Source organism: Rhinatrema bivittatum, chromosome 12 (genome assembly GCF_901001135.1).
Source record: "Rhinatrema bivittatum chromosome 12, aRhiBiv1.1, whole genome shotgun sequence".
Taxonomy (NCBI): domain Eukaryota; kingdom Metazoa; phylum Chordata; class Amphibia; order Gymnophiona; family Rhinatrematidae; genus Rhinatrema; species Rhinatrema bivittatum.
Window position 1 is genome coordinate 65,369,289 of NC_042626.1, and position 136,358 is coordinate 65,505,646.

The 136,358-nt window shown below is 46.2% G+C and overlaps 3 protein-coding genes across 4 annotated transcripts; 1 reads left to right on the forward strand and 2 right to left on the reverse strand.

The window, feature by feature from the left end:
- Nucleotides 1-10,615: 10,615 nt before the first annotated feature.
- On the reverse strand, nucleotides 10,616-30,552 carry LOC115074404 (interferon epsilon-like). The gene is made up of 5 exons (XM_029573813.1): nucleotides 30,340-30,552; nucleotides 24,702-24,856; nucleotides 21,024-21,092; nucleotides 12,832-12,927; nucleotides 10,616-11,194 (listed from the first exon to the last, which is right to left on the reverse strand). The coding sequence occupies exons 2-5, from the start codon at nucleotides 24,834-24,836 to the stop codon at nucleotides 11,084-11,086; spliced, it is 411 nt and encodes a 136-aa protein (XP_029429673.1). The 5' UTR covers nucleotides 24,837-24,856; nucleotides 30,340-30,552; the 3' UTR covers nucleotides 10,616-11,083.
- Nucleotides 30,553-54,999: 24,447 nt separating this feature from the next.
- Nucleotides 55,000-55,776, reverse strand: SF3B5 (splicing factor 3b subunit 5). Its single transcript, XM_029572957.1, has one exon. The coding sequence runs from the start codon at nucleotides 55,590-55,592 to the stop codon at nucleotides 55,332-55,334; it is 261 nt and encodes an 86-aa protein (XP_029428817.1). The 5' UTR covers nucleotides 55,593-55,776; the 3' UTR covers nucleotides 55,000-55,331.
- A 78-nt stretch (nucleotides 55,777-55,854) lies between these two features.
- On the forward strand, nucleotides 55,855-118,837 carry PLEKHM1 (pleckstrin homology and RUN domain containing M1). Of its 2 annotated transcripts, none has more exons than XM_029572955.1 (12): nucleotides 55,855-56,004; nucleotides 81,814-81,908; nucleotides 87,601-87,848; nucleotides 89,063-89,659; nucleotides 98,112-98,535; nucleotides 99,089-99,278; nucleotides 100,167-101,018; nucleotides 104,193-104,338; nucleotides 105,852-106,045; nucleotides 106,960-107,023; nucleotides 107,390-107,547; nucleotides 115,149-118,837. In XM_029572955.1, exons 2-12 carry the CDS (start codon nucleotides 81,855-81,857, stop codon nucleotides 115,255-115,257), a joined length of 3,036 nt encoding a protein of 1,011 aa, XP_029428815.1. In that variant the 5' UTR covers nucleotides 55,855-56,004; nucleotides 81,814-81,854; the 3' UTR covers nucleotides 115,258-118,837. The 2 variants fall into 2 exon arrangements, with proteins under 2 accessions (XP_029428815.1, XP_029428816.1); XM_029572956.1 differs by lacking the exon at nucleotides 55,855-56,004 and adding an exon at nucleotides 66,286-66,318.
- Nucleotides 118,838-136,358: the final 17,521 nt, after the last annotated feature.

The following is a 136,358-nucleotide window of genomic DNA, read 5'->3' on the forward strand; positions in this document are numbered from 1 at the left end:
GAGGGGGGGGGAACGGAGTGTTTTCCTCACTCTCCCAGACACAACAGGCGTGGGAATTTTGCAAGCTCTTGCGAGTGCAGAGCAAAGACTTAGGTGGAGAGGGGACAAAAATATCGCATGTTTTAACTGTGTGAGAGAGAAGTGTGTTAATGTGCGCTGAAGGTGAGTGTGAGTGCCAGAGCGAGAGGGAGACTACGTGAGGGATTGTGTATGTGTGTAAGAGGGATTGGGCATGCGTGTGTGAGAGACAGAGGGAGAGTGTATGTGCAAGAGAGAGAGAGAGAGGAAGCCTATGTAGGGGGCTGTATGAGAGAGAGATTCTCTACCCCCCCCCCCTCAGCTCTCCACTTATAGGTTAGAGTGGAAGGGGTTGAGTGTAGAGGGGAATGGGAGAGCAAAGAAGTTGGGGCCTGTAAGGATAGAGTGAAAGGGGTCTGAGCCTGTCCCTCCGCCACCGGGGAAGGGGGGAGGGAGTTGGGATGGCAGGACCATTACGCCTCGCGAGATCCCCCCTCAGCCACCGCTGCAGCTCCTACCACCGCCGCCGCCTCTGGCTCTTCGTGGCTCGGGGTGGGGGGGGGGGAGGGGAGAGGAGCGGATCAAAGACGTAGGAGGAATGGGGACAAAAATCTCGCCCGTTTTAACAGGCTTAACGGCTTGGACTACATATTTTACGATTCCATTTCAATGTTTCCGATTGCATTGTTAAATTGAATTTTCATAGATTTTGATTTATTTTCATTTTAATTTAATTATTTCGTGTGACATTGTGTTGGAATTGAGCTGTGTCGTTTCCCATGCCGTTCATTTAGTGAGTATAGTTTATGTTTTTACTTTTCTAGAATTATGCGGTTTACATCTAGGCACGGATTGCTTCTCACATGTTCTAGAGTCGGCAAACCAGACAATCTCTATATCTGCACAGACAATGGAACAACAAAAATTATTGTATACCCACAAGCATTGTGAAATTAAACATATTAGAAACGTGCGCTTTCTCTTTTCTTTCTTTTCCATTTAACCAGACTGAGTCACAGCAACGCGTGTCTGGGTACAGCTAGTATATATACCACACTGCACACTGCAGTACACCTGAGAGAAGACTCTAAGGGGCTTGCGTAGCTGGGGGGGACTGCTACACAAGGTGTTTTGGTACAGTGTGGTCACTGTGCAGGCTGCAGGTTCTTCCTGAGGGGACGTGGCAGGGAGGACTGGTAAGTGGCGATGGGAGAACATAAGAACATGCCATACTGGGTCAGACCATCCTGTTTCCAACAGAGGCCAATCCAGGCCATAAGAACCTGGCAAGTACCCAAAAACTAAGTCTATTCCATGTTACCATTGCTAGTAATAGCAATGGCTATTTTCTAAGTCAACTTAATTAATAGCAGGTAATGGACTTCTCCTCCAAGAACTTATCCAATCCTTTTTTAAACACAGCTATACTAACTGCACTAACCACATCCTCTGGCAACAAATTCCAGAGTTTAATTGTGCGTTGAGTGAAAAAGAACTTTCTCCGATTAGTTTTAAATGTGCCCCATGTTAACTTCATGGAGTGCCCCCTAGTCTTTCTACTATCCGAAAGAGTAAATAACCGATTCACATCTACCCGTTCTAGACCTCTCATGATTTTAAACACCTCTATCATATCCCCCCTCAGCCGTCTCTTCTCCAGGCTGAAAAGTCCTAACCTCTTTAGTCTTTCCTCATAGGGGAGCTGTTCCATCCCCTTTATCATTTTGGTCGCCCTTCTCTGTACCTTCTCCATCACAATTATATCTTTTTTGAGATGCGGCGACCAGAATTGTACACAGTATTCAAGGTGGGGTCTCACCATGGAGCGATACAGAGGCATTATGACAATTACCGTTTTATTCACCATTCCCTTTCTAATAATTCCCAACATTCTGTTTGCTTTTTTGACTGCCGCAGCACACTGAACCGACAATTTCAATGTGTTATCCACTATGACGCCTAGATCTCTTTCTTGGGTTGTAGCACCTAATATGGAACCCAACATTGTGTAACTATAGCATGGGTTATTTTTCCCTATATGCATCGCCTTGCACTTATCCACATTTCGATGCCCAATTTTCCATTCTCGCAAGGTCTCCCTGCAATTTATCACAATCTGCTTGTGATTTAACTACTCTGAACAATTTTGTATCATCTGCAAATATGATTACCTCACTCATCGTATTTCTTTCCAGATCATTTATAAATATATTGAAAAGTAAGGGTCCCAATACTGTTGCGGCAATGAAGACACATCAGGCAGGATTCATGGCAAAAAGGGCAAGGGCCGAACACTCCCGTGGGTCCCCTTTTATTGTACATACATCCATAGCATACAAATGTGGCATCACATCATTGGCTCTCCTAGCCATAGCATACAGACGTGTCATTAGACCATTGGCTCAGGGGGTGCGTACAGATCATTTCATTGGCTGCTGAAGCCTATACCATATATGTGTCTGTCTTTTGCCTGCAGCTGAATACATGGCAGCTAGGTATCCTCTCCCTAGGCAGTGAGGGTTAATTTTAAGCTAGAGATTTAAGATGTGCTAGTCTTGCTGCATTCAGTGCAAAGGTCAGAGAGAAGGAAAGTTAGAGTTAACCCCTGACATGGCCTGCTGGCCATCAGGAGCAAAGCTCATAATTCCCCACAAATACAGATCCCTGAGGCACTCCACTGCCCACTCCCTTCCACTGAGAAAATTGTCCATTAATCCTACTCTCTGTTTCCTGTCTTTTAGCCAGTTTGCAATACACGAAAGGAGATCGCCTCCTATCCCATGACTTTTTACTTTTCCTAGTGTTGCGTCCGTCGGTCGCAGATGTCTGCGACCGCTCTGCCTCACCTCTTTTTTACCATTCTCCTCCTCTATGGGTAAGATGGCTGCCTCTGGTGCCGAGTGCCGAAACCTTCGGCATCTCCAACTCAGCATGGGCGTCCCCGTCCGCTATGCTCCTTCCCGTGGCCTCCGTCATGGCGGGAACCTCGGGGGCGTCCGCACCGCATGATGTCAATACCTCTGGGTATTTAAGCCTCCGCTATGCTCCTAACGAACAAGTTAGCAAGGACTTCAGTTTAGCTACTCTGACCGCTTCTAAGCTGAACGCTTAGATTCCGCGCTACCCTCCGGGGTATCTCACTCTTGAAGAAGCTCTGGGCACCCCTCCTCGGGGGCCTCTCGCTTCCAACTACTCTTTGGGGTTTCTACTACTAATTCATACAACTGCTCCTCAGGGGTCTTGCTTCTCTTTTGAGGATCATCTGCGCTCCCAGGTACTTGCTCCTCGAGGGCCTATCCAGCTCAGAGTATCCTGCACCACGGACCTCGGGTCCCACCTTCATCATCTACCAGGAGGATTCCTGCACTACTCTTCAGTGAGTACCTCTATGTTCCAGCTCTCCATTTCCACTCACCAGGTTCGGCTTATCCCACTCTGCGGAAGACTACCAACCTTGTACATCCGGGTGAGACTTCTACATCTGAGACTGTCTGAGCGTATTGGCACTTTGCTGGACTTCAGTGCCATCCCTTCCTGCACAATTACCATCTATCTACAGCAGTACAATAAAACTTTTCATCTTCAGTGTCTGCTTTCTGAGTCTAGCCTATCGCTGTGGTTCCCCACAGGGCCCCTCCCCATGGGAGGAGTCATCACCACTGTGACTAAGAATCCACACTATGCCACAGACCCAACACCTAGAAGCCTCTCATGAAGAACTTTGTCAAACGCCTTCTGAAAATCCAAGTACACTACATCTACTGGTTCACCTTTATCCACATGTTTATTAACTCCTTCAAAAAAGTGAAGCAGATTTTGTGAGGCAAGACTTGCCTTGGGTAAAGCCATGCTGACTTTGTTCCATTAAACCATGTCTTTCTATATGTTCTGTGATTTTGATGTTTAGAACACTTTCCACTATTTTTGCTGGCACTGAAGTCAGGCTAACCGGACTGTAGTTTCCCAGATCACCCCTGGAGCCCTTTTAAATATTGGGGTTACATTTGCTATCCTCCAGTCTTCAGGTACAATGGATGATTTTAATGATAGGTTACAAATTTTAATAATAGATCTGAAATGTCATTTTTGAGTTCCTTCAGTACCCTGGAGTGTATACCATCCAGTCCAGATGATTTACTACTCTTCAGTTTGTCAATCAGGCCTACCATATCTTCTAGGTTCACTGTGATTTGGTTCAGTCCATCTGAATCATTACCCATGAAAACCTCCAGAACGGGTACCTCCCCAACATCCTCTTCAGTAAACACCAAAGCAAAGAAATCATTTAATCTTTCCGCGATGACCTTATCTTCTCTAAGTGCCCCTTTAACCCCTCGATCATCTAACGGTCCAACTGACTCCCTCACAGCTTTCTGCTTCGGATATATTTTTAAAAGTTTTTACTGTGAGTTTTTACCTCTACGGTCAACTTCTTTTCAAATTCTCTCTTAGCCTTTCTTATCAATGTCTTACATTTAACTTGCCAATACTTATGCTTATGTCGCTGATTGCGTTGGCCGATGGAGGAGGGGGAGCCCTATGTCACTGGGACTTGATGGCATAAATGTTGTGAGATGGGGGAGGGGTCTCATACTGTTGTTTGTTGGCTTGGGTTAAGATTTGTGTCCTGTGTTTTTCTGGGTTAAGTAGATGCTAAATCAGGGGTCAGGAACCTTTTTGGCTGAGAGAGCCATAAACGCCACATATTTTAAAATGAAATTCCATGAAAGCCATACAATATGTTTAAAACTAAATACAAGTAAATGTGTGCATTTTATGTAAGATCACACTTTTAAAGTACAATAAGTCTCTGAAAATATTACACCAGGCCTTAAGACACCAATACATCTCCTATTAGGAAAACGGACCAAGTCAGGCTGCTATAGAGTCCTACACAGAAACTACACGCCAGCAGAAAACCTCACCTGAATCACGTGCTGTCCCTCACCTAACATAGAATAAAGAGACCAAAACGCATAACAAGAAGCATGCAGACAAAAACTGAATTGGAAACTGCAACAAGCCAGAGTCTCTGTATGCAGTGTAACAAAGGAAAAAAGAAACATCACACATCCTTATAAAACAAATCAAGAAATATAAAATCATCAGCAGTAAAACTGTACTAACAAAAAGAACATATTTCGAAACAGCTGATGAGTGGAATATCCAATAATTAAAAACTCATATAAAACATTTCCAGATACCAACAAAATATTTCAAAATAGCAGACACAAAGATCCAGTAATGAAAAATAATAAGGATACAAAAATTTTTTTGCTCTGCATACCTGGGAACGTTTTGATATCCAGGTGTCCTGAGATTGTTCTGAATTAGCAGGAGGTGGGGTGGTTTGCTTGGAACTTTCTCCTCTCTCAGTCACATACCAGCGCTCTCTCTCACACTGGCTCTCAATGACACACCTATACACACATGCTCTCAGTCACTCACATATACAAATGTTTTTTCTCTCTCACTTATATAGGCTCTTAATTACACATTTACACACATGCTGTCTATCTTTTCACGCTTACACACACACAGGCTTTCAATCACATAAATACATGCTGTCTTTTTCTCTCACACACAGACTCTCATTCACATGCTTACAAACATGTCCTCTCTTTCTCTCATTTACACACAGGCTCTCAATCACATACTCACATGCTCCCTCACCTAAATCAGCTCTCAATCACACACAGACACACATGGACTCTCTCTCTCATTTAAACACAGGCTCTCAATCACATACTCACATGCTCCCTCACCTAAATCAGCTCTCAATCACACAGACACACATGGTCTCTCTCTCTCATTTAAACACAGGCTCTCAATCACATACTCACATGCTCCATCACCTAAACCAGCTGTCAATCAGACACAGACACACATGATCTCTCTCTTACTTATACACACAGGCTCTTAATCATACATACACATGATCTCTCTCACACACAAAGGATCTCAATCATACACACATACTCTTTCACACAAACAGGTTTTCAATTACAAACTTACACATACAGGTTCCCAATGGTAAACTTACATTCATGCTCTCTCTCTCACAGGCAGGATCTCAATCACAGACATACTCTCTTTCACATATACAGGCTCTCAATCATTCACATACATGCAATCTCTCACTCACACACACAGGATCTCAAACACACATGCTTGCTCGCTCATTCACTCTCTCTCTCCCCCCCCGGGAACTCGCGGCAGCAGCAGCCACCTCCCAACGCTAACCTCCTTCATTTTCAGCCCTCGCGGAGGCGAAGGCGGAGTCCCATCGGCCGCGGTTGAAGATTTTCATTTTCCTCCGAGCCGCGCTGCAGTCTTCTTCCCGTCGGACACTAGCGTGCCTGCGCGGGTCTTCCCGCGCAGGCACCCGATGCTCTCCACTTCCTCTTCCGGGCCGCGGGAAGAAAAGAGCACGCCGGTGCTCTCTTCTTCCCGCGGCCCGGAAGAGGAAGTGGAGAGCATCGGGTGCCTGCGCGGGAAGACCCGCGCAGGCACCCGATGACTCCAGCGCTGGCACCCCGGCTGACACCCGATGACTCCCGCGCAGGCACCCGGATGACTCCAGTCGGCGTGCTCTCTTCTCCTCCCCCCCGCGGCCCGGAAGAGGAAGTGGTGAACATCGGGTGCCTGCGCGGAAGAAGAGACCACGCTAGTGTGGTCTCTTCTTCCCGCGCAGGCACCCGATGCTCTCCACTTCCTCTTCCGGGCCGCGGGGGGGGGGGGGGGGGGGGGGGGGGGAGGAGAAGAGAGCACGCCGGTGCCGCTGACTCCAGCTGTCCTGCCGCGTTCCGCCCGGGCTGACAGCATTTTAAGCCCGGGCGGCGGAGGACCGGGGAGCAGCTGGGTCAGCGGGGAACCGCGAAGTATGGCGACACTTGTCTGCGAGCCAGATGCAGCCCTCAAAAGAGCCATATCTGGCTCGCGAGCCATGGGTTCCCGACCCCTGTGCTAAATAATGCCACTGCAAGGGCCGAGCCATGGGAAAACCAGATGAGAGAATGAACCAGGAAGAAGAATCAGAACCAGCTGTCTGCTGTTGCATGAAATTAGTCAAGTAAGAATTAATTGTTAATTGTTAATTGTTCATCTGTTCAATGTAAACCGCCAACTAGGCGATAGTTATTTTCCTTGTAAACCGGAGTGAAATGTATATTATACAGGAACTGCCGGTAAAGAAAATCCATAAATAAATAAATAAATAAATAAATAAGAAGAGAACCAAGAGAGAGAACATTACCTGTGAAACCCAAGGATACCAAGCAAAAGAACCACAAGCTGAAAACCCAGAAGAGGCTTATAGCATTGGTTCAAGCAAAGGGGCAGGCCTTTCGCCAGGGCCTGCCGGCAGTGTGTCCCTTTTTGAAGAGCAAATCGGTGCGGTAGGTTGATGTCAGCTTCGAGGGGGAGGGGCTGGCAAGCCTCGGGAACATCAGCAACCTCACCAACCCCAGCGGATAAAGTTCTGAAGTGCACAGTGCTTCACAAAAACGAGCCTACACTCGCCAGTTCTTGGCTCTTACTTGGCAGCGAGTCCCTTTAGAAGATTAGATTGCTTATCAAAACTCTAGGGCGGGGAGGTGGAGCGCAGGCCGCGGTGCTAAATTTTTAAGTATCTAGCAACGCTTCCGCAGGCTGGAAGTGATAGGGCTGTAGCCTATTAAAAATAAACTGAAACCTGCTTCCTCCTGTCCACCCACTAAATCAGTGCATCACTTGGAGAATACAGACAGGCCAATGCAATATCGGTGCTCATAGAAACATAGAAACATAGAAACATAGAAATGACGGCAGAAGAAGACCAACCGGTCCATCCAGTCTGCCCAGCAAGCTTCACACATTTGTTCTCATACTTAACTGTTTCTCTTGGCTCTTAGTAACCTTATGTTCTAATTCCCTTTTCACCCCCACCATTAATGTAGAGAGCAGTGCTGGAGCTGCTTCCAAGTGAAATATTAAGTTTGATTAGTTGGGTAAGCGGCAGCATAGCTCTCTGCCATGAAGCAGAGGGCAATGCTGGAAATGTGTGAAGTATCAGTTTTTCTTTTCCCCTGTCATTGAAGCAAGGAGTCATGCCGGACATGCACCGAAAGTGAAGAATGCCTTGAAAGTCACATTAACTATCATCAAATATTGAAAAGCCTAATAATTGGTAATACCTATAAGCCCATGAACCCATCCCTGTTTTTTTTTTCTTTTTTTCTTTTCTTTTTTTAATTGGGAGATGGATGCCCTTCATCCTTCTACTCTGTGAAGGTGGACACCTACCACCGGCCACTGGCATCCCGCTCCGTTAATGCCTCTGTGGCTACTGCCGCTCCATGCAGTGTTTTACTACCTGCTCTTTATATGCGTCCTCTAGAACTGATGGATCCCATCCCTGGGTTTTTTTTATTATTTATTTAATTGGGAGATGACAGCCCTCCATCCTTCCGCTCCGTGAAGGTGGACACCTACCACTGGCCACTGGCATCCCGCTCCGTGAATGCCTCTGTGGCTACTGCCGCTCTGTGCAGTATTTTACTACCTGCTCTTTATATGGACACCTACCACTGGCCACTGGCATCCCGCTCCGTGAATGCCTCTGTGGCTACTGCCGCTCCGTGCAGTATTTTACTACCTGCTCTTTATATGTGTCCTCTAGACCTGATGGATCCCATCCCTGTTTTGTTTTTTGTTTTTGTTTTTTATTTAATTGGGAGATGACAGCCCTACATCCTTCCGCTCCATGAAGGTGGACACCTACCACTGGCCACTGGCATCCCGCTCCGTGAATGCCTCTGTGGCTACTGCCGCTCCGTGCAGTATTTTACTACCTGCTCTTTATATGCGTCCTCTGGACCTGATGGATCCACAATATTTATCCCATGCCCCTTTGAAGTGCTTCACAGTTTTGGACTTCACCACTTCCTCCGGAAGGGCATTCCAGGCATCCACCACTCTCTCCGTGAAGAAATTCTTCCTGACATTGGTTCTTAGTCTTCCTCCTTGGAGCCTCAGCTCGTGACCTCTGGTTCTGCTGATTTTTTTTCTGTTGGAAAAGGTTTGTCATTGTCTTTGGATCGTTAAAGTTTTTCAAGTATCTGAAAGTTTGAATCATATCACCCCTGCTCCTCCTTTCCTCCAGGGTGTACATATTTAGATTCTTCAATCTCTCCTCGTATGTCAACCGATGAAGACCCTCCACCTTCCTGGTCGCCCTTCTCTGTACCGCCTCCAACTTGTCCTTGTCTCTTTGTAGATACGGTCTCCAGAACTGAACACAGTACTCCAGGTGAGGCCTCACCAAGGACCTGTACAAGGGGATTATCACTTCCCTTTTCTTACTCGATATTCCTCTCTCTATGCATCCCAGCATTCTTCTGGCTTTTGCAATCGCCTTGTCGCATTGTTTCGCCGACTTCATATCATTAGACACTATCACCCCAAGGTCTCTCTCCTGCTCCGTGCACATCAGCCTTTCCCCCCCCATCGAATACAGTTCATTCGGATTTCCACTCCCCAAATGCATGACTTTGCACTTCTTGGCATTGAATTTCAGCTGCCATATCTTCGACCACTCTTCCAGCTTCCTTAAATCCCGTCTCATTCTCTCCACTCCTTCCGGCGTGTCCACTCTGTTGCAGATCTTAGTGTCGTCCGCAAAAAGACAAACCTTACCTTCTATCGAGAGAGCGCTCATGACTGAGCGCTCTCTCTCCTAACGCGCGCCAATCCACCTCTCCCGGGTGCCCGATTTAATATTTAAATGGACTGCCATGGTAAAAAGGAGGCACTAGGGGAAATTGTGCATCCCTAGCACCCCCTTGGCATCGGGTGCCCAGCAGAGGTGGCTGTTAGTGCGGATTAGGAAAACGGACGCTCGTTTATAGATTTGCTTTCAGGAGTACAGTGCTTGCGCCTTGGCGACAGTTAGCAAGGAAGCAAGGAGGTGTGCACAGCCATGGGTTAGGAACATGCATGCTCGTTAATTGAGCATCCGTTTGCCTAACCTAATTGCTGGTTTTTTGTTTTTTTTTTCTTTTAATTCATTTTTCCCCTTACTCCTTTTTTTTTTTTTTTTTTGGTTCCTCTGACTTAATATCGCCACGAAATTAAGGTGGAGGAACTACAGAAAAGCGGTATTTTCAGCTTTTCTGTAAACTTTTGCCGCTCCTCAAGAATTAACGCCTGCTCCGGGGCAGGCGTTACATTTTGAGAGTAAAAATGTGTGGGTCGGGTGCACAGTTTTTTGGGTTTTTTTGCATCCGGGGGTAATAGCAAACAGCCTCACCGACATGAATTCACACGTGATAAGCGCTATTCGCGACATGCTGGTTTGGACATGCGATTTGGTTGCATTAATCCCCTTGTTGCATAAGGGGTTTTGGACACGTGTAAAGCCTTGCGCTCGGCTGCGTGCACTATACTGCATCAGCCTGTGAGTGTCTGAGGAAACAAACAGAAGGGAAGGATGAGAGCATGTTAACATAGCTGGGGATGGCAAGTCTTTTATTTTGTACCAACTCAGTCACAATAAGTTAAATCTATAAATATACTGCAAAATAAACAGGACAATATGAGTAATAAATACATGATCATATGTTGGTCAAGCCCATCTAAGGGGCTATTTTTTCAGAAAGGTACTCAGTTTATTAAAACTCAGTGCACATTAAATATATAATTAATGCATCTAAAAATAACTGTTCGGATAGCTTCACAAGTTTTATGTATAAAAAAAATAGTTCTTTGTAGCTAAAAGTGCGATTTGTGCATGCAGGAGTTGCTGTAGGCTGACGCCACCAGTCCTGCTGGGCCGTCTTGCTTTCGTACCACTCTCGCCACCCTGCGATCCGAGCACCTTTAGATGTTCGCAGGCACAAGGGGTGCAACGCCCCCAGGCTGCGGGAGACCCTGGGGAAAAAATACGGGAAGCAGGGACTGCAAATGCCAGAGACTTGAAAAGGGGCTATGGCCCACTCGCTGCCGGATGCTGTGTGCAGGTGGAATGAATACCGGGCTGGAGGACTGTACGTCCTTGCATTGGCGGAGAGCACAGGGCCAAACATGGTTATCGTTCGGCAATCCGGAAGCCCTTGAGATGCTTGGAGAGCTGGTCCACAAGGCGTAGACACCTCCTTGCTTCATTGCTAACTGTCGCCCAGGCACAAGCACTGTACTCCTGAAAGCAGATTAGAAGAAAGGGGTGAGTCCAGGGATGAGCAAGCAGAGAGATTATTATACAGAGCGACCGCATTCATGTATACGTTCATTGGTTTAATCCGTCTGGTGCAAGTTCATTGAAAGGAGCTGGGATACGAATATTTTAAATAATTAAAAAATAATTTTGAAAAAGGTTTAATGCACAGATCTCGAGCACATTTTCAAAGCCAATTTGCATGTCTCTTCTCTTTTTTTGCAAATTAGCAAGTGAAAACCCCATGCCTAAAACAGGCATTGTGCCGGTGGCGGAGGGGACAAAATCAACCATTTACGTGCTATGTTCCTCTCCAGAAATGGCCTCTTTCTAAAGTGCCCGCACTGTGGAGCCTCTGGAGTTGGGAGCTGTGATTTGAGGGATGCAATTTTCAGTCAGGGCATTTTAGGCATTTGAAAATACCCAATTCCTTTGAAAATTGTTCTCTAAAGTTATTTACCCCAGAAAAAAACGGGAACAGTGTCACAAATCAGCTCAAGTGAGTTTAGATGGCATCAGGTCCTACGGTGAAACCAATATTGTCTGTGACATAGCGTTGTCTGCCTAGCAGCAGCTGAATGTTGTAATACATTACGGGGGCATTTTTAAAGGGATTTCCACAGGTAAGTGGGAGTTTACCCACCTCCCCACCCCCCATGCCGCCCACAGCAGGGGTACTCTTTCTCTCAGGGCTGGGGGCAAGCTCAGGGCATTTCAATTTGAAAGCCCCCATGCACTGCTTACCCTGCTTACATAGCACCTGCTCATCAAAATACCCCTGCAGCCCCAGGCACTGCAGAATTTTCAAAGGCAAACTCCACTTCACACTTTTCCAGCAAAATTCCATGCACACAGAAAGCTGGAACGTGTGCGATTTTCAAAGCAGATGTCCCTGCATGCCTTCCCTTTGAAAATTGGTGCAAAGACCATGCATAAAAAGAACCATCAAACTTTGCATAATCCTCAACATCCCTTTCCAAATATGCAGTGCGCTGCTGTCCTGATGTCACCAGCCTCTGGAGTTGGGAGGAGGAAGCGGATGCCTGCCCTGCAAGCTCCCAGTTGCGATGTCAGCCTAGCTAACTCTTGTCCCCCCCCCCCCCAGACCTTCTTCACCCTCTACCAGCCGATCCTTCTCTGACACCCTCTAACCCCCCCCCCCCCCCATCCCCAGCCAAATCTCCTCTCTTCTGGTCTCCCTGCCCCCCCCCCCCCCAGTGATCTCCAGTCCTTACCCTTCTCGCTGATGCCAACCCAGGGTAGCAGGAAGAAGAGTGCGGGACGTGTCCTCCTCCTCTGCCATCCAGAGCCTGACAAGTGCTCTGAACAGCCCCAACGCTGTACGACCACGCGTGGCACAATGCCAGTCAGGCCCTGGGTGCAGAGGTGAGGACGTGGCCTAAGGAGCCACCCCGTCTCCCTTTCCTCCTGTCAGCCAGACCAGTAGCAGGCGGGTGAACAAACAGGCACCGGGATCAGGTGTCAGCAGCAGGCTGGGCTCGTGGGGGCCACGTTGCAGAGGATTCGCCTCACACTAGAACGGTTCTGATCCGCTTTGCACACTCTGCCTGGCCCTCATCTGCACCACACATGAAGGAGTGGAAAGGGTTAAGTCGACGCACCTTTTTCTTCAGGAATCTGGCAATCCTTTTAAAGTAACGCCGCAGCCTCCGACTGTCCAGCTGTCCAGCTGTCTTCTTACCCATTCCCTCAAGCAACTGGAAAGCATAATAGAACTTCCTTAGAATTTATATATATATAAATATATATATATATATATATATATACTGTATGGATATATACACCTTCATATATATTGATAATAGAACTTCCTTAGCATTTATATATATATATATATATATATATATATATATACTGTATGGATATATACACCTTCATATATATTGATAATAGAACTTCCTTAGCATTTATATATATATATATATATATATATTTATTTATTTATTTATTTATTTATTTTTAATTTTTATATACCGGAATTCCTGTATGCAATACAAATCAATCCGGTTTACAAGTAACAAAAGGTTGCCCTGGTCTGGGAGGTTAGACCAGGGTTTTTTACATAGAACATTGAACAATAACAATTAACCAATGAACATTATTACAAGGAACAGTGAAATATCAATAATATTTAACAAATAATAAATAACCTTGTTCGTGTTTTGAATAGTATGTGTGTGTTCCCCTTTTTACAATGGACTTTAGTAGCGTATATCGACTGCAACGGTTATATAATATGTCCTCTGTTAAATGTCTGTTAAGTAGGCAATTTTAAATAGTTAAATGTTAAATAGGCATTGCGAATAAGCAAGTACGTGTAAGAAGTTAAGTGTCAAGCTATTCGTGACACCCTACAATGGTTGGATCTGAAAGACAGGAGGAGGTGCTTAGTTACACTCTGGGAATTGTATATATCCATACACTGTATGGATATATACACCTTCATATAGTCAGGGTTTGAAAAATTCACTCCAGGACTTCCCAGGTACTCCTGCTACCGACCCCTCCCCCAATAATTTGTTATTGGAAGGGCAGTGAATTTCTCCCCTGGCAAATGGACACCCCCCCTCCCCCCCATCTCACTCCCGTGCACTCATCTCTCTATTCCTTCATTGCCCCCCTCCCCCCCCCCCTCACTTTCCTATTCTCCAAGCAGCCTTCTCCTCTCCTCTCCTCTCCCCTCCCTCCTGATCAGGGCTGAAGACAAGGCTGCCTCGCCTGCTGAAGGAATCCGCTCCCTGCCAGGCCAGCAGGAAACTGGACTCTTCCAACACTTGCAGGTTCAGAGGCCCTCAGCGGGGCAGCTCACGAGTTAACTGGCAAAGTGCCGACTTTTGAAATGTTTGGACCCACATCCTGCTAAACTTTAGCTGGCATCTCATTAGCTGGCTAACACAGGAGCATTTCCGGGAGTTAGGTTAGCCAAATGACCCTACCCAGCTGCCTTTCAGATAGCCGGCTACGTCCAGTACTGTGGCTGCAGCACCGAATATCGCACCAAAGCTAGATGCTTACATTTATTTCACTAACTTTGCAATCTGGCCAGGGATGGAGTGTGGACCTCTTTATACATAATTAGATATTTGCATAGAATAGAAAAGGCTCAATGTGTATATGAACTTCATAGGGAGCTTTCTACAAGGAGTATGGAAGAGCCTGAAGTGCAAGGCCTGAGCTGGAGGGGAGCCGGAGACAGGGAGTGTCCTGCGCTAGAGAAACCTCCCTGGGGAGAGGGGTAAAACAGGGGAATGGGCCTTTTACAAAGTTGCCCTGCCGATACTATATGTACATACGTTTACCCAAATAAAGCTGAGTCATTCCAGGGCTGGGACAGGGGAGGGCTTTGCACTCACAGACAATATTTTTTGCATTTTCAAAAGTTCACAGGCACAGTTTTCTGGAAAAACTCTGCGCATGAATTAGCGGGTGTGCAGATAGTTTTGGTGGGATAATTTTCAAAGGGAATGTATGTGCACACCTTTTCTTTATTTAAACTGGTATAAGGTCTGCGGGTAACTGAATTTAGTTTTATGTGGGCTATTACAAAATTGCCCCCATAATGTCCCGAGAGGAGACGGGATCATGCAACCATCTAAATACAGCAGACTGAGGCCTTGGGTCAGTGCAGACTCACAGGGAAGAGCGTTCCCTAACACCATGGTGGGATACCATGGTGTTATCATCAACTCTCATCAACTCCCAAAGCGCAACACAATTCTCAAAATTATCTATCAACCACTCCCCTTCCGTCAGAGACCTAGGGGTGCGTCTGGACAATAAATTCAACCTTAAATCCTTCATTATCAACACAACTAAAGAATGTTATTTCAAATTGCAAGTGCTAAAAAATCTGAAACCACTCCTCCACTTCAGTGACTTCCGTCTAGTACTCCAATCTATAATTCTGTCTAAGTTAGACTATTGCAACTCTTTACTGCTAGGTCTCCCGCTCTTATCTACAAAACCCTTACAGATGGTGCAGAACGCTGCAGCAAGGCTACTCACCAACACAAACAAAAGAGCCCACATCACACCTATTCTTCACAGCCTTCACTGGCTTCCTATAAAAGCCAGAATTACCTTCAAGACACTATCAATGATTCACAAGGATATTATGGGCATCGCCCATCTAAATCTAAACACGCAACTCCGCCCTCATACATCACAAAGACCCATCAGATACAACTACAAAGGTTCTTTATATGCTCCCCCGATGAAAACTTCACTTACAAAACGAGCACTCTCCACAGCCGGACCCACCCTCTGGAACTCATTACCGCCGGATCTACGCCAAGAGACTTGCCATCTAACTTTTAAGAAAAACCTAAAAACATGGCTCTTCCGGCAAGCCTATCCAGAATCACAAGAACATTCTGACACCGGTCAAAGAACAAAATAGTCCACCTCAAGCTCCTTGACCACCCACGATCTGGACAGTCCACCTGTATTGAATACACTCTTCTGTTGATGCATTAGTTCGTCGAGCTCTTGCACTACTCATGTTTGCGCCCATCTACACATTATTCTATTAAATGTATATCCCAGGTCCCAAGATGGCGTCTTGAGGAGAGGACGCGTTGAAAGGAGCTCCTCGACTTGGATTACTTTTCTTCCTACCTTAAGAAACAGAATGCCTCACACCAAGCGAAAGGGGCGGGTGAGGCAGGAGTCCGCAGCCGCCGTTTCGCCAGACCCCCTTCAGCCGAAAATCGAGGGTTTTCTCAACGCGCCTAAAACGTCTACCCCAGAGAGGAGGTCTGCGGCGCCGGACGAGGAGCACGCCCAGGCGCCATTAGACCCATCAACATCTTTGAGTCCTGGGGCGCCCATTACTCCCCCCCCCCCCCTGGCTACGACGGGAACCTAGAGCAGGCCTGGGCTCGGCGACCGGAGGGGTTAGCAGGAGCGCAGGCGGCAACGGCTGTTTCCGGGTTAAGACCTGTCGCAGAGATGGCGTGCGTCGACGCTCGTGAGGAGCGAGGAGAACAGCAAAGACCCACCGAGCAGGGCTCGGTGGACGAAAACACGCCTCGGAGCGTTATCAAAGGGGGAGAGGAACCGGCAGATGAATTACAGAAAATCTCGGAGGTCTGCCGGGTTAAAGAGGTAAGCCCAGATCTCAGCTTTAAATTAACCAAACCTCAAGAAATAACTTTGGACGTGGTTTGGAACGCATTAGTAGCCTTGGAGAAGGCTATCTCCACTTTGACTGTGGCAGTGACTAATATTCAACAAAAAGATAAGGAATTTAAGCCTCTGATGGAAGTTCATGAAAAGAAAATTAAAGAGATTGAAATAGATGTGAGAAAAATTAAAGAAACCCAAGTGAAAATGATACAAAATGAAGGAAATATATCTAGTAAGTTGGAATCTTTGGAAAACTCTCAAAAGTATTTGAACTTGAGGATATTGAATTTTCCTTCGGTAAAATTAATATCACTACGTGACCAATTTAAGAAATATATTTTGGAAGTCTTACAAATCCCAAATGAAGCAGTACCACCTGTTTCCAAGATATATTTTGTATCAAAATTAACAAGTATTCAAGCAGAACAAAACGCCCCCCTAGAGTTAGGGGCAGATTTGACTGCTTTTTTGGAAACATCCACATCAGAACAAATAGAGTATCGGGGAACAGTACTGTGTACTTTTGTTTTTCCATCAGACCGAGACTCAGTGCTGAAATGCTTCCTACGTAATAGAGAAAAGCTTTTCTACGGGGAAAAGATAAGAATATATCCTGATCTTTCAAGAAGTACTCAACTGCGCAGAAAACAGATGTTGGAGATGTGCCAAGAAGCAAGGCAGCTGGGCGCAAAAATCACTATTAGATATCCCTGCAAATGTTTAATGTTCATAAATAATAATAAGTATATATATTATGACCCAATACATTTACGTTCCTTTTTGGATAATTATCAAGCTGAGACAGTGGCAACTTAGTAGTGTGGGCTAGTTTAAAAAATTCTCTCTCCTAAAATTTCTTGAAACATTTTTTGTAATTATATTATTGATGCTCCCATGAACATCTTGGATCTCCTTATATTCCTGAGTTATATTATACTTATAATTGTAAGAGTCCAGACTAGGATGTATTTACTTTTTTGTAATAGTTTATAGTATTGGGATAGTATTCATGTATGAAGAGAATTGGATATGTATATGTAATCTTGAAATATTGTGACTCATTGTCAATTATTTGAAAAATCATAAATAAACAATTAAAAAAAAATAAATGTATATCCCAAGTTACATTACCCCTATTTAGCTAGTACCCATATTTATCCACGTTACTTTGTCGAGTTACTGTTGCCTATGTAATATTTATTGATGTTCCTATGTTCAGAAACTCTGTTTATTGTAACGCCTTAACCGCGACAGTTTTGTTCTTTGGAAACCGACCTGATTTGATACTTGTATTAAGAAGGTCGATATATAAAAATCCTAAATAAATAAATAAATAAATAAATAAATACCATGTCTGCACTGGCTCAGAGGGAACGGATCCCCATAGCACCACGCTGGGACACTGGATCAGCACTGGCTCAGAGGGAACGGATCCCCATAGCACCACGCTGGGACTCTGGATCAGCACTGGCTCAGAGGGAAGAGATCTCCATAGCACCACGCTGGGACACTGGATCAGCACTGGCTCAGAGGGAAGAGATCCCCATAGCACCACGCTGGGACACTGGATCAGCACTGGCTCAGAGGGAACAGATCCCCATAGCACCACGCTGGGACACTGGATCAGCACTGGCTCAGAGGGAAGAGATCCCCATAGCACCACGCTGGGACACTGGATCAGCACTGGCTCAGAGGGAAGAGATCCCCATAGCACCACGCTGGGACACTGGATCAGCACTGGCTCAGAGGGAACGGATCCCCATAGCACCAAGCTGGGACTCTGGATCAGCACTGGCTCAGAGGGAAGAGATCCCCATAGCACCACACTGGGACACTGGATCAGCATTGGCCCAGAGGGAAGAGATCCCCATAGTACCACGCTGGGACACTGGACCAGCACTGGCTCAGAGGGAAGAGATCCCCATAGCACCACGCTGGGACACTGGACCAGCACTGGCTCAGAGGGAAGAGATCCCCATAGCACCACGCTGGGACACTGGACCAGCACTGGCTCAGAGGGAAGAGATCCCCATAGCACCACGCTGGGACACTGGACCAGCACTGGCTCAGAGGGAAGAGATCCCCATAGCACCACGCTGGGACACTGGACCAGCACTGGCTCAGAGGGAAGAGATCCCCATAGCACCACGCTGGGACACTGGATCAGCACTGGCTCAGAGGGAAGAGATCCCCATAGCACCACGCTGGGACACTGGACCAGCACTGGCTCAGAGGGAAGAGATCCCCATAGCACCACGCTGGGACACTGGACCAGCACTGGCTCAGAGGGAAGAGATCCCCATAGCACCACGCTGGGACACTGGACCAGCACTGGCTCAGAGGGAAGAGATCCCCATAGCACCACGCTGGGACACTGGATCAGCACTGGCTCAGAGGGAAGAGATCCCCATAGCACCACGCTGGGACACTGGATCAGCACTGGCTCAGAGGGAAGAGATCCCCATAGCACCACGCTGGGACACTGGACCAGACTGGCTCAGAGGGAAGAGATCCCCATAGCACCACGCTGGGACACTGGACCAGCACTGGCTCAGAGGGAAGAGATCCCCATAGCACCACGCTGGGACACTGGACCAGCACTGGCTCAGAGGGAAGAGATCCCCATAGCACCACGCTGGGACACTGGATCAGCACTGGCTCAGAGGGAAGAGCATTCCCTAACTCCATGCTGGGGCTTTGGTTCTGTAGTGGCTCAGGGGGCGTGGCCTACTGTTTGTCAATGCTAACTCCTGCCCTCACCTCATCACAGCTCAGCAGGATGTGCCACTGCCACTCTGCTTTTTTAGAACACTGACGTGCCTTTACACAAATGAGAACGGCAATCGCCCCTCGGAATAACGATTAAATATGGCAGCAGCTATATGATGTCCATTTGCACACAGCCCAGCGTGGCATGCTTACACAGGAATGTAGGATGCTCTCCTGATGAAACAACACATCCTGGAATGATGTTACGGTTTTGGTTTCCCAGGCCGTCTTGCCGAGGTTTTTGCTGAACAGTTGGTTGATCTGATGTAGGATGTGGTAAATGGCCTGTGCGGCTGCCCGGCTGGTGACGGGCTGCATATGGGGAAAAAAAAAGAATATTCTCAGTCATGCCCCTGTATTTCAGTTGTAAGCAGAAATGGAAGGGGCCCAGCGCACCCCCAGCTGGGAATCTGAAGTGAACCTGCTCAGAGGAGAGGAGCTGAATGCTCTAGGATTTCTAGGTAGGTCAGTGGGAGTTTTGTAACGAGAAAGGAGGCTGAAGGAGAGGAAGGCGAGAAATGCCCCCCCTTTCAGAAGGACTGGAGAAGTCAGAGAGGAGCTCGTGAGAACAGGAACTGTGGGACAGAGAAACTGCAAGCCCAAGAGAAATGAGCAGTGTAAAACGGGACCATGTGGAAGGCTGTGGAAACCTTTCACAGGGCACCAGCAGAACAGGGAAGACATGGAGGTGAAAGCAAGAAAGACACAGAAAGAGAGAGAGGTGACATAGGAGACACACACCAACAAGCACTTAAAAATAAATATCCACTTTTCTTACACAAGACAAATGTATTCCTAAGCAATAGGCTCCCAGATAAAAAAGATCTTTGCTGTCATTGAGATTGTTAGTGTAGCCAAAGGTCACTGTTCATATTTAGAAGTTTAAGCTGCCTGAATCTCAAAAGCTTTTTTGAGCTGCCCGGTTGTTTTGGTTTGAGTGCAAAGCTCTTGTCTGTGAGCTTTGAGGCAGTAGTAGGCTGTGTGGTTCAGCTATTGAGGTGCCTACACTACAAGAAGCAGAGAGAGGGCCTGCTCATATGCTAGTGCCTTTCTGAGTCAGGAAGGACAGATTCCTCCCTGGATCTCCCCTTGCTTGGTCTCTTCTGTCCCCAGCCATGTCCTCTGATACTGCTTCTTTAAAATCCTTACCGACAGAAGGTTCTAAATATACAGTCCTATCCATTTTCAGCTCTCCTTTGGCCTCCTCACCTAGAATGTCCTAGCTCTTCCACTTCTTCCCTCTGTGTGGACAAGCAATCCTCAGGGACTAGGCTTAGTTCTATGTCCCCTGAAAGTCAGGAAGAAGAACTGAGAGGAAACGAGAACTGAGCATGCTCACTTTAGCATGCTCTGGCTATTTAGCCAATGCGGTTTGGGGTTTATGTGCATGAGAATAGCGGGACCATGCTATTTCTGAGTTTTCCACTGCAAGCACAGTTAATCTTTCTGCATCGCTTATTGAGCGGCTTTCTAACAAGCCAGTTAAATGTTTTGTGAGCACACGCTAAAATTAGTTTTGCACCACTTTTATTGCACAGGCTGTTAAGTTCAGCCTGGCTCCTTTTAGGGGTCAGGTTTATTGGAGATTATTACTAAAGAGTTCATTGGTAAGAGAAGAACAGTTGGTGAAGGAATTTCTGCTAACAGAGAGAGAGCCCCAGGAGGTCTCACAACACATCTCCACATTTTCTGACAACATGAAGAGGGAGGCTCGCTGGATCTCTGGAGAGGCAGTGGAGAACTGACCCAGTCAGGAAAAAAACAATTTAAATAGCATAGAATCAGGGCTAATAGTCTGGAAGAGGAAGAGAACACCTGTCCCTGTCCCATACTCATTGACATTACCACTGCAGATACTCCCAAGGGAACGCAGCCAATGTTTGGGGAAGCTTTTTACCTTCAGAACCTTTCTCGGGAGCTTGAGGTTCCTCATCTCGCTCAAACACTGCTGAGGGGAAGGTGAAGCCTGGCAGGAGAGAAGGAGGAACCGGTGTAAATAAGGACCAAAAGATGAAAGAGAATGCAGTCCTGTGGTACTGAGCAAGACAAGCCAATTCATTTGAATTTTGGTGCATTTCAGTCACACAATCCAAGACTATTACAGCCACTGGAAATCCATGTCCTAGATTTGCCACTATGTCATCATATGACAGGATTAAATGTCATCTCTAGTGCCTTAGAAAAGTATTGTTTCCTAACCAACTACTTTGTCAGGTTTTTTTTAACTAAGTTTGTCTGTGTCTGCCTAGCTAGCTGCCTATAGACCCTCTTTACAAAATGGGAGAACCCCTGCAGAAAACAGGGCCCTGTATCATCTGTCTGTCTGTCTATCCTGCTGCTTGTGGTATCTTTCGGCCTGCCCCGTCTTATAATTTGCATCTCTCCCTTGTATTTTTGTCTGTTTTTGCAGTCTCTGCTTGCCCATCTCTGGCTCTGCCCCACGCTATCAGATTGGAAATTTGATAAAGGAATTTAAACAGAAACTGGTCCAATGTGTGAAAAGCAGAATCGCCAAGGAGTGTGGAGAATACCTGGAAGAAGGCTGGGTCGTGAATAAGAAACCTGCAGGCATGAGGTCAGTTTTCAGAGCGGAGGAGATAGCTAGCTCAACGTAGCCAATTATCTGTCGGGGAGTTTCCAGCCAAGCCTAGGGCTGCTGTTTGTGTGACTAGGGTTGCCCGCCTAAACTTAGCCGTTAGCACTGAAGATCGTTACTAACCAGCTAAGTCATAAGTCCCGTCCAGGGAGCTCCCCTGACGCGGCTCCCTTTTTTTTGTCCTGCCAAATTTGGCCACCTTGTGAATGTATCCAGTCAGTGAGGGAACATTTTTAAAAGCAGAGATTGAACTGGTTAATTCCCATAAGTTAGCTGGTTAAACGGATTGAGGACAATATTCAAATACTAACATAAACGCAGCTTCAAAAGAGAGCTGGATAAGTTCCTGAAGGAAACGTCCATAAACAGTTATTAGCCAGGCAGACTTGGGAAAGCCAGCGCTTATCTCAGGGAGTGAGATGCAAGAAATGGATGAACCATTGGGGATCTGACAGGTACTTGTGACCTGGACCGACCACCGTCGGAAAAAGGATGCTGGTCTTGATCAATCTTGGTCTGACCCAGCATGGCCTTACATATATTTTTAATTGGAAAATGGATAACCACTCTGGCTAAAGTTAACTAGATAATTTATCTTCGATATTCAATGGGATAAATGTCCCACTGAATATCTCCAGTTAAGGTTATCTGGCTAACCTTAGCAAGATAACTTTACATCTAACTGGCTATATTCGATAAATGTCTGGTTCCCCAGCTATATTCAAAAGACTATTGCTGGATAAGTGGAGCTGTGGGATTTAAACAAAAAAAAAAAGTTTTCAGGCCTGCGGGCCCTAGCACAGAGCCCTCCCCCATCCTACCTGAGCTCCAAATGCTCAGCCCTGTTAGGCTGAGCCTGCAGCTTCCCCCCTCCAAGCCCCCTTCATCTCAGCAAAATAAAAATAAAAGAGCTAGTATCAGTCTTCCCCCAACTCCCTAGCCCGCTCCCAGGTTCTCTCAAATTTGTAACAAATATTAGCCCCCCCCCCCCCGGCCCCCTCTCCAGCCCAACCCTCTCACCATTCCGGTACCTTCAGTCGGTATTTTCTACAGCCCTGACTGCAGCAGCGGCCTATTAGGGATGTGCATTCGTTTCAAACAAATTCCAAAAATACAATGAATAAAGCCAATGTGTTCAATTTGGGGGCCCCCTAAATGAAGCAAACCTTATTCCTTGTATTCATTTGAAAGGAATGCGTTGGGCCTAGGCCTAGGCCCGAAGCAGGGGCATCTGTCCCCAACCATGTCCTCTGATACTGCTTCTTTAAAATTCTTACCGACACAAGGACATAGGCCAAGGCCCACAGCTGGCGCCATGGCCTAGGCTCGAGTGTGACACCAGAGTCTTGGCTGAGACCCGAGCCCCCTTCCTCTGGGAACAATCATTTACCTGATCCATCAGGTATCCAATGGCCAGGCCGGGTTCCAACTTTAGGGCCTTATCCTAGAGTCAGGTCCAGGCTCGGGGCCCAAGCCTCACAACACCTCGGGCGACATCCTCTTTCTATTCTTTCTTCTTTCTTCTGATGCCATGTGCTGGGGAACTCACCCCACCAGATGGCACCATTTTGATGTATGGTAATGCCATTCATCAAACTGGTGACATCCACTGGGATGAATGCACTAGAGTTAACTCTGGCACAACCTCAGCAGATGACATCAGTTGAAGAAGAAAGAAGAGGACGACGGAAGTGCTTCGAGGGCTGGGCTCCGGGTTGGGCCTAAGCTGAGACCGAGGTCCAGGCATCAGGACCCAGCCTCCAGGCCAGGTCCAGTCATCGGGACCCAGTCTCTGAGCCGGGTTGCGACATCGGGCCTGAGTCCAGGCCTGAAGCCTAGGTTTCGGGCCTGGGTTCGGGCAGTGGCTGTGGCTTCCAGGCTGAGCCGCAAAGTTGGGGCTGGGTCTGGGCTCTGGCCTAGGCCGAGGCATCAGCTTTGAGTAGGCCAAGGCTGAAGTCTTGGCGACTTACCATGGCCTTGGCCTACACAAGGCTGAGACTTTGGCCTAGATCTAAGCCTCACCGACAGATCTGTTTTACTGTGAATAACTGTTGTTATATTAAAAACATAAGAACATAAGAAATTGCCATGCTGGGTCAGACCAAGGGTCCATCAAGCCCAGCATCCTGTTTCCAACAGAGGCCAAACCAGGCCACAAGAACCTGGCAATTACCCAAACACTAAGAAGATCCCATGCTACTGATGCAATTAATAGCAGTGGCTATTCCCTAAGTAAAATTGATTAATAGCCGTTAATGGACTTCTCCAAGAACTTATCCAAACCTTTTTTGAACCCAGCTACACTAACTGCACTAACCACATCCTCTGTTTTATTTGGTTGTTTTGTTTCATTACTGTTGTTTTTGTATTTGATTTTATGTTTTGTTATACATATTTTAGGTTTTTTACAGACTTTTTGTACATCGCCTAGTATATAGGTGATTTATAAATTCTAAATAAAGATCCCCACCAGACCAGGTAAGTGAGGGCTGGGGGATTCCTGGCCCCAGCATTTTTCCGGATGTGAGAGAGGTGAATGGGAGGCCCCGTTTTCAATTTTTGGGCCTTTTTTTTTTTTTTAATATTTGATTCAATTTTTTCATACAAATGAAACAAATCATTCCACAAACCAAAATTAATGGGGAAAAAACTCCTGAAAACAAATTGTTTTTTCCCTTCCACATCCCTACAGTCTACTGCGATGCGGGTCTGGCGTTTCCACTGTCGCTAGGGATCTACACAGGAAGGTAAATGACTCTGAATGTGACCTCTCTGAAAATTCACCCTGCGTCGCTCTGTGTACTTGTGAACCCAACCCCTGCTGTCTTCCATCATGAATCGTTTCTGAAATTTGCACCCACAGAGCCTTCCTGGCCGTGCAGGCCTGGATTTTTAAAGGAGGTTTGCTGGGTTGAGAACATAAAAACGTAAGTATTGTGATGCTATGTTAAAAAAAAAAAAAAAAGAGCAAAAATGTACCATTTTCTCTAAAAGTTCCAGTCCCTTCTGGATCGTCTTTTGTTGCTGCAGATACAGAAAGTTGCAATCCAGCGAGAAGACCTGGAAACAGGACAGGTACGCAAGGAACAAAAACAGGCAGGACTTGAAAGTCATTGTGATCCCAATCAGAGGAGCTGTAGATTAAAAAAAAATAGATTTATATATATATAAAATGTTATCTTCATTACACATTTTAACATCTCAGTGAAGTAAAGGGATTTTGTTCATTTCTGTAGTTCATTCCCCTGCTCTGGTAAGGCCGTCCCGCTTTCCATGGGCCAGGAAGGGCTGAACGTAGGCTGCATGCACATTTTAAACTCAACTTTTGTGCACAGACTTTGTTTTGTACGCATAAAGCATATGTTTGTGCAGAAAATGTGCTCTGTGTGCACAAAGCATGATTTCTGTGAATAAATCACGATTACCGGCCCCAGTGTTGGAATTTCACCTTTGTCTCTAGAGTGACACGAGCACTGGAAAACTTACCCCACCTCTGACCAGGAGTAAAATGTCCAGGTTTATGAAAACCTCTCAGCATTGGGGGTAGTGTTTAATGCCCTCATTTGCATGGGATTTCCATGCGAGGGTGCTAAGCAGGACGCACGCAAAACTTCTTGCTGCATCGGGAATAAGATTTATGCACGAAAAAATGTGCGCACAACTGAGGGTAACACCGTGCGCTGGGCTGAGCGCATTGAGTTTCATCGGCCCCTCTGTGTTGGCTGCCTTTATGGGGGCAATTTTCAAAACTACCCGCCTTAGTACAAGTTCCAGGGCGGCTTCACAGCAATATTCAAAGGAAAATATATGCTTTTTTCTCCCTTTGAAAATTACCTCGGGCGCTAAAGGTTCCTATAGAGGTCTGCAGCTGCTTTCTCCAAGGACAATAATGCAATGAATAGATTTTGAAAACTGCCCGGCTCAACAGGCAATATCTTCAAAGACCAGGTGTGCTGTAACTCATCTATTATGGAGGAGAGCAGCTGATTCATTGTATGCAATAAGTACCAGTACATATGTGTGTGTGTGTGAGACTCCAGTGCAGTCCTGGAGGGTCTGCAAACACTGCTCGGTTCTGCTAGACATTGTAACTGTCTGCCCAGGTGTTTTGTCAATTTTGGGGGAAGATGAACATAGAAAGTTCTACATGCAACCTAACACCAGCTCCCCCTCCCCCTTTTCCTACCACAGCTCTCCATATCTGACCCAGTCCCGCCCAGAATCTGCTACAGGGATGGCCTGCACCATTTCAGGCCTTACCATCATCCAACGACTTTGAACAGTTTTGCATCCAATCTTATACTGCCAAACATGCAATCGCACCTCGAGCTTTCTTTTATCACTTCTTATTCTCTGCTCCCTCAGGATCGTCCATGCTGTGGCAAATCTTAGCATCTTTTGCAAAAAAAAAAAAAAGGCAAACTTTTCTTTCTACCCCCTTGTAATATCGCTCACAAAGATATTGAACAGAATTGGCTGCAGAATTGATCCCTGCCACACTTCACTAATTACCTTTCTTTCTGCAGAGTGGATTCCATTTACCACTGCTCTCTGCTGTCTGCCGTCAATCAGATTCTCATCCAGGCTAGCACCTTGCATCCCACCCAAGGCTGCTCACTTTATTAATGAGCCTCCTGGACGGAAAGGTATCAAAAGCTTTGCACATATCCAAGAAAACCACATCCAGCCTGCCCCTTTGATTTAAGTCTCCCGTCATCCAACTGAAAAATATCGGTCAGATTTGTTTGACTCAATCTGCTTCTGGCAAAGCCGTGCTGCCTCAATTCCTGCAACCCACCGGATTCTAGAAAGTTGTCTGTCCCTACCTTCCGTAGAGCTTCCATCGATTCTCCTACCACCAAGGTAAGGCTAACCAGCCTGTAGTTCCCAGCCTCCTCTCTGTTACCAGTTTTATGCAGGGACCACGCCCGCTCTTCTCCAGTCCTTCGGAGCTACGTCCGACTCCAAAGATCTATTGAACAGGTCCTTCAGCAGAGCCGCCAAAACCGCTCTCAGCTCCCTTAGCTTTAGGAGCATCCCCTTGGATCCCGTGGCCTTTGTCACCTTTTAGTGTTGCTAGTTCCCCACGAACTGTCTTCTGTGAATGGTGTTGTGTCTACCCCACTCCATTTGTCAAGCATCAGCAGCCCTTCTCTAAACTCTACCTCGGTGAATACCAAGCAGAAATATTTGTTTAGCATTTCTGCTTCCTTCTCTCTCTTCACACAATGCTCCTTGTCTCCTTTCAGTCTTACAATTGCACCGCTGGCCTTCCTCCTTTCTCTGACAAAAGTCTCCTTCACCTCGCTTTACCTCTTCAGCCGTCGTTCTGTATCAGACACACATTTGCCATCCTATTTCCTTCCTTCTCTTTTTCAGCTTTATGTCTTCTTTTTGGATCCTTTTGTGCTTTTTGAATGCTGTTTCCTTTTCCCCTTCCTTGTATTTCTTTGCTTTCCTGACATAAAGATTTGCTGCCATTCCTGTAACTCATTTAAGTCCAGCCTGCTCTTCTTCCACTTCATCTAGGTCCTTCCACCTGCGCTGGGCGCTCGATGCAATAGGCAAATGAGCTGCCGCACTAAAAGGGATGAGCAGTGGATAATTTGTGCATCCCCTGCGCTCTGCATCGGGCGCCCAGGAGGACGTGGCTGTGCGTCTAGAACAGCCTGGCCAGAGCTCCCTTCCCACCACCGGCAGGGCTGCTCCTGATTGGTCCTTTTCACTGCCCCTTTCAGTGTGTTATACATGAGCTTGGTTGTGGGCCCTTGGATCGTGGGGAGAGCTGACTCCACCCACAGGGAGGAGCCCTGTGGGGACTCACCACGACAGGTGGGGTCTCAGCAGTGATGGACACAAGAGACAAGAGGTTTTATTATACAGCAGAAAGTAACCCGAGGAGCGGGTTTGTAAACACAGTCCAGAGTAGAAAGACCTCAAGATGGATTCTGTGGTGGTGGTCCTTAGAGCGGGGTAACCCGGGGAATACGTCCGCCTGGTAGTTCTTGTGTGAGGTATCTCCGGTAGTGGCCCGCAGCCTGGGGTAGGCCGGAGGCTGGTATTGGAAGCAGGCACAAGGCGGCGTGGATCCGGGAGTGGTCCGCAGAGCGGGATAACCCGAGAATCCACATAGCGTGAAGAGAGGAGGAGAGTAGAGCAGATCTTGTACTCACTCCGAAGTAACTACAGACGTAGTCACAGTGGGAACCCGAGGCACAGGAACACTGGAGGGTTCGTCCGTAGTAGCAGTGAGAGGTGCTCACTTAGACTGGAGAATGTGAGATTCGCAGAGAAGGCCCTCCGAGGAGCGGATAGCCCCGAGTGCAGCAAGGCCCCTGAGGAGCGGGTACCTGAATCACTCAGTCTGGAACGCAGGAACAGGGAAGCGAAGCGTCTCTGAGTAGCGGAATTAAGCAAGACGGAATCCTTGCTAACTCGTAGGTAGGAAGGTCCGGTAGGTTTAAATACACATAGGCAGATGATGTCATGCGGAGGGGATGCTCCTGAGGTTCCCGCCATGACATGAATAAGAGGGCAGGCGTGCGCGCGCACTAAGTCATACCAGATTCAAGATGGCGACCGGGATCGCCCACGCTGTCTCGGTATCGCCAGGGAGGTCAGCGTGCAGAGGCAGGGGTGGCCATCTTTCCCAGAGTCGGGGTTGCAGGGCAAAAAGAGGTGAGCAGCAAAGGTCGCAGCCGTCTGCGACCGACGGGCGCAACACAGTGAAAGGACCAATCCCCTTTCAGGACAGCCTTCTGACCAATTGGCAGGAAGTGAAGGAGTGAATAAATTAATATTAAATGCCCGACAATATGAATGTATTCACACCTACACTCACTGCCAGTTGGGTCAGACCTTGGGGATACTGCTTTTTGGGGTTTCCCCCTACGAAGAACCATAGAAAGCAGAATGCATTTTTTGTTAAGCCTGTGAGCAGGACATAATTCTGCTTTCTGTGATTCCTCCTATTTAGTATTGTTAGAATACTAATAGGAGGAATCATAGAAAGCTGGGGGGGGGGGGTTTTCCCCTCAGCCCTTGAGCACCGCACGCTGTAACGCTTGCTCCCGGGCAGGCATTAAATTTGCAGCGTTAAAATGGGCGCCCTGGCCACGCAGCATTTTTTTTGCATCGGGGAATAATAGCTAATAGCCTCATCAACACGAATTTACATGTGATCAGCACTATCAGCCTCGCGCTGGTTTGGATGCGCAAATCCCCTTATTGCATGAGGACACCTGCTTGGATGCGTCCAAGCATGCGTACAGCCGTGCACTCGGCCGAGCGCACAATACTGCATCGTCCTGTTTAAGAACCAGCAGTGAAGAATGCTCCAAGGGAGATGCCCAGCGACCCTGTCGAGCGGCAGAGTTAATCGGATAACTTTACCTGGATCCTGAACGGCACTTAGCCAGGTATACGTACCGTGGAAAATGACCCAGATTAAAGTTATCCGGATATCTTTAGGACTGCCCTTGGCCCCAACCAGACTTGTCTGGTTATTTTTATCCAGGCAGCCGTGAATAGCCGCACCCTCCACCTAAGGTTTTGCCATTTTTCCCAGAATGCCTCCAACCCCCGCCTCGTCTTACGCAGGTACATTTTTAAAAACAAAGATTTACCTGTGGAACTCTCGAAGTTACCTGGGCAAATTGTTTGAATATTGAGCCCCTATGTACCCATATTTACTGCACCAAAGACTCTGATAAAAATGTTGTTGCATACATATCTAGGGATAGGAACACAAATATCATCGTACAAAAGCTGCCACCCCTAGGAAAATACACTCTGTCATTGACAGCTCTGAGCCCGGCTTTCAAAGGATGCTCAGAGTCTAACCTGAGGTGCCTAGGATCGGTGCCTTGTTTAGGTGTTTATATTCAGCCTGGTACAGGCACCTTAATTTCGGGCTGTTACATAAATAAATAGACTTTTGAATAGCGGCTCCTATAAGATTAAGGATGCAAAAGTGTCCTATCATTTGGGACATGATAAACTCGCGCAAACAGCTTTAGCCCAAAACTACTCAGGAATAAAAACTAGAGATGTGAATCGGAACTGAAATCGGATCCGATTCTGGTTCCGATTCACATCTCTAATAAAAACCAACCTTGCATTCTCCTGTAGTGCACATAAAAAAATCAAAAACACCTACAGAAAACTAACTTCGTTTTCAGTTTTTATTTTATTTTTCCTGGCATTTCAATGTTAAAAAAAAAAAATCAGAGGAAAAATTACCTTTCCGCTGTTATAAGAAAATGATTTTCCACTGATTTATTTTGTTTATAATATTGAAATTCCCAGGAAAAATAAAATAAAACCTGAAAAGGAAGGTCCCTACTGATATAAATACAGCAAAGAAAACCTTTTCTAAAAAAAAAAATAAAAAAAAAAAATTGAACAATTTTTAATGCATCAGTCCCATCATCTCTTGCACCTCGCTGGAATCTGCTGCACGTGCCAGCCAGGCTGCAACATTTTGCAAGAGTCTCCCCCAGCCCTTAATGCCAGGGTCTCCCGTTCAATTCTTTAAATTCTCCTGCAGAAAGGCAAACTTTTTCACCTAGTATCAACGCTCGAGCGTTTCCTGCAGTCTTCCAGCCTTTGCTCTTACCTTCTGCTGGGGCGAGGGTGCTGGCAGTTCCTGCCCTCTCCTGCCATGTTGCCGGGTTTATATTCTCCGGTTAGATTACATCATGAAAGCCAGATTTTGGCATCCCTTCTCCGCTGGACTTTCCTATTCGGTTTCACTTTCCTTTTGCAATCGGATTGTTCCCTCCAAGTTCTTCTGCTGGTTTCCTTCTTTTGCCCTGTCCTTATTTTCCATGTTAGCCAAACTACAAACGGCCAAACAAGAAATAAGCAGTTATTTTGTTAGCTGATTAGTTTATTTATCTTGCTTAATCGCCCTTTTTAAATAAAAAAATGAAGCCGATTCTCACAGCAGAGACAAATCAGAGTGTGGGCTACCTGACCTGTGTTCTGCGATTGCTTTGCGCTGCCTGCTGCTTCTGCACCTTCAGCAGCCTCTCCTGGTTTCCCCCGTCTCATGATTTTCGGTTTCCAATCCATGGATGGGAACGCTTTTCTGCATCTTTTACAGATCTGAAATACCCAAGTTTGTGCAAACTGTACGGAGCAAAAAAACCCTTCATGGCACGTTTGATATTTTTATTATCCTATAATGGAACTTGCTCGAACAGCAAAGCCTGTTGTAGTAAAAGTCACTACGGGCAGAACTGGGAAACGTCACTTGTAATTATTCACCCCCCTCCCTCCTTCACAAATACAGACTGCACAGTGTACGTAATTGTAACAGGGTAATACAGTAGCAATGCATCTATTTCCACCTGATCAGGTAGTTGGGCAACCAAATAGTGCTGCAGGCTATCCATCCCAGAGGTGGCTGCATGCAAGTTTTTCCAGTATTACAAAGCACTCTAGGGCTGATATTTGTATTTTAGATTTAATCGCTCGCCTTTCCAGTTCCAAGCCACAGTCTGAGCTACAATCTGGTAATGTTGGTAGGTAGGCTCCTGTCCCAAAGGGCTTACAGTCAAAGGGCCTGATTTACTAATGAGAAAGCCAAAATAACAACCCCTCAGGTCAACTAGGCCCTTATCATAGGTCAGGTAGATGCGTTATTAAGTCAAATACATGTACGGGACAAAGAAAAAAGTAAAGGCATACAGATAAAACAGGAGTTCCAAAAACACGCTAAAATGGAAACCTGAGATAAAAAGGAGTATATGTGAACATGCGCACTATGTCTTGAGTAATGCCAGAGGCGTACTAAGGGGGAGCGAGGGGGGCAGGCCGCCCTAGGTGGCAACAGGAGGAGGGGTGCCATTGCCGCCGACAGGAAGGCCTGCGGTGGCGCAGAACAGGGACGTGGCGGGGAAATCCTGCCAGCAAAAGCAAGGACCTGCAGCAGTGGCAGAGGCCAGCAGCACCGCTGGCATTTCCTGGAGCCGGCGGCAAAGAACAGGCCCTGCGATGCCGCCGGTGGCCAAAGAAGGGAGAGACTGGCCCTGTGAGCAGGCCCAGCGCCACCGGGTGTGCGAACCGTGCAATTGCACAGGGCGGCACACCTGGTGGGGTGGCATTAGGAGCAGGGAGAGGCTCACGAGGCCGCTGGTGGACCCCATCTCACTGGCTGCCAAAGAAAGAAAATGGAGCCCGTTCTCCTACTCCTTGGTGCTGGTGTTTGCTTTCCAAAATACGTGCAGCTAGCACATTTTCTATGCTGATCTCATGCCCTCTCTCCGCCCTCCTTACCTCTTTGGCGCCTCCCTCTTCGACCGCGGGAAGATTGGCTGCTGCGACGTCCTTCTGCCGAAGTCCTCCGGCGTCCCCGGACCGGCTAGACACTGCAACCCGCCATGTATCCTGGAGGCCTAGGGGCGCGCGCACAGCGCGGCCCCGACTGAAGTACCAGTGATGGCGCGAACGTCAGGGGTGTCCCCCTGAGATGACGTCACCCGCGATGGATATATAAGGTCTTAGAATTTGCTAACAGATTGAGTTAGCAAGGGTTGGGTTACTCTACCTAAGCTACTCTGCCTCCTCGGACTTACCAGGGGTACCCGCTCCTCGGGGGCCTTGCTCTCTCCTTTGTTTTTCAGGTGATAGTCTGGAACTGGTACTCACTCCTCGAGGGCCCTCATTCTCAGACTTGCTCCGTATTCTCTTCTGCCTGGAAGTCATCACTGCCAACTACATCAGTGAGTTACCATCGCTCTCTCAGAGCTCTCCCTGGAACCAGGTACTCGCTCCTCGAGGGCCTAACCCTTTCCAGCTCCTGGGCTTCTATGAGACATTGTGTGAGTGTTACCATCAGGTTCGGTACATGAACTCTGCATACCCTGCCTACTCACTATATTTCAGTTTCTCTACAGCTCAGTTTCCAGGGATCGCTGTTCCAGTACCTGAGGGACTACAGCCCAGCCGGGCATTCCAGCTCACTACTGCCACCTCTGGTGGTTCATTATACTGTCTAATAAAAGAACTAGTGTGTGTTTGTCTCCTAACTCTGAGCCTGACCGGTGGTCCCTCTCGGGATCTTTCCCCCAGGGGCATGGTCATCTGTCACTGGTCCAAGGATCCACCCACAACTTTCCTAAATAACAACAGATTGCTAACTCCAGCAGATTGCTAACTCCCTAGCAGACTGCTAACTCCTAACAGATTCTAACTCCCGAACATTAGCGCACGAGCCAGCACACAAGGAGGAGCAGCAGAATGGCTCCAGGTGGTATGTGTGTGTGTGAATGAATGAATGAATGAAAGTCTTATTGCGGTGTGGGGATGTGGTGTGTGAATGAGAGCCTGACCTGGGGGTGTCGTGTGGGTGAATGGGATCATATAGAAACATAGAAATGACGGCAGAAGAAGACCAAATGGCCCATCTAGTCTGCCCAGCAAGCTTCACACATATTTTCTCTCATACTTATCTGTTTCTCTTAGCTCTTGGTTCTATTTCCCTTCCATCCCCACCTTTAATGTAGAGAGCAGTGATGGAGCTGCATCCAAGTGAAATATCTAGCTTGATTAGTTTGGGGTAGTAGCCGCCGCAATAAGCAAGCTGCACCCATGCTTATTTGTTTTACCCAGACTATGTTATTAGCCCTTATTGGTTGTTTTTCTTCTCCCCTGCCGTTGAAGCAGGGAGCTATGCTGGATATGCGTGACGTATAAGTCTTCTCCCATGCCGTTGAAGCAGAGAGCCATGCTGGATGTGCATCGAAAGTGAAGTATCAGGCCCATTTGGTTGAAGTGTGGGGGTATGTGACTGGGAGCCTGACTGGAGGGTTGTGTGTGTGTGTGTGTGTGTGTGTGTGTGTGAATAGGAACCTGTCTGGGGTGTGTGTATTTCTGTGTGAATGAGAACCTGACTGGGATATGTGTATGTGTGTGGGGGGGGGGGAGTTTAGGAATCTGTCTGGTGTGTGTCTGTGTGTGTGTGTGGGTGTGTGTGTGAACCTTTCTGGGAGGTTGTGTGTGTATATGGGAATCTGTCTGGTGAGTGTGTGTGTGAAGAAAATGTGTGCTGCCTCACTAATCCATGCCTTAATCAGGATGACTGGATATAAAACGTTTTCAGGTATGGAGAGTGGGGAATTTTTCATCCTTATTAGTTTAACTTATTAGATGTCTGTGTCTGCCATTTTGAAATAATTTATTGCTGTTTGGGAAATTTTTAGAATTTTGTATAAGCTCTTAATTATTGGAGTTATTCTAATCCTTAGATTATTATAAAAAGAATATTTCCAAGTATGGTTTTACTAATATGCTTGATTTATATTCCTTGATTTTATTGTTTGATGAATGATTTATAAGGACTGGTGATGTTTCTGTTTCTCCATTGCTGCATTGCATACAGATTCTGGCTTGTTGCAGTTTGCCTTTTCTCGTTCAGTTTCTGCTTATAGTTTATAGTCTCTTTATTCTAAATTTTGTGAGAGTGAGTGTGTTCTGCATGTTTAATTGAGGTGGGGTATTCTGTGTTAAAAAGAAAAAAGGAAGGGGGAAGCACAATAATTGTTTGCACAGGGCAGCAAAAATGCTAGCACCAACCCTGCCTGTGAGAGTAAGTGCCGGTGTGTGTGTGTATGAGGTTTTGTGTGTGTGTGTATGAGGGGTGTGCGCGCGCGTGTGTGTGTGTGTGTGTATATGAGGGGTATGTGCGCATGTCTGTGTGTGTGTGTGTATGAGAAGGTGTGGGGGTGTATGAGGTGGGTGTGTGTGTGTATGGGGGTGGGGGTGTGCGTGTGTATAAGGGGTGTGTGTGTATGTCTGAGGGGTGTGTGTGTGTGTGTGTGTATGAGAGGATGCCTGTGTGTGTATGAGATGGTGGGTGTATAGAAGAGTGAGTATGTGTGTACCTATGTATATTTATGAGAGGGTGCCTGTGGGTGCAGATGCGTGAGTGGGTGCCTGTAGGCATGTATGAGAGGGTGCCTGTGTGCAGGGGTGGGGATGGAGGTGAGAGAGGAAGCATGTGTGTGTGTGTGTGTGGGTGAGACAGACACACACATACACACACTCAAATTCCCTCTGTCTCTCACCAAGCGTATATGTGTGTGAGAGATAGAGGGAGCATATTTTGTTTGTGTCTCTGTTGTGTGTGTGTGTACCCCAGTTCACGACAATCTCAGGGTGACAGGTATCCGTATTAGTTTTAATTACTGGGTGATATTTTATGTCTGCTCTTTGAAATATTTTATCAATGTTTAGGAAATTTTTTTAAATTTGTACAGGAGCTTCTAAATATTGAATATTCTACTCATCAGCTGTTTTGAAATGTATATTTTTTAGTATGGTTTTACTATTCTGATTGATTTATATTTCTTGATTGTATTGTTTTGAGGAATAGTGATTCTCTGCTTTTCCATTGTTGCACTACATACAGAATCTGGCTTGTGGTTTCCAGTTCAGTTTTTGTCTGCATGTGTGTGTGTGTGTGTGTGTGTGTGTGTGTGTGTGTGTGTGTGTGAGAGAGAGGCAGATAGAGGAAGCATATGTGTGTGAATGTTAGTATGTGAGAGAGACACATAGGAAGCTTGTGTGTGTGTGTGTGTGTGTGTGAGTGAGAGAGAGATGAAGCAGGTTTATGTGAGAGAGATATAGAATAAGAGTGTGTGTATGAGAGAGAGTTGGAGGAAGCACGTCTGTGTAAGAGATACACAGAGGAAGTGTGTGTGTGTGTGTGTGTGAGAGAGGTACAATCCTAAAACTGTTATATACTAGAGCATGCATGCACACACACACACAAAATATGCTCCCTCTCTCTCATACACACACATACGTGCTTGGTGAGAGACAGAGGGAGCATGTGTGTGTGTGAGACACATGTTGAGGTTTTGCTAGGAAGTTAGCAATCTGTTGTGGGTTAAACTGCAGAGTTAGCAATCTGTTGGAAATCTTATGCTTGATGGGAGGAGCAGTCAGATAGGAGGAGCAATCTGTAGAGAAAGTTCTGTATAGCGGGCTCCTGGAGAGGGAGGAGTCAGCAATCTTGTAGTGTCTCAGATATCGTCTTGCTAAGGAGTAGCAATCTGTAATGAATCTGATATAGTTGTGGGTGGATCTCTGGGCCGATGGCAGATGACTACGCCCTCGGGAGGATACCCCGAGAGGGACCACCGGCTAGGCTAGAGTATAGAGACAGATACACATTAGTTCTTTTATTAAACAGGTTATTAGAAACCACCAGAGGTGGCAGTAGTGAGCTGATATGCCCGGCAGGGCTGTAGTCCCTCAGGCACTGGAACAACGATCCCAGGATGGCTGAGCTGTTGAGAAACTGTAGAAAGTGAGTAGGCAGAGTTCATGAACAGAACTAGATGACAAAACTCACGTAAGGTCTCAAGTAAGCTCAGGAGCTGGAAAGGATTAGGCCCTCAAGGAGCGAGTACCTGGTTCCAGGGAAAGCTCTGAGAGAGCGATGGTAACTCACAATTGTTTGTAGCAGTGATAGCTTCCAGGCACTAGAGAATCTTCAGAGTGTCCAGGATCATGGGCCCTTGAGGAGCGAGTACCGGTTCCTATCTGTATTCTGAAAATAAAGAAAAGAGCGAGGCCCCCGAGGAGCGGGTACCTCTGGTAAGTCCAAGGAGACAGAGTAGCTTGGATAGCCGAAGCAAGTACGAATCCGTAACCATATCCGAATCCATATCCATATCCTTGCTAACTCAGTTTGTTAGCGTTTTCAAAGACCTTTAAATATTGGAAGCAGATGATGTCATATCAAGGGGACGCCCCTGAGGTTCGTGCCCTTGCTGGTACTAGAGTCGGAACGCGCGTGCGCCCTAGGCATCAGGACAAGATGGTGGAGTTGCAGCGTCGAGCTGGTCCGGGGACGCCAGAGGGAGGCGGCATGGAGACGCCGCGGCAGCCAGCCGTCCATCAGACCCGGAGGGAGTCGCCACAGAGGTAAGGAGGGCGGAGTGAGGACGTCGAGCAGCGACGGTCGCATCAATGTACATCTCCAGAATGTAACTAAGCGCCCTACTCTGATTGAACTTGGAATATTTTGTTTTACAGTTAATAATATGCAACGTATATCCTGCTAATCATCTTCATTTTAATTCAATTTATGATTAATTCAAGTTTAACCTGCAAATTGTTAATGGTTCATTGTTATTTATTGATATTTATTGTTATTGTTATTGTTTAATGTTCTCTGTAAAAAAACCTCGGTCCTAACTCCCAGACCTGGGCAATTCTGTTTGTTTCATGTAAACCGGATTGATTTGTATTGTATACAGGAATTCCGGTATATAAAAATTAAAAATAAATAAATAAATAAATCAACACACACACACACACACATATACTTTCTCTGACCCTCTCTCACACACACACTTCCTCTGTGTCTCTCACATACAGACATGCTTCTTCCATCTCTCTCTCACATATACACATGCTTCCTCTGTCTCTCTCACATGCTGACACACAAACACACGCTTCCTCTCTCTCTCTCTCACACGCATACATGCATACAGCAACTGAACTGGAAACCACAAGCCAGATTCTGTATGCAGTGCAACAGTGGAAAAGAAGAAAATCAATATTCCTCAAAACAATAGAGTGGGGGATTTTTTAAATCCTTATTAGTTTTAAGTATTGGGTGGTGTCTGATGTGTCTGCAGTTCTGAAATATTTTATCGATAATTAGGAACATTTTAAATTATACATTGGTGGGGGGGGTGCTAGGAACTTTGTATCCTGACTTTGGGTACAATCTTGACTTTGGGTACAATCTTGCATAGGAAGGCATGGAAAGTAAAATCGAAGCATAAGCTCTCCAGGGTGGGCACCTATGGCCGGTCATACTTTCCAACCAATAACGAAAATGTAGCATTTTCCAGCACCTGCTGAGGCAGAAATGTCAGCGTGATAACTCTGAAGATGGCATCTATCTGAGATAGCCGGCATGCCTAACATGATGGGTGCAACTGATTGCTCACCCCACCACCACCAACATACCACCATTACCGGAAATATGGGGTAGGCACCTAGAACTAAACAGTATGCACTTTGGCACTGGGCATCCTGATTTTGGTATATTGTTCAGTTGTAGATGCCTGCCCCAGAGAGCTTACGCTTTGTTTGATCATAGGTGACCTCCCAAGAGAGCTTGCACCCTGCTATAACTTAAATGCTTCCTGTTACGGCATGTCTGGGGTGGGGGAATGGGTGAGAGTAAGAAAGGCGAAAACAATTTCAACTATTTTGTTCTGCATACCAGCCAAATCATAAAAACCATGCTTCATCTGTGCTGCTGGGGATACTTTCATACAGTCCCTGCCCTGATTCATCATGGCCTGCAGTGATCCATTCCTTCTTCTACAGCCGTTAGTGGAAATAAAATGCAAGCCACCAAAGCCTGATATGGCAGGGACATTTGTACAGTAATTGCTTTGGCTGGTACAATGTTGGAAATTTAATTCCAGGGTCCAGGAGGTGGAGTAAACTCACATTTCTGGTGGCCAGTGTAAATGTTGTTGAATCATTACCCATGAAAACCTTCTCTGGAATGGGTACCTCCCCAACATCCTCTTCAGTAAAGAAATCATTTAATCTTTCTACGATGGCCTTATCTTCTCTAAGTGCCCCTTTAACCCCTCGATGATCTAACGGTCCAACTGACTCCCTCACAGGCTTTCTGCTTCGGATATATTTTTAAAAGTTTTTACTGTGAGTTTTTGCCTGTACGGCCAACTTCTTTTCAAATTCTCTCTTAGCCTGTCTTATCAATGTCTTACATTTAACTTGCCAACATTTATGCTTTATCCTATTTTCTTCTGTTGGATCCTTCTTCCAATTTTTGAATGAAGATCTTTTGGCTAAAATAGCTTCTTTCACCTCCCCTTTTAACCATGCCGGTAATCGTTTTGCCTTCCTTCCACCTTTCTTAATGTATGGAATACATCTGCACTGTGCTTCTAGGATGGTATTTTTTAACAATGTCCATGCCTCTTGCACACTTTTTACCTTTGAAGCTGCTCCTTTCAGTTTTTTTCTATTTTTCTCATTTTATCAAAGTTTCCCTTTTGAAAGTTTAGCACGAGAGCCGTGGATTTGCTTACTGTCCCCCTTCCCTACCAACACAGCTGCCAAACTAAATATGTTACACTGCCTTCCCATGTCTCTGTAGTATGCTCGTGCCTTTCCATGGGAGGCCAGACCAAGGGTCCATCATACAGGAGGCCACATTGTTTGGGTGAAGGAGCTAGCAGAGAAAGAAATGGTATGTGGGGTGGGATCAGGCATTGCAAGATCGTTTTCAGAGCTGTGGTGATGTGGGAGAGATGCTGGCTCATTCCAGCCTGGATGGCTTTCAAGGGGTAATGACTCCAAATGGATTTCTTTTGTGTATACCATGATGACAGGAATGAACCTCATTCAGAAGTCAGGGTATGTTGTGTCTGATCTCAGTCTCTCAAATGTACTTATAGAACTCTTCTTAAAATTTGCATTGTGCCAAAGAGAGCTTACTTCTAGAGCTCACTGTGATATGTACAGGTAACTTATCAAGATGCACTAAGAATTTCTTTTTAATCAGGCTGGTGGAGCCTACTCACTATATTTCAGTTTCTCTACAGCTCAGCCTCCAGGGATCGCTGTTCCAGTATCTGAGGGACTACAGCCCATCCGAGCATTCCAGCTCACTACTGCCACCTCTGGTGGTTCAGTAAACTGTCTAATAAAAGAACTAGTGTGTGTCTGTCTCCCAACTCTGAGCCTGACCTGTGGTCCCTCTCGGGATCTTCCCCTGGGGGCGTGATCATCTGCCACCAAGGATCCACCCACAGCTCTCCTAAATAATAACAGATCTGCATGGGAGAGTTGTTAAAAGGAAACTTTTTTGAGTCCTCACCACAAACGTCATCATCTAAAGTATGTAAAACAAAACTTCTTAAGCCTGAATCTTCTTGGAACAATTTGCTTTGGATTGATGAACTATTCAGCTACTACCACACAAATACATTTGGAGAAAAAACGGTGAAGCATTTGAAGATCAGAACACTTTGCCAACTGCTAAGCATGGCAGTGGATCTATTATGCTTTGGGAAATATTGGGGGAATTCTGCATAAAAAAACTTGAAATTCTGCATACTTTATATTGGTCAAACTAAACATGACAGTCTTTAAATTATTAATTTAAAATGTAATACAGAAAAAAGTTATTACTTAAAGATGCAGAGTTTTAAATATATTTGAGCAGAATTTCCCTAGAAGTTCACTGTAAGAGTGTCTCTTTCACCCTTTCTCCCTACTCCCCTGGCCAATCTCCTTTCACTTTGCCTTCTCAGGCCCCAACTCCTCCACCTGCCACTTTCTCTTCCCTCCTCTTCTAGGCTCAACCTCTTCCACTCTGTCTCCACTCCCAGAGTTTGATCCCTCTCTCAGTACTGCCCCTCACACAGGCTCCCTCTCTCTCTCACACACACACACAGGCTTCCTCTCTCTAGTGCACATACACATCCCCTCATACAGGCTCCCTCTCTCTCTCTATTTCTATCTCTCTCACACACCCACCCCCTCATACAGACTCTCTCTCTCTCTCTCTTACACACACACACCCACACAGGCTTCATTTCTCTCTCACGCATGCACCCTCACACAGGTTACCTATGTCTCACTCGCACACACCCCTGCACACTGGCTCCTTCTCTTGCTCACTCCCCCTACACATAGGTTTCCTCTCTCTCTCACACACTTTCCTTCACACAGGCTCTTTCTCACACATCCCTTCACACAGGCTCTCTTTCTTATACATACACACACTGTCACACAGGCTTCCTCTCTCACAAATAAGCCTCATATACACACAATCCATTTTTCACACACACCAGCTCCCAATCTCTCACACATATACACATTCCTTCATAGTATCCTCACATAGGCTCCCTCTCTCTGGCATCCACACGCATACACCCTCACAAATGCTCTCTCTCTCTCTCATCCCTCAGGCTTGCAGTCTTACACATATACACCCAGACTCACTCTCACCGGGGCCTGCTCCATCTTGCCCGCGAGCGGGACGGCCTCCGGCTTGTGGCAGGCCTGGCCCTGCTTCATCTTCAGTGCGAGTGGGTCAACTCCGCTCGTGGCACGCCTGGGCCTGCTTCATCTTCGTCACGAGCAGGTTGGCCTCTGCTTGCAGCATGCCGGGGCCTGCCAAATTCTGCGCAGAGGGGGAATTCTGCGCTCCACAGGAACACAGAATTCCCCCAGAACTAATATTGTGTGGCAGCCAGCCAGTGGCACAGGAAGATTGGATTCTACTAAATATCAACATCTCCTAGAAGCTAATATCCTGCAGTCAGTGAAGAAATGTATTTACGTATGATCAGTTGATATTCGCCTTTTACAAGCTAGTCTCAAGGTAGATAACTATAAAATGTATTGAAGCTGAAAAGAGGTTAGGTATTCCAGCATGATCACGATTCAAAATATAGCTCAAAGCAACTATGAGGTGCTTACAGGATAGAACGGTAAATGGTTTTGGAATGGCCTTCACTGTTCCCAGACTTGAATATCACTGAAAATCTGTGGGAAAATCTCAAATATGAGGTGCGTGCAAGGAGACCTAAGAATAATTACCTTATTATTCAATGTAATATACCACTTTTCATTCATCACTCAAGGCAGTGATCCCGAAGAGTGGGAAAGAATTCTGACATCACGAACAGAAAACCTTTGAGCTGAAGTTATTTCGGACTAAGGAGGTCCTACAAAATACTGACTGAAAGGGTGTTCAAACTTTTGCAGATGCCGTATTTACTGCTGGTTTTTTAAAAATTATTTTCAAACTGTTAAAAACAGAAAATAAATAGTGATTTTGTATTTAAACTTGCAGAAAGATATCAAGGCTGATAATGCTTACTGGTTAGAGCAGCAGGCTGTGACCCAGGCTTGAAATACGGCGGCTGCTGCTCCTTGTGACCTTGAGCAAGTCCCTTCATCCTTCATTGTCTCAGGTTCAAACTTAGGGGTTAATTTATTGATCTGTGGTGTTTTCCCGAGAGGATGAAAATGCTGTGGGGTTTACTCAGCTCCAGTACATGCAGATTAGAAAACCACACGGTATTTTCCCCTCTGGCAAAATACCATTGAGAAAAATGCCACAGGTTAATAGGCCCCCCTTCCCCCCACCAGTTCCCAGTCATACTATTCATGGTGGTTCCCTCATAGCTATCCAACCCCCCCCCCCCCCCCCCCCCCCCCCCCCATATGCAGTTTTGCAGACAAGTTGCTTATATGAAATTGCCTAGTAGTGGCAATTACTAGGCTTTGCATGCATTATCAAACTTGCATTATTGGGGTTAACATAACATGTGGTTTTTAAAATACCGCATGTTATCGCTACTGCAAGGCATTTGTTGCACAGTAAATGCCTAATGTAGCTAGGAAAATAACCCCCTTAGATTGTAAAACCTCCAGGGACAGGAAATTACCCGCAGTACCCTTCCTTGCTCTCTGGTACATGTTGTCCGCAGGGCACACACCTCCTCTGCTCCCCTCTAAAACCCATCCGCACTTCCCCAAGCTCAGGGTTCCTACTCCCTCTTCTGGTCCCCTCTGGGCCCTGTCCTCAGGGCACTCAATCTCTGCTCCCTGCTACACCTTCTCCCCAATCCCCCATGCATGCTAATCTCAGGGCTTCAGCCTCTCAGTCACCTCCCCCATGTGCACTGTCCTCAGAGTAACTACTCCTCTGCTCCCCCATGCACTGCTTTCAGCAGGAGCACCTCCTCTTCTGAGCCCCCTTCTTCTATTACTCCCCCATAAACTGCTACATCTTCTCTTCCATGCATGCCATCCTCTGTGCACCCTCATCCTCCTTTGCTCCCTCCTTCCTTGCTATCCTCAGGTCACCCTCTCATAAGCACCCCCATGCACACTGCCTCAAGGGCACCCCCTCCAACACCTAAGGCGCCCCTTCCTCTGTTCCCCCATGCACGCTGTCCTCAGGGCACCCCTCCTCTGCTCCCTGGCACAAGCTTCCTAGAAATGATTAAGCAGGTGCCTACGAGAAGGGCAGAGAGCTACCTGTTAGCACCTTCAGTGCCATTTGTGACCCTGATGATGGTTCTGCTGAAAGGGGAAGGTGTTATATGATGGGGTGATTTCGTGTGCCCTTGGGCCTCAGCCCGACCCCAGGTGGATCCAGGACCGAACAGAGGGTTGACGGCGTGTTCCAGCATGGCAGACGGTCTTACCCTCTGCCAAGCCTGCAAGCTCCCAAGGCCAACAACAAGATGTTGGAATGTGAATGGTCCTCCGACCATTCTGAGCCCTTTCAGACCTGCCGCTTGGAACGGCATGGAGCAGCAGGCCTGGCCTGAGGATGAGGGCAGACGGGCCTTGACATGAAGACATGACACCAAGGTTGATGCAATGGCATCACAGACCAGGGTGTTACGCTTGGGCTCCGGTCAGGAGGCGTGAACACCACCCAGCAGGGTGGCTCCAGGTGGAGAGAGACAGGAAGCTTAAAAACAGTGTCTGGTTCCAGGCTGGGTCAGGGCAAGCAGCAATAAGCAGTGTCTAGTTCAGGCTGGGTCAGGGCAGGCGGCAAGGAGCAGAGTCTAAGTTCAGGCTGGGTCAGGGCAGGCGGCAATAAGCAGTGTCTGGGTCCAGGCTGGGTCAGGGCACAGTAAGCAGGGCAAGGCAGGTCAGAAGGCCCGTAGGCCACACACACACAGAAGGCCCGTAGGCCACACACCATAAGCGGGGCAAGGCAGGTCAGAAGGCCCGTAGGCCACACACACACAGAAGGCCCGTAGGCCACACACCATAAGCGGGGCAAGGCAGGTCAGAAGGCCCGTAGGCCACACACATACAGAAGGCCCGTAGGCCACACACCATAAGCGGGGCAAGGCAGGTCGGAAGGCCCGTAGGCCACACACATACAGAAGGCCCGTAGGCCACACACCATAAGCGGGGCGAGGCAGGTCAGAAGGCCCGTAGGTCACACACACACAGACAGAAGGCCCGTAGGCCACACACCATAAGCAGAGCAGGGCAGGTCAGAAGGCCCGTAGGCCACACATACACAGAAGGCCCGTAGGCCACACACCGTAGTCAGGGCAAGCAGGTCAGAAGGCCCGTAGGCCACACACACACAGAAGGCCCGTAGGCCACACACCATAAGTAGAGCAGGCAGGTCAGAAGGCCCGTAGGCCACACATACACAGAAGGCCCGTAGGCCACACACCGTAGTCAGGGCAAGCAGGTCAGAAGGCCCATAGGCCACACATACACAGAAGGCCCGTAGGCCACACACCGTAAGCAGAGCAGGCAGGTCAGAAGGCCCGTAGGCCAGGTGAGAACAGCGAGGAAGGAGGCCCGAAGGCCGCGCAAGGCAAGGAAAGGCCCGAAGGCCGCGCAGGGCAAGGCAAGGAAAGGCCCGAAGGCCGCACAAGGCTAGAGCAGGGAGCCCAGGTGAGCTCGATGCCGAAGCACCGAGGCAACTGTCAGGCAGGGTTATAAGGGCACACCCAGAGCATAGAGTGGACATAGGAGATGGACTGAGCCTGTCAGGAGAGCCAGCACTAGAGGGACCCCTGGTGGTGAGGCGGTAGCACTGCAGCCAAAACTGTAACACAGGGTAGTTGAAGATATGACACCAGGACTATTGAAGACATGACACCAGGGTGATTCGAAGACATCACGGACCAGGGTCGATGCGACGGCATCCCAGACCAGGGTCGATGTGATGACATCAGAGACATGACGAGGAACTTGACAGTCCAGACGAGATGAGAAGCTGGGCAGGAAGACATTGGCACTGTTTCTCAGGGCACCCTACTCAGCCCACCTTCACGGGCGGACCCAATGGGCTGGTCATGGACCACCCTGTCCCACTGGCGCCCTTCACAGCCCGAGGAGGCTGGTCATGGACCACGCTGAGAACGGGACGAGTGCAGGGAAGAATCCAGTCGAGGCAGAACTTCGACGACGGAGCCATGAGTCGTCCGAGGCACCACGAAGGCTGGCAGAACATGACAGCTCAGGAGCACAGGAACGAATTCCACCTGTACCACTCCACATTCGGGAAAGACGTCATCCGAGGGAGCCGGGCCTCACAGGACCAGAAGGCTCAGGAGTGCTGAAGCAAACACCAAGAAGGGCAGGACATCAGGAGGCGAAACACCAGGACACCTGGACGAGGACCTCAGGCACAAAACATGACTTGACATGAAGAGACGAAACGAAGAGGAGCTCCATGAAGAAGACTTGACAGAGCTCTGGCAGGCAGGAGCCTCCAGAGTGAAGTAACTCCAATGCAAGGCGAGGAACACTGATGAGACCAGCCCTTTTATAGGGCTGAGCAGGAAGTCCAATCAAAGGTGGGGTCAGCAACACTTCCTGTGGCTGGCCCTTTAAATTCAGAGAAGAGACTCGGCCGTGCACCTAGAGGGAAGGAAGCAGGAACTGTGCAGGACCGCGGACAGCGGCCTGCACCGACGTTTTCAACGCAGACGCAAGGCTGGGCCTGTGGAGCAGGCCCCGATGACGGCAGCGGCTCCAGCTGCTGCAGGAGACCCCGGGGGTGGCTCCAGCCGCCAATCGAGCCCGGGGCTTGCGGCCTCTGGCTGCGAAGATGACACAGAAATCGGCGGCGGCTCCGTGCCACATGAGGAAGAAAGTCCGCAGCTCGGGCCGCAATAAAGGCAGGCAATATGGGCGGCATCCGGGCTGCTAAGGGTAACAAAGTCCGCGGCTCTGACCACGCTGGAAGCCCCGACGTCAGTGGCATCCATGCCGTGTCGGGTGAAGAGAGGTGAGCAGTGCCTGCTCGCGGGGGGACCCGCGGGCAGGGTTCCTAACAGAAGGGGATCGAAAGAGAGAACATGGAGAAGAGATAGAGAATGAAGGGGGCGCTCGTGAGCGAGAGAAAGGGAGGATGTGGAAAAGGAATAGTGGAAGAGGAGAAGATAGGAGGAACGTCACTGAAGTTTGCTGGAAGGCGAGTGATGGGCGCAAGAAAGAGAGGAGAAGAGTTGATGGAGGGGGAGGAGTCTGTCAGGGGAGAGGAGAGATGAGGGAGGGATGAAGTCAAGAGCAACAGAAGAAGGAGTTAGGAGAAGACAGACCATGAACGCAGGGAAGAGGCAGAACTGCGCGTTTGGGAGGTGAGGGGGGAGGGAGCGGAGGAAAGCGATAACAAAAGTTGTTAAACGGATTGGTTTTAGTTTAGTAGCTGGAAGATCTGGACTCTGTTAAATTCTGTATACAGGGGCTGTTTTCAGTGCTATGTGGAGCGTTGCAGTCCCGTGGACATTGCACCAGTTTGAAAACTGACTTGGGGGGGGGGAGAAGCACCCGGCTCGCCAAGGTGCGCACCTTCTTTTATTTCTGCGGAGGGCTTTCCCCTGAAAATCCCAAACCATCGGGCCGATTCTGTAAAGTGCGCTCGGCGGGGCGCACTGTTTACCACGTTTTTGACCGCGTGTTTGCGACACACGTCTATTACCCCTTATACAGTAAGGGGTTTAGCGCCTCGAAAACGCGCGGCCAAGCCCCCCTGAAAACGAATAGCGCTCATCACGTGCAAATGCACGTCAGTGAGGCAAGTAGTCAGTCGCCCGGGATTCTGGAAGTAAAATGTGCGGCCAATTCCCCCAAGGGCAGGCGCTGATTTATCAGCAGCCCGGAAACGTGTACAGAAAAGCAGGAAAAGGTAAAAAAAAAATCGAGACGGCCGGTCCCGTTAGGAGAACGGATGCTCAATTTCACCGGCGTCGGTTTTCCTAACCAATCGCTGTCAGCGGGTTCGGAAAACCGAAGCTCATAAAATTGAGCGTCGCTTTCCTGAACCCGCTGACAGAGCCACCTCTCCTGGGCCAAGGAGGCGCTAGGGGTGCGTAATCGTCTCTGGCGCCTCCTTTTGGCGCGACCCCTCATTTAAATATAGGATCGCGCACCCAGGAGAGGCGGCTGGGCACGCGTCAGGGGAGCGGGCGCTCAACAGGGAACTGAATCGGCCTGCATGGGCCCCCTTTCCTCCCTCCCAGCCCTGTTCCCGCCTGCTTTTCTCCAGGGTAAAAGTGCCTGCGTAGTTGTTGATCCTCACTTTCAGAGCGGCCGGGAACTGACCAGTGTCTCTCTTCTTGTCTGCTCATCCTCGGCACTTAGTACCTGCAGTACATATTTTTGGCAAATATTTTAGGTGTGGATTTGGTGGGGGGGGGAGAGATCCCAATCCACTTACAACATATACTCCTCGCCCCGCCTCATCATCCTGAAGACAGCATTGCCCTGCCCTGCGAGACAGAGCAATCCCAGGCTGACTGTAGAAAGTGAGCTCATGCAAAGGGAAAGTGAAAGAGAGAAGGGGAAAGCACCCGCTGCGCAGAGAAAGAAAATCCATCCGAGATGAAACGAGGCTTCATGTGGCAGGTCTGCAGGGGGCTTCTGCTATAACCCCCCTCCCCCTCCAACCCGACAGAGGTGTCGGGTAGAAAAAGACCAAAAGGATAAAACAGAGAGACCCTTAAAGAAAGAGATAGACACACAGGGGCCGATGCAATACAGTGCGCTCATGCCTATTTAACGTGCGTCCGACGCAGAGTGAATGAGTTAGCATTCATCTCATGCAAATGCATGTGAATGAGGCTATTACTCATTCATTTAAAAGTAAAAAAAAGAAAAAAAAATCTCTGCTGGCTGCTTTGAAGACTGACGCTGATATGCTCGGCCTCTGTTTTCATAACCGGCCGGCTGTACTAATGAAAATCGACGCCGATAAACTTGTCATCGGTTTTCATAACCGGCTGACTGCAGTCATGGACACCGATGCCGAGTTTTATCGGTGTCGGTGTTCATAATTGGCAGACCGCCGGTAACCGCGGGATAGCGTTAGCAAGGAGGAGCTAAGGTCGTGCTAGCAACCCTAGCGCCTCCTTGCTAGCGCGACCCCCTAATTTGCGTATTGTATGGTGCCCCCCTTGCAGGCGCCGTGTGTGCGTTAAGAAAGCGGGCGCTGAAAAGTCAGCGCCCACTTTCTGCAAATAATATTGTATCGGCCCCACAGAGCCGCAGGGCTCTGGACAATAATTTTTTTTTTTAATGAATAAAGACCAGAGTGAAGAATAATGTATTAACAAAGCTCTATGCCACAGAAGATATTCAACGTGGCCAAGGGTATGCCTGTTGTTCCACAGCCACGTTTGGCGGAGGCATTAACTCCGCAGCATTTCTAGCTCTACGGGTGCTGTTTTCCAGAGAATATGCCCACACGAAAAAGGAGGTGCAAAAGTCTGGAGCAAGGTTTCTCAACCACTGGTCTGTGAAGCAGTAGCGGTCCCTGGCAGCATTTTTGCTGGTCCACAGAGTGGTAGTCATTGCAGGAGGAGCTCCCAGCGGCTCACCCACAGCTACGAGTGGGACACTCTCTATTGCCCTACACTACACCGTCGGGGCGCAGGTGAATCCCAGCCTGCCCCTTCTCGGGCTCTGTAAATAGAGAAGCCAATAGGTCGCTAGCTGTGTTGCCATGAAGGTTGCTGCAAGCACCAGGCCCTTTAAAGGGCAGCCTGTAGCCCCAGCCACCTATCGGGCCAATACAGTAAAATCCGCAGGAGAGCGGGAGAACGCCCGCTCTCCCGGCGTGCGCACAGGCCACTCTCCTGTGCACGCGATTCAGTATTCAAATTAGGCCCAGCGGTAAAAAGAGGCGCTAGGGACACTAGCGCGTCCCTAGCGCCTCTTTTTGGACAGGAGCGGTTGCTGTCAGCGGGTTTGACAGCTGACGCTCAATTTTGCCAGCGTCAGTTCTCGAGCCCGCTGACAGATACGGGTTCGGAAACCGGACACCGGCAAAACTTAGTGTTCGGTTTTCAACCCGTGAGCCACGGGCCGACCTCAAATTTTTTTTTTTTAAACTTTTTTTAACTTTTGGGACCTCCGACTTTATATCGCCATGATATTAAGTCGGACGATGCACTTTTCTGTGCACTTTCCCGGTGCCCAGAGAAATTAACGCCTACCTTTGGGTAGGCGCTAATTTCTGAAAGTAAAATGCGCGGCTTGGCTACACATTTTACTTTCTGAATCGTGCGGGAATACCTAATAGGGCCATCAACATGCATTTGCATGTTGCGGGCACTATTAGGTTCGGGGGGGGGGGGGGGGGGGGGTTGGACGCACAATTTCGACCCCTTACTGAATAAGGGGTAAAGCTAGCCTGTCGAAAACGCGTGTCCAATCGTGGGTTAACAGTGCGCTCTGCCAGAAATATCCAATGGTACCGCTGATGCCTCAGGATTTGCTTCAGTGTATGGCTTTAGTAATTACTGGTGCTATAGTTTCAGGTAATTTTAATACCTGTGAAACATAAGATTTAAAAAGTTCCAACGGGGAAATATTTTCAATAACAGGAAAATTCATGAAGAGCAAATTGTGAGCTCTCAAACTGCTCGCAACATTTTCGAGCCTTTTGTTAATTATTTTTTTCGCCTTGTAGAATGGTAACTTGCACTTTTTCCATCTCCTTTAAATGGCTTTCCATTTCTTCTGTTTTATGGTTTTGTGCTTCGACTTCTTTGGCGTTTAAGGAAGCTTGATTTTTTTGTTTCCTGTACTACTCCAGTTAGTGCTACTATAGATTTTTCTAATGACTGTAAAGCAGTCCATATAGTTGCTAATGTTATTTCCGACGGCGTTCACATTACAATCTCTCCAGGAGGCATTTCTTTTCTCTCACCTCCTATTTCCAATGATGTGCCAGCCACCCGCTCCCAGCGTCACTCTCGGCAGATTCCTTCACCCCTCGTATTGGGCTGGGTCTCCGATTTTAGCTCTGCCATAGTCCATTCCAATGTTGATATCCTTTCCTGAACCACTTCTCCCCCTCCTCAGGAAAGCCTTGTCCATTTTTGTGTTAGCTTGAGATTAGCGATAGTTTAGTGTTGAGGGTTTGGAATATTCATCGATGTACTATTTAATATATTAATAAATGGTAGATATGTGATCTATGTGTCATTTTTAGGAATTTTGTAGGGTTGAACATGTGTAATTTGTTTATACAGGATATTTGTTTAAAAAAATATGTGTTTTAAATACTAAAAATTGTCTTCTTTTTTAATAGTATACAAGTGTTTAATGTGCTTTTTTCCTACTCCTTTTTGGAGTTTTTTTGTGTGATATATATATATATATATATATATAGTATTGTTTATTGTGCCTTTTCAATAGATCAACCAACCCCTTACAACCACCATTAGGTGTATGATATTAACATTATTAAACACAGCTTAATACAGTTTAACAACAAGATTTAGCTCTTACCCCCAGACCCATCCCCTTCCAGGATGATTACTCAGTCAACAGTTCAGACATTGCTTTCTTTGCACCAGTAATGTATGTACTTGGTTCCGGCCATACAAGTTACAGATCTTATCATAAATCATTTGTCATAGTAACTTATTTCTTATCTCTGTAGGCAGCGAGGCAAAGAAGGGGGACCATTAATGTGCATTTTTATGCACTAACCCTATCTGTAATGGAGGTTTTACTACATACCAAGGCTAAGATTAGCAAATTTACATGCAAATCCCCATGGGCCGATTCAGTAAAGTCCACGGGAGAGCGGACAAACGCCACTCGCCTGTGCGCACGATTCTGTATTTAAATTAAGTAGTGCTGTAGAAACGGGCAAAAGGAGGCACTAGGGACACTAGCATGTCCCTAGCGCCTCCTTTTTGACAGGAGCAGCGGCTGTCAGTGGGTTTGACAGCTGATGCTCAACTTTGCCGGCGTCAGTTCTCGAGCCAGCTGACAGCCACAGGCTCGGAAACCGGATGCCGGCAAAATTGAGTGTCCGGTTTTCGGCCCGACAGCCGCCGGCCCATTTAAAATTTTTTTTTCTTTTTTTTTTTTACTCTTCGGGACCTCCGACTTAATATTGCCATGATATTAAGTTGGAGTGTGCACAGAAAAGCAGTTTTTACTGCTTTTCTGTGCACTTTCCCAGTGCCGGCAGAAACTAGCGCCGACCTTTTGGGTAGGCGCTAATTTCTTAAAGTTAAATGTGTGGCTTGGCTGCACATTTTACTTTCTGTATCGTGCGGCAATACCTAATAGGGCCATCAACATGCATTTGCATGTTGAGGGCGCTATTAGGTTCGGCGGGTTGGACACGTGTTTTCCGCCCCTTACTGAATAAGGGGTAAGGGAAAACGCGCGTCCAAGGGCAGGCTAACAGTGCGCTCCGTTGGAGCACACTGTACTGTATCAGCCTGACAGTAAAGAAGCAATTAAGCATTACCCTGCAGTGCAGGAAGGCGCACTAAAGCTTACACTGCTTAGCATGCTTTTTAGTAACGAGCCACAATTAATTTCTGGGCCAGAGGTGGCATAGAACTGCCCAAGCTGTCACATTCCTGCCCCTGCCAGCACTGCCCAGAGTTACAGTCCTGCCTGCTCTAGACTGGAACCTTGCCATGGCCAGAGTTGAGCCTCAGCAGTCGTGCTTTGGGATGAAGAGAATCAGCTGGCATTCACCACCACTACACCTTCTGTGCAGAACTGCACTCCAATTGAGAGCCTTGCTGGAGTCCTCTGACAGGAGTGAACGCAGAGTTTGCACAAGAAGACAGAAACAAGGCAGGCAGAAAGTACTTGTTTTGTGGTCCAGTTTAAGGACATCTCTGCAGCCAGAAATGAGCATCACAGCTTTGGAAGGCAGCAGCAACCTATATGGACAGATTTTTCCTGTGCATAGCAGCCTGTGTACTGTACAAAGCTGTCTGGGGCCCCAGGGGCTCACTCCTGGTCTCAGGACCTGCTTGCAGCAGATCTACTATCTGTTACTCAGTGAGTCAGATCCTGCTCCCCTGCCCTCATTTCTTGCTGCTAGGCACAGGAAGGGGCACCTGATTTTTGGCCCAGACATGTTTGTGGGCCATGTTTAAGTTGGGGTCTGCTGCTATTAAAGAGGGACGGACAGCAGTCTGGAAAAGACCACTGGATTTTGCTTATTTTTTCTACCTTTATTCCATTTTTTTTTTTTAGATTTACTCTTTAATAGCTGTTAGAGCCATTTTTTTGTTACTTTTGCTGAGGATGTATATACAGGTCATATGGATTCAGAGTTTTCACCCAGACACAAACTAGTTTGAAGGCCCACAGGCCAACCTCTGAGTGAACTCCTGTTTACTGTCTTCCACTATGAAATGTTTAGGAACAGGCACTAAGTCTATGATGAGAAAACTAGCAATTAAAGCCTGAGAGAATGAAGGCTGCACAGCCATGTCCGAGATCTGATAAGAACTCAGAGGGAGGGAAAGCAGCTGTATAAGGGGAGACAGCGAGAAAGAGAGGGGAGAGAGGGCCCTGGACGTGATGGTACGGCTGATCCTTTGGAAATGTAAGCTTTTTATATCTATGCAGCAATTGTTATTATCTACCATTACCAAGTGATATGTAATTTTCTAAATGAATTTCGGTACATAAAAGTGTTAAATAAATAAATGATCTGATTTCTTCTATCCTCTTATTGCTCAAACTTACTTACTTTCTTACCTGGAACAATGATGTACCGAATCAAAGTTTGTGTGTGGCTCTTTTGTGTTGGAATAAGCTTCTGGGTTCATGCCCCCAGGTATAATCCCAGTAGTTGTGTGTTTATATGAGATTAGCGCCCCCTCAGGTCAGAGCCCCTGGGCAGGATACCAGTGTGCACGGTCTGAACCCGTAACAATAGCGCACCAATTTCTGAGAGTTAAAAGCACTTTACATTTAGTGCACTTTGTTTTAGTTGTAGACTTTTGCATGCCTTAAATCAATGGTTCTCAAATCAGTCCATGGGGCTCCCCCAGCTAGTCAGGTATTCAGGATATTTCTAATATGCATAAGAAATATTCACATATATAAGAGGTGGGGCGTGCAATTCATTAGGGATATCATGAATACTTTATGGGCCGATGCGGTCCCAAGGACTGGTTTTAATACCCCTGCATTAGATAAGTGCATCCCATGCCACCACAGGTTTCTATCACATGAGTAGGGACCTTAAATTCCTGGGAAAAAAAAAAATATCAGGGTTTATGACAAGAACAAAACACAGGAGAAAATCATTGGAAAAATGTGATATTTTTCTGGCTAGAGTTTATTACAGTGGACAGAAGCCAGGACAATAAAAGATTAAGCAGATTTTCCCACTCACACACACAGCAGCATCCCTATCTCTACATCCATTCCTTGCCTGACATATCCTTTCTTTCCCCACACACAGTAACATAGTAATGACAGCAGAAAAGGACCAAATGGGCCATCCATTCTGCCAAGCAAACTTCTTATGGTAGTAGCTGCTGTGCCATTACAGGTTACCCCATGTTTCTCTTAAGGGTAGCAACTGCCTCTGTTTAGTTATATCCAAGCCTTATGATAACCCATAAAAATTGCAGCTAGCAACATTTTTTACCGGGTGGTGAGCCTTCTTGAAAACACAGTGCTGCTTGATGTGCTTTGCTCATGGAGTTGGCCTTAGAATCAGTCCTGTGCTTTTTCTCTAATATCTGCACATCAGTACCACAGACTGAAAACATCAAGGCCTGTATTGAATCCGATTCCACCCACCCTACCACTGTCAAAGCAGAGAGTGATGTTGCAGTTGTGTCAAAAGCATCAAGACTTATTGGTCAAGAGTAGTAACCACCACCCCAGCAAGTTAGCCCCATGCATCCTTTTCTACATTTCCATCCTCTAGCCCAGGGGTCAGGAACCTATGGCTCGGGAGCCAGATATGGCTCTTTTGATGGCTGCATCTGGCTCGCAGACAAATCTTTAATAAAAAAGTAAAAATCTAACAAATCCCCCATCCTCCTGACGCCCCCCAAGACCTGCCAAAAGTCCCTGGTGGTCCAGCGGGGGTCCAGGAGCACTCCAGGAGCAATCTCCTGGACTTGGGCTGTCGGCTACCAGTAGTCAAAATGGCGCCAACGGCCCTTTGCTCTTACTATGTCACAGGGGCTAGCGCCGCCATTGGTCAACCCCAGTGACATAGTGAGGGCAAAGGTCCGTCGGTGCCATTTTGACTACTGGCAGCTGACAGCCCAAATCCAGGAGATCACTCCCGGACCCCCGCTGGACCACCAGGGACTTTTGGCAGGTCTTGGGGGGGGGGGGGTCAGGAAGGTGGGGGGGTTGTAGTAAATTAATTTTGGAGGTCTTGGGGGGGCGTCAGGAGGGTGGGGGGTTTTGTTAGATTTTTATTTTTTTATTAAAGATTTGTCTGCGAGCCCTGGACCCCCGCTGGATCACCAGGGACTTTTGGCAGGACTTGGGGGGGGGGTTAGGAGGATGGGGGGTTGTAGTAAATTAATTTGGCAGGTCTTGGGGGCATCAGGAGGGTGGGGGAGTTGTGGTTAGTATGGCTCTCACGGAATTACATTTTAAAATATGTGGCGTTCATGGCTCTCTCAGCCAAAAAGGTTCCCGACCCCTGCTCTAGCCTTTAGGGAGCCACAGTGTTTATCCTATGCCTCTTTGAACTGACTGTTTTCATCTTCACTACCTCCTCCAGAAGGTCATTCTAGGCATCCACCATGCTCTCTGTGAAGAAATATTTCCTGACCTTAGTTCTGATTCATCCCCCCTAGAGTTTCATTTCATAACCCCCAACTGAACTGATTTCTTTACAATAGAAAAGGTTGAAAATTCATGCATTAAAACCTTTCAGGTATCTGAAGGTCTGTATCATACCTGCTTAGGCTCAGTGAAGTCTCTCCCCCACCCCATTGCAACAGCATTCATCCTTATTAAGGGTGGTTCTGGTTTCTCCTTCAGCAGCAGCTTGCTGAGGCTACTGCACTCTGCAGTACTGCCCTTTTTTGTGGGGGCCACATAACCTGCCAGATGTGCTTCTGGTGGGCATTGCCCAATCCAAATGCTGCAGTAGTGGAACTTCAAACAGCACATAGGCGACACTGGAGGCTGAGTGCCCACACTGGTGGACAGTAGGACTTGAAACACTGTACTGTGTTTTGGCCCATACTGGCTTCTAACAGTTGCTGAAGGCCTTGAGACACTGTATCTGGAGTGCTGAAGCTGGACTTTAAGGAGCCTAAAATTTGGGTAAAAATCAGTTTAAACTGAAAAACGACGCTAGGCAGGAGCAAGCCAACACCTATGCTAAAACTTTGCTCCGATTTTAGAACTAGTTTTATTATATCAGCACACCTTATTACATTAGTCTATAAAAGGCAGCTACTGTTTATTCACAGAGATAAAAAACTCTCCACAATACAAAAAGGGGAGAAAATTATCAAATCAAACCACTTTATTAAAAAGCAACAGCAAACATCCTGCTGTAATTAGAAGTACGAACATAAAAGGGCAAATAAAGTCCGGCACCAACAGTAAAGGGAAAGAGTACAATCCCAGGGTGATGTAAGTGTGCGCCGGTTTTCTGTTCCTGCGGAAAACTGGAGATTCAGTCACTGCGGCAGCATAGAGCGAAGTCCTGGGGGTTGGAATCAAGGCGCTGAATTCATACGTATCAGACGGTCCCCCGCTGGTCGGGCTCCGTGGAAGAAGTGGCTTTCGGCCGACTCCACGTGCCGCAGCCTCCCCCCAGTCAAGTCTCTACGACTCCTCGGGCTTGTCGACCGGCGGCCCGCAGGGCTGTAGCATCTTCTCCATGAGGTTGAAGCGCACCCGGGCTTTGCTCTCGTTCTCCGCCACGGCGAAGTAGTTGAGCAGGTCGAAGTGGCCCATGTAAGAGCAGTACGAGTCCCGGTGCTGGTTCACCAGCCACTCCCACTTGGTGGTGTCGGCGTGGCCCGTGCCGATGTACTTGGACTGCAGGTGCTCTAGCTGGCTGTGGATGGTGTAACGGTCCGTCATGGCGGCGAAAGCTGCGTCAGCTCACAGAGGCCGAGCTCGGCTTAGGAAACGTCTCAGCGGCTGGTCGAGTCGAGTCGGTCCTACGAAGCGACGTAAAGCGGCGAAACCCCTCCGCGGTAGAAATGGCAGCAGGGCGCGGAATTGCTCTTCTCCCGTACACCTAGTCCCGCAACATGCCTATACCAGCTTCCGGTTCCGCCTCGTCTGATGACGTGAGCCGCGACGGACGCACGCCACGTCATTCTCCTGGTCACGCGCGGACTGTGATTGGCGCGCTGCTCGCCCGATGTTGTCTGGAGACCGTCGCTTTCTGGGCCTGCCGAGGAGAGGCGAGGCGTTGGCGGCAGTAGCGGCAGCGACCGCCGGAGTGAGAGAGAAGCTTCCGAGAGTACGGCTGAGCGCGGGAGCACAGGTAAAGCGGGAGGAGACTAGAGCATGAGACCAGAGCCGCTTCCTTCTTCCTGTTCCCGAGGTGTTTTCGCGGGCTTGACTTCAGGCCTAGCTCTGCGTCCTTCCAACCCCCTATCCCCGGTGCATGGTGGGACTTGGAGTCTTTGTCGTTCTGAAGTGAAACGGAAGGTGAACAAGAGCTGCTGCGGGGGTAAACCCAGCATTGGCTGAGTCTATATTTGGTGGGGAACGGTCATGACACTTCCTCGTCCACCAGACTAGCTGAGCCAGCCCTGCTTCATGGAGGTGTATGAGGTGCCTGCTTTTGTAAGAGACAGTGGAAGTATTGCTCCATGCATGTAAGGCGTTTCAGAGCCCTGCTTAGCCTCTCGTTCTGTTGTTTGGCTCTTTTGGTGGGGGAGACTCATGTATATCATTCACGTACGGATTGCTTTATTTGACCAGGAGGCTCAATGTCATGCAGTTATCATAATGCTATTTCTTCTTTAACTGGAATTTCAAGCTCCATCATACAGTGGCCCCAGGACTGACTTAGCTTTTGCTGTATGACAAAGAGGCTTTTCTGGTCAATCAAACATGACTGCAGAAAAAGACGTATAGCCCATCCAGTCTGCACATCCACCCAATTACTTTAACTTTATAATTCCCATCACATCCGTAGAGATCCCCTGTATCCCATAGTTTATTGGATTCAGATACTGTTTTGGTTTCCACCACCTCCACTGGGAGGCTGTTCCATGCATCCACCACCCTCTCTGTAAATAAATATTTCCTAAGATTACTCCTGAGCCAACTCATTATATAATCCCTTGTTCTAGAGCCTCCCTTTCTGTTGAAAAGCATGGAAAGCTTTAAGATATTTAAATGTCTCTGTCATATCTCTATTTTCCTCTAGGGTATGTATACATGTTTAGATCTTTGTCTGTCTCCATATGCTTTACAATGAAAACCATTTTCATAGCCACCCTCTGGACCAACTCCATCCTGTTTATATCCTTTTAAAAGTGCGGTCTCCAGAATTGTGCAAAATATTCCAAATGAGGTCTCTTTAGGGACCTAGATGGGCAAGATTACCTCCCTTTTTCTGCTGGCCATTTCTCTTCCTATGCAGATAAGCATCTTTCAGGCTTTTGTCATCACTTTAGCCACCTTAAGGTTATAGATACAATTGCCCCTAGATCACCTCCAATTTCAGTGATTCCAGTATTTCGCAGTCACTGGAAACATAAACTTAATAAATGCCTTCAAAAATACAGAAGACACTGACATGGATCCAGAAAACAAGAGAGCTTGCAGGAATAAAAACCAAAACTTAGACATTTTCTCTTGCAGTCAGTTGCATCTAGGTCTTTATAACTACGGAAGGTGCTACCTACCTTAAGGCTGAGACATCTATAAGAGTACATACCCCTTTAATTCTGAGACTGAAGCAGTCAAAGAAGAAGATGAGATATTATGTCATATGAGCTCCAGAAGGATGCTCACTTTGGCACAATGCAAGTATAAAAAAGAGCTCTACAGTACATTTTAAAGATTATAATTATACTGAACATACAAGCGAGGATCATTTCTGTTGTAATATTTCCATTTTGAGACATTACCTTCAGAGAACTGCATCTTCACCAGGCCAACACTTCTCTGCTTGCAACTGCACTGTTTTTACAGTGCAAAATGATCTTCTGAACCTTGAAGTTATGGATGTGTGATTTTCCTGCCTTGTTGTGACCATTTCTTGAGTGAGCCCTTTGGGAAAAGTCTTGATTGTAAGTTAAGTGGCCTTTGAGACCCAGGGCAACCACTCATCAGAAATAGTTGAGGTGTTTGCCTTGGGGAGTTTGGAGAACAGGCTGAGCATAATCTGTCCTATAGAACAGATGTACACAAGGGTTTCTCCCACATCTGGTTCTGTTTCTTTGTACCAATCAATTGTTTGTTTATATATTGCTTTCCCTAAAGAGCTCAAACCTGCTAACATTGTTATTTAGTGTCTCCTTGTACAGGTTAGTGCTGTTCCTATAGATAGATATATGGCCAGTCCCTGAGCGGTTCTGTTTAATGTATCAGACTTCTAGAAGCTCTGCAGATGATGGTCCTTCTTGCTGTAAGCACAGCTTGCAGCTGTCTCCATGCATGAATCCCTATTTCCGATGTCAGCCTATAAGGTCTCATAACCTCATATATGACTTCATCTTCTGCATGTTAAAATGTGATTTAGCTGATGAGGCTATTTTGTACTATCCTATCTCTGTTGTGGCCAGATTAAAAAGGCAGCCAAAACAATCCTGGTCATGCTGCTCATCCCTGTTATTAACTTTGCATTTCTCTATTGTGTCATCTGCCCAAACTCTTGTAATATTGTATGAAATCTTCACTGTGGTGCCATCAATGGGTTTTTTTTTTCCCAAAATTGGGAACCCTTTAAAAGCTTATCCCCTGGTGTCTGACAGTATTTCTGTTCTGGTATCAGGAAAGGCTTGAACTCTCTGATGGGCATATGAGAGGAATGGGGTTGTTGAGTTTCTGTGTCACATGCTTGCTTCTAGTATTGCATTACTACTGTGGATGCTGTGGTTAATGTTGGCACGAGGTTCCACCCAGAACTAAAGGAACCTGCTTTCTGGCGGGCACACGTTTGCCTGTATGTATTCTGTACCTATGCATGGATCCTAAATTCCACCCCCATTCCTTGTCGGTCCTCATGTCCTCCACCCTCTGACTTAGCCTGAAAATTTGTGTGGAGAGGATGCCAAATTAAAAAATTAATTAGGGGAACACACACAGATGGTGATCAGACCAAAAAAGAAAAGCAATGTCTGTTTAATAAACACAAGACTGTTTGTTTATTCAAGGCAGGCACCTGGCTCGTGATACTGTTTAACTTTATACAAATACTGTGAATAATTATAGTGCAAGTATATTGAATGCTAACCTCTAATCTACTTATACACTTGTTTTTGTTTTCCTTTTAACACTTGGAGGCCCCCTCACACCATCTGTTGATGTAATAGGCCAGAGATGAGGTATTCTAGGTCTTTGTTGTATTTGTGTGCATATTTCCTCCATCAGACTGATTTTTGTAACCGCACATCACAGTACATATATGCACTGGAGCACATCCTCTGACTAATGGCAGCGAACTGAGCCTCCTTTGGAGGGTCCCATTCCGTAGCCTTCCTGATGCACCCAGCAAATACCAGAAACCATTGCCGCTTTCCTCCCTACGCAACGTTCCCAAACCAAATAATAGAAACCCGGGTGTGGGACAGAGCGCATCCCTTCTAGCGGGAGGCAGCAAATGCTAGCATAGTTGAATTTTTGGTGTGTGTATACATAGAGCATTTGACTCAGTCTGCCTAGTCGCTCCTACCTACCCTACTTCAGTCACACGAGCTTGACTTGCCTATTCTGCCCTTGCTCTGGTCATCACTTTTCTTGCCCTTCCCAGCGCTCACTGTGCTAAGGATATCCCAGTTTGACTGCCTGTCTCATTAATTGGGCAATGGCAGAGTCTTCCTGCAGCTGCTCTTCTAAGAAATTTGCCACCTACTCCTGATCATGTCTGAAAATGTACCAAAGTGTTGGTGCATTTTTGACCTTGCTTTCTGACCTTGTTTTTGGAGTTTGCCACAACCGTATCCCTACATTGTACAAGCTGTACATGCCCTTCTACTTTTCTGGGCTTATGAGCCCATTCCTAGACCAACACCCAGACTTTCCCCATTTTGCTTACTGTCTCCCTCCTCACCCTTGCTCCCGCCACTGTTCTCTGTCTGATCCAAGCATGCTTAAGTTGTATGATGGTTTTTCTTACTGGTACCTCTGCTGTTAGGCGGTCACGGGCATTTACTACCTGTGACCGCCTAACAGCAGAGGTACCTCAGTCTCATTTTAACTTCATATAATGGAACCTTGACCTTGAATTTATTTATTTTTGGACATGTGTGTACAAAGGGTTGGCACAAGCTTTAGATAAAAGCTATAGCATCAATTGTCAATGCCACTTTCTTGTACCAAGTCATTGGACTGGGCTCACCTTGACTTGAAAAACTGTTAAACCAAAATCATCCCTATTTATAGCAGAGCAGGGAGGAATTGCAATACCAGAATAACAGAAAAGTCATCCAGTTCTGTATTTAAAGAGGTTCTTGGTGCCATTTCTGAAGTTCTGTCTTCAGAACCAGGTGTTTGGTGCCATTTTATGTTATGTAACTATGGGAGGTTAATCTAACAAAAGTTATTAACCAGTTTACTTCAGGGATTATGCCGAAACTGACATTCCTTCTATAACAGTACACAAACTCCTGCTGGGCCTTTCAGGGAACAACTCTTGAAGTTTGCATCTTACTAACAAACTCAGCAGGTGACTTAGTGGACCATCTGGGAGAGAGTGGGTTGCCTGCCATGTGCCATCTCTGAATTATACTTTAAAACAAACTCCACATTCCTTCCATACACTCTTGTGTTTGCTCATCCATGTAGCAGGCTGACTTCGAGTCAAGTGATCCTTATTGTGTCCCTAAATACGCTTCCATTTCTCAGATCGTCTTCTTTCACACTGTACTGGTTCTTCAATAGCAGAAGCTGCTATTACAGCGCATGGCAAAGTAATCCTGGGTCACATCTTCCGTACAGGCACAGAAACACTTGTCTAAATTAAATTGTACTCAGCCTTTTTTTGTGCCAGGCACTACTTAAGTAGCAAGCAGGGTCTCAGGCCACATTCATCATACAGAGTGTCTTTAAGCTCCCTTAGATTCTGCATTATTCTGTAAATGTAGCAGAGTAGAGGAAAAGAATCACATATAACTGCCATGCCACAGGGAGTGAGTACTGTATAGATCCAACTTTTTTTTCACTGTAAGGCAAAGTAGAGACACACAGTACCCTTCATTTATCTGTGGCAAGTCTTTTGTGGATTTTGAACTGAAAATGTTAATTCTGTAGCAGATCCAGGGCATGTCCAAAGAACATACTATGTCCACTAAATCATTGCAAAAAACTAGAATTCTTGCCTAAAGCTTAGTCAAATCTATTGTATCACCAAGGCAGCAATTCGTGTCATAAGGTTTTGGATTGCTATTGCCTGTAATCCCACAGAATCTCAAAACGCATAGTGGCAAGAGCAGCAGGCTGTGAACCATGGAAGCCAGGGTTCATATCCTGCTGACTGTCCTTATGTCCTTGGGCAAGTCGGGTGCAAACTTAATTAAATTAAAAAATTCTGTATTTCAGAAACACAAGCTACACCTTAGCTTCCAGTTGAATACTTTTTTATTGAAAAACAGTTTCCTAACTTGAGGTGCAGGAAGAGAGAGTGACTTGCCTGAGGTCCCACACTCAGAGAGCTGGGATTGGAACAGAGGCATAGGGAAATGAAGTGACTTGCCCAAGTCAGTCGATGGCAGAACTGGAATTAGAGCTCTTGCCTCTTGCTCCTGACTTGTAGCTCTCCGCTTTAATCACTAGAGCAGTTAAACATAAAAACATTCAAAAAGGAGCTCCAAAATTGAAAAGCATAACTCCAATTCCATCCATACTACACACCCAAAATTATAAGGCATATATTTATTTAAATTATTAAAAAATGTATAGACTGCCTATCAGCATTCTTAGGTGTTGATGTGCTGAGTTGCACAAGGAGAGGAATAGCCAGTAAGAAGAAGGAGATGATGATGCCCCTGTACGCAACACATGATTAAGCTCTGGAATTTGTTGCCAGAGGATATTATTATTATTATTATTATTTATTGTTTTTGTTATACCGAGTTTCATGATAGGCATCACATCAACCCGGTTTACAAATAACAAGGAGTGTAAAGCATAACGTAACGTAAAAAACAATATTTTCAATAAGAACCTTGAACTTTAAATACAGTGAATCAGAAAAAGGGAGAGGGAAAGTTACAAAAAACAAGGAAAATAAACTTGGGATGGAAGGGGAGAAATTGAACAGCACAATATTTACATTTCAGCCTATTGATACATTAGAATAGCAAGTGAAAAAATAAGACTATGAAACGGTACATAGGTAATCAAATGAATAAATATATATATGGATATGGTGAAAACCCGATTTGGACAAGTTTCTGAAGTTGCAGGTATCCTCCACTGCTTATTCTTGGGATAAGCAGCTTGGAATCTATCTAACCCCTTGGGATCTTGCTAGGTACTTGTGACTTGGATTGGCCACTATTGGAATCAGGATACTGGGCTTGATGGATCCTTAGTCTGACCCAGTATGGCATGTTCTTATGTACAGATCCTTGGTAAGCCCTCACCTTGAGTACTGTGTTCAGTTCTGGAACCCGTATCTCAAAAAGGATCGAGACAAGATGGAGGCGGTCCAGACAAGGGTGCCCAAAATAGTGTGGGGTCAGTAATAGAAGACTTATGAGGAGAGGCTGAAGATCTGAATATGTCCTCCCTGGCAGAGAGGAGATGCAGGCGAGATATGATACAGACCTGCAGATACCTGAAAGGATTTACTGATGCACAGGAATCAAACCTTTTTCGATACAAAGGAAACAGTAGAACAAGGGATCATAATATGAAGCTCCAAGGGGATAGGCTCGGGACCATTTTCAGAAAGTTATTTCTTCACAGAAAGGGTGGTGGAAGTGTGGAGTGCCCTCCTGGAAGAGGTAGGGAGGACAAAGACAATAATGGGATAAACTCAGAGGATCCCGGTGGCTATAGGGTGGAAAAGAAGAGCATGGGCCAACGTGCTCAGAGCTGCCTGCAGCCAAAGAATAAAATAATAATAAAAGAAGCTTGCTGGGCACAATGGATGGACCACTTTGGTCTTTTTCTGCTGATACTATGATAGCAAAAATTGGATGACAAAATATGCAAAGAAGCATATTTCCGACAGTCTCGTGTGATTAAAGCAACATTATTAGAAGCAATAATAAACTGTCCAGCTTTGAATGGCCTTCTTTCCTTTTAATAAATTCAGATAATTGATCTGGGTCATGAATACAAAGGTTTTCCCTTGTTACTTAAGAGTGCACTTAGCCAGGTATTTTAAAATAAACTGAGCATCCAAACATATAACAGTTTCCTATACAATAGAAATGCTCTGGGTAGAAAGTGTCAACTGGGAAAATACAGATTTTACAATTTATGTATTTAAAAAACTTAGATACCGCCAAACCTCCAAGCAATTCAGTATTCAGAGTGTTTTACAAAGTACATACATAAAATATATAAAACAGAAAACAGAACTAAACATACATTTCACACATTATCCTAGCCAAATGCTTCTTGAAAAGGGAGCACCTGTTCTTGCAAAAGCTCAGTCCGTTTTGTTAATCTAATTAGCCTTGATTCAATAGAATAGAGGCTTATCAGATGGAATTGATGTCTGTGTGTGATAGGGTTTCTGTCTTTGTGTGTTCTCACCCCCAGTGTAACTTTTGAATGGCTGGACTTAGCAGTTCAACCAAACTTGCTGTAGAGTAGAGCCAGGACATGGGGGGCAATAGACCATGTGAGTTTTCATATTTTGGAGGCATGGGAGAGGCACAGAGCTGGGTATTTTGCTTTAAGAAGTACATTGCCACTAAAACTGAGGCTAGATAGAATGTTGCTCCTTCTGCTTGACTTTTTTTATTATCAGTTTTATGTTTAAATATATATTATTTTTGAAAAACAGGAAACACATAGAATGCACTCATGGTGCATATTGGTTTTGATCTACACCACATGTCATAGTTAACATTTCTAATCTCAGAACTTCCCTGATCTGAAGGTAAAAAATTGTACAGTCTGGAATGGGCATACAGCCTTCTTAGAAATAAATACTTTGAACATGTATCGCTTGAATAACTCTTGGCGAGAAACCATTAGCTTTAGAAAAGTTAATGCTTCTCAAATTTGTATACTTTAAGGAATTCTCCAGATTTTCCACTCTTCAATGAATATTGAAATTGTCTTTAACTAATTGAACCAACACTGCTTTAAGAGGTTTAGAGTCTCTTTCAATAAGTTGAATCCTGTTTTCAAAGCCATAAAGTTTCACTTTTCTGCTGCAAACAAGTTTCCAGTTTCTGCTCTGAAGTTTTAATTGTATTCAGGTCAGCAGGCACCATAGCTTCCACTCTTGATAAGACATCCCACACATGCACAGTTTTATCATCGGGGTTCAGTTTCTTCATAGGTGAGTGAAATAAAAGTCCATTATCAAAAATCCCTTCTTTATTCTCGTGGGTACTTCCCTCCGGCCCATCCAACAGAGCTGGATTTTTTGGAGCCACTGACCTCCAGGCTGCTGCTGACATCAGCAACTTGCTCCTGCGTTATCCTTTCAGCGTTGACTCAGAGACAGCAAGAAACTGCAAGTAACGGGGGCGCAGGCTCAACACTGAATCAGGTGCAGACACGGAAGAAACAGAATTCTCAGCAGGATCTCCCTATGGCGCTGGAACCAACGATGGTGCGCGATCAGCGGACATCACAATTGAGGATGCCCCATCAGAAACGAGGAATCATGCTTTCTCCGTTGCTAGTGCCATTGATAGCACAAATCCTTCTGTCGGGCATCTGATATTTGGGACGATGGAGGTCATCGTAGGTCTGACTTTGCCTTTCCTTTTGCCCATGAAAAGTGCCATAAAAAGAGAAGTCAAAAGAGCCCCAAAATGTAGATGAGCATCACAGCCTAAAAGATAGAGAGATACCATCTTGGATCCCTATCTCTGCTTCCTTCCTTATTTTAGGTCTGTGATAACAAGGGTTGCCTAAAATCTGGGGACTTAGCACCTGAGAGAAGAGATGCTGGTAGGACCCTATGGCTGGAGGTGGGAGAGTGCTTGGGAGCAGGGCAAGGAGAATAAAGGAAAGTAAAAGTAGAAATAATGGAAATGAAAGATTAAAATGCATAGACAAAAAAAAATAATTAAGTGCAAGAAAAGAGAGAACAAACCTGCCTGGCACCAAAGTTCTCTAAATATTTTTCCAGCCCTTGTGCTGAGAAGCTGCTGATTCTGACGGTACACGGTGATCTGGAGCAGAAGCTTCGTCAGACCACATGTGGTAACTGGAAATATCAGATCTCACTGGGCACTTCTGGTTATGATGTTGACTTGTTTCTGCATTTTTCAGAGCTCTGTAAGGCCTTGTTGCATTTGTCAGTCTCTCCAGGCTTGGACTCCTTGTGTTCAGCCTGAAGGGCTTTGGCTGCTCTGCTGGGTGGTGTAGCAGGTTCCACGGGTGTCGCAGGAGTGCAGTCAGCGAAAGGCAGCCCAAGTATTTGTGGAATCCCTGGATGTCCACGTGCCTTCCACCTACTCAGTGTGTTTTGGAAGGTCAGCCCTTTTCTGGTTTTAATATATGTTAGTTCTTGTCGTCATGGCTGCCTTTGAGCCTTTCTTTATCGTTGTAACTGGTGGATTGCTGCAGCTCTTCAAAAGACATTTCTGTATTTAAATATAAAGGCTCCAGGATGCACATGGGGGACAGGGATACTGAACTTTTCACTTCTTGGACTGTGGGACTCGGGAGACAGGCATGGATATGGAGCCTACAGGACTGGAGGGCTCAGGGGAGGGGTGCAGGGATACAGAGCCTGTCACCTCTAGGACTGGAGGGCTCAGGGAGGGGTACAGGGATACAGAGCCTGTCACCTCTAGGACTGGAGGGCTCAGGGGAGGGGCACAGGGATACAGAGCCTGTCACCTCTAGGACTGGAGGGCTCAGGGAGGGGTACAGGGATACAGAGCCTGTCACCTCTAGGACTGGAGGGATCAGGGGATGGGTACAGGGATACAGAGCCTGTCACCTCTAGGACTGGAGGGATCAGGGGATGGGTACAGGGATACAGAGCCTGTCACCTCTAGGACTGGAGGGCTCAGGGGATGGGTACAGGGATACAGAACCTGTCACCTCTAGGACTGGAGGACTCAGGGGATGGGGGCAGGGATACAGAGCTTTTAGTGTTTTTAAGCTAGTTGGATGATGTAACTTTTCAGCCCTATGGCAATAACATGGAAGAATAAGTTGTTAAAGTTAGAATACATTTGTAAATAAAAATTTCCTTTTAAGTGTTGATGGAAATTGCTGTTCTGGGATAATAGAAGAAAGAAGAGAAGTCTGTCTCTGGCACAACTATGTTGACAGTTTAGGGAAGTAAAATCTTCTCTGTGACGTAGGAAAGGCAAATTAGCATTTACCACTGGTGCTAGTGTAATCTGGGCAGGATTTCCCTTCTGTGACAGAGACAGATGAGTACAGGAATGTGGCACATCCTGTGACTCTGCTGAGTGCGCCTTGTGTGTCCCAGCATCACCCAGTACCTTCAGCTGGAACCAACAGGCAGGTAAAGCAACTGGCATTCCCTTTCTTTCTCATTCAGATTGCTTCCTTGGGAAGGGATCAGGATTTTTTTAATGGAGTGTAAAGTAGAGCATATTTGGTCCATGGTAGCAGCAATGTTTAGGCATCTTGTGATGAGGGTGAAAGGGGGTAGACTCAGGAGTAATCTTAGGAAAGATTTCTTTACAAGAGAGGTGGTGGATGCATGGAAAAGGCCTTCCAGCACCTGAATTCAAGAAAAGCATGGGATAAACACAGGGGATCTGTGAGGGAGTGATGGGAATTATAAAGTTAATTTAGTTGGGTGGATCGGTGAACTAGATGGGTCGTACGGTCTTTTCTGCCATCACGTTTCTATGTGTCTGTCTATGCTGGCTGCCTTGGGATTAGCAAAAGTGAAGATGGGGATCTGCCAGTCTTCTGCGGTGTTTGTGAGTGAAGATGTAAAGAAAACCAGCGGTATCCTGGCAGCGTGTATGCTTTTGTACTTCAGTTTTTACGTATTGTGTAGGGTCTAGAGCTGTACAGGCAGGTGCTTTTCCAGACACAAGTGGTGGTCGCCTAGTCTCTGTGAGGGCTTTGTAAAACTCCTGCACGAGCAGGAAAACCGTCCGGTGAGAACAGGATGACAAATGTTTTGGTTTTCCATGCCGTGAAGACATTGAAGAGTTTTCTGTCTGTTTCTGGGGAAGACTCAGCTACTGACTTTTGTTCATCCCTTTCTTGACGTGATATTTCTCTTCCTAGTGTACAGATTGCCGTTGGAAGTTTGAGATCATTAAACTGTCAACATCACATGGGATGAGAGATCATGAAGGGCTATTTCTTGAAGGTTCTTTTAGAGATGTGAATCGGAACCAGAATCGGTTCGGATTTCAGTTCCGATTCACATCTCTATAGATGTGAATCTGAACCAGAATCGGTTCGGATTTCAGTTCCGATTCACATCTCTAGTTCTTGTTAACCTTGAAATGCTTTTAGCATGTGGCTGGCAGTAAATAGCTGCTTTTTTTTTTTTTCCCTCTCCTCAGATCTGCATTGGTTTTCTTGTGTGAGTACCATGCTCTTTTGACGGTTTGCTGTCAGTGAGTACAGTGGCAGGGCTTATCATAGGACTTCCTGGATGACAAACATTTTGAGCTCTTTGCAGTTAAAAGCAGTGCAACAATAGTATTTATCCTTATTGTTTACGCGCTGCCAAATTTGTTTCACCGAGCTACATTGATGGGCTTGCAAGCCCTTGCAATCTCTTGAGTAGTTGTAATGATGTAGCAGGCCTGGAGAAATCCCAGATGTGGGGGCTGCCCAGGAGCACCTGCACCCCAGAGCGAAACCAAAATCTGCAGTGGGACGAGGAGCCGGGATTGGGCAGGAGAGGGGCAGCCGTTGACAGGTAAGGACGCTAGCAGGGCAAGTGGGGTGGGGAGCAGAGAGGCTGGCCCCTGGAGGGGGGTAGGAAGGGATGGGACAAAAAGCAAAGCAGGCGTGGCAGAAATCAGCAAACAAAAGGAGAGAAACTGAGAGAGAAAATTCTCTAAAGAAATGGCTTCTGAAAACTGGGCTGGGGCCCGAGGTTTCCCCCCCTGCTATGCAGAATGCTCTGGGTGGGTGGGAAGGATGGGGGAGGTCAAGGCCTGTTCCTGTGCGCTCTTGCCAGCCCATCACAAGATCGCAGGCTGCTTGATTGCGACTTTCTGGTGGAATCATTCCCCGGACATCAGGAAGTGTGTGGTCATTGTGACTCGCTGTTTCCTCGACCGTGTCTGCCCGGGGTCTTGCTAAAAGCCATGGGGCATGGTGGATGATGACTTCTGCCCACCTTATGGTTTCTTGTGGGGTTTTTTTGGGTTTTTTTTAATTGCTCCTGAAAGAGAAGGGCCAAAAAGAACTGTGACAAGGTACTTTCAGATTAGCAAGATGTAGCTCAAGGAATTTTGCACAAAAAATCTCTGTGTATGAATCATCTAGAGACCAAAGCAAGAGGAAAAGGCCCCTCAACACAGCTCTCTCTTTGGTGGCACAGGCAGCTGACATGGCCTCCTCTTTGGGTACCGATATCTCTGCTTCCCCTGTTCACCTGCCTTGGCCACGTCAGCTTGCACAGACCTGTGGATGTCACCAGCTCCTTCTCCCATTGACGTCTTTATCTCCTCTGCCGAGAGCCCGGGCCACAGATGCTGACTTCCATGAGTTCGCCCGTGCCATAGGTACCTCCCCTGAATTTTCAGTGCCCAGACATTGAGAAGCCCCACAGTAGACCCAAGAACTAGGCAAGTTAATATTTTGATCTATATAAGATGGTCCTGTCTTGTTTTCCTGGCCACCCTTCTGCGTTCCTCTAGTTCGAAAGTAAAAAGAGGATTGCTTTGTTTTATTTTGAACCTTTTGTTAACAAACAACATGAGGGTAGTTCTCGGTACTGTATGCAAGTGAGCACATGCATGTGTAAGTCAGTGTGTCTAAAGATACAGCAGGAGCCACACAGTTTATAAAATATCTCGTACACTGCCCCAGAAGTATGCATGCAAGAAACAGCACACTTTCTGTACCCAAGTTATAAAAGTACACACACACATTTTACTTATGTAATAATTGTAATTTGTGCATGTAATAACCCAGAGATGAGGCAGGGGTCAGAAGAAATGCATGTACTCCGCTTGTGAAAATACTTGTGCGCATAATTGGCATCAATAATTCAACCCCTCCCCCATCACTTAACCTAGACCTTGCAACTTGCATGCATACTTCCATAACCCCTCACCCCACAAAATGCCCCTAAATCCTCTTTCCCTGTTAATATTTGCACACCGCATTGCAAGCATGCATGTACTCGTGAGGTTTCCAAAATAGCATATACGTGTGCACATAGATGTAGATGCCAGCTTTACACACACAACCATCCTGTAACTCTCTTTGAAAGTTACATGTTTCATACACACATAATATATAAATAAATATATATATATATATATATCAGAGGAAGAGAGAGTGAGTATTTCATATCCTCCCGAATAAAGCTGCCTGTACATCCAAAAGGAAGACTTGGGACCTTACCATGAATTTTATATATCTGCCACTCATAAAATGCATGATTATGTATTTCTGGGAGTTAGGACTGTGCTCTCTGTAAACTTTGCTCAGCAGTAGTTTGCACTGCTTGACCTGCACACCTGATTTCTTTTTTTTGTTGTTGACTGCTGAATCAGCCTGAGGTGCTGTCTGTGTGCTCTCCGAGGGCTTGTTTATCTGACCCTTGGAAGGTTCAGGCCTTGTGCTGGCCTCGTGAATTGCTTGGAACTCGGTCACTGGTCAGTCCCAGCAGGTGCTTCTTGGCCACCGAATGGCCTTCAGCCTGCTTGACAGCAGCGACCGCTAAGCTTCTTTGGTCCTGATTGTTTTCCAGTACTATCAGGCCGATGGAAAATCAGCGCACATTAAACAGGCACTCATGATTGAGCTCTCTTACCGCGTGCCGTCCCACCTCTCCCGAGTGCCCAATTTAATATTTAAATGGGCTGCCACAGTGATAAGGAGAAGCTAGGGAAAATTTTGCGTCCCAGTCGCCTCCTCGGCATCGAGCGCCCAGGAGAGGTGGTGGTCAGCTGGTCAGTTTTATGAGTGTCCGTTTTCCTAACCTGACCTCCAGTGACACTTTTTTTTTTTTTTTCCCAGTTCTCCTTTTTTCAGAGGAACTACAGAAAAGCAGTATTTTATTTATTTCAAGTTTTTTTTATATACCGGTGTTCGTTATCACATCGTATCGGATTACACGGAATGGTTTAACAAAGTGAGAGAGATACATTTATTTATTTATTTTTAACTTTTATATACTGACATTCTTGTATTAAATACAGATCATACCGGTTTACATAAAACAGAAAATGCAGGAAATATGTTTCCTTAGTCTAATACGTTGAACATTAATAACAATGAAATTGTTAACAAGGGAAAAACTAAAACTTGGAAAAAGGTTAATTAACAGAGTAAAAATAAGGGGATTTAAAATAAAGGTAGCACAAAGGGGAGTGCCCCTTTGTCGCGTGGCGCCATTTACAGGCTCGACGCTGAGCGCGATGTCGTCAGGGGGGCGGATCTCTTCATCACTGTTCTCTCAGTTTTCTTAGTTTCAGCGTGAATTTTTTCAAATTTTTTTGTTCTTTTTTCTCACAGATAGCTTTTAACATTGAGCCGGAAGGGCTAACAATAAGGGCAGGAAGAATAAGAGAGTTAACAGCTGTAAGATTTACAGTTTCACAAAGGCAGAATGGTTGTATTATTTACACTGTCACAGGGGGCAGGTTGCAAACAGGAGAGGCAGGCGAGTTTCCTGTCTTTCTATAAACTTTTGGGGCTCCTGAAGAATTAAGGCTGCTCCAGGGCAGGCGTTCATTTTTGAAAGTAAAAACGTGTGCGTCGGGTGCACTTTTTTTTTGCATTAGGGGTAATAGCAAATAGCCTCATTGAACATGAATTTACATGTGATGAGCGCGATTAGCTTTGCGCTGGTCTGGACACATGTTTTGGATGCGCTGATCCCCTTATTGCACGAGGGGTGTTGGATGCACGTCCAAGTGCCTGTAAAGCTGTGTGCTCGGCCGAGCGTGCTATATTGCATCGGTCTGTATGTAATTGTCAGCTTTCAAGAACACTTAAAGCAGGGCTTCCCAAACCTGTCCTGGGGACCCCACAGCCAGTCGGGTTTTCAGGATATCCACAATGAATATGCAGGAGGTAAGTTTGCATAAACTAAGTCTCCATGGATGCAGATGTATCCCATGCATATTCATTGTGGATATCCTGGAAACCCGACTGGCTGTGAGGTCCCCAAGACAGGTTTGGGAAGCCCTGTCTTAAAGTAACTTCCACAACACACACTCAGATAAAAAAAACAACTCTGTGCTCTTCTTTTTTTTTTTTTAAGCAAACCCTATATAACAAATGTTAATGTTAACACAGTGCAGCCTTGTTCCCCCACAGTCATTTTTACAGCCATTATTGAATTCTCCTATAACAAGCAAGCTTATACAATAGATGTTTGTTCCCAGCCTGTTAGAAAGCTGCATCCAGCAAGTGTATTTTCTTTCTTCAGATTAACTCCTGGCTTTCTTTAGCAAAGGACTGTTAATGAGGAAACAGCATCAGCGCTGTGTGGGGCTTTCATCCACAAAAATGATGGTTCGGCCCCCATTATTTTCTAAATACCCATACTTCTGGCAATTTGCTACTCATTACTGGCCTCTCATCGCCCCTCCTTCCCCTGCTTTTTATGGTTTTGTTCCTAGATTGTTTTTCTTTTGAGTGCAAAGGTAGTGCCAGAGCAAGGGGTCATGATAGGAGGTCTGTGGGGGTAGACCAAGGAGCTAAGGTATGGGAGCATTTCTTTGCAGAAGGTATGGTCAGTAGAGGTGAGAAAACCAGTCTCTCTCAGTTCAAGATGAGGGCAGATAAAGAGCAATCGATCAGTTATCTTCATCTTTGAACCTTTTACTCGACTCTCATTCCTGTTTCCATCACTGCCCTCTGAATCTCTCACAAGCAGGTTTAAATCCCAGTGCCATTCTGGCCTCCCATGCACCCATCTTTTTCTGTTTGTTGCTTACAAGTCCCAAACTTAATCTGACCTCTAGGGCCCCGACCCCCATCCCATGTTTTACCACCAAGCTTTGTAATGCAAACAGCTGCCAAGACGAGTGAGGCTGCTGAGCTATGTGCTTGCAGCCATGGCCCTGCCGTGCAGCTGCCCCCCACTCTTCTTGGAAGCCTGGGGCAGTTGTGCTGCCCCTCCCTGCCCCGTTGGCTTGTATTCTCTCCTCTTTCATGCTCTGAAGATCCCTATGACTGAGCAAACACTCAAGCCCCCCCTCTGCCCCCAGGCCTTACAGCTGTGCTCTGATTTTTGTGCCACTGCTGATGGCTTATTCCAGGCATCTACCATCCGTAGTACTTTCATTTCCTTTTCTATGAAAAATGTAGCCTTCATGTATTTCATTAAAGCCTGTGAAATGTTTGAATGTTTCTATCATAAGCCCTCCTAGCTCTTTGCTATCTACATCCTCGTGAGATCTCCCATAAAAGCACCACATGGGCTGATCCCGATATAACATGAAATACTTTGGGAAGGAGATTTTTTAAGAGCAGAGTGTGGCTGTAACAGAAGGCACATTGTTGTGTTGGGCCACTTGAATGTGTTGAAATAACTAAGGAATCAAAAAATAATATAAGATGATCCTTTTTTTTTTTTTTGGACCAACTTCATACATTTCTTAATTAGCTTATGGGAACTGACACTTCCTGTCTCCGGACTGAACAGAATCAGCAATAAATAATAATGCCAGAAAATCTAAGTGAATTGTGCTTCAACAAGCGGCCTGTCTTTCAAGCACACACTTCTCTTTGGTTTTTACCCGACTGGTGGCAGCTGAAGACTTGATGTCTGACTCTGTAATGTGAAATCCTCTTGGCTTGAGAAGAATGATCTTCTGTGTGCTCCTTCATATGAGTAGTCTGCGACTGGGCATGCCTGAAATTTCACTAAAAAACAAAGGCAGGGGAGCCCGAAACGACTTATAAGAGCGTGCTAACAGAGTTTAGTGTAACATTGCATGGATCTGCCACAAAGAAGCTAAGTTTTGCGGGTGATTTTCTCTTGTGTGTATAGAGTAGAATGGGATAGAGAGTCCTTTAGTATTTTATCACCATGTTTTGTATTTTTCTTGTTGCCGTGGATTTCTCTTTTCTGTAATAGAATCTGCCTGACCCTTGGGCCAGTGACTGGACATAACTTGGCCAAGGTTTTCCCACATGGCCATTCGGGCGCTGACCACAGGACACTGCAGTAAAGCAAATCACCAGGGTCTGGCTGAAAGCCTCTTAACCAAAGCTGCAAAAGTCATAGACTCACCCTTACAGTGGAGAATAGATAAAAATCTAAGCAAACAAACAAAAAAAACCCCAGCAAGGGAGTGGTTAACATACATTCAGGAGCAGCCCAGTGAACTGTGTTGCCCTGTATATCCACAGCAGACTTTGCTGATCTTACAGAGGGATAGAGGGGCCTTGCAGATGGCCAGGTGAGATTGTAATGTCAGGACATTGCTTGCTGACACTGCTACCGGTTGCAGAACTGCTCATTTACAGGCTAGAAATGGTCTCTCTGCTTGTGCCAACGACCCTTCCTACAACAAACCTCTGCTAACAGAAAGTAATGGTGGGTTGGGTAAGATTGCATTGGTGCACCCAGCTCGGTGAACTAGCTGTTGGGTTCTGGATTATTTTGCGAGGAGCTGAGGATAGCCGAGAGCTTTAGGAGTTATTTAATCTTGCAGATCTTTTCTGACTTGTGATTCAGACTGGGTGAGAGGGCAATGTTGCACCTCCCGTGTGACTGGGGTCAGAGAGGGCAAACCATACAGCAGAGCTTCTCATTATCTCCTTCTTCCTTTTTTCCCTGAAGAATAAATAATATTCGGGGTCAGGCTGTTTCTCCTAACCCTCGATCTTTTCACTCTCCAGAAATAAAAACATGGATTGGTAAATTTCCAGAAGTTATATAGTTTTTATCTATCTATATATAGAGAGTAGGGTGACCAACTGCCCGGTTTTTGACCAGACAGCCCGGTTTTACAGCCTGTTATACAATGTCCGATTACAAGGGTACCTGGACACTGTAAAACCCAGGCAGGCAAGGCCAGGGGCCAAACAGTGGTGGCAGCCTGACAGCGCTCCAACCACCTGCCTGTTTTCGGGGCTGGGTCAACTCTCCTCCTCCTCCTCTGCCTCTCCCACAGCGGTGCGGCACTTGTTTCTACCTCATGCTGTCCTCCTGGGAGTCGCAGAGGAAGAGGAGAGTCAAACTGAGTCCCAAAGACAGGCAGGAAGAATCTGCCTAGGAAAAAAAAATCTGTGCTCCAATTTAAAAGTGAAAAAAAGGGGGGAGTGGCTTCCCCCCCCCCCCGCTCCATGAAAAAGAGAGAAAAAGAGCGCGAGACTAATATCCAAAGCCATTTAGCTGGATAACTCACAAAAGATCTCTCTAAATGGAGAATTTGCAATATTCCCTTTGTTTATCTGGCCAACTTGTTGCCAGATATCATGATCAGGCTAAGATTTAGCCAAATAAGCAAGGGACGCGTTCTGGGCTGGGAAGGAGTTGGCTGAATAACATATCTGGCGAAGTCCAATACTTGGAGTTATTCGGCTATTTCCAGGCATGGCAGAGAGCAGGTCTAAAGTTACCCGGCCTCGTGTGGCCGCATGACTGTAGCTTAAGCAGCCGCGTTCAAAACAATCCAGCAGATTAATTAACAAAAGTGGTCTAGCAGCCTGAATCCTTCTTCCTCTACTCAGCTTGAAAAAAATTGGGCTTCTCTCCCTCCCCCTCCAGATATGAAATGTAAATTGATTGATTTGATTTAATTGTTTAAGTCTTTTTTTTTTTTTTTTTTATCTTTTGGTCATCAATGTTACAACGTTATTGTTAAATTTTGAACTTATGTACACTGTTCCAAGTTTCATAACCTTGTTCTATGTAATGCCTTTTGGCAATTTTCATGTTCTGTTTCAATGTAAACCGATGTGATCTTTATTTCATATAGGAACACCGGTATATAAAAATCTAAAAATAAATAAAATAAATAAAATAAATTTGTTACGCCTTTTGTCACTCCAGGTACTGTAAGTATTTCTTATCTTCAGCTTGCATCGCACTACGCTATTCCTGCGACCCAGGCCCAGTGTGAGGAACACGAGAAACGTTAAGCTGATAAGTTACATTTCCGGCATCCCTCACGTAGCAATGGACGGCCGGTGCCATCTTGTGCTCCTACCATGTGACAGGGGCCCACCAATGGCACCGGTTGCCCCTGTGACATAGTAAGGTCAAAGGCTATCGGCGCCATTTTGAATACCGGCAGCCGACGGCGTGAGTGCAGGAGATGGCTCCTGGGCCCCTGCTGGACCACCAGGGAGTTTTGGCAAGTCTTTGGGGGGGGGGGGGCAGGAGAGTGGGGGTTTTGTTTAAATTCGCTCCTTTAGACGGCCAAATAATTCGGTGAAGATTCGTTGTATTCGTGGGAATCGCGATACGTTTCGCTTCCCCACGAATACAACAAATATGGCCCTATACGTTGCGGATTGCCAATACGTTGCAAATGAATGCACACCCCTAGTGGCTAACAGTTATGGCTGCCAGATTTAAAATATGGATTTACGCTCATTAATTTTGCCCTGCCCTAGAATGTCCCTAAGACGCCCCAACTCCACCCTGTTTTGTTTGTTTTTGTTGTTTTTTTACATGGGTGCACACGTACTGTTGCGGTCCGCTCCGCGACCCTCGCGTCCCGGCCCTTACCTCAAAGCTCCAGCTGGGCCACTCGATGCCTGAACCAGCTCTGTGAGCGTCTCCGCGGGGGAGACATCATTTCCCTGGGCTCTTTAGGCGCGCGCGCTGTCACGGCGCTGATATAGCCCGTTTCCCGCCAGAGCGCGCTCCGCCCCCGCTCCTGACGTCAGACAACCAGTTCTACTTAACTCCCCGCGGACCCCACTACGACGCCTTGCAACCGGGTCCCTTGCGGTGCCCAGTTGCGTGACTCCCTCACACACCGTTCCTGCCTGCCTGCCTGCCTGCTTGGTCTACTACGTGACTTGCTCGCACTTCTAACCTCTTCGTTCTTGCCTTCCTTCAGCACCTGTCCAGGTTCTTGCCTGGTCCCGCTCTGCCTGCCTTCAGCTCGCTGCAGTTCCTGCCTGGTTTCATGCTGCCTGACTTCGGTCCGCCGCAGTTCCTGCCAGGCCTCCTTCATCCGCTTCAGCTCCAGCCTGCTCGAGATCCGGACCAGAGATCACCTAAGTCCCAGCGGCCGGGTTCCTTCGGGCTCCTCCCGGGGGGACACCGGCTTCCAGGGTGAACCTCCTGAGTCCCAAGCGACTGGGCTCCCAAGGGCTCCTCTCGGGGGAGTACCAGCTTCCGGGTGAAGCCTACTGTCTACATCAGCCTGGTCTGCCTACTGCCCCGAGACCGTAGTCCAACTACCCCAGGTCTCCCGCAGGCCGGCCTAAGGGTCCACTGTCTAGCTAGTCCACAACACATACGTGCATAATTTGAGGCTTTTAAAATACGCATTGCTCACGTGTGGCCCAGATACTCGCGTACGTGACCCTTTTAACCCAAGTAACTCTTTTAAAATTCGTCCTTTAGTTTCCCTTTGAAAATTGTCCACAGGTACAGAAAACCCAAGGGACTTTGCATCTGGCCTGAAAACAACACACACAGATTTGAAAATCCACTTTGTGGTCCTGTCCCAAACACGCCTCTCTTCCGTCCAGCGGAAAATACGCACTCTGCCTTCAGACGTCCTGAGAGAGAAATAATTGTATCTAGACTGGTAAATTCCCCCAAAGTTATATTTTTTTGTCAATGGTGTTTTATTTCTGGAGTGAAAGAGTCAAGGGTAATAGAGCACAGCCCGACCCCCCAGTAACATTTATTCTTCAGGGAAAAAGGAAGAAGGAGATAAATGAGAAGCCCTGCTAGGTGTGGTTTGCCCTCTCTGACCCCAGTCACACGGGATGTGCATCATTGCCCTCTCACACAGTCTGAATCACAAGTCAGAAAGGATCTGCAAAATTAAATAATGAAAAGAACTGTTTTGCTGAACTGGGGACTCCGAATTTAAAAAAATGTAGTGTGTGTATTTAAATATATATATATATTTTTTTCTTGCCAGAAATTGAGCTTACAATCTTGCTTTTGGCGAAGGTGTTTTGATTGTTGGTTGGGCTTTTCCTTTGGAGAGAGGGTGTACCCGGTCATTCTCGGGGGGGGGGGGGGGGGGGGGGGGGGGGGGGGGGAATTGATAATCTGACGAGCTGAGGAACGCCGCTGCCTTAGAGTTCAAGGTTTTGGAGCTGATTCAGCCTGCAGTTGAACTGGAACAAAATCAGATCCTCCCCTTTTTCAGGTTCCTTCTCTTATTGCATGCCTGAGGAGGTATTTGAGTTTAGGTTTTAAAAGCTCCTCCCATCCCATGTCAGTATAAGTAAAGGGAGGCTGATGGGACCCCCTGCAGGCATCCCAGGGAGGTGAGTAAACTCTTATCACTCAATTCCCTAGCAGGACTTTTAAAATCTTTCTCCCTGCCTCTCCATCTGCTCTGCCAGGAGAAGAAGGGTACAGCAGCTGCTTCACACTTGAGTAAGAAACTTTACTTTAAGATCCTCTGCGGGTCTTCCTTACATTGCTGGCTGCATGCATTTAACCTTGGGGGAACACATGATGCTTTGGGGTCAGAATAAGGGACATTTCTGCTGATTTAGCATATCATGCTGGCCTTGTGACAGCCTGTGATTTGAATCATCAAATGATGTGAAAGTGTGGAGTGTCTAAAAAAATATATATTTTACATAGTTACTAGTAAGCATTTTCAGTGGGGAGTGATACTCCTTGAAATCAGGTCTTGAAAAGCATTTCATATGTCAGTTTATGAAAAAATATTTCAAATTTTCCAAAAAGTGCTATTGATCCGCTTCTGACCTCGTATTTCTACCCAGGTTAGGGTGGAAGGATGGAGGAAGGAAAAGGGGCCTGATGCCTGCAGGATCCCATTGCTGCGCTGTGGGGGGAGACGCAGCCTCTTGAGCACACATTCACATAACAGTTCATTGTAAAATAAGAGTTCTTGGTGTGGCCACCACATGGTCTTCTCATGGGGACTGTCTTTTTTTTTTTTTTAATAGGCGTACGTCATCAGGCGTCTGAAGAAACAGTACAGTTACACTGGATTTAAATAGTACAGCGTTGGCTAGACCATAGGTTATCTGCTTTATACCGCTGTGGCTCAGGAAAGGGAAAAGTGGGGGTTTGATGTCACAGTAGAACTTTTCTACCTGCTATCATAGGTGAGAGAGGCATTTTGTTCTTAAGTCCTTTTGTGCTTGGTTGACGGTGTTTGATTACCTCAGTTTCAAATGTTTTGCACCTTGTGTAGTTCTGAAATCTCCCTTTAAGTACTCTGATTGTGTGAGGTCGTTAAGGGAGTGATCTTCCTTTGAGAAATGTTCACCTCTCTATAATGTGGCATTTTATGTCTGTTGCAAACCAACTCACACTGCTGCAAAGCAAGATTCAGAAGTAGTCATGTTAGCAAGGATGATGACATTGCTACTGCAAACAAGCAAGAGTTTTAGGATTTGATGTCAATAAAATGGTGCATTTGGTTGAGGTCTGCAATCTGGGGCTCCCTTGCTCCAGCAGCGTGATGGCCGGACCTTTGTAAGCCCAGCTTCTGACCTCTCTGCTTCTAGTCTGCTTCCGATCCCTCCGTCTCCTGCGTCAGGTGAATGAAAGCGGTCTGTGTTTGGAAATGTGCAGGCTCGCATGCAGAACCTGTCTCAGTCCATGTAGCTCTTCGGTTCATTAACCTAAAAGGGAAGGTTCACAGTCTGATGCTGTTCAACCTTTGAGCAGTGATTCTGGCTTAGAGACCGAAACTAGAGATGTGCTAGCATTTAAAAAAAAATATTGTTCTGTAAATGACATGTTTTGGGAGACTAATTTTCTTCAGGGGATGATGGTTATTAAAGTCTGATTATTCACATTTACCGCTAGTTAATATTGTGATTTGTTACCATGACTTCCCAGACAGTTTGAGGATTTTTTTTTCCCCAGAAAACTGAAGGCAGTTTGAAAGAGGGAGAGGATAACTTTCAAACAACTCTACATGTCCCTCATATACATGCATATATGGCCGTGCAGAGATCCACTATAGTGTTTTATAACCCGCACATTTCAGGAACGCTCAGATTATAAAATACGTACATGTCTGGTTAGACGGGAATCCCTGCAATGCATGAAAAGCAGGTAATTTTTCTGCCTATTTTATAAACATATGCATGTATGTTTTATGCAGAAAAAAGACATGCTTCCATAAAACCCTGATTTACAAACGGAAGTCAGTATATTTTAAAATATGTGATCAGAATTGAAATCGCCAGTTTGCTGGTGTCTCCACCGGTTCAGCCAGTCCTTGTCCAGTTCATCAGGACCCTCCTAGCTCTTCCCCTAGACCTTCCAGCCAACCAGTAGCAGACACCAGAGGAGTCTGATATCTATTATGTGTGATAATTAGCAGGTTGTTCTTAGTCCCGCTCTGGCACCCCCTTACACTGCTCCTAAATGTGACATGAAACCGAAAATATCCGCGTATTTTTGATGTTTATAAAATAGCATGTACGCAAGTACAAGCTACCTATGTGTGTATTTGCTAATTTTACTTGCGTGACTCCTTTTAACATTCGCCCCGAGTGAGAGAGCTCAGAAAAGAATGAGTTTTTCTTCCTTTTCCAATCTATACAATGCTGACTGCAAGAAAACTTTCCAGCTTTAGATAAGTAACTAAAAGGTACGGTTCTTATTTTCAGCTGGCAAAATCTCAGGCCTGTTCAGCTTGCAGATATCAGGATATCTATAGATAGATCTCTTTTTTTAATTAGACAAAGAAGGATAATCTTTTATTATAGCCATGCCTCCTCCCCTGACTCCATTCTGTGCTGCATTCCTCCTTTTCATGTTTCAGTCTGATGCTTGCATGGAGCTCTGCTGACAAACAGCCCAGCAGTTTCCCCATATTTACTTAGAGAGAGCAGTCTGCTAGGAAGAGCTTTCAAAAAAACATTTTTCTCCTTTGAAATTAAATAAAGATCAAACACAAAAGACTGATCAATGTTTGTTTTGTTTTTTTTCTGTTTCGACTTCCTTCCTGGGAGGGCGTGAAGCCCCTGCCAGCTTTTTTTTTTTACAGTATTCGCGTTCATTGGTACTTCTAGTGCTTGCTCAGAGCTGCATCGTTGGGCCTTGGAGCAAGGATTTTGAACTTGCAGTAGAACACAACCAGAAGGCAATGCAGATCAGCAAGGAGAGATGTAAGATGGGAATGGGGAAACCGAAAGACCAGTCGAGCTGTGGAATTTTGAAGGACCTGCAGGGAGCAGAAAGTGAATTCAGTCATCAAGTTGGAAGGCAAAGAGAGCTTCAGGCATTGGTTTTATGTGCATTGCAGAAATGGCAGCAAAACGAGGAGGAATGCTTGAAGAAATGAGGTAGAAAAGAAAGAGCAGAGTCAAAGATGATGCCCAGCAGTTACCTCTAATTTTTGAAAGGCTATGTGAGCAATAATTTTTCTTTTGTGTAACTTTTTATGAGTTCAGATTTCTGAGTTATGAGCCGATATATTGCAAATAATGTCGAGATTTCTCGGGCGCCCTAAATTTTGCCATGTTGTACGGGGTCCACGACCTGTGTGTGTGCACACAATTGCACAATTGAATGTAATCCACTTTGAAGCGCTGAAAAAGAGGAATAAAAATCTAAATAAATAAAATAGCTTAGAGGTAACAAGTGATGCCTGGGTTTTCCTGCAGAGTCAGAAAAGAGAAGGGGTTGTAGAAATAAATCTGAATGGTGGGAGGCATTGTGAGAATTTAGTGGTTGAAAAAAAATTCATCTTCGATTTTAGATGTGCTCAAAAGATGGTTTGAGCACATCTAGGATGCTGTGGAGGAGAGGCAGGAAGTCTTGCAAGAGGAAGGAGATAAAGAAGAAACAGAGATAGCGATCAGTGTATCTTCTGCAAAGGGGTAGTGCCAGACTTCTTGAGAGGAACAAGTCACTGAAAATTATTCCTGGGGGAATTCTGCACATTTATTTGTCAAAATAACACTATTTTCTATTTTGCAAATTATCATTCTGCATTTCAGTGCAATCCAGCATTTACATGTTTCTGACTTAGTAAGGGTCCGTAGTGCCTTAGGCAGACCAATGTTACTAGCACCCCCTCCCAGCTCGCCTTGTTGAAAGTGCCCCTCTTATAGTGGTAGATATAGAGAGTCATGTTTCCCTGGTACAGTGTACTCTCTCCCCCCTCCTCCTCCCTGGTGACAGCTCTCATACCATCTTCAGAGGTCCTCCCTGCCGTGAGCCTCAGCCCGACCCACATGCTTCCGGGGATCATGCTCTTCCTCTTCTGGCAAGGCTCGAGGAGTAAATATTTATTGCCATGATCCCAGCTGTGATAACGCTCAGAACGGTGGTGTAGCCTGGAATCTGCAAGGGGAAGGGGGAATTCTGCACAAATCCTGCTTTCCGCAATAGTGCAGAATTCCCCCAGGATTAGAAAACAGAAAAGCAGCAGACCCGAGGGACCACCAGCCATGAAGGATGGAGAAGTAGAGGAAGCATTTATTACCAAAAACATTGAAAAACTGATCAGACAAGGTGGGAGGAGGTACAGTCCAATGCCAGAAGGCAGCAGTCCACCCGTGTGCATGCATGAGTTGCGTCTATTGAGAAGACAAGAGCTCTTTTTAAGAACACCTTTAAATTTTGGACAAACCATTTGGTCCCAAGGGCGACACGTGGCTTTTACATCTTGTAACGTGCCAGCTTCTAGTGGGTGGTTCAGAACCGGTTTACATGCGCTTTTTTTTTCTGTGGTCCTTCTAGGTGTCATGTAATCGAGCAGTGAGGCAGCCATAGGAGGTGAAATGCTGTCTACCCAGACGTGTGAAAACGGGTTGGACCCCAGAGAAGTGAAGCAGGTGAGGAGGAGGAAGGATGGCTGCAGACGTCCTCTAGCGAGGCGAGAATATTGCTGCTGAAACTTGTTTAAATGTCGTCGTTTGAAGCCTAATATTTTATTGTGGCTGACTCGCAAAGTAGTAGATTGTGTCTCGTTGTTCCATGAATGATATCATTTTCTCCTTCTCCTTACTTGGTAATTAGTCATCTCTATTTTTCAATAATTCCACAGGCAGTTAAATAAAATCATTAAGATTTTTTCCTTGATTGCTGTACACCTAGCGGAGACCAAGTAAGGGAGAGAAAAAATATCAAACTCTTATTTTATCTTGGCTAAGAAAAAAAAAAGTAAAATGCTGTGTAACTTTGCCTCCCTGCTGGGAGCACGCCTCCTCTCACTAGTTCCCTCAAGTCTCTCAAGCAGCAGCAGGAGGAGAGGGGGGCAGTGTTTCCCGCCGTCCAGGACTGTTATTCCACGTGGTGAAACTACGAGTTTGGCTTGGGCAGCGAGGATGGGGCAGAGTGGTGGAAGACTTTCTGCCTGACCAGTGGGGAGGGGGGAAAGACATGAAATGCCTGGAGGGAGAGAGAAAGAGGGTGTGGTGGGAAGAGGTAGAATGGAGGTATGGAAAGAGGGAGGAGGGTGATAAAGGGACGAGTGATGGGGAAGAGAGGGACTGGAAATCGGCCAAAAAAAAAGGCAGGGTAGAGGACTGGAGGCGGGGTGGCAGGGGAGTGGTGGGTGGTGAGGGTGCATGAGAGGAAAGACAGGGAGGCCGATGAAATATAAATGCGCTAAAAAGGGGTGCTCGTATTGAGAGCCTGATCCTTAATGTGCGCCTATCCACCTATCCTGGGCACGCGATGCAATATGCTAACGAATTGCCACGTTAAAAACGACACGCCAGAGAAATTGTGCGTCCCTAGCACTTCCTTGGCATCAGGCGCCCAGGAGACGTGGCTCAATATGAGCGTCCATTTTTTCCCGTGGCACCTAATTGACCAGCACAATTTAGGTACACGGCCTGGAGTGGGTATATTGTGGGTGTACATTGTATGCCCAGAAATTTTTTTTGTTTTCAGGCAAGCCTTTCTAATTTTGTATGCTGCTGCTTTCTGCAGTTCCTCCTACTTGTCATCATGACAATGCTAAGCAGGAGGAGCCACAGAAAAGCAGTATTTTTTGCTCTTGAGCCTTTGACACACAGCAAGACTTTATGCCTGCTCCGTGTTAAAAAGTGCGCATTGGGCACACGGTGATTTTTTGCTTCGGGGGTAATAGCTAATAGCCTCATCTTCTTGGTATTTACATGTGATGAGCCCTATTAGCTAGGCGCTTCTTTGAATGCGTGTCTTGGATGTGTTAATCCCAGTACTGCATCGGGAGTTGCTCTAGCGCGTCCAAAACGCACATCCAACTGCGCCTCAAGCTGTGCGCTAGGCTGAGCACACTGTATTGCATCGGCCCCAGGGAGTGGGGCGTGGATCTGTGAGACAGAAGGCTGAGAGGCTGCAGGATACCATGCCTTGAGCACTTCTGGTGTAAGGTGTGAATAAAATATTCTGAATACAATGGAAAGCTGAAAACTGAAATGGAAAAAAGCATGAAAGGAAAGCAAATAACGAATAAAATAAAAATACCTAGGCACACCAGAAAGGTTGGAAAACGAGTTGATTTTTAGACTCTAAAATAGTTTTGAGATCAGCTGAGTCTATGGCAGGGGCAGCCAATTTCAGTCCTAGAGACCCACCAACGGACCTGGTTTTCGGGATATCCTCCATGAATATGCATGCACTGCCCCTATTGTATGCAAATCTCTCTCATGCATATTCATTGTGGGTATCCTGAAAACCAGGCTTGATGGTAGCTCTTGAGGATTGGAGATGGCCACTCTTAGTTTAAGAAAGAATGAAATCTTTAACCCCCTTAAATGAACTTATATGTGAAGTACTGCTTTGTGTACTCTCTTCTCAAAATTTATGAGAGATGGAGGGTGGTAGATTCATATATTTAGTGATCAAGGTACCAGCCTGGTTACCTGGTAGTCTATGGATTATAATCATTAACTGACCACTGACCAAATTGGTAGTGCAGTAATAATGGGAGACTTCAATTATCCCAATATTGACTGGGTAAATGTATCATCGGGACACGCTAGAGAGATAAAGTTCCTGGATGGAATAAATGATAGCTTTATGGAGCAATTGGTTCAGGAACCGACGAGAGAGGGTGCAATTTTAGATCTAATTCTCAGTGGAGCACAGGACTTGGTGAAAGAGGTAACGGTGGTGGGGCCGCTTGGCAATAGTGATCATAATATGATCAAATTTGATTTAATGACTGGAAGAGGAACAGTGTGCAAATCCACGGCTCTCGTGCTAAACTTGATAAAATGTGAAAAATTGTTAGAAAAAAACTGAAAGGAGCAAGCTACAAGAGTAAAAAATGTCCAAGAGGCGTGGTCATTGTTAAAAAATACCATTTTAGAAGCACAGTCCAGATGTATTCCATACATTAAGAAAGGTGGAAAGAAGGCAAAACGATTACCGGCATGGTTAAAAGGGGAGGTGAAAGAAGCTATTTTAGCCAAAAGATCTTCATTCAAAAATTGGAAGAAGGATCCAACAGAAGAAAATAGGATAAAGCATAAACGTTGACAAGTTAAATGTAAGACATTGATAAGACAAGCTAAAAGAGAATTTGAAAAGAAGTTGGCCGTAGAGGCAAAAACTCACAGTAAAAACTTTTTAAAATATATCCGAAGCAGAAAGCCTGTGAGGGAGTCAGTTGGACCGTTAGATCATCGAGGGGTTAAAGGGGCACTTAGAGAAGATAAGGCCATCACAGAAAGATTAGATGATTTCTTTGCTTCGGTGTTTACTGAAGAGGATGTTGGGGAGGTACCCGTACTGGAGAAGGTTTTCATGGGTAATGATTCAGATGGACTGAATCAAATCACGGTGAACCTAGAAGATGTGGTAGACCTGAATGACAAACTGAAGAGTAGTAAATCACCTGGACCAGATGGTATACACCCCAGAGTTCTGAAGGAACTAAAAAATGAAATTTCAGACCTATTAGTAAAAATTTGTAACCTATCATTAAAATCATCCATTGTACCTGAAGACTGGAGGATAGCAAATGTAACCCCAATATTTAAAAAGGGCTCCGGGGCGATCCAGGAAACTACAGACCGGTTAGCCTGACTTCAGTGCCAGGAAAAATAGTGGAAAGTGTTCTAAACATCAAAATCACAGAACATATAGAAAGACATGGTTTAATGGAACAAAGTCAGCATGGCTTTACCCAGGGCAAGTCTTGCCTCACAAATCTGCTTCACTTGTTTGAAGGAATTAATAAACATGTGGATAAAGGTGAACCGGTAGATGTAGTATACTTGGATTTTCAGAAGGCGTTTGACAAAGTTCCTCATGAGAGGCTTCTAGGAAAAGTAAAAAGTCATGGGATAGGAGGTGATGTCCTTTCGTGGATTACAAACTGGCTAAAAGACAGGAAACAGAGAGTAGGATTAAATGGACAATTTTCTCAATGGAAGGGAGTGGGCAGTGGAGTGCCTCAGGGATCTGTATTGGGACCCTTACTTTTCAATATATTTATAAATGATCTGGAAAGAAATACGACGAGTGAGATAATTAAATTTGCAGATGACACAAAATTGTTCAGAGTAGTTAAATCACAAGCAGATTGTGATAAATTGCAGGAAGACCTTGTGAGACTGGAAAATTGGGCATCCAAATGGCAGATGAAATTTAATGTGGATAAGTGCAAGGTGATGCATATAGGGACAAATAACCCATGCTATAGTTACACAATGTTGGGTTCCATATTAGGTGCTACAACCCAAGAAAGAGATCTAGGCATCATAGTGGATAACACATTGAAATCGTCTGTTCAGTGTGCTGCAGCAGTCAAAAAAGTAAACAATGCTGGGAATTATTAGAAAGGGAATGGTGAATAAAACGGAAAATATCATAATGCCTCTGTATCGCTCAATGGTGAGACCGCACCTTGAATACTGTGTACAATTCTGGTCGCCACATCTCAAAAAAGATATAATTGCGATGGAGAAGGTACAGAGAAGGGTGACCAAAATGATAAGGGGAATGGAACAGCTCCCCTATGAGGAAAGACTAAAAAGGTTAGGACTTTTCAGCTTGAAGAAGAGACGGCTGAGGGAGGATATGATAGAGGTGTTTAAAATCATGAGAGGTCTAGAACGGGTAGATGCGAATTGGTTATTTACTCTTTCGGATAATAGAAAGACTAGGGGGCACTCCATGAAGTTAGCATGTGGCACATTTAAAACTAATCTGAGAGAGTTCTTTTTTACTCAACGCACAATTAAACTCTGGAAATTGTTGCCAGAGGATGTGGTTAGTGCAGTTAGTATAGCAGTGTTTAAAAAAGGTTGGATAAGTTCTTGGAGGAGAAGTCCATTACCTGCTATTAAGTTCACTTAGAGAATAGCCACTGCCATTAGCAACGGTAACATGGAATAGACTTAGTTTTTGGGTACTTGCCAGGTTCTTATGGCCTGGATTGGCCACTGTTGGACACAGGATGCTGGGCTTGATGGACCCTTGGTCTGACCCAGTATGGCATGTTCTTAGCACTAATTGTGAATCTAAGTAGTCTATGTATTAATATGCCCCTTCCCTAAGGTATATGTGGGACGTACTAGCCAAGCGATAAAAATCCAATTGTTAGAAAATTGGTCCCGAATAAATACTGCAACAAGAACGGCTCCTATTGTGTCTCATTGCCTAAATAAACAACATACTTTTAGTCAATTACATTGGACTATTATAGAACAGATTGAGCACACTTTCTGTGGCAGCATTATCCGTCAAGATTGAATTATCAAGAGCAGTATTGGATTTATACATTACAAACTGAATCTCCTAAGGGTTTGAATGAAGAACTTGATTGGCTATCATTAGTCTGAGGACATCTTTTTTAGCATCTGATTGGTAGTTTCCAAGTCACATGGTAGCATATAAAAACTGGAGTGTTTGAAAACAGTTCTTTTACGCCATTTTTGAAGAAGGTTAACAGAGCCGCCTGATGTATGAAACAAAATTTTGTTGGATATTAGTATCTTGACTGTTCCTCTGCTGAAGGAAAATTTATGAAACTTGGCCATGTTGGGTGACAACAAGCTAAGTAATCACGGGTGAAGTAAAGACATATAAGAGCTAGTGTGAGTGAAAAAGAATATAGGTGATTTGAAGATACTGGTATGGCAATGTATTAAACAATATATTGATTTGATTTTAGGAGACACATATGGTGCACATAATATATACAAACATATTTTTTAAAAATTTAGTTTGTGAAATTGCAGCTATTAAATAAGGGTGGTCAGTTAATGATTATAATCCATAGACTACTAGGTAACCAGGCTGGTACCTTGATCACTAAATATATGAATCTACCACCCTCCATCTCTCATATATTTTGAGAAGAGAGTACACAAAGCAGAACTTCACATATAAGTTCATTTAAGGGGTTAAAGATTTCATTCTTTCTTGTTTTAAGGGTTAAACCCACGAGTGGAGATCTTTTGGTTGGTTGGTTGGTGTGTTATATTGCTGAGCTGCTCCTAGTCTACGGCTTTATACCAGGAAGCTCATTGGGCAGCCTGTCCATATCTGTTTGTTTCCATGTATAATCCTTGTCTCTGTCACTAGTGGATAAAGAGGAAGCTGGCCGGTTCCCTGAAGGCCCTCCAGATCCGGTACATTACCTCCGATGCCATCATCACCAGCGATGACGGTGATGCCAATGCCCTCTGCTGCGCCCTGGAAGCCGTATTCTTGCACGGGCTGAGGGCAAAGCATATAAAAAGCGAGGCAGGAGGACGAGGCCGGAAGATAAGCGGCCGGAGCCCCTTCCCCCAGCCAGTCTTCTGGAGCTTGCTGAAGAGCATCACTCACAGGTCAGTGCAGTTCACCTCTCGAGGCTTGTACTGAGTTTCACTCTTTCTGAGAGCAGCTCTAACGTTTTGCAGTCCTCTCCATGAATGAGGAGCCTACTCACAGCGCTAAACTTTTTAAATGAAAGTAAAGTTCTGTTGCAAGCAAACCAGCAAAGTAGCTAAAGGTGATGGCCTAGGAAAGGTAATAGATCCCATATGTTGCCTTCCTTTAAAGAAGAAAAATCTTCCATCCTCTGTATTCTGAGGGCTTCTTGCAGGAGACTTATTCTCAGCTGCCCTGGAAGAGCCTCCGTAGGAAGCTCGAGTCCTCGTCTTGCCATCCTGCTGTGACCCAGGGCACAGGCACTGAGGGCAGGGTTGTACTTCGATGTCTGCCGCAGAGGTTGGGTGGTGTCCAGTGAGGAGTAACATAAGTGCGAGCTGACCGTGCTGTAGTGGTTTCTGTGGTGCTGCAGAACCTCACTGTTCACTACCTTCACGGCGCTTCAGAAAGGATTTTACATAACCCTAGGCTTATTCACAGCCGCCAGGTTATGTTTTTTTGTTTTCTTGCTTGTTCTTTGATAGGTTTTGGCCCCCCAGTTTCCTCCTCCTCCTGTGCTTTGAGCTATCGATGAAAAGGCGTGAGCTAAATCAGAATAAAAGAGAGAAAAAAGCCAGGGATGGGATTAATAGCCTTTATTCGCAACTACCCGGATTTTTTTTCTAACCTTCTATCACCTCCCAATTTGCCCAGCCTATTACATCATGCTCCCCTGCTGGGGCCATAGACTGCCACTTCCTCTGGAGAGTGGTAATGTGGATCTCCAAATCTTGCCACTAGGATACCACTTTTGAGCCATTGCTGACACTCCCTTCCCTGGGGGCTGTGAATACCACCACAGCATCCCCAGCAAGCCCGGGGAAACACGGCCCTTGCCCCAAAATTGAACTTAGGTTTTCTGCTTGGCACTGCACAGCACTGCCTTTGAGCCACTGGTCCTCCCCCAGAACCTCCAGGTTTTATCTTCTCAACCCAGGGGTCACCGCAGCAGTTCTCTAGCTGGCATGCAAGTGGTGCCTTCTAATCTGCCCATGGGGGGTTTCTGTTGGACGATGCTGTCCTCTGGCCCTCCTAAACCCAAACCAGGTACATCTTAATGCACTTCTGATACATGTTGAACTATTTCTGTACTGCAGTGAATCCTTTAACACCCCTCTATTCTCTTTAACAGAGATGTGATTACAGAACTGGAGCGCCTAACTTTTATTCACACGGACGTAGGCCGCTGCCGTGCCTGGCTCAGGCTGGCCCTGAATGACTGCCTGATGGAGTGTTATTTCATCTCTCTGCTGCGAGAGAGGTTCTGGCTCTCAGAGTATTACCAGCCAGAGGCGCTGCTGATCGATCCGGAAGAATGCGAAGTGGTCCTGAGCTACCTGCAGGGCTTATCCTCCCTGTCCTTCGAACTCTCCTACAAATCAGCTGTGTTGAACGAGTGGACAGTCTCTCCACTTTCCCTTTCCGGCCTGTGTCCCAGCTCTGAGTTTTTGGAGCCCTGCAAGGACTCCTGGGACTCAGTTTCCCAGTCCTCTGGATCGGATGAAGTGGAGCCCCAGGCCAACATCTTACAGGACGATAGGTGCAGGAGCAAACTCAGCTGCTCCACGCTGAGCCTGGACACCAGCAGTTCATCGCAGCTCTCTTCCAGTTTGGGTTCTGATGGACCCCCTCAGGCAAACGGTGGCAGGAGCCCTGATAAATTGGGGGAACGCTTGTCCTGCAACGTGAGGACTGCGGATACTGTAGACTCTGAGAAATTCTTACAAGAGTGAGTAGTGTCCCACTGTACCGTCCCAGTCCTGAAATGCACCAGGAGGTATATATATACAACTTGACCATTAGGGATTTAGCAAATAAGGTGCTTATAGAAAAATATATAGACCCTCAAAGAGAATAATGTTAGAAAATTATGGGCCAGCTTTAAATTTCAGGAAAAAGTGCATTTAATAATAATTAAAAAAAAACAAAACACTCAAGTCAGTTTGGTGGTTCAGTTTTGAAATAACACATTTTTTGCCCAGGGATTTAATTTCCTGCAATTTATGAAGAGAAAAGATTGTGCAAGAGAAAACTTATGACAAAACCACTGTAGGATTTTTTTCTATTCCTTTTATTGTGTCCTTTTTACTTGAAATAGAAACCCGGGGCCCTATATTACCAGAAGTCAAGAATCTCCTCCCGTGCCTCATAGACATACTCCAAAGAAGTTATATTTTCCCTCTAAAATGAACCCGCCTGCCTAGATCTGCTTTCACATCCCTGCAGATTGTTGCAGAAAAGGGAAAAGCAGTCCTCAACCTTGTTTATGAATCCAGGATATCTGAGAATTTGTTCTCTAGTTCAGATTGTTGTTCCCTCTTGTCTGTTTTTTTCCTTTCTTCTGCCTTTATTTTCTCTTCTTCCCCATCTTTTCTTGACAACCTAAATCTGCATGCCCAAATTGTGCATATACTGTCATTGTTGGGTCTCCCTTTAACTGGTGAGACAGCTGGACACATTTTACATGCTTCCCCTCTCTCTGGCTTCTCACCCTTCTGTTACTCTGTCTGGGGATGCTATGGACGCTCTGCAGCTTGAGGATCACATGTATTCTTGGCTTCAGGGCCCGTGTTTTACCTTTTTAATGGAGTTAAATGATGTTAGGTTCCATATTAGGAGCTACCACCCAGGAAAAGAAATAGGCATCATAGTGGATAATACATTGAAATCGGTTCAGTGTGCTGTGGCGATCAAAAAAGCAAACAATGTTGGGAATTACTAGAAAGGGAATGGTGAATAAAATGGTGAGACTGCACCTTGAATACTGTGTACAGTTCTGGTTGCCGCATCTCAAGATATAGTTGCAATGGAGAAGGTACAGAGAAGGGCGATCAGAATGATAAAGGGGATGGAACAGCTCCCCTATGCTGAAGAGGTTAGGGCTGTTCAGCTTGGAGAAGAGATGACTGAGGAGGGACATGATAGAGGTCTTTAAAATCATGAGAGGTCTTGAACAAGTAGATGTGAATGGGTTATTTACACTTTCAGATAAAAGCAAGTTTGCTTACCGTAAACGGTGTTTTCAATAGATAGCAGGGAATTTAGCCATGCAGTGTGGGTGACGTCATCCATGATTTCACGAGGCGGAGCTTTACTCTCTCAGCTCGAAGAGCTTTGCATGTGCCTGCGCTGGCTTTCCCGCGTTCCTCGAGCCATCTCTACTCAAGTTGGTTTTGAAACTAGCCGTGAGTGTAGGTGTTGAAAGAAATGGCTGTCCAGGGAGGTGGAGGGGATTGCATGGCTAAATTCCCTGCTATCTATGGAAAACACCGTTTACAGTAAGCAAACTTGTTTTTTTCTGTTGATAAGCAGGTCATTTAGCCATGCAGCATGGGAATCCCAAGCACATAGGTTGCTTTTTGTGTAAGTTCCTGATATCTGAATAGCAACCTGTGCATTGTGGGCAGCCATTAGAAATTTTTGTAGAATTGCTGATCCCGGTGCATTGTCTGCAGATTGCTGGTCTAGGCAGTAAGGTGAAGTGACAGTGTGTATGGAAGACCCAAGTCGCTGCTTTGTAGATGTCTTGAATGGATATACCCTGGATATGCACTATGAAAGTGGCTGTGGCTCTGGCTCTTATCTGGTGGACTTTAACTGGATTTGACAGAGACATAGATTTTTGAAAGTAACTGAACTGAAATCAAGCAGTAAGCCAATTTGAAAGAGTTCTTCTAGAAACTGGTTGTCCCGGGTTATTTGGGTTAAAAGAGACAAATAATTGGGATGTATGTCTGATAGACTGAGTCCTGTTTTTGTAATAAGCCAAAGCTCTCTTACAGTCTAGTGTATGAAGAGATTTCTGACAGTTGTCAGAGTGTGGTTTCGGAAAAAAGACTGGTAAAGAGGTTGATTCATTTAAGTGAAAATACAAGACTACTTTTGGTAGGAAGGAAAGATGAGTTTGTAATAAGACCTTGTCGTGGCGGAATTGTAGATAAGGGAAGTTGATCACCAGTGCTTGGATCTCACTTACTCCCTTGCCGAGGTGACGGCTACCAAGAAGAGGACTTTCCAGGTTAGATATTTTAGCGATGAGGACGATATGGGTTCGAATGGAGCTTCCATTAAAGCTTCGAGGACCAGATTTACGTCCCAGGGAACTGGATGTTTCTGAATAGGTGGATGTATATGATTTAAACCCTTCAAGAATTTCGAGATCAGAGGATGAAAAGAGATGGATGATCTGTTTCTCATTGAGTGGTAAGCTGCTGTCACACTTAGGTGTACATGGATAGATGTAACTGCTAGACTAGAGATAAGGTATATAGATTAGGACAGTAGTGTTTGCAGAGGGCATTCAAAGGGATTTACTCTTTGTTGGTTACACCAAGCAGAAAACCTCCTCCATTTGAAAGCTTAATTTTACCTGGTAGAAGACTTTCTGGCTGTTATCAAAATATCTGTGATATTGGAAGGGAGATTTAGTTCATTTAATACCTCCCGTTCAATCTCTGTGCTGTCAAGTGAAGAGATGAGTGCATGGGGGGCGTGAAATTTCCCTCCCCCTGTGAAAGTAGAAAGGGGTCGTTTAACGTAATCGGTGGACTGATTGACAGATGAAGAAGATAAGCATACCATGGATGTCTTGGCCAAGCAGGTGCAATGAGAATCAAATCCGCTGTGTCCGCTATACATTTTTGGATCATGCGTGAGATTAATGGGATTGGTGGAAAAGCGTATAGGAGGCCATTTGTCCAAGGTATCAGGAAAGCATCCTGAGATGACCTGTATATGCGGGGGAGAATTGAGCAAAACTTCTTGACTTTCCTGTTGCTTTCCGAAGCAAAAAGTTCCATCTTTGGAGTACCCCAGCAAGCAAAGATCTTGTTCACTTCTGACTGTTTTAGTGACCATTCATGCAGGTGGAAAATTCTGCTGAGTTTGTCCGCTTTCGTGTTCGCAAGGCCTGGAAGATAGGAAGCCTGAAGGAAAACTCTGTTGTCCTCCGCCCATTCTAATATCTGAATTGCTTCCTTGCAAAGAGTCAAGGAATTTGATCCTCCTTGTTTATATAGAACGTTGCTACCTGGTGGCCCGTGAATCATCTCTGATTTGTTCCGTATCCATGACTGGAACGTAAGTACTGAGTTCTTTATTGCTCTGAGTTCCAGCAGGTTTATTTGAAGGCATTGTTCATTTGGGGACCATACTCTGTGTTTCTAAGTGGAAGAGATGGGCTCCCCATCCCTTTGTTGATGCGTCTGTAGTTATGATGAGTTGGTGAGAAGGCTGCCTTAGTGGAGAGCCTTTGGTTAACACTGAAGGTTCGAGCCACCAGAGAATGTCCCTTTTCATGGACCTGGAAATCTGAATTCTTTGGGACATTGGTTGGATCAGATGGTTCCATTGGGTCTTTAGACCCCACTGGAGACGCCTCATGTGTAATCATGTGTTCCAGAGTACATGAATGGCTGCAGCCATGTGACCTAACAGAACCATTACTTGGCGAACGGTAGCGTAACCTTGACGGTGGAGAGATAGACATAGGGATCTCAGAGTTTGAACTCTGTCTAGTGGGAGAAAAGCTCTGGAAATGGGAGTCTGAATTCTTGCTCTGATGAATTGAAGATTCTGAGAGGGATGAAGTTGCGACTTTTCGTAATTTATGATTCAACCGAGACTCTCTAGACAGAGGATCGTTTCCGCCAAATGAGACTGGAGGGCTTGAGCATTCAAGGAAACGATTAGCCAATCGTTTAGATACGGAAACATTTTTATTTCCTTTTTGCGCAAGTGTGCCACAACAACAGCAAGACATTTCATGAAGACTCGGGGCAGAGGAGAGTCCAGACGAGTTCCTTGTATTGATAGTGTTGATTCCAACTTGGAAACATAGGTAATGCCAGAATTTTTTGTGAATTGGAATGTGCGTGTATGCATCCTTCAGGTCTAGGGAACACATCCAGTCGTTGGTTTGAAGAAAGGGAAAGACCTGTCTTGAGAGAGGTCATTTTGAATGTTTCCTTTTTGAGATGTTTGAGTGCACGTAGGTCTAGGGTGGGATGAAGGCCCCCTGATTTCTTGGGAACGAGGAAGTATTGGGAATAATAACCCTTTTTCCTTTGCGAGAAAGGGACTGGTCAGATTGCTTTTTGTTGAAGAAGCAATTTCTCTTTCTGAATTAGTGAGGGGTTCTGTGTATCCAATGTTCTGGGTTGAACAGGATGTGGTAGTCTCAGAAATAATTGAACTGTAGATTGTAACCTTGTGAGATTATATCTATTACCCACTGGTCTGTGGTTATTGTGGACCATTTCAGAAGGAAAAGGGAAAGTCTGCTCCCTACATGTTGAATTGTTGTTGTGGCGAGTGGATCTAAAAAGACTGCTTGGATGGAGGCTGAGACATTTGAATTTTCTGCTGCCTCTGGGTTCTTTGTCAAGGTCTCTGCACCTGTTGCTGGGCTTGAGGTTTTGGTTGTTGGTAAGGTGTTTGTCTATAACTCTGAAGGTACGGTTGATAGTAACGGTACGGTCTTCTATAGTAATACCCTCTTTTGTATTGGCTGTAATAACACCTGGATGTTATTTGTGCTTCTAAAAGAGATGTCAACGATTGGACTGCCAAATTTTGTTCCTTTATTTGGAAAACTGTTTCCCTGAGGTTTTCTCCAAAGAGATTATCAGGTCTACATGGTAAATTGGTTAACTGGTCATGGACATCCTCTCGTATGCTGCTTGCATGTAGCCAAGCTAGTCTTCTAGCTGATATTGAAATATCCGAAGATCTGGCAGATGTAGCAAAGGCTTCATATGCTGTTCTTTAGTAGATGTCATAACACTTCCTGTAAATCTTTGAAAAGGCTGCGGAAAGGGGGCATCCCCTTGAGATGTTATGAGGAATGGCTTTAGTTGTTGGGTACAGTCATACAAGTATTGAACTATATAGAACTGGTGTTGATGAATACAGGAACCGAGCATGGAGGTCTAGTAGATTTTGCACCCAAACATCTAAAATTTTGTTATCCTTCCTGGGTGGAGTGTTGGATTATATCCTGTTTTTCTTAGCTTTTTTCATTGCTGATTCCACAACAACTGAGTTATGAGGAATTTGGACATTAGAATAGTAAGTCGTTTTCTGCATCCTGTATTTGAGATCCAGTTCTCGGAAGCTGGAGGTACGAGATGCGGGCTATCCCAGGTTTTGTCTATAAGAGATTCCAAAATCTGGTGAGAAGGAAGAGCAGTTGGTTCAGCTAGTACATCCAAAATTTGTAAGATTCACAAAACTTCAGATCTGGGGTCTGACAGCTTTCGGGTTTCTATTTTTAGGGCTGAGCCCAACTTCTCTAAAAAATTTGGAATAAGTGAGATCTTCTGGCAGTGAAGATGGTTGAGGCTGATCTTCTGGAGGATCCGATGGGATTCCAGGAGAAATGTTTGGAGATAAGGGAGGCTTCACTGGAGGAGTTTCATGAGGAGAAGCTGGATGTGAAGCCGAATCTTGTGGGGATGGCTCCTTCAATGGTAAGGAAGAAGCATGTAGTGATGAAACTTTAAATTTCCCAGAAGGGGTCGGGGAAGTGTGTGTGGAATGATGTGAAGGTAACCCATGGAAAAAATTCTTTAGAAGAGTTGTAATCTGAGACATCGTTTCTTGGGCCGATGGTCTATGAGGTAGGTCTTTACTTACATCGTACTTGCGTGGCCTTTTGCCTGGAGTACTATTGAAATCTTGATTTAAGATCTTATGTTGAGAGGCTGATCTTTTCCTGGAGTGGCTAGGTAGATCTTTCGTCAGGCACGCAATATCTGGTGATGAATCCCAGCTACCTGCTGAGTCCCCTAGGTCTATAACAGAGAAAACAGATTTGGGAGACTGACTCCTTTGTGGAGTTGTGGGATGCAGAGCATATAAATGAGATGAAGAGGTTGCTCCAGAAGGTGGCAAAAAATGTTTTGTCTTTGAAGAAGACTTGCGAGGTGTTTCGTCAGACTTCTGTTTTGGAATATGCGACGCAGCATTGAATTCGGAAGATTTCCGACTCTTGTGCGTCTAGTGTCTTTTAGTTGCGTCCACGTGCGTCAGGAGAGGAAAGTTGTGCTCCAGCGTCGGGATGGTTATGATCGATGCCGAGTCTGATTTGGATTGCATCGTAGGTGGCGGCTCAGAAGTGGCATTCGGAGCACGAAGCATCGATGCTGTCGACGCAGATGCCGTTTTTGCCGAGCGGCCATCCGTACCTGCTGAATGGGTATGTCATGGAGTCTCGGACCGGGGTTTTTTCTTATCCGGGGAAGACTGTGTCGATCGTTTATCACTAGGAGAGGGGGCATAAGATAAGTGCCTCAACCTCTCCATTATTTCGGTGCGTTGATGTCTAGCCCATGGGGACATTTTGCCACAATCCTTACATGTGGCCTGGTTATGATCGAGACCAAGCATGAATAACAATAATTATGTCCATCGGTCACCAACATTATTTTGCCGCATTGGCAATATTTAAATCCCTGGCTCTTTGGCATGATGGTAGTAGATGTGATCTTTTTGTCTTTTTTTTTTTTGTCAGGAGACAGGAGAGAGTACTCTACTCGTCTGTGAGGTATCGCGGGAAAACAAAAACTGAGGAGACAGCTCGATGAGTGTGGGAATGCTGGCGCAGGTGCACTGCAAAGCTCTTCAAGCTGAGAGAGTAAAGCTCCGCCTCATGACATCATGGATGATGTCACCTACACTGCATGGCTAAATGACCTGCTTATCGACAGAAAATAGAAAGCCTAGGGGCACTCCATGAAGTTAGCAAGTAGCACATTTAAGACTAATTGGAGAAAATTCTTTTTCACTCAGCACACAATTAAGCTTTGGAATTTGTTGCCAGAGGATGTGGTTAGTGCAGTTAGTGTAGCTGGGTTTAAAAAAAGTTTGGATAAGTTCTTAGAGGAGAAGTCCATTAACTGCTATTAATCAAGTTGACTTAGGGAATGGCCTCTGCTATTACTGGCATTAGTAGCATGGGATCTTCTTAGTGTTTGGGTACTTGCCAGGTACTTATAGCCTGGATTGGCCACTGTTGGAAACAGGATGCTGGGCTTGATGGATCCTTGGTCTGACCCAGTATGGCAACTTCTTATGTTCTTATTAATTTGATGGTCTCACAGCTTGCTGGCTAACGAGATGCATTTCCCTTAATGGCAGTCAGTATTGTCTATCATGTTGATACCCTTAACCCTTAATTCAGGTTTTTTGGGCAAGTGGTTAATTTTAGAGCAATAGAGTTGTCGTATTACATTTTAAAGCTGTCATAAAACCAGATCACTCCCAAATTAATTTCTCTGCTGCTTCTGGTTGTTTAGTCAGTAGAAACAGCGGCTTTCTGATAGGCTGGCATGATGCAGCTTCTTTCTGATAGGCTAAAGAACCTGGGAAACCATTCTTATTGGTTGCTGTTTTATTGCTGCTGAAATTAAGAGAAGATAACGGCAAAAGTCACATGTGGTCTTCATGTTGGAAAATGGATTCAAGTGAGAAGCAGTTAACTGTAGTCCTCTTAAGGCCATCTTTATCATCCACCAGCCAGTCTGGCTGGGATCTTGAACCTTTAAATTTACAAAGTAGAACTTTTATAGGCATTGCATGCTTCTGTAGATGTTCTCCATGGTTTAGTGGATATACAATAGCATTGATTACTGCTGCTCAGTGCCAGTAAAACTCTGAGGATGAGGCAAAAGCCACATAGCACTTTGCTTGTAAGTTTTACTATAGTTGCATGGTTCTTTTTGTCAAAAGGGAACTTTTCAGAAGCTGCAGGAAATGAGTCTTTGGCAAGAGATGGACTAGTTTAAAGCCATGTGAGCAGTCTGATTGGCAGGGCTGTTTTGTACTCTTTCACAATGTCAGTTTGGCCCCTCAGCTGTGACCCAGTGCCAGTCGTAGCAGGATAGCACCCCAGAGCTCCACCTCTTTCACATTTATACTAAAGCAATGAAATGCAACAGAAGAGCCCCACTCACCTGAGCCATTAATATTGGGGGTCCTAAGATCCTTTGTTTCCAAATGTTCTGTTTCCTATTATACTAAATGTGATGATTTCCCTTTAAGTAAATACATTTTCCAAACCAGAAAAATATCTTTTTTGTATGAACTGGAGGCATTTCCTGAATATTACTGTGGGGAGATGGATATTATATGTGTTTATTGAATTGATTTGCTTGTTTTGTTTGTGTACCTGACGATTTTAGGGTCCTGAATGAGTATAACAGAGCATGCCGGATCTCTGACACAGCAGAAGAATCTACAGACATAATTCGGCCTACAGAAATTCCAGGTGTGGAATCTGCACCTCTGGCCACAGATGCAAACTTCTCCTCACTGTCACAACCAGGAAATTCAGAACTGCTTTCTGTTGTGAGTGAATCTCACCCTGTAAACGCAGACAGGCCAGCTCCAAACTTAGAGAGTCTGGCTCCTGCTTCTCCTATCCTGTTGGGGACACAACCAGCAGCAGAGCCATTGACGGAACACGCTCAAGATCCCAAGCAGAGGCATGGCACCGCTAACACTGTGACTATAGAGAAGGAAAGAGAAGTAACCTGGCTGGTGAATGGAAGCGAAAAATGTCCTTTTCTGACCAAATCTTACCCTTCACAAGCTACAGCTCTTCCAGTAAGTTCAGCCTATGTTTTGGTGGGACTGTGTATGCGTGTGTGTTGCTTTTTTTTCAAGCATTACATTGTAATTCAGAGTTTTAAACGAGATTTAAAATGCTTAAGCCATAGCAGAGAAATTTTCGGAGGAATTTCTCCAGGTGAATGGGTGGTTTACCCATGGGGGGAACCCCCTTAAAATGGCCCACCCTATGCAGGGAAAAGAACGTGCACTATCCAGAGCGTGCATGCTTTTCCCCGTGGGGTTAGGGCGTGCCTGGGAATGTACGTGCAGGCATTTCATTTTGAAATCTCCAGCAGATTACGCAGGTAAAGAAGTGGCACAGCCACTGCTGGATTTTTAAAGTATGGTGAGATGTCTGGAAAACTACCCTCATAGTGATTAGCTTCTCCCTCTGGACTAAAGGAGACTATTGAGGTGAACTGATTGTTGATATAATTATAATAATAATATCTGATGAGCAAATGTGCTCAAAGCATTTTACAGCTGAATAGACAATGATATATAACTGACATTTTTTCATGCTGGCCCTCTGCTTTTATTTGGCTAGAAAAGCAGAAGTTGGATTTCGGAGGAGGATTTCCACCTTCCTGCCCCGGGACAGCAGCAAGGCAATGGCCCATCAGCTGCAGTGACTGGTTTGAACGCAGAGGGTGCTCCCTCTCCAGACACCCAGAGATCAAAGTTGCCATCCGAGCAGGAAAGTAAAAGCTTCAATGTTGTCCATCGCAGGCAGATAGGTACGCACTGGGAGCAGTGTGGGAGAACCAGAGTATGACTGCTGAGGCTAATGGTGTGACCTAATGGTTAGGAGCTCATATTCCCTCCGGTTACAGACTCTGTGCTGTAGCAAATCAGAATAGTTTCCTGTGCCATAATCTTGTCCCCTCCGAGATGTGCGTGCAGGAGACCACACTGAATCCTTTCTTCCCGTCAGGGAAGTGCGCTCCAGCCACTCCACCAGTTACATTTCACAGGGCCTGCGCTTCCTGCAGAGTCGGGGGCCCCATGTGTTTTAAATGGTGGAGGTGGCTGGAGTGCGCCTGACAGTGAGACCGGTGTCGGCGATCTCTCGCACATTGTAGAGGAATCGCTGGTCGCAGTTATCCAGGCATAACCGGATGATGATGGCATTGTCACAATTTCTTTTTGCCCTTTGGAAATTGGAATCCAGCTCCGTTTCCTAAATGTGCTGCCAAGTCCTGCACTTGACGTAATTTCGTACCTTTCTAAAGGGGCAATACTCAGCTTTGGTGCAAAGTCTGTGAGTAACTTTTACCCATGAGCTTTGCAGCAGGAGTGATTTCCCTTTGAAAACTGTCATGGGCTTTTGCACCCTGCATTTTGTGCAGGTATTTTACCAGAGAAAATAATATTCATAGAGTTATTTTCACATTGTTTCACTTGCTTGCAGTCCATCATAACGTTTGTGCTGATTCTTGTTTGGTAAGTGTTCAGCACACAGACATTTATAGCATTCTTATTTTATTGTGTGTATATTTTTTCAATCTTTAAGCTATGATATTTTTTTTTGTCTAAATTTAATTTTGCATTTCCACAGCAACTGTTGAATTTTTCTGTGGTGTGTGTATTTATTTATTTTCCTCTGTCCTCCTCTTGCCTGCCAGGGCTCACCAACCCCTTCCGGGGGCTGTTGAAGATGGGCAGTTTGGAGCGCCGTGGGGCAATGGGGATCTGGAAGGAGCTCTACTGCGAGCTCTCGCCCTTTGAGTTTCGCCTCTTCCTGAACGCCGAGGACCGAACCTGCACCGAGAACTGCTCCCTGCTCCGCTGTGAGGCGGCAGGGCCGGCGCAGGCCGATGGCCGCTTTGATCTGCTCTTCCCCGGCAAGAAGCTGTGCCTGCGGGCGCCCTCCCGGGATGAGGCAGAGGACTGGGTGGACCGGCTGGAGGAGGCGCTGCAGAGGTGTCGCCCCAAGCAGGAGGAGGCCTGGGAAATCCTGCAGCTCCCGGAAACTGCCAACGACGACGCAAAGCACGCCCTCACTTTTGCCTGGCCCTCGGCGCTTTTGGTGGAACAGGACGCGTTCAAGGAATCAATTCTGTACATGAAAGTGGATCGCACCTGGAGCCGCTTCATTTTCTCCTTGTCCTTGGAGGCCTTGAAATGCTTCACGGCGACGGACTGCAGCAAGACCCTGTGCCAGGTCTATGGGATTGATGCAATTCGAGACATCCTTCCAGACAGCAGTCTTGGGGGTCCTGCTTTCTTCAGGGTTGTGACCTCAAAGACCTCCTTGCGATTGCAGGCTGAGAGCGCCAAGGAGGCCAAGACCTGGCGGGAGCTGATTCGAGGCGCTCTGATGTCTTATTTAGAGACGGCCGAGGAGTCGCTGAACGCACAGAGGGACTGGGGCAGGAGTTTGCGGTCTGCAGTGAGAGAAGACAGCTCTCTCTTGCAATGCTTGACCTATATACCCATCGAAAAAGGGCTAGACTCTCAAAACTTCAAGTGCGCAGGTAAAGGCCTTGCTGGCTGTATTTGCGCCTTCTTGCTGATATTTCATATTGCACAATACCAAAGAAGAGTCATTCTGCACGTAGCACACACAATCCAAGGGAAACGAGCAGAACAGTTCAGAGTCCACATGTTAGTTGAATAAAGCAATTACTTATTTATTGCGGCGACTCCACAGTTTTTAATGCAACACAATTCTTACATTTCAACAAATCCCCCGACATGGTAGCCGTGTTTCGCCTTGCGGCTGCATCCGGAAATACAAAAATCTTAATTCTTTTTTTTTTTTTAAAGAATTTAAAGTTTTTATTAATAATACCAAAGAATACAGTGAACCATATACATCTGAGGTATTAAATCTTAATAATTCTAAAAAGCAAAAACAGAATAAACACGGGTGTGGAAATTCAATAAATCGAAGGGAAATAACTTCAATATACAAAATATAACATACCTGAAGGGTTACAGCACACAGCATGACTGGGAGTGCACAGTTCAAACATGACAGAGATCCCTTTAAAGTTAGAAAATGGCGCGAAAAATTCACTAACCAATCAGAAAAGAGTAGGACCTGAAGGCAGACTACCTATGCATGTTATGTGAAGAAACACCATTCAGTTTCATTGTTTAACCCGTAGGGCGAAAGACAGTTGAAAGTGTATATCCATTTTTGTTCCCTGCGGATGAGCATCTCTGAAAAATTACCCCCCTGCCGTGGAGGGGATAACACGTCAATGACGAAGAACTTTAAGTCAGAGATCTGATGGGCTTGTGCGTCCCAATGGGCAACCAGAGGGGTGTTCTCACGTTGGTTAGTTAAACAAGTATGATGTTCAATGATCCTAGTTTTTACCATTTGTGTGGTTTTTCCCACATACAACATTTGACACGGACATGTTATGAAGTAGACCTTCTATTTTTACCTCAGTCCCGATCGTCGGCAGGCATAATAAATTGTATTTTATCTTTTTCTGCACAGAGTAAGTCTCTCACATCTATTATACGTTGGTTTTGGCCTCTTCTATCTGTACATAAGATTTTTGATTGCCCTATTCGGTTCACATTTCATTGGGGTAAAAATTTGAGAGACTTGTTAGTTCACTCTGAATTACCTTCAGACACTTTACCAGCGCCAAGTTTCAATGGACATACTCCTTGTGGATCCTGTTCCATTTGTTCACTATCGTTATCCTTAACCTCATTTCAACATCCCACCCTTAACAGAACATTTCCCCTGCGCTTCAGTTCAAATTGTACCACATGTCCGTGTCAAATGTTGTATGTGGGAAAAACCACACGAATGGTAAAAACTAGGATTATTGGACATCGTTCTTGTTTAACTAACCAACGTGAGAACACCCCTCTGGTTGCCCATTGGGACGCACAAGCCCATCAGATCTCTAAGTCACAGATCTGACTTAGTTCTTCGTCATTGACGTGTTATCCCCTCCACGGCAGGGGGGTAATTTTTCAGAGATGCTCATCCGCAGGGAACAAAAATGGATATACACTTTCAACTGTCTTTCGCCCTACGGGTTAAACAATGAAACTGAATGGTGTTTCTTCACATAACATGCATAGGTAGTCTTCCTTCAGGTCCTACTCTTTTCTGATTGGTTAGTGAATTTTTTGCGCCATTTTCTAACTTTAAAGGGATCTCTGTCATGTTTGAACTGTGCACGCCCAGTCATGCTGAGTGCTGTAACCCTTCAGGTATGTTATATTTTGTATATTGAAGTTATTCCCCATCGATTTATTGAATTTCCACACCCGTGTTTATTCTGTTTTTGCTTTTTAGAATTATTAAGATTTATTGCTGTTTTTTCTGATGCAGCCGCAAGGCGAAACACGGATACCATGTCGGGGGATTTGTTGAAATTTAAGAATTGTGTTGCATTAAAAACTGTGGAGTCGCCGCAATAAATAAGTAATAGTTGAATAAAGCAAACGTGTGGACTCTGAACGGTTCTGCTCGTTTTCTTGTTGATATTTCATATTGACCAGGTTGCTCTAATCCTTGGATATATTGTGTTAGTAAATGGGGAAGGAACCGGAACATTTGTATGATGCAGTGCCATGTGAAAGGATGCCGAGGTATCAGGGACTGAGATTCTGACTTGTGCACTTACATCGGAACAGGAACATGACTCTCTTTTATTTGCAGTTTCCAGTAGTTCTTTTCTTAAAGCTTTCTTTAATGTCCATACTGATCCCTGTAGCAATTACATTTGTATGAAGGATTAGCACTTGTGGCATCTTTCCCTTGAACTAGCAGATTAGCGCATATTCATACAATACCAATTCAAGCTGATTTGCAAGCTGTTAATTTAAGACAGAAGAACAGAAGGTGTTTTTAATTTTGGTATTGGGAGGGCTGCCGCACTGGCTCAGTGGCAGTAGGTCGGCCAGGACTGAGGATGGCTGCAGAGGCAAGGGGGGGTGTCATGGTCATCATTGAAGGTAACATCTGATGGCCAGGTTTCGAGCCCATGGGCACAGGGATCTAGAAGGGGGGCTTCAGGACCACTGCCGCCATGACCAGACTAGGAGCAATGAGAGGGGTTGGGTCTATTAAAACAGGGGTGGTTGTGAATGAAGGCTAATGGTGCCAGAATCCCTGCCCTGGTTCCGATGGAGCTGGAAGAGAAAGGAGAAACACCAGGCTAATGTTTTGGTTTGACCCGCCCCCCCCCCCTCCCCCATCTGTGTTGTTAAATAACTGGGGGGGGGGGGATATGGCAAGATGGAAGGGGAAGAAGAAGAAGCCACAGAGGGGTCTGGAATTTGTACTGCTTGTCGAGTTTAATATGGGACGGGTTGTTAGAAGTTGTTGGAGGGCAATCACTGGGCATCATAGTGGTGTCTTGTATGTGGGGAAAAGCTTGAGGCACGTTAGTTTGTCAGGTTGCTTGCTCAAGCATTTACTCGCTGGTCTGGTAATAGTGCCAGACATCGTAGCAGGAAAAAGTTCAGCTTGGAAGTCTTTGGATGGGAGGGAGAGAGATGGGTATTAATGTGCGAGCTTTACCTTCCGAGGGAGAAGGGATTATTAGCCTGGGGGAGGTTGTTCACATGTTATCAGTTGTTTTAGATTATTGGGGTTATTTGCCTGTGGGGTTTGTTAGTTTGAGGGTGCACCCTTGCTAATGGCCTGGGGTTTGCCTTTCCTCTGGCAGGCTGCCCAAGGCAGATCGGCTTCTCACTCGGGAAGGCCAGGCTGTGCGCCTTCTCTGGCCTGTATTACTGCGACAGCTGCCACCAGGACGACGAGTCCATCATTCCGTCCAGAGTCATCCACAACTGGGACCTTGGCAAACGAGCGGTGAGTCCTAAGCCCTTCCCCCCCGTGGCCGCTGAGTGGAGAGCTTTCTGCACAAATCGTGATCTCGTTGGCCGTATTGTGGTATTCTGTGGGATGCTCGGGGGGGGAGTTGCAGCTGCAGATTTTTATTAACGCCCCGAGAGGGTGATTTTTCAAAGCGACTTCTACAGGTAAAAAGTGTTTTTACTTGCGTAAATCGGCTATCTCAAAATTGCCAGCCCTCCGTGTCTAAAAGTCTGCCCGTGGTGAATTGCAGACTGGAGAAGGTGTTCCTGGGAGCTGGTTTAGGTCTTTGAAAATTGCCCCCTAAATATGGTTTTATTTGGCCAGCTCCATGGCTTGTCCATTGCACTGCACTGCACTCCACAGTGCAGTGGACCAGGATTGGGCAGCTGGAGCTCGGGTGCTTCCTGGAGACAGTGCACTGGAGTCTGAGGGGGAAGGGTGGCTGCCGCTACCACAGCAACTCCTGCTGGACAAAGAGTGGTACAGCAGGGAACTTTCTCATCACCTGGGTAGATGTGGCTATTTGGGGAGGGGGAAGTTAAAGTGAGGGAAATAAAGTACGTCTTTATAGCTCTGTGAGAGAAATATATTAAAACATCAACTGAAAAGCTAAGATCATGCTGCCTTAACCTTTTGATAGCTAATAGCAGGAAGGGTAATTTTCAAGGGGACTTCTCTAGGTAAAACAGTCTGGGGAGGGGTTTGCACTTAAGGGGATACTTGTTTGCATTTTCCAAAGCTTGCATGCAAAATTCCTTGCAAATTTTCAGCGCCCAATTTAGCAAGTGTGATTGCACGCGGGTAATTTTCATAATGAAAAGCGCTTGTATACATTCCCTTGGAAAAGTGGTGTAATTTATGCACGTATTTGCTGTTAAATTACTCCTAAATTGCTAGGAGTTAATGAGCACTTGTATTCTCTGAGATTTTTGTGGATTCGTTTAAACTGCTGAGTGTGAGACATTATCTGGTCAAAGTTAGCCAGATAAGTTGTATGGGTTATTCAGCGGTGCTCTGCTGAATAAAGCTGGACGAAGTCTTTGTTACCTGGCTAACCTCTGCAGTACAAGCAGATTTTGCCAGATAAGTTATCCAGCTGGAATATCCCCAGACCCCCTCCAAGTTATCTGGATAAGTGTTTGGGTTTTTTTTTTTTTCTGGCTAACTACTTAGCCAGATAACTTGGAGGTGGTCAAAGCACAGCATTTCTAAAAGCCTCCAGTTTGTCTAGCTAAGTCGTAAACATAGCCAGACAAACCATTTGAATATTGACCCCTTATACTTCTCCAGCAAAGATAACTACAGCTTTTTTCTGTCTAATTCATGGCGGCTCCTTGGCAGCTGTCCTGCTTGCAGGAGTTGGAGTCAGGACCTGAACTCAGGTCCCATCCTATGGAAGCAGGAGCTGTCGGTGCTTTTTCTCGCCGTGTCTGATTTTGTAGCTTTTGGGGGTTGTTTTTCCCTTTCTGACCTGTACCCCCCCCCCTCTCACCTACGTCTTGCTCAGGTGTGCAGGCAGGCTCTGAAATTCCTGACTCAGATCCACTGCGAGCCGCTGATAAACATGAAGTCTGTGAACGACAGCCTCTACCAGCATGTGGAGCAACTGGAGGAGATCGGCCACTGCCGTGAGAAGCTGAAGTTTCTCGGGGATTACCTGCTAACCTGCCGCAGTGGAGCCCTCAAAGAGCTGAGCAAGCGGTGAGCTGCCAGGCCCCTTTCCTGAGCATGATGAAAAGGGGATGTCATCCAAAAAGCCCAGCTGGCTCTTGTTTTAGGCAGTAAATAGATTTCTAGGAAGACCATTGGAGAAAATCTCGGGACCACTCTCTCTGTCTTGAACTGAGATCCCAGTGACGGCACCTCTTATGAAACACTTCCTCCTGGGCATGCTTAGGGGTATTTTCCTCCCATATCCTTGTAGCTTTAATTCCGTGGAGAAGTGAACAAAATCCATGTAATTTGTTGGCCAGGAAATTCGGAGTAAGGCTAACACCTTGCTTTCAAGCGAGTCCCAGAGCCAAAGGGAGATAAAGTGACTGGTCCCAGCTTCAAACATGTATATGACCTGCTTTCCCATGTCTGTCTACACATTTTTTTAATAATTGAAATAGCTACTAATACCAGAAGCTCAAAGCATCCGGCCTCCTGGGATCCTGTGCCGTTCCATACAGTACCCTGCCCCCACTAATCTGCTGCTCCAGCCCAGTCAATATGATAAAGAGACCGACCTAGCTCTGGAGCCCCTAGGTTTCCACTTGAATTTTCAGTTATTACAGACAAACAGTTGCAGGGTTTCCTTTCTTCCACAAGGACGTCTAACATTTTATATTACTCACTTGTCATTCGTTCTGGCAGTGTCAACACTCATACAGCTGTTCTAGCAGAGCACAGAACTCGGATGCTAGGCGCTGCTCTAAGTGCCGTTTTATGTCCCATTACTGCTGTATGTACGTTCTGACTTGCTGCATAGAGTGCCCTGGAGCTGGGAATTCTGTATGGGGTGATGCTTTAAAGTTTCCTAATTGGGTTGATTGTTCCTTCAAGCCACCTAGAAGGCTCCAGCTCCGGAGACATACAAGTTTGTGATTTTGTACTGTTGTGTTTTTTTTAAGGCTGGATCAGAGGAACTATCTCCTGGAATCGCCTCACGCATACAGTGTAATGGATCTCAGACAGGTACTGGAACAAACACAGACAGCCTGGGTGCTCAGAGTTTTACGGTCACAGCCATTTGAAGTCCATTATCTTGGCGCCGTGAAAGATTACTGCCGTATGGATGGATGTGTCCATGGCACAATACTGGGGATGGGATAGGGTTGGATTTATGTAATGGCACACTAGTGCTGCAGGTTAACCCCTACACTCCGTAAATAGAAGTCTCCAGCCATACGTTTCCCCATTAAGTTCTTTATGCTTCGAGGTTTCATATTGAGACATCGTCTCTTTGTCTGTCTTACTGTTGAGTGCTTGCAGTAGAGCGGGAATAGGTAGTGTTCTTGTACATCATGTGATGGATTCTCTTGCCTGTGCTTGCCACTGCAGATCGCAGAAGGCATTTTCCAAGTGTTTCTGCAGTCTCTGATCCAGTTTGCCTCTGACCATGTCTACCACTGTGACCTGTGCAGCCAGCGAGGCTTCATCTGCCAGATCTGCCACCAGGATGACATCATTTTCCCCTTTCAGTTTGATACAACTACCAGGTGAGTACCAGGAGCAGCACCTCACAGTGTCTTGTTTGTCCCAGTGTTTGTGTCTGTTAAACGTTAGTCATATGGACCGTGGAGAAAACTGAATTCAGTGCAGACTCTTGATACCTTTTAATTGGACCAGCAGAAAAATATCCAACAGTGATGAAGTACATTAGACTCCATCTTCAGATGTCGTTTTGAAAGTCCATATACAACTCTGTTGGATAATTCAATATCTAGTATCCCAGCCCATTATAGAATTCAGCTGCATCCATTAAAAATGTAGGGTCCAATGTTTAAAGTTATCTGGGTATGTAACTTAGCCAGGAATAACGTATCTGGCTAAATTACAAGTCATATTTAGTGGCACAGCTATCCTGCTGAATATTCCCATACAAGCTGCTACTTAGCTGGTTAAGTTATATCCGGCTAAGTTAAACCTACTCTTTGACAGGTATGACTTATCCAAATAATTTAACCGGATAAGAGTGAATATCACTGCTTATCTGGTTAAGTTAACCACAGATAAGTTGTGCTGCCCTGATCTGTCCACATTCTATCAGGTTATTCGGATAGCTTATCCAGCTATCTAGCAGCCACCGAACATAACCGAATATTCATCAGCCACTAGATAGGCAGATAAGTAGGACTTATCCGGCTAGCTAGCACTAAATGTGCTTTCAGTATCGGGCCTGTAGTTTCTGTAGCTATAAATTTACTTCTGCAGGTTGCTCAGATGCTGTTGAAGTGGTTATCTCTTTTTCCCTTGCCTTTTGAAGGACAGTTTTAGTCACATTTTTAGTGATTTTTAAAATAAAGCTGGCAGTGCTGCTATGCAGACCGGCCAAGGCTAGGGATGCCACAGAGGCAGTGTTCACAGCCACTAAGATTGTGGAAGGAAAGCCCCTGCCATTGCTCAATAGAGACACCTGGTGGCCTGGCTGAGGACACTCACTGCAATGGCTGGCCTAAAGTGAAGACTAGGATAATAAATATAGAGTAAGAACACCCCAGAAAATTGCAAATAAAGGCTCCTTATATCAGATCCCAACTCTGGTTCCATTTGAGCTGGAAAGGAGGAAAAAGGGACAAAAGATGTATTTTACTTTGTAAAACTGGAGGATCCATAAGACTTGCCATGCAGGATCAGACCAAGGGTGCATCAAACCCAGTATCCTGTTTCACAAGTACCAAGGCGTAGACAGATTCCAAGCTGCTTATCCTAAGAATAAGTAGTGGATTTCTGCAACTCCACCATTAATAATGGTTACTGGATTTTTCCCCCAGGAACTTGTCCAAACCTTTTTTAAATGCAGCTAAACTAATTGCTTTCATCACATCCTCTGGCATTGAATTCCAGAGCTTAATTATGCGTTGACCTTCAGTGAACACAAGGCAATAGGACTGGGAGTATTGGTGGGTTTGCATTGCAGCCCCGTAGTTCCCTTCTTGAGACGTGTAATAGTCGATCAGTGCAGCACTAGATAAACATGTATGCTCTTTCTTTACTGAGCCCCAGATCCAGGTCACCTCAAGCCCCCTTAGTGTTTACTTCCTGTAATTCCTTGCAAGGTCTTAATGTGATACACCCATGGCTGAAGGTCAAAGTGCAGTTTTATGTGAACTATTAAAAAGCTTTCTTAGGAGCAAATTCTTACCCACTAATAAAGTTTGGTGGGGTAGCTTGAAGGTTGAGGTGCTGCTTCTTGCTCATTGATTGCTATGGGAGGTCACAGTAGAATTTTGGTCTTTGCCAAAGAGCCAGAAGTAACTTGAGGAGGTTAGAGGTGGAACTGTTATCTTACTGGCCCGACACCAAGATAGCATTCAATATAATTTTTGTTATTGAAATACCGTCAGGATATTGTCTTCAAATCGGCTGAAAAGGGCGGTGCTATCGTTTATCATGGATCGACCACAATATGAGAATGAGGTCTGGTGACAATTTAACAATAAATGGTTTTATCATCCATTAGAGGCTGATCCCACCTCATCTATACAAACCTTGATTTGCGATGCTGTAACATGGGCCTTTGAGGCCGGATTTTTAACGGAGAAAGAACAGAAATTTCCTAGCGTGTAGCAGATGGACTCAGGACCAATGGGTATAGTGCACTCCTGATAGCAGTTGGAGACGGATCAGATTTCAATCTGATATCAGCCCTACTATATATACCCCTGCAGGAAGTGCAGCTCTTCAGTATTTTCTGTCTCCATAGCAGTTAGGGACTATATGCACGCTCGCACAACGTTAGAGTAATTTTACCAAAGAAAACCAAAACAAGAAGAAATCTTACCTCTACAGATGAGCCCCCGCTCTCCTGCAGTGACACCCATTGGGTCCCTCCCCTAGTTGAGAATTCCCGAGGTGATTTCCACGATCCCTCGGAGGTAAGCCTCAGTCCGGCGGCCAACCCTCGGCGGGGACCTAGCCCCCGACATCGGGTGAGGCTGAGAGGCAGCGGGTGCAACCTAGAGCACGGCGGTGAAGGTATTTTCCCTCTCCCCCCACAGCCGGAGGCCACCGGAACGAGACCAGGAAGTGCCAAAACAAGGTAAGGTAGAAATCTATTTAAAAGTCTCCTGTCTCCGAAGCTCGAGGAGTCGCACAGGTCGCCAGTCAGGACCAGTGCCACCGGGTTGATCTGCCCTAGCAGGGCTAGACCCCAGTCAGATCCGAGGGTCCTCCCACGTGGAGACCCTCCGAGGTGGTCGCCGTCACCATTTTGATCTGTTCGCCGCCTTGTCCGCCATTCCGAGCCGTACGCACAGAGGCGAGCCGTGCGCACAAATACCTTGAGCGCACAACGTCGTGCACCCAGGTTCCGTGGGCACAAGCGACGTGCATAGCCAAGCACATACTGTGCCGGGCACATAACTTCGATCTGTGCGCACTACAGCGCGCACATCTTCCTGAGCGCGCACCAAACTTACGCGCACAGCTTCGACGCACCGGAGCGCACAACTGCATTTTACGCGCACAAGCCATGGCACCACTGGAAAAGAAACTCAAGGCTCAGGGCCTTTGCCCAGTATGCCACATTAGAGCTGCACAGCATGAGGAGGCCACGGCCTTGTGTATACAGTGCGAAGAGGCCCTAGGGCATCCAACTCATGGCCCTCCCCAGCCGGTACTGGGTTCCAGCCTCTCGAGCAGTACGCTGGACCTAGCATTGCACACGGAGCCCCCCTCAAACGGGGCTTCCCAGGGACACGGCGCCCCTTAGTCTAGACCCAGCATCTATCTCCTGGGTGGAATTCTTCAAAGGTCTGCATACCTTAGTCCACATGCAACCGGGGCCTCCTATAATACGGCCACAGGCTCCACCAGAGGACCTCAACATCCCGGGACCCTCTATGCCCAGGGAAGTGATCCCACCACCCAGAAGCCCCACCTTTGGGGACATGGATGAGGATTCAGATCCCCTGGAGGAAGGGGAACTCCCTCCAGGGACAGAGCCCCACCGAACCATGAGACGCTTCTTCACCAAGGACGAGCTTCCAGACCTGGTCACACACAGCTTAAAAGAGCTTGCTATCCCTCGGGGGAACCTAAGACGAACCCTCTACTAGAGGGACTCCGTCAGACCTCCCTCCATTTCCCACTATTACAAGCTGTCCAGCAACTAATTGACCTGGAATGGGATGCCCCGGAAACTACGTTCAAAGGGGGGCAGGCTTTGGCAGCCATGTACCCTCTGGACCCAGCCGCCAAAGATCTTCTGGCATGTACGAAAGTGGATGCCATGATCTGCGCGGTCTCGAAGCGCACTACTATCCCGGTGGAGGGAGGAGCAGCACTCAAGGATGCTCAAGACAGACGTCTGGAATCTATCCTCAAACAGTCCTTTGACGTCTCCGCTATGTCTTTACAGATCGTGGCCTGCTATGCCGTGGTGACACGCGCCTGCTTATCACAGACCAGGAACAACACTCATGGGGAGGCCCTGGAACCAGCAGTATCATTCCTCGCGGACGCCGCTTTTGATCTGGTGCGCACCGCAGCTAGAGGAGTGCTATCCGCCATGGCAGCCAGAAGACAACTCTGGCTCCGAAACTGGTCGGTCAACGCATCCTCCAAAACGAGGCTCACAAGGATGCCTTTCAAGGGAACACTCCTGTTCGGAAGTGATCTAGAGAAACTAGCCAACAAATGGGGCGAGTCCCCACTGCCGCGGCTACCGGAGGGCAGGAATAAGAGAAACCAGTGATCCTTCCCCCGAACCTCCAGGGACAGAGGATCACAGCGCTTCAACCCATATAGAAGCACATATCAAGCGGCCTGCCCCGCAGGCCGAAGCCAGTCCTTTCAGAACAAACACAACAAAAAGGGGAGCCAGCTCGGGTCCAGGCCCCAGCCGCACCCAACAATGAAGATCAGCCGACCCGTCCAAAGGAAGAAGCCATAGGGGGCAGACTTGCCCTATTCTACCAAAGATGGGCCGAAATAACTTCGGACAAGTGGGTCCTAGCCATCATTCGAGATGGATAATACCTGGATTTCCACCACCTCCCTCCGGACAAGTTTGTGGAATCCCCCTGCCACAATCCTTCCAAGAGGATGGCAGTGGAAGCTACACTGACCAGATTGCTAGCCTTAGAGGCTATAACACCGGTGCCTCCACACCAAATAAATACTGGACATTATTCCATCTATTTTATCGTCCCCAAGAAAGAAGGAACGTTCAGACCCATCCTGGACCTTAAGGCGGTCAACCGTCACCTGAAGATTCCTCGCTTCCGCATGGAGACACTACGCTCGGTAATAAGGGCAATACAACCGGGAGCGTTCCTTACATCCCTGGATCTGTCGGAAGCCTACTTACACATTCCGATCCATCAAGAGCATCAGCGTTTTCTTCGCTTCTCGATCCTGGACTGTCACTACCAGTTCCGGGCACTACCATTCGGACCCCGGACGTTCACCAAGATCATAGTGGTGGTGGCAGCAACACCCTTATCTAGACGATTGGCTGATCAGAGCGAAATCCCCAGAGGAAAGCCACCAGGCAACCAACAGAGTCAAAAATCTACTGTAGAGCCTCGGGTGGGTGGTCAACACAAACAAGAGCTGCCTGCAGCCCTCCCAATCTCTAGAATACTTGGGAGTCCGGTTCGACACCAAACAAGACAAGGTCATCCTGACACCGACAAGGAGTTCAAAACTGATGACCCAGTTACGAACCCTGTTGAGCGAACTTCGCCCCACAGCATGGGATTACCTACAAGTCCTCGGCCTCATGGCATCCACACTGGAAGTAGTGCCATGGGCACGAGCTCACATGAGACCCCTACAACGCTCACTACTATCACGATGGAATCCACTGTCCCAGAACTACACCGTACTTCAGCTCCCGGACAGAGTTCGGGCCCAACTATGATGGTGGCTTCAAGAAGGCCATCTGAGCCAGGGAACGAGACTATCGTCACCAACCTGGATCCTGCTCACCACTGATGCCAGCCTACGAGGATGGGAGCACACTGCCAGGAGCTTAACCGCCCATGGGCAATGGAACATCAATCGCCTAGAAGCCCATGCAGTCAGACTAGCCTGCCTACGGTTCCATCATAGACTCTGAGACAAAGCGGTCAGAGTAATGTCGGACAACACCACAACAGTGGCCTACATCAACCATCAGGGAGGAACCAGAAGCCAACAGGTGTCTCTGGAGATAGACCTCCTAATGTCATGGGCGGAAGCGAATCTTCAAGAGATTTCGGCTGTCCACATCGCCAGGAAAGACAACGTAGCTGCGGATTACCTCAGCAGAGAAAGTCTAGACCCAGAAGAATGGAGGCTGTCGACCACAGCATTCCAATTGATAGTAAACCGTTGGGGAACACCAACCATGGACCTCCTGGCAAATCGTTCCATCGCTCAAGTGTCCAGTTTCTTCAGCCGCAGGCGGGAACCCCAGTCACAGGGAATTGATGTCCTAACTCCTATTCCGATACCTGGAAAAGTCGGAATCCGTCCGAAAGACGGACCATCTATTCGTCCTTCACAACGAGAAGAAGCAAGGGGAAGCGGCCTCGCGAGCAACCATAGCCCGCTGGATCAAAGAAGTCATCAAGGCAGCCTACGTAGAAGCAGGCAAGCCACCGCCTTTACAAGTCAAGGCTCATTCTACTAGAGCCAAGGCAGTGTCCTGGGCGGAAACCAAGATGCTGTCACCCGCCGAGATCTGCAGGGCAGCGACATGGTCCTCTATCCACACCTTCTCCAGGTTTTACCGCCTGGATGTTCAGGCTTGGGAGGACACAACATTTTCAAGGGCAGTGGGTCACGGGCAGCCTCCCACCCGGTTCGGGAGTAGCTTTTATACATCCCATTGGTTCTGAGTCCATCTGCTACATGCTAGGAAATGGAGAAATTACTTACCTGATAATTTTGTTTCCTTAGTGTAGACAGATGGACTCAGCATCCCGCCCACAGTTGCCGTTACTCATGGAATTCTCGGGTGACATCCCCGAGAGCGAGTGATTCACGGGTAAGCCATGCTTTCCTTCAGCTACGACACCCATCATACCGGGTGTCGACGTTTCTCGGTTGAGGGCACTGGTGGTCTCCAGCTATAACCAATTCAACCGGTTCAAATTAAGTTAACCAAGTTATAAAGTTAATCAAGTTATTCAAATTATTCAGTCATACATATATCCACAATGCTTTTTGAGGAGAATACTGAAGAGCTGCACTTCCTGCAGGAGTATATGTACTAGGGCTGACATCAGATTGAAATCTGATCCGTCTCCAACTGCTATCAGAAGTACACTATACCCATTGGTCTTCGGTCCATCTGTCTACACTAAGGAAAATGAAATTATCAGGTAAGTAATTTCTCCATTCCTGATTAAGCAACATCCTCATGTTCCTGTTATCTACACACTTCCAAAGATCCACAAGAGCTTACAGGATCCTCCTAGCTGACCAACTGTTTCTGCCCGTGATTCTGTGTTGGAACCTCTTTGCCTTTTCTTGGACGTTATTTTAAAGCCGGCAATACCGATGGCTGCTACTTTTGTTGAAGATAGCATACATATACTCTGTTTCTTGGAGACTGTACATATCGAAGAGGATTTCCTTCTTGTTACATTTGATATCGAGTCATTGTATACTGTAATCCCGCAAATAGAAGCTCTATTGGAAATTAAACTGGTTTTATCCATCGGCCGACTCCTCAGTGTATTCCCACCGAGTTTGTCATGGAGTTAGCTGAAATGGTGCTCAGAAAGTTTGCAACATTTGTGTCTTCTTTTGTTGAACTTTTTATAAACTGAGATATTCAATCACATTGAGAAGTTTAACAAAAATTATATTGAATGCTATCTTGGTGACTGGACTGTTCTGTAGTTGCATTCATCTTCTGATTCTTCTTTTTGCTTTGTGATCTTACTGGCACTTATGGGAGGTCAGGGTTTGGAACTCCTCTCATTGGTCCCTGTAGCGGGTCACAGGCAGCTTGCAGTGGGTGGGGGTGGGGGGAGGATTAAGAAGATGGAGCTGGTGACTGTAGCAAGATGGGAAGGGAGACAAATCATGAGCTACCGAGCTATAATGCGTTAGATGCAAGCGCATGCTCCATGCCCTTGTTAATTCTTTTCCTTCATCCTAGATGCTCAGAATGTAAGACTGTCTTCCATCTTACCTGCAAGAATGGAGTGGCACTGTGTCCTCGCTGTACACGCTGGAAAAAGTATCGTCAGCAGAGTCTGCAAATTTAGTGCACAGCACACCACCAACAACAACCACCACCACCTAACTGAAGGCATCACATGTCCTGCCATTAAACTCCAGATGTGCCTGCACACCCATCCAGTCGCTGGTCGCAGTATCACCACAGGATCAAGAGGCCATGTGTAGTCCTGAATGCAAGCATTTCCCAGGAAACAAGAGGATATGCTACAGATGTATTAATTTTGGACAGGGCACAATAACCCACACCAGCCATAGACAAGTACCTTCATACTTCTACAGCTGGAGTTACAGTAGCATAATTCTCGCATCCTTAAGTATAAAATGGAGAAACGAAATTAATACAAATACAGCATTTGAAGTTATTACTGCAGGCTGGCTTGTACTGACATATGCCTCTTGCCTTCTGTCTGTGGGGATTTCTTCCAGCTGAAGGCATGTGCTTCCACTCTGAATGTTAGCTCAGACAGATAGGCTTCCATTCTAAGCTTGAATCTTGAAGAGAATATTTCCTTTGTAATAAAATGAGAGGTGAGGAGAGGTGGCTGGCACTGGTGACAAGGGTCAGGTGGTGAGGTGGCCTAGAATAGCAGCAAGGGCCACATAGTAAGTAAGTGCTGGCTAATACCGTGGAGTAAGGTGACTAGCACAGGCAACAAGGGCTGTGAAATGGCAAGCTTGGATTTATTAATGCATGCTACCAATATATAATAAACACATTGGTAGCATGAAGAGAGCACCAGTGATGGAGCTCCAGTTCTAGGTTGGAGCTGGGTGCAGTGCTGGTCCTCCGCTGGGAGCGCTCTCCTAATGTTTCTGGGCGTAGAAATCAGGCACCACTATTTTACTTCCAGTGGATCTGAAGTGATGACGTTGGGAAGCTGAAAGAGCTGCTGTGCTCCTCTGGATCATATTCATAAGCAGCAGCGCAGAAAACAGGGCCTGCAGGAAGCAGCGAATGCTTTGAGCCTTCCTGGTGCTTGACTGTAGGATAGAAAAGTCCAGCTCAGCCTTCCTATTTAGGATCTGAAGATTGAACGGAAGCTGTAGCATTTCCTTCAGGAGAACAATCCCGGTAAATGCTTCCCCGGCTTTGTTTATATTTTAACTTAACTGAGAAATGCCGTCTTCTCGGGCTGTAATCATGATTGCTCTGAAGGTCAACCCATACATAACTAAGCAGTTCAATGTTTTTTTTTTCCTGATTTTTATGGAGTACGTTAATATGCAGTCCATTGGCCATGGAAGGTGTTATTTTGTTTTCAGTTATGGCATTTCTCAATTCAGTGCAAATGCACCGTAACATCACTGTGCCACATAACATTTTTCAAGCAACCTAAACAGGAACAGAAAGTGGAATACTGCTACTTCACTGTGGCTTAGAGCCAAGTGTCTGCCATCAGTGACCTTGTCAAAACAAAAATAGCCCCCATCCTCTGTGCCACTTGGGCTGCATATTGAGGCTGTCTTCATGTCGACGTATTGAGCTGGCCTTCTGTCACTCTCACGGAGCCTGAGTTAGGTGCCAGTCCCTCTTTCTCCCCTGCTGTGGTGGCAATGGGACGGTGCAGTCCACTAGATGAGAGCTGCCTGCCCTCACCCTCTGCACATGTGCACTTTGCAGAACTCTTAAGAAGTGGATTGGCTGGCCTGGAGATTAGGTAAGCAACATTCAGTGCTTTTATATGGCCCACCACCTTCCCAAAACTATCATTATTTCTTTCAGAAAGTACTGACTGTCTGCCACAGTTAACGACATGCTATGCGCCTTTTATCTGTACGCCGAGAATCTCCATGGGCACAGTTCAGAATGCAGCTTTTTTGTTGCATTTAGGGCCTGTTTACTCCTATGGTGTTTGTATTCGTGTACCTGTGGTTGCTGAAGGTTTTCTCTGTGTACATAACCGACAACACACAAACCTCTGTCTGCAGAGGAGTATCTGAAGCATTTCTAGTTTCATAAGTGATGTATAAACTGAGCAAAAACTGCGCGCCGTAGAAAGCCAGAAATACCCAATGATAAATGAAGGGTACTCTTCTTAGCAGATATAAAATGAAGAACTTGTGCCTTTTAGGGTAGCACTTTGTAATTAGCCGTTGTTTTACATAGACATGTCATTTTAATGTGCTCTGTGCCAAACAGACTGTTGTGCTGTGCAGTCCTCCCCCCATTCAAAGGGCTATGTCTGTCCTGTTTAACCCTCTGCTCGGAGGGCTGCCGCACCCATCTCCATACACCTGTGCAGGCCATGTCACCCTTAAGTGTGGAGAGAAGCTGCCGAAGGATCTGAGTCTGAGGAGTGCACTTGGCCTCTGACACTTTATACCAGCCTGTTTGTGTATGTTTGCTCTCCTGTGTGTTTTCTTACTATTTAAAATAGGTAATTTGTACCTGCAAAACTTGTATTTACAGTAAATTGTAGGCTTAAGGGTGAAAAGGGAATTGGGGATTGCCCCAATTAAAAATAAATACATAAAGGTTAAAACAAGAACTCCAGCTACAGAATCAGTGGGTCCTCTTGACTCCTCTCTTAGACATAGGGACCTTCCAACACAGCCCCCTGCCAAGGGATGAAGAGTCTGCAGTCCAGCGTGGCTTCAGAGCTCATCCTGTTCTGTAGCTGAAGTTCCTGTTTTAATCAGTCTTGCTCTCGTCATTCCCTTTCCAGCCTGCAAGCCGCCTGCTGCCTTCGAGGCTCCTGGTCATGCCCTCAGGCTGCAATCCTGTTTTCCAAGAGCCCAGCCGTCCACCCTCCACCACATACCTGTGCTAAATCATACCCCAGCACATTGCCCTGAGGCTGGACATCGATGTGAGCAGCTCTTCCACTGACAGATTTTCTCTTGTATTTCAAGAGCTGGTTGGTCTGCTTGTAGATCGCCGGTGCCTCCCAGTTCAGTGCTGGTGCCACGGAAATGGCCACATCTTTCTTCCCTTCTGGTCCCAGATCAGGGGGTAAAGAGTAAACATCGTCTCACTGATACTGAAGAAGCATAGGTGATGGGTGAGCAATGATATTGCTACTCAGAGTTGGATGTAGTAATAATAAGAAACTGATAAATTTGAGTGGGAAAAATGGAAACAGGTCAGGAGCACCTGGTTAGCTTTTTTTAATTAAAAATTTTTAAAAAGTCCCACCTTTTTTTTTTTTTTGTTGTTTTTTTTTTTTATGTCAGCCTGTGATGCTGGGCTGCAGGTGATGCTCCTGTACAGAGCAGGGTCTACCTGGGATGGAGTCATGGCTAGGAGTCCGTGCCTAAGGGCTCTCCCCTTGCTCTAGGCAGAACTGTGGGTGCCCTCTGTATCAAGTTATAGTATTCAGTAACACTGAATATATTTTTAATGGGGTGTAAAAAATCATAAGAAATAAATTAGGGCAAAAACAGGAAAATCTAAGAATAAAACCCAAAGAAGCAGCAGCAGAATCAACCTGCAGCATGATAGCTCCTACTCGTGCTTTAACGAAAAACGAGGTTTTTATGCAGAACTTCAGCGTGCCCTACAAAGGTCAGTTTTTATTTTATATGTATTTGTATTTAATGCTTTTCTCTGTTTTGTTTGTGTTTTTTTTAACTGATTCTCTGGAATAATAAAGAACACAGACTTGCCTTGTGTGATGCTCTTGTGGCTGGCAGTGTTACAAATTACCTGCGTGCAGCTGCCTCCTGCTGGAGACTAGGAGTGCTGCGAATCCTGAGGGGGAGAGGGGGCAGGAAATCCTGGGTTTTGGAAAGATCAGCATGTATTTATCATGTTGGACCCACATTTCCCTGTTTGATTCTCAAGAACTCATGCCCTGGCCACAACTTTGACTACAGATCCATGTCCTTGCTGTTTATTACCATTTTCATGTAACTCTGACTTGTATTTTTATTACAACACGGAAAGTCTGCACACTGGTAATCTTGCGAATGTGTGTTGACAGAGTATTTGCTTGGTGTGTGTGTGTGGGGGGGGGGTATATTAAAAAAAAAAATAATAATTTTTTTTAACTTGCTTATATTTGTATATACATGAGAGAGATTTGCATGCATTGCTTCCATTGTATGCAAATCTATTTCATACATAGTGTGGATACCCTGAAACCCTGACTGGCTAAATATGCCCCAAAGACTGAGTTAAAAAGCACTGGTATAGAATGCTGGCAGTGCTGATGGCACATGCTAAGAGAGCATAGTTGTTTTGCTGTATTATATTGTATATTTTGTATATAATATGGGCAGAGCAGTATTGTATTACTGTAGTGCACCCTTCTATTTTTATATGGTGTTGATAGTGTATCTACTTATTTTTATATAGGCATTGCCTGGATGCATGCTGCTGAATTACAAGAGAGCTAGCAGTGTACTCACAATTGTTTTTGGTATGTTTTGCTCTGTACAAGGTAAATGGCAGAAAGAGCATACATTAAATAGGTTAGTAGAACTTGATAAATTTACTTTTTCTCCTAGGACAAGCAGGATGGTAGTCCTCACAGACGGGCGACATCAGATGGAGCCCGGCACGGAAAACATTTGTCAAAGTTTCTAGCAGCTTTGATTGGCACACTGAGAATGCCCGGCATGCCACTATCCACACGTCCATGTGCAGTCCCCCTTCAGTCTCTCTTTTTCCATGGTGCAGTTGCCTCATGGCTTTTGAAGCTCTGCTCTGTTTCATTCCTTCTGTGCCTAAAATCAAATTTTTGTTCCAGTTCCATCATTGGGTCCCCCTTTGCTGTCGGTGTATCTCCTCGGTGCAGTAGGTTGAAAGCATTTTCCTCCTTTTTCGCGGTTGATCCCTGGTACCCACTCTTCTGTTGCTGCCGGTCATCGACCACGCTTCGGTTGTTTTTTCATGGCGTCCGGTTTTTGCCGGTGCCCCCAGTGCCTGCAGACCATGTCCATCACGGATCTGCCTGAGGTTTGCATCCTCTGCCTGTGGGCCTCACACAACATCCGAGGGTGTCAACTGTGTGTCCAGATGACCCCTAAGGGGTGTCTCGCGTGCCTGAACAAAATGGAGAAACTTTTCGATTCCAAAAAATCCGTCCCATCCACACCCACGTCTGAAACCTTGACATCCGGGGGTCGAGGGGATCTGCTCGATACGCTCCCTTTCACTATTCCTCTGGTTGCATCTTCAAAGGACCAAGGGGAATGGTGATCGGTCTTCCATGATCTCACTGATTTCCAGGACATTGGGATCCTCTGCTTCCTCGGTGCTGGGAAAAAACCAGGCCGAGCACCGTGGAAGATCCCGCAAGCATAGACACTGATCAGTGCAGTACCGGCAGCTGCTATACTACCACTGAAGCGACCCCGTGGCTCGGAGGCCCCATCCCCCGAGGTATCCAGGCATTCCTCACTGATATCTATGTCTGGCACCGTGCCTCCTCAGAGAACCAAGGAAGCACCGGTGATGCCTCATCCCCCCTCCCTCAGTCCTGGCTTCACCGGACTTTCAGGAGCAGTTGGACTGCGGGTTCAGAGTGCGGTGCTCTGAGCTCTCCTGAGCGTTGAGCCAACCCCACCACCGGCCCTCATACTGGTGCCTGCGCCTTCTATCTTGGTGCCCCTGCTCGAGCGTCTGGACATCCTTCTCAGCGCCCTTCCGACACAACTGGTGCCCGAGGGGGACAGTTCCCTAGCGGTCACCAGTGCCCCCCTCGAGAGCGATTCCTATTACTGGATCCTCCGAGGAGGAAGACGTAGCCGGTGCCACGTTCCCAAGGCCTTGGTTCCCCGAGCCTTTTCCCGAGCCCTCTCGCTTCCTGCAGCCTCCGGTCCCTCTACTACTGGGGTGGACTGTCGGTGCCTTCGGAGCCCAGGGCTAGAGTTCTCCACAGGCTTCACTCACGCAAGCCCCTTGATGGCCTTAGTGAAGAAGGCGGCCCTTATGACCCGTAGGGGGATGATTCCTCGGAGTCTTCATCCGAATTCTCGGACGACCCCCCTTTCCAAATCTTCCCCAGCAGAGGAAAAAGTGTCGGTCCCCCACGGAAGACCTCTCCTTTGCAGGGTTCGTCAGGGCCATGGCCAAGGCCATTCATTTCTAGCTCCTCTCAGAGGAGGATGCGAGACATAAGATCATGAAAGTACTCCAATTTGTCGACCCTCCTAAGGAGATCGTGGCAGTTACCATCCATGACATCTTTAAGGATCTTCTCCTTCGGATGTGGGAACACCTGATCTTCATATCTCCGGTCAATAAGAAGGCAGACACCATCTATTTGGTGCAGCAGGCCTTGGGATTCGAGAGGTGTTGCTTCCCCACCAGTCTGTGTCGTGGAATCCACCCTCAAGAAGGCCAAATGCTCCCGCACCCATGCCTCTGCCTCTCTGGGAAGAGAACATAGGGAGCTAGCTGCTCTGGGTAGAAAGGTCTTTCTCCTAGGACAAGCAGGATTGTAGTCCTGTCACGGAATACTTTTGTCAAAGTTTCTAACTGGCACACTGAGCATGCCCAGCATGCCATAATCCAGGTGGCCACAGGGGTCTCCCTTCAGTCTCTTTTTCCATGGTGCAGTTTGCCTCGCGGTTTCGGAACTCTGAGATTTCTCTCACCTTTTTTCCTCATGGATAAACTTGAAGTTTACTTTGCTAAAATTCGCTAACAGGAGTCTCCTAACGCACTCCATTCCCTCCGACGCTCAGTGAAAACTTTTCCCGTGTCTCCGGTCAGTTCCTGCCGCCTTACCATTCTGTTCCCGCAGGTCACCGACCATTTCGTGCCCCTTTTTTCGGCATGGTGACTGGTTCAGGAAGTGCCTAGAGTGTCCGCGAACAATGTCCATCATGGACCCTCACACTGTGTGTGTTCTGTGCCTGGGCCCATCGCACAATGTCAACCGGTGTCCCGAGTGCACCCAAATGACTCCAAAGGACATACATGCCCGTCTTGATAAGATGGAGACTCTCTTTAAATCAAAGTTAACTCCATCAACTTCTGCCCAGTCATCACCGGCGAGTAAATGTCCTTCCATCGACAAACCTTGCCGGGAGCAATAGGGAGACGGTGACCGTCCGTCACCGACGCCATCCAGGACATCGGTAGCATCATCCTCGGTGCCGGGGAAAGACCAGACTGAGCACCAGGGGAAGCATAACCACCGGCACGACGCAATTCCATGCCCGGTGCCGGCACCAACATCAGAGCAGCATCGATGGCCATAGAGCCGCCTTCGAAGAGGGCCCGGGGAGAGGAGCCCCCATCCTCCTCTGCACCCGAGGCGTTCCCCACCTACATCGGTGCTGGTTACTGAGCCTCCACAAATTCCTGTGGAAGGGCCAGTAACGCCTAGTCTGCCTCCCCCTGTAGCTGCGCTGAGTACATCAGCTTTCAGGGAGGAACTGGACACCCTTGTCCACCAGGCAGTCCTCGATGCCTTCCGAAACCTGCAACTACCATCAATGCTGGCCCCCATACCGGCACCAACCCCGGAACCATCGATGTTCGCACCGTTGCTGGACCGACTCTATTCCCTCATCGGTGCTTGGCCGACTCAGCCCATTCCATCGGCACCAAGTCGGCCATCAAAGCCTCTGCAGCTCCCGATACCTATTCTGGACTCCTCGGAGGAAGACGACACAACTTATTTTTCCCTTTCATTGTTCCACTGTTCTCTCCCCTCCCCCCACAGTTAACAAGTTTATTGTAAAGCACTATTGCATATGTTCGTTAACAAGTTTATTGTAAATGTTTGTTTATTGTAAAGCACTGTTGCACATGTTCGCTCTATTTGGCACAGCTGCAATGTTTCTGTTAATTGTGAACCGATGTGAGGTTACTAAACAAATGTCGGTATATAGAAACTGCAAATAAATAAAAAATAAATAACTTCTAGTCCGACTCCAGCTCCAGGTCCATTGATGCCGGAACCGCTTCCAGGTCCATTGGGGCTCTCGGGCAATAAATGTGCTCCGTTCCCGTCCATGCCATCAATTCCATTGAAACCGCCATTGATGCCAGTAGATCCTCCATCGAGGCCTCTGTCGATGCCCTCGCGCAAACATGAGATGCAATCCACCTACAACGTGTTTGAAACAGCGGCCCATATAGCCATTGTGGGCATTGGCACTCGTAGAATGGCCTGGCTCTCTCCGGGCTTCCATCCTCCGTCTGGAGGTGCAGGAAAATCACCTGGACCTCCCATGCACAGGTGACAACCTTTTTGGGGACAAGGTCCGTGATGCGGTAGCTCAGTTGAAGGACCACCATGAAACCTTCCAACAGCTCTCTGCTAACACTTCAGATGTTCCTTCTTCTGCCAGGAAATTTTCCAGGCCCAGCTCCAGGAAGTCCTTTTATAGGCAGCGGAAATATTATCCCCGCCTCTTGAGCTCGCATGCCACGCAATAGCTCCAGGGGCCTCTCCCATCAACAGTGGGTATCTAGGCCCCAGCCAGCGCCTTAGCAAGCCATGGCTAGTTCTTTTGACTGACGGCGAGGGAGCACGAGTCAGCAAAGCGTACCCTGGCACTGGATCCCCCAGTGGGAGGCAGGCTGATCAGCTTCGCCCACCTCTGGTGGGCCTTCACTTCGGACTAATGGGTCTTTTCCATAGTCCGTCAGAGGAACCGGCTCAATTTCAGATGGCTCCCAGAGAACTCTCCCCCATGTCCATCGTGGGGCTAGTATGCCCAGCAGGTTGTACTTCAGACAGAACTCTCCGCCCTTCTCACAGCAGGAGCAGTAGAGTCTGTTCCTTGCCCTTAGCAGGGCCAAGGGTTCTATTCAAGGTACTTCCTCATACCAAAAAGAACTGGAGACTTACGCCCCATTCTCGATCTCAGGGCGTTGAACAGATTTCTCTTAAGAGAAAAGTTCAAGATGGTTTCTCTGGGCACCCTGATCCCCCCTCCTCAGAAGAGGAGACTGGCTCTGCTACCTCGATCTCAAGGAAGCTTACGCTCACATAGCTATCTTCTCCAGCCACAGAAAATACCTTCGCTTCATGGTGGGGAAAGCTCATTACTAGTTCAAGGTACTGCTTTTTTGGGTTGGCCTCCTCCCCTCATGTTTTTACCAAATGCTTAGCAGTGGTGGCTGCGTACCTCAGGCACCATGTGGTGCACGTCTTCCCATATCTGGACTTGCACAGAGGTGCTGGCTACTTTAGTCTGACCATGCAGACCCTGAAATCCTTGGGGTTTGTTATCAACTACCCAAAGTCTCACCTCTGCCTGTCTCCTCAACTGGACTTTATAGGAGACAGGCTGGACACATAAGAACATAAGAAATTGCTATGCTGGGTCAGACCAAGGGTCCATCAATATCAGCATCCTGTTTCCAACAGAGGCCAAACCAGGCCACAAGAACCTGGCAATTACCCAAACACCAAGAAGATCCCATGCTACTGATGCAATTAATAGCAGAGGCTATTCCCTAAGTAAACTTGCTTAATAGTAGTTAATGACTTCTCCAAGAACTTATCCAAACCTTTTTTGAATCCAGCTACACTAACCGCACTAACCTTAATTAACCGCACAGAGCTTAATTGTGCGTTGAGTGAAAAAAGAATTTTCTCCGATTAGTCTTAAATGTGCTACTTGCTAACTTCATGGAATGCCTCCTATTCCTTCTATTATCCAAAAGTGTAAATAACCGATTCACATCTACTTGTTCAAGACCTCTCATGATCTTAAAGACCTCTATCATATCCCCCCTCAGCCGTCTCTTCTCCAAGCTGAACAGCCCTAACCTCTTCAGCCTTTCCTCATAGGGGAGCTGTTCCATCCCCTTTATCATTTTGGTTGCCCTTCTCTGTACCTTCTCCATTGCAACTATATCTTTTTCAGATGCGGCGACCAGAATTGTACACAATATTCAAGGTGCGGTCTCACCATGGAGCGATACAGAGGCATTATGACATTTTCCGTTTTATTAACCATTCCCTTCCTAATAATTCCTAACATTGTTTGCTTTTTTGACTGCTGCAGCACACTGAGCTGACAATTTTAAAGTATTATCCACTGATGCCTAGATCTTTTTCCTGGGTGGTAGTTCCTAATATGGAACCTCACATCATGTAACTACAGCAAGAGTTCTTTTTCCCTATATGCAACACCTTGCACTTGTCCACATTAAATTTCATCTGCCATTTGGATGCCCAATCTTCCAGTCTTGCAAGGTTCTCCTGTAATGTATCACAATCCACTTGTGATTTAACTACTCTGAATAATTTTGTATTGTCCGCAGATTTGATAACCTCACTCGTCGTATTCCTTTCCAGATCATTTATATACATATTGAAAAGCACCAATCCAAGTACAGATCCCTGAGGCACTCCACTGTTTACCCTTTTCCACTGAGAAAATTGACCATTTAATCCTACTCTGTTTCCTGTCTTTTAACCAGTTTGTAATCCACGAAAGGACATATCCTATCCCATGACTTTTTAATTTTCTTAGAAGCCTCTCATGAGGGACTTTGTCAAACACCTTCTGAAAATCCAAATACACTACATCTACCAGTTCACCTTTATCCACATGTTTATTAACCCCTTCAAAAAAAATGAAGCAGATTTGTTAGGCAAGACTTCCCTTGGGTAAATCCATGTTGACTGTGTTCCATTAAACCATCTAAGAACATAAGAAAATGCCGTACTGGGTCAGACGGAGGGTCCATCAAGTCCAGCATCCTGTTTCCAACAGTGGCCAATCCAGGCCATAAGAAACTGGCAAGTACCCAAAAACTAAGTCTATTCCATGTTACCGTTGCTAATGGCAGTGGCTATTCTCTAAGTGAACTTAATAGCAGGTAATGGACTTCTCCTCCAAGAACTTATCCAATCCTTTTTTAAACACAGCTATACTAACTGCACTAACCACATCCTCTGGTTAGTGTTGAGTGAAGAGGAACTTTCTCCGATTAGTTTTAAATGTGCCCCATGCTAACTTCATGGAGTGCCCCCTAGTCTTTCTACTGTCTGAAAGAGTAAATAACCGATTCACGTTCTAGACCTCTCATGATTTTAAACATCTCTATCATATCCCCCCTCAGCCGTCTCTTCTCCAAGCTGAAAAGTCCTTACCTCTTTAGTCTTTCCTCATAAGGGGAATGGAACAGCTCCCCTATCATTTTGGTAGCCCTTCTCTGTACCTTCTCCATCGCAATTATATCTTTTTTGAGATGCGGCGACCAGAATTGTACACAGTATTCAAGGTGCGGTCTCACCATGGAGCGATACAGAGGCATTATGACATTTTCTGTTTTATTCACCATTCCCTTTCTAATAATTCCCAACATTCTGTTTGCTTTTTTTTGACTGCCGCAGCACATTGAACCGACGATTTCAATGTGTTATCCACTAGATCTCTTTCTTGGGTTGTAGCATCTAGTATGGAACCCAACATTGTGTAATTATCGCATGAGTTATTTTTCCCTATATGCATCACTTTGCACTTATCCACATTAAATTTCATCTGCCAATTGGATGCCCAATTTTCCAGTCTCACAAGGTCTTCCTGCAATTTATCACAATCTGCTTGTGATTTAACTACTCTGAGCAATTTTGTGTCATCTGCAAATTTGATTATCTCACTCGTCGTATTTCTTTCCAGATCATTTATAAATATATTGAAAAGTAAGGGTCCCAATACAGATCCCTGAGGCACTCCACTGTCCACTCCCTTCCACTGAGAAAATTGTCCATTTAATCCTCTCTGTTTCCTGTCTTTTATTTCTATGTATTTCTATATGCTCTATGATTTTGATCTTCAGAATAGTTTCCACTATTTTTACCGGTACTGAAGTCAGGCTCACTGGTCTATAGTTACCCGGATCGCCCCTGGAGCCCTTTTTAAATATTGGGGTTACATTGGCCACCCTCCAGTCTTCAGGTACAATGGATGATTTTAATGATAGGTTACACATTTTAACTAATAGATCAGAAATTTCATTTTTGAGTTCCTTCAGAACCCTAGGATGCATACCCATCCGGTCCAAGTGATTTGCTACTCTTTAGTTTGTCAGTCTGGCCTACTACATCTTCCCGGTTCACAGAGATTTGGTTCAGTTCGTCTGATTCATCACCCTTGAAAACCATCTCCGGAACTGGTATCTCCCCAACAGCCTCATTAGTAAACACGGAAGCAAAGAATTCATTTAGTCTTTCTGCAATGGCCTTATCTTCCCTAAGAGCCCTTTTAACCCCTCAGTCATCTAATGGTCCAACCGACTCCCTCACAGGTTTCTTGCTTCGGATATATTTTTAAAAGTTTTTATTATGAGTTTTTGCCTCTATGGCCAACTTCATTTCAAATTCTCTCTTCACCTGTCTTATCAATGTTTTACACTTAACTTGACAATGCTTATGTTTTATCCTATTTTCTTCAGATGGATCCTTTCTGCCCCACGATCGGGCACTCGCCTCATTGGCAGCCTCCGTGCCTAGCAGCTGGCATGTGACTGCCCGCCTTCTACTCCATCTGTTGGGCCACATAGTGGCTTCGGTCCATGTTGCCCCACTGGCCCGCTTTTCATGCGAATGGCACAATGGACCTTGTAGTCGCAGTGGCAACAGACTTCCCAAGACCTTGAGGCCTACTTCTCTGTCACGGAACCTCTGAGGGCATCTCTATCCTGGTGAGAAATCCCCTCCAATTTGGAGCAGGGAATTCCCTTCCAGGCTGCCCTGCCTCAAGTAGTCCTCACCACCGACACATCTCCTCAGGGCTGGGGAACCCATGCGGATAGCCTTCACATGCAGAATCTCTGGACTGCTCAAGCAGCCCTCTGTGAGATGTTTTAGAGCTTCGGGTGATCCGTTATGCCCTGTGGGTGTTCCGGGACCGGTTGTCACACAAGGAAGTCCTGATTCAGATATACCACATCGCAACCTGGTTGTCTATCAACAAACAGGAAGGCACAGATTTGTTCCTCCTCTGCCTCGAGGCAGTGCAGGTGTGTTCCTGGGCCCTGTCACAAGGAATGTTACACAACGTACCCGCCTGGGACTCTGAACGTACTGGCAGACCAGCTAAGAGGCTCCTTTCAAATGCACGAGTGGGTCCTAAATCTGGAGGTAGAGGCCAGAATTTTTCATCAGTGGGAACCCCTCTTCACCACGCCATACAACTACAAGGTGAGGAATTTCTGCTCCCTGTTGCCAGGGGTTGGACATCTGGCATTCAATGCTTTCTCCCTTCACTGGGGGAAGGGCCTTCTGTATGCGTACCCTTCTTTCGAAGACCCTACTGAAGCTTCAACAGGACAGAGGGACCATGATACTCGTGGCACCTTATTCACCCTTCCAATCCCTCATTCCTACCCCCTCCCTCGGAATACCTTGTTACCACAAAAAGCCAACTCTTATCAGTTCTTACCAGTTTTGACACGTTACTCCCCATGCTTAAGCTGTATCCAAGTTTTTCTCTCCCCCTGTTCTATGTAAGACAACTTTGTCACTGTTTTTTATGGTTGCAATGTAAACCGGAGTGATAATTAACTCTGTTATTTGAACTTCAGTATAGAAAAGTTATAAATAAATAAATAGTCCTCGATAGATCTGGTTCCCTCTCCTTCAGGATCTGTTAATCAGAACTCCCATTCAGCTGGGGATCGCACCCGATCTGATAACTCAGAACCAGGGCACCCTGTGCCATCTGAATCTCCGAGCGTTGGCCCTGATGGTGTGGATGTTGAGCATCTAGTTCTCCGGCCCCTGGCCCTCTCGGAAAGTGTCTCCAAGGTGCTGGTAGCCTCTAGAAAGCCTTCTATGAGGAAGTCTTATAGGTCAAAATGGAGGAGATTCTCCACCTGTGCGGTGTATGACTTAGATCCATTCATATGTCCCCTTCCCAAGTTTTTGGACTACTTGTGGCACCTTTCCGAGTCTGGGCATCAAACCAGCTCAGTTAGGGTTCATCTTAGGACCTTTCATGCATACCATCGCAGTGTTACAGGTCTCGGTGCAGCCTTTAGTGGGTCGCTTTATGAGGGGTCTGCTTCAACTAAAGCCCCCTCTTCAGCCTCCTGTTGCGTCCTGGGACCTCAACAATGTCCTGGCACGGCTCATATGTCCTCCCTTCCGAGCTGCTGTGCTCCTGCGACCCGAAATTCCTCACCTGGAAAAATGATATTCCTAGTGGCAATTACTTCAGCTCGTAGAATCAGCGAGCTTCAGGCTTTGGTTACGTACCTGCCATACACAAGGTTTTTTCATGACCATGTGGTCTTGCATACACACCCCAAGTTCCTACCTAAGGTCGTGACTGATTTCCACATCAATCAGTCCATTGTTTTACCCACCTTCTTTCCCAGACCTCATTCCCATCCAGGGGAACGGGATCTTCATACTTTGGACTGTAAGAGGGCCTTGGCTTTCTATTTAGAATGCACAGCCGGTCACAGGCAGTCCACTCAGCTATTTTGTATCCTTTGACACCAATAGATTGGGAGTGGTGGTGGGTAAACAGACTCTATCCAACTGGCTGGTGGATTGCATCGTCTTGCTATGTGCAAGTGGGCCTTCAGCTGGCAGGCTAAATCAAAGCTCACTCGGTGCGGGCCATGGCGACATCAGTGGCTCATCTGCGAGCAGGTCCCATCACCGACATTTGCCAGGCAGCAACGTGGAGTTCCCTACACACGTTCACAGCCCACTACTGCTTGGACAAGGATGGTTGATAAGACAGTGCCTTCGGCCAATCTGTCCTATGCAATCTCTTCCAGGTTTAAACCCCACTCTTCCTACCTAGGGTCCTTGTTGGGAACCAGGCTTTCCCCCTACTGAGCAACAGCACTGCAGTTTTGTTGTGCCTCTTGGCACCTTGTTCGGTAACTGTTGGTCTTGGTTGTTGCCGGGGTCAGCTTGGAGCTTGGTATTCACCCATCTGTGAGGACTACCATCCTGCTTGTACTAGGAGAAAGTGCAGTTGCTTACCTGTAACGGGTGTTCTCCTAGGACAGCAGGATGTTAGTGCTCAGGAATCCCTACCACCACTGCATGGAGTTGTGTTCTCATGCATTTTATTTTATCTTTTCTCTCATATTTTTGCTAGACTGAAGGGGAACCTCATGTGGACGCGCGAATAGTGACATGCTGGACATGCTCAGTGTGCCAGTCAAAGCTTCTAGAAACTTTGACAAATGTTTTCCATGCCGGGCTCTATCTGATGATGTCACCCATCTATGAGGAATAACATGTTGCTTTCCTAGGAGAACACCTGTTACAGGTAAGCAGCTTTGCTTTCTACACAAAATCAAAGCGATTGACAAAAAGAAATATACATACAATCCCCAAGAGCATCAAAGACCTATTATTGCTCAGTCTTGTGTGACTGAGCGCCATGTGTCCCTCTTAAGAAATAAATGCCTTGTGCTTTACAGGTGTTTTCTTGCCTAAGAATTTATTGGAGGGTGGATTACTGAATATTTTTCCATTTTTTTGTTCTATCTTTTGTGTTCTATTTGTTTTGTCCAATTAATTAATTGTGGTTCAGCAGAGGACGGAGGCCATGGCCTGATCACCTGTACTCTAAGGATTCATATAAAGAGTTTCCTTTCCTAGAGTTTCAACTGATTAAAAATCCGAGATGTGGTCTGATTTTTATTTTTTTTTACATATTTCAACTAATGTATTCTGAGTTTATATTTTACTACATGAAGAGGTGAGAAATCATCAGCAGAAATTTGAAAGCGGAAAGGTGGGGATAGGGATGAGTAGAAGGAGGGGAAATCAGGCTCTATCAGGAGAGAAGGAAAAGAGGAAGAGAGATGAAGAACCACCAGAAGGGATGAGGAGGGTCTAGTCCAAATGATGGGGGAGAGAAAGTGAGAGGAAACCCCACCCCCCTGACTATGAGGAGAGCTCATTAAGAGAGGAGAGATGAGGGTCCATCAGGATTAATTGGAGAGGGGAGGAGAGACTGAAGCCTAGATTGGAGGGGAGGCAAGATGGAGAAAAATTTAATACAAGGTGTTTGTGAAGTAGCATGTTTTGTGAACATTTTAATCTTTCTGTTAGAGGAACAGAAGTTGCTTTGTACCATATTTGATACACCTGTCCCTGCTGCTATAAGAAGAATTGGTTCTTACCTGCTAATTTCTGTTCCTGTAATACTACAGATCAGTCGAGACAAGTGGGTTTTGCATCCCTACCAGCGGATGGAGGCAGAGAATAAAAACTTTTCAGGCACTGCTCCATAACAGAGAGTGCCACCTGCAGTACCTCAGTATTGACCTGTACCCAAGCCAAGTAGAGTGCAAACACCAATTTACCCTAACCAGAGTGAACAGAGAACCCAGGATTGGAGTCTTACTGAACTGGAGCCCCCCTCATCAAACAAAGGAACAAAAAACCTTGTAACTCTACTGGTTCTGAATATACACACACACATTTCAGACTGACTTCATAATGGTCTTTCAGCAACAGGGGGAAAGGTCTCTGGACTGATCTGTGGTATTACAGGAATGAAAATTGGCAAGTAAGAACCAATTTTCCTTTCCTGTTCAAACCCAAGCTCCCCTACACGAGGTGGGGACCTGAAAAACCAGCTCACAACACACTCACCAAACGTCTGGCGCCCAAACGTCCAGTCAGTAATGCCAGGTAAAAGTGTAAAGGGAAGACAATGTTGCCACCCTACAGATGATCTGAGGAGATACTAACTGCCATTCTGCCCAGGACGCTGCCTACATCCTAGTAGAATGTGCTTGCAACCCCTCTGGTACCTTCTGGCCCTTACAAAGATAGACCAAGAAAATAGCCTCCTTTAACCACTGAGCAATCGTAGCTTTAGATCTTTGCTTCCTTTCTTTGCCCCACCAAATAAGACAAACAGATCATCTGAATACCAGAAGCTATTAGTGACCTTCTGAGACAACCCAAAGTTGCCACTTGAATGCAAAACAATTATAGGTCAGCCCCTTAGACAAGCCCTGCCTCAAAAAAGCCAAGATGTGTGGAATATCCACTCACAAAGGATCCAACCCTTGAACAACACACCAGGACTCCCACTCTCCACACTTGGACATAACCCATGGACATCTTCTAGTCTGACGCAAAGTGGTAATAACTGACTTGGAGTATCCCTTCAATCACAAACACTGCCTCTCAAAAGCCAAGCCATAAGACAAAAGCGATCCTCCCGATCCGAGAAGACCGATCCTTGTCACAGCAAATCTGGCTGAACCAGGTTATTGAACCACCGGTGACTTGACCACTTCAGTGCTACCAGCACTTCCCTGCCTGGATGTCTCTCTATGTGCCGCAACATGCGACCTACCAGGAGCCATGGAGGAAGGATGTATAGCAGGATCCCCATTGGCCAGGGAAGAACCAGAGCGTCTAAGCCATCTGCACCGACCTCTCTCCTGCGACTGAAAAAGAGCCACTTTGGCATTTTTTCATGTCGCCATTAGGTCCATCTGTGGGTTGCCCTTCCTGGCTCGAATGAGGTTGAAGGCCACTATGGCAACTCCCATTCCCCTGTATCCAACTGTTGCCTGCTGAAATAATCCACCTGCACATTGTCCACTCTTGCTATATGTGAGGCTGCTATCCCCTCCAGATACTGCACTGCCCAAACAGAGTTCCTGGACCTTGAGAGCCATGCCATGGCTCTTTGTCCCACCTTGACAATTGATATAGGCAACCATTGTGGTATTGTCCGCAGAATGCACTCACCACTCGCCTTCAAACCTGTGGGAGAAAACACAGCAATGCCCTGTGCACCGGTCTTGTTTCTAGGCGATTGACAGACCAGGTTCCTTCTGCTCATGACTACAGACCTTGGGCAGACCGCTCCCCAACCATTGAGGCTGTCATCCCTGGTCAACACCCAGTCTGGAATCTCCAGATTCACCCCTTTCTCCAAATTGCAGCAAGAAAGCCACCAAGACAGACTGAATCTGGAGTTCCCCTGAAGTGGTAAAGGCCACTGCAAATCCTCTGACAACATATCCCAATGGGACAGTAAAGCTATCTAGAGAGAATGCATGTGGGCAAAGGCCCATGGAACCACATCCAGAGTAGATGCCATAGAACCCAGAATTTGTAAATAATTCCAGGCTCTGGATATCGGAAGGCACAGCAAATGAAGTATCTGCACCTGCAACTTTGCCACTCTCCCGTGCTCAGAAACACCTTGCCAATCTGGGTGTCTGATAATGCTCCCACATACTTTACAAACTGGGTCAGTGCCAGTGCTGCGGCATGCTCCGCCTCCTGTGCATTCTGCACCCTTTGCATCAAGCTCCCACCAGCAGCTGCCTCTGGAGACTCAATGCTGAAACCTCAAACATCCTTTTTAACTGGATCTCCAGATTTCGGTCCTGAACATCTTTCACTGCAGCCGAACCAACTACGAGAATGGTTGTCGTCTTAGTGACCACCAATTCTACCGCATTAATCTTAAGTAGCTTCGAGCTCCAAGCTCTCCACCTTCAGCAGGCACAATTTCACCATTGCCCTGCTGACTTTCAAGCCAGCCTCCAGGGAATCCCACTCCCTGTTCACTAAGGGGTCGATTTTAAGACCCGTGCACACAGTTCCCGGCACACGCGCATGGATGCAGATTTTAACATCCATGTGCACATGTGTGGGCAGGTTGCGACTTGCAGGGAGAATTTTATAATCTACGTGCGACGATGCAATCGGGCCTTTGCCCAATTCCCTCCAGTTAAGGAGCGGACAGGGAGGGAATTTTCCTTTACCCCTATCTACCCTTTCTCCCTTTTCCCCTCTCCTTCCCGACCCCTATACTAAAACTAACTAGGGATTTTTTGTTTTGTTTTGTAACTTACTTGCTCCTTTGGAGCAGACGTTACGTACCAGCCGGCTCCCGGCACGTGCTTCCCTGAGCAGGGCCTAATGGTCACTGTCCTGGCCAGCCCCCACCCCTTCCTGCCCAGACCATGCCCTCCGGCCTGCCCCTTTTGCAGGGGCTGGAACATCTGCTCATAATGGTTATGCACATGGCCTGGCCCATTCTAAAATGCACGCAGCACATATAAGCCCGGCCACACATGAAACCCTATTAAAATTGTCCTGCATCTTCCTTATCTTTTTGGGCAACAGAAAAGCCTTCGGTGGTCCCCAAAGTCCATCCAGGAGTGGGTCCTCTCCCTTATTGTCAGGATTAAGGTCACCCAGGAGGACTCTTTAGTTCCTCCAGGACCTGAGGAATGAGGGGTTAAGAACATAAGAATATGCCATACTGGGTCAGACCAAGGGTCCATCAAGCCCAGCATCCTGTTTCCAACAGTGGCCAATCCAGGCCATAAGAACCTGGCAAGTACCCAAAAACTAAGTCTATTCCATGTTACCGTTGCTAGTAATAGCAGTGGCTAATTTCTAAGTCAATTAATAGCAGGTAATGGACTTCTCCTCCAAGAACTTATCCAATCCTTTTTTAAACACAGCTATACTAACTGCACTAACCACATCCTCTGGCAACAAATTCCAGAGTTTAATTGTGCGTTGAGTGAAAAAGAACTTTCTCCGATTAGTTTTAAATGTGCCACATGCTAACTTCATGGAGTGCCCCCTAGTCTTTCTATTATCCGAAAGAGTAAATAAACAATTCACATCTACCCGTTCTAGACCTCTCATGATTTTAAACACCTCTATCATATCCCCCCTCAGCCGTCTCTTTTCCAAGCTGAAAAGTCCTAATCTCTTTAGTCTTTCCTCATAGGGGAGCTGTTCCATTCCCTTTATCATTTTGGTCGCCCTTCTCTGTACCTTCTCCATCGCAATTATATCTTTTTTGAGATGCGGTGACCAGAATTGTACACCGTATTCAAGGTGCGGTCTCACCATGGAGCGATACAGAGGCATTATGACATTTTCTGTTTTATTCACCATTCCCTTTCTAATAATTCCTAACATTCTATTTGCTTTTTTGACTACTGTAGCACACTGAACCAACGATTTCAATGTATTATCCACTGTGATGCCTAGATTCTTAACATTGTGATGCCTAGAATCTAACATTGTGCAACTATAGCATGGGTTATTTTTCCCTGTATACATCACCTTATATTTATCCACATTAAATTTCATCTGCCATTTGGATGCCCAATTTTCCAGTCTTACAAGGTCATCCTGCAATTTATCACAAGCTGCTTGTGATTTAACTACTCTGAATAATTTTGTATCATCTGCAAATTAGCTTACCTCACTCGACATATTCCTTTCCACGTCATTTATAAATATATTGAAAAGCATGGGTTCCAGTATAGTTCCCTGAGGCACTCCATTGCCCACCCCCCTCTATTGAGAAAATTGTCCATTTAATCCTTCTGTTTCCTGTCTTTTAGCCAGTTTGTAATCCACGAAAGGACATCGCCACCTATCCCATGACTTTTTACTTTTCCTAGAAGCCTCTCATGAGGAACTTTATCAAATGCCTTCTGAAAATCCAAGTATACTACATCTAGCGGTTCACCTTTATCCACATGTTTATTAACTCCTTCAAAAAAGTGAAGCAGATTTGTGAGGCAAGTCTTGCCTTGGGTAAAGCCCTGTTGACTTTGTTCCATTAAACCATGTCTTTCTATATGGTCTGTGATTTTGATATTTAGAACACTTTCTACTATTTTCCCTGGCACTGAAGTCAGGCTAATTGATCTGTAGTTTCCCGGATCGCCCCTGGAGCCCTTTTTAAATATTGGGGTTACTTTAGCCGCCCTCCAGTCTTCAGGTACAATGGATGATTTTAATGATAGGTTACAAATTTTAACTAATAGATCTGAAATTTCATTTTTTAGTTCCTTCAGAACCATGGGGTGTATACCATCTAGTCCAGGTGATTTACTACTCTTCAGTTTGTAAATCTGGCCTACTACAGCTTCCAGGTTCACAGTGATTTGGTTCAGTCCATCTGAATCCTTACCCATGAAAACCTTCTCTGGAACAGGTATCTCCCCAACATCCTGTTTTGTAAACACCAAAGCAAAGAAATTGTTTAATCTTTCCAGGATGGCCTTATCTTCTCTAAGTGCCCCTTTAACCCCTCGATCATCTAACGTCCAACTGACTCCCTCACAGGCTTTCTGCTTCAGATATATTTTAGAAAGTTTTTCCTGTGAGTTCTTGCCTCTATGGCCAACTTCTTTTCAACTTCTTTCTTAGCCTTTCTTATCAGTGTCTTACATTTAACTTGCCAACGCTTAAACATTATCCTATTTTCTTCTGTTGGC

Excerpts from the sequence above, each read along its gene's own strand:
- LOC115074404 (XM_029573813.1), bottom strand. The coding sequence starts at position 24,836 with ATGACTTTCAAGTCCTGCCTGTTTTTGTTCCTTGCGTACCTGTCCTGT. Across the intron at positions 12,928-21,023 it reads TCCCGAGAAAGGTTCTGAAG|TTGCTTGAGGGAATGGGTAA; the intron begins GTAAAAAGCTTC and ends TATGCTTTCCAG. Across the intron at positions 11,195-12,831 it reads CCAGATTCCTGAAGAAAAAG|GAGTACAGTGCTTGTGCCTG; the intron begins GTGCGTCGACTT and ends ATCTGCTTTCAG.
- SF3B5 (XM_029572957.1), bottom strand. The coding sequence starts at position 55,592 with ATGACGGACCGTTACACCATCCACAGCCAGCTAGAGCACCTGCAGTCC.
- PLEKHM1 (XM_029572955.1), top strand. The coding sequence starts at position 81,855 with ATGCTGTCTACCCAGACGTGTGAAAACGGGTTGGACCCCAGAGAAGTG. Across the intron at positions 89,660-98,111 it reads TCTGAGAAATTCTTACAAGA|GGTCCTGAATGAGTATAACA; the intron begins GTGAGTAGTGTC and ends TGACGATTTTAG. Across the intron at positions 107,548-115,148 it reads CAGTTTGATACAACTACCAG|ATGCTCAGAATGTAAGACTG; the intron begins GTGAGTACCAGG and ends CCTTCATCCTAG.